At 50.1% G+C, this 135,122-nt stretch overlaps 30 protein-coding genes and 2 non-coding genes across 32 annotated transcripts; 13 read left to right on the top strand and 19 right to left on the bottom strand.

Annotated features, from left to right (window-relative positions):
- Nucleotides 1-22,712: 22,712 nt before the first annotated feature.
- BCR38DRAFT_462651 (Metallo-dependent phosphatase-like protein) lies at nucleotides 22,713-24,236 on the bottom strand (the record flags this gene model as incomplete). The annotated part of the gene is made up of 2 exons (XM_040862622.1): nucleotides 22,713-24,042; nucleotides 24,113-24,236. The coding sequence occupies 2 exons, from the start codon at nucleotides 24,234-24,236 to the stop codon at nucleotides 22,967-22,969; spliced, it is 1,200 nt and encodes a 399-aa protein (XP_040721119.1). The 3' UTR covers nucleotides 22,713-22,966.
- A 697-nt stretch (nucleotides 24,237-24,933) lies between these two features.
- BCR38DRAFT_417127 (thymidylate kinase-domain-containing protein) lies at nucleotides 24,934-26,898 on the bottom strand. Its single transcript, XM_040859145.1, has 3 exons — nucleotides 25,914-26,898; nucleotides 25,751-25,859; nucleotides 24,934-25,694 (listed from the first exon to the last, which is right to left on the bottom strand). The coding sequence occupies exons 1-3, from the start codon at nucleotides 26,500-26,502 to the stop codon at nucleotides 25,196-25,198; spliced, it is 1,197 nt and encodes a 398-aa protein (XP_040721118.1). The 5' UTR covers nucleotides 26,503-26,898; the 3' UTR covers nucleotides 24,934-25,195.
- Nucleotides 26,899-27,191: 293 nt separating this feature from the next.
- Nucleotides 27,192-28,836, bottom strand: BCR38DRAFT_11910 (uncharacterized protein). Its single transcript, XM_040853454.1, has 2 exons — nucleotides 28,614-28,836; nucleotides 27,192-28,400 (listed from the first exon to the last, which is right to left on the bottom strand). The coding sequence occupies exons 1-2, from the start codon at nucleotides 28,699-28,701 to the stop codon at nucleotides 27,292-27,294; spliced, it is 1,197 nt and encodes a 398-aa protein (XP_040721117.1). The 5' UTR covers nucleotides 28,702-28,836; the 3' UTR covers nucleotides 27,192-27,291.
- A 2,832-nt stretch (nucleotides 28,837-31,668) lies between these two features.
- Nucleotides 31,669-33,081, top strand: BCR38DRAFT_417112 (uncharacterized protein). The gene is made up of 3 exons (XM_040859144.1): nucleotides 31,669-32,086; nucleotides 32,151-32,481; nucleotides 32,685-33,081. The coding sequence occupies exons 1-3, from the start codon at nucleotides 31,944-31,946 to the stop codon at nucleotides 32,775-32,777; spliced, it is 567 nt and encodes a 188-aa protein (XP_040721116.1). The 5' UTR covers nucleotides 31,669-31,943; the 3' UTR covers nucleotides 32,778-33,081.
- Nucleotides 33,082-34,411: 1,330 nt separating this feature from the next.
- Nucleotides 34,412-34,514, bottom strand: BCR38DRAFT_t17. Its single transcript has one exon. It is a non-coding gene; the product is annotated as a tRNA-Thr (tRNA).
- Nucleotides 34,515-42,586: 8,072 nt separating this feature from the next.
- On the top strand, nucleotides 42,587-46,891 carry BCR38DRAFT_492843 (armadillo-type protein; the record flags this gene model as incomplete). Its single annotated transcript, XM_040864700.1, has 4 exons — nucleotides 42,587-42,822; nucleotides 42,893-45,932; nucleotides 45,981-46,319; nucleotides 46,424-46,891. The coding sequence occupies 4 exons, from the start codon at nucleotides 42,587-42,589 to the stop codon at nucleotides 46,889-46,891; spliced, it is 4,083 nt and encodes a 1,360-aa protein (XP_040721115.1).
- Nucleotides 46,892-58,128: 11,237 nt separating this feature from the next.
- BCR38DRAFT_330009 (glycosyl hydrolase family 3 N terminal domain-containing protein) lies at nucleotides 58,129-59,293 on the top strand (the record flags this gene model as incomplete). Its single annotated transcript, XM_040854921.1, has 7 exons — nucleotides 58,129-58,261; nucleotides 58,318-58,620; nucleotides 58,645-58,674; nucleotides 58,708-58,803; nucleotides 58,845-58,967; nucleotides 59,045-59,093; nucleotides 59,149-59,293. 7 exons carry the CDS (start codon nucleotides 58,129-58,131, stop codon nucleotides 59,291-59,293), a joined length of 879 nt encoding a protein of 292 aa, XP_040721114.1.
- Nucleotides 59,294-64,014: 4,721 nt separating this feature from the next.
- BCR38DRAFT_404600 (alpha glucosidase-like protein) lies at nucleotides 64,015-67,037 on the bottom strand (the record flags this gene model as incomplete). The annotated part of the gene is made up of 2 exons (XM_040857857.1): nucleotides 64,015-66,887; nucleotides 66,953-67,037. 2 exons carry the CDS (start codon nucleotides 67,035-67,037, stop codon nucleotides 64,015-64,017), a joined length of 2,958 nt encoding a protein of 985 aa, XP_040721113.1.
- Nucleotides 67,038-67,705: 668 nt separating this feature from the next.
- Nucleotides 67,706-68,468, top strand: BCR38DRAFT_11661 (uncharacterized protein). Its single transcript, XM_040853431.1, has one exon. It carries the CDS (start codon nucleotides 67,948-67,950, stop codon nucleotides 68,419-68,421), a length of 474 nt encoding a protein of 157 aa, XP_040721112.1. The 5' UTR covers nucleotides 67,706-67,947; the 3' UTR covers nucleotides 68,422-68,468.
- Nucleotides 68,401-69,094, top strand: BCR38DRAFT_454032 (nucleoside diphosphate kinase; the record flags this gene model as incomplete). The annotated part of the gene is made up of 5 exons (XM_040861665.1): nucleotides 68,401-68,417; nucleotides 68,478-68,552; nucleotides 68,611-68,669; nucleotides 68,728-68,889; nucleotides 68,946-69,094. 5 exons carry the CDS (start codon nucleotides 68,401-68,403, stop codon nucleotides 69,092-69,094), a joined length of 462 nt encoding a protein of 153 aa, XP_040721111.1.
- Nucleotides 69,095-69,286: 192 nt separating this feature from the next.
- Nucleotides 69,287-70,051, bottom strand: BCR38DRAFT_331109 (uncharacterized protein; the record flags this gene model as incomplete). Its single annotated transcript, XM_040855027.1, has 2 exons — nucleotides 69,287-69,491; nucleotides 69,591-70,051. 2 exons carry the CDS (start codon nucleotides 70,049-70,051, stop codon nucleotides 69,287-69,289), a joined length of 666 nt encoding a protein of 221 aa, XP_040721110.1.
- A 489-nt stretch (nucleotides 70,052-70,540) lies between these two features.
- On the bottom strand, nucleotides 70,541-71,520 carry BCR38DRAFT_454031 (uncharacterized protein; the record flags this gene model as incomplete). Its single annotated transcript, XM_040861664.1, has 2 exons — nucleotides 70,541-71,196; nucleotides 71,253-71,520. The coding sequence occupies 2 exons, from the start codon at nucleotides 71,518-71,520 to the stop codon at nucleotides 70,541-70,543; spliced, it is 924 nt and encodes a 307-aa protein (XP_040721109.1).
- A 1,044-nt stretch (nucleotides 71,521-72,564) lies between these two features.
- BCR38DRAFT_404596 (putative hexose carrier protein) lies at nucleotides 72,565-74,529 on the bottom strand (the record flags this gene model as incomplete). The annotated part of the gene is made up of 8 exons (XM_040857856.1): nucleotides 72,565-72,744; nucleotides 72,797-72,896; nucleotides 72,959-73,290; nucleotides 73,353-73,570; nucleotides 73,646-73,758; nucleotides 73,815-73,943; nucleotides 73,995-74,371; nucleotides 74,428-74,529. 8 exons carry the CDS (start codon nucleotides 74,527-74,529, stop codon nucleotides 72,565-72,567), a joined length of 1,551 nt encoding a protein of 516 aa, XP_040721108.1.
- Nucleotides 74,530-75,138: 609 nt separating this feature from the next.
- Nucleotides 75,139-76,665, bottom strand: BCR38DRAFT_480003 (uncharacterized protein; the record flags this gene model as incomplete). The annotated part of the gene is made up of 1 exon (XM_040863231.1): nucleotides 75,139-76,665. One exon carries the CDS (start codon nucleotides 76,663-76,665, stop codon nucleotides 75,139-75,141), a length of 1,527 nt encoding a protein of 508 aa, XP_040721107.1.
- Nucleotides 76,666-80,083: 3,418 nt separating this feature from the next.
- On the bottom strand, nucleotides 80,084-80,490 carry BCR38DRAFT_417058 (uncharacterized protein). The gene has a single exon (XM_040859143.1). The coding sequence runs from the start codon at nucleotides 80,453-80,455 to the stop codon at nucleotides 80,102-80,104; it is 354 nt and encodes a 117-aa protein (XP_040721106.1). The 5' UTR covers nucleotides 80,456-80,490; the 3' UTR covers nucleotides 80,084-80,101.
- Nucleotides 80,491-81,703: 1,213 nt separating this feature from the next.
- Nucleotides 81,704-83,385, top strand: BCR38DRAFT_417056 (Der1-like family protein). Its single transcript, XM_040859142.1, has 3 exons — nucleotides 81,704-82,005; nucleotides 82,075-82,351; nucleotides 82,767-83,385. Exons 1-3 carry the CDS (start codon nucleotides 81,959-81,961, stop codon nucleotides 83,196-83,198), a joined length of 756 nt encoding a protein of 251 aa, XP_040721105.1. The 5' UTR covers nucleotides 81,704-81,958; the 3' UTR covers nucleotides 83,199-83,385.
- Nucleotides 83,386-85,688, bottom strand: BCR38DRAFT_417055 (uncharacterized protein). Its single transcript, XM_040859141.1, has 3 exons — nucleotides 85,059-85,688; nucleotides 84,747-84,998; nucleotides 83,386-84,678 (listed from the first exon to the last, which is right to left on the bottom strand). The coding sequence occupies exons 1-3, from the start codon at nucleotides 85,348-85,350 to the stop codon at nucleotides 83,552-83,554; spliced, it is 1,671 nt and encodes a 556-aa protein (XP_040721104.1). The 5' UTR covers nucleotides 85,351-85,688; the 3' UTR covers nucleotides 83,386-83,551.
- A 1,028-nt stretch (nucleotides 85,689-86,716) lies between these two features.
- BCR38DRAFT_11550 (uncharacterized protein) lies at nucleotides 86,717-87,576 on the bottom strand. Its single transcript, XM_040853420.1, has one exon. The coding sequence runs from the start codon at nucleotides 87,290-87,292 to the stop codon at nucleotides 86,822-86,824; it is 471 nt and encodes a 156-aa protein (XP_040721103.1). The 5' UTR covers nucleotides 87,293-87,576; the 3' UTR covers nucleotides 86,717-86,821.
- Nucleotides 87,577-89,681: 2,105 nt separating this feature from the next.
- Nucleotides 89,682-90,962, top strand: BCR38DRAFT_330725 (carbon-nitrogen hydrolase; the record flags this gene model as incomplete). Its single annotated transcript, XM_040854990.1, has 4 exons — nucleotides 89,682-89,817; nucleotides 89,986-90,312; nucleotides 90,371-90,383; nucleotides 90,437-90,962. The coding sequence occupies 4 exons, from the start codon at nucleotides 89,682-89,684 to the stop codon at nucleotides 90,960-90,962; spliced, it is 1,002 nt and encodes a 333-aa protein (XP_040721102.1).
- Nucleotides 90,963-94,496: 3,534 nt separating this feature from the next.
- BCR38DRAFT_382160 (uncharacterized protein) lies at nucleotides 94,497-96,891 on the top strand. Its single transcript, XM_040857423.1, has 4 exons — nucleotides 94,497-95,240; nucleotides 95,308-95,392; nucleotides 95,444-95,598; nucleotides 95,651-96,891. Exons 1-4 carry the CDS (start codon nucleotides 94,988-94,990, stop codon nucleotides 96,409-96,411), a joined length of 1,254 nt encoding a protein of 417 aa, XP_040721101.1. The 5' UTR covers nucleotides 94,497-94,987; the 3' UTR covers nucleotides 96,412-96,891.
- A 2,068-nt stretch (nucleotides 96,892-98,959) lies between these two features.
- Nucleotides 98,960-100,634, top strand: BCR38DRAFT_329619 (pseudouridine synthase; the record flags this gene model as incomplete). Its single annotated transcript, XM_040854896.1, has 4 exons — nucleotides 98,960-99,077; nucleotides 99,159-99,315; nucleotides 99,380-100,011; nucleotides 100,072-100,634. 4 exons carry the CDS (start codon nucleotides 98,960-98,962, stop codon nucleotides 100,632-100,634), a joined length of 1,470 nt encoding a protein of 489 aa, XP_040721100.1.
- A 2,598-nt stretch (nucleotides 100,635-103,232) lies between these two features.
- BCR38DRAFT_311705 (glycosyl hydrolase family 43 protein) lies at nucleotides 103,233-104,114 on the top strand (the record flags this gene model as incomplete). The annotated part of the gene is made up of 1 exon (XM_040854660.1): nucleotides 103,233-104,114. A coding segment is annotated over one exon (882 nt), but the record flags the coding sequence as incomplete, so codon positions are not given.
- Nucleotides 104,115-106,126: 2,012 nt separating this feature from the next.
- Nucleotides 106,127-107,767, top strand: BCR38DRAFT_329370 (uncharacterized protein; the record flags this gene model as incomplete). The annotated part of the gene is made up of 3 exons (XM_040854876.1): nucleotides 106,127-106,406; nucleotides 106,456-106,707; nucleotides 106,761-107,767. The coding sequence occupies 3 exons, from the start codon at nucleotides 106,127-106,129 to the stop codon at nucleotides 107,765-107,767; spliced, it is 1,539 nt and encodes a 512-aa protein (XP_040721098.1).
- Nucleotides 107,768-109,315: 1,548 nt separating this feature from the next.
- BCR38DRAFT_519881 (uncharacterized protein) lies at nucleotides 109,316-110,334 on the top strand (the record flags this gene model as incomplete). Its single annotated transcript, XM_040865151.1, has 3 exons — nucleotides 109,316-109,898; nucleotides 109,961-110,162; nucleotides 110,229-110,334. The coding sequence occupies exons 1-3, from the start codon at nucleotides 109,376-109,378 to the stop codon at nucleotides 110,332-110,334; spliced, it is 831 nt and encodes a 276-aa protein (XP_040721097.1). The 5' UTR covers nucleotides 109,316-109,375.
- A 773-nt stretch (nucleotides 110,335-111,107) lies between these two features.
- On the top strand, nucleotides 111,108-111,178 carry BCR38DRAFT_t34. Its single transcript has one exon. It is a non-coding gene; the product is annotated as a tRNA-Gly (tRNA).
- A 1,623-nt stretch (nucleotides 111,179-112,801) lies between these two features.
- On the bottom strand, nucleotides 112,802-114,693 carry BCR38DRAFT_329819 (uncharacterized protein; the record flags this gene model as incomplete). Its single annotated transcript, XM_040854907.1, has 2 exons — nucleotides 112,802-114,272; nucleotides 114,329-114,693. 2 exons carry the CDS (start codon nucleotides 114,691-114,693, stop codon nucleotides 112,802-112,804), a joined length of 1,836 nt encoding a protein of 611 aa, XP_040721096.1.
- A 1,271-nt stretch (nucleotides 114,694-115,964) lies between these two features.
- BCR38DRAFT_404584 (uncharacterized protein) lies at nucleotides 115,965-116,429 on the bottom strand (the record flags this gene model as incomplete). Its single annotated transcript, XM_040857855.1, has 1 exon — nucleotides 115,965-116,429. One exon carries the CDS (start codon nucleotides 116,427-116,429, stop codon nucleotides 115,965-115,967), a length of 465 nt encoding a protein of 154 aa, XP_040721095.1.
- A 5,418-nt stretch (nucleotides 116,430-121,847) lies between these two features.
- On the bottom strand, nucleotides 121,848-123,056 carry BCR38DRAFT_330364 (uncharacterized protein; the record flags this gene model as incomplete). The annotated part of the gene is made up of 3 exons (XM_040854953.1): nucleotides 121,848-122,302; nucleotides 122,359-122,796; nucleotides 122,978-123,056. 3 exons carry the CDS (start codon nucleotides 123,054-123,056, stop codon nucleotides 121,848-121,850), a joined length of 972 nt encoding a protein of 323 aa, XP_040721094.1.
- Nucleotides 123,057-123,083: 27 nt separating this feature from the next.
- Nucleotides 123,084-123,956, bottom strand: BCR38DRAFT_417028 (uncharacterized protein). The gene has a single exon (XM_040859140.1). The coding sequence runs from the start codon at nucleotides 123,802-123,804 to the stop codon at nucleotides 123,364-123,366; it is 441 nt and encodes a 146-aa protein (XP_040721093.1). The 5' UTR covers nucleotides 123,805-123,956; the 3' UTR covers nucleotides 123,084-123,363.
- Nucleotides 123,957-124,889: 933 nt separating this feature from the next.
- Nucleotides 124,890-127,008, bottom strand: BCR38DRAFT_11301 (uncharacterized protein). Its single transcript, XM_040853398.1, has 3 exons — nucleotides 126,844-127,008; nucleotides 126,068-126,781; nucleotides 124,890-126,015 (listed from the first exon to the last, which is right to left on the bottom strand). The coding sequence occupies exons 1-3, from the start codon at nucleotides 126,875-126,877 to the stop codon at nucleotides 125,069-125,071; spliced, it is 1,695 nt and encodes a 564-aa protein (XP_040721092.1). The 5' UTR covers nucleotides 126,878-127,008; the 3' UTR covers nucleotides 124,890-125,068.
- A 406-nt stretch (nucleotides 127,009-127,414) lies between these two features.
- Nucleotides 127,415-128,561, bottom strand: BCR38DRAFT_11234 (hemolysin-III related-domain-containing protein). Its single transcript, XM_040853391.1, has 4 exons — nucleotides 128,445-128,561; nucleotides 128,215-128,380; nucleotides 127,764-128,160; nucleotides 127,415-127,703 (listed from the first exon to the last, which is right to left on the bottom strand). The coding sequence occupies exons 1-4, from the start codon at nucleotides 128,476-128,478 to the stop codon at nucleotides 127,554-127,556; spliced, it is 747 nt and encodes a 248-aa protein (XP_040721091.1). The 5' UTR covers nucleotides 128,479-128,561; the 3' UTR covers nucleotides 127,415-127,553.
- A 797-nt stretch (nucleotides 128,562-129,358) lies between these two features.
- BCR38DRAFT_331668 (uncharacterized protein) lies at nucleotides 129,359-134,027 on the bottom strand (the record flags this gene model as incomplete). Its single annotated transcript, XM_040855080.1, has 7 exons — nucleotides 129,359-129,634; nucleotides 129,702-129,941; nucleotides 130,000-130,273; nucleotides 130,327-132,505; nucleotides 132,739-133,291; nucleotides 133,384-133,681; nucleotides 133,828-134,027. The coding sequence occupies 7 exons, from the start codon at nucleotides 134,025-134,027 to the stop codon at nucleotides 129,359-129,361; spliced, it is 4,020 nt and encodes a 1,339-aa protein (XP_040721090.1).
- Between the last annotated feature and the right edge of the window lie 1,095 nt (nucleotides 134,028-135,122).

Raw genomic sequence — 135,122 nt, 5'->3', positions numbered from 1 at the left:
TCTATCTAAGATTAAAGGTTGGGAGGTCGTGAAAAGTTGGGCAAAGACCCGTGTGGGGCATTGACCTGTGGGTGACGTTAATCTTAAATTTAAATTCTATTAGAAATTCTATTTATCTAATTTATTGTTTATTTAGGCCTTTCGTAGTCGTAAATACCGTAAGGTTCTTATAGTCGTTATAGACTTATACTTCATAAGTCGTACTACTAAAGTAGTATTTCTATTCTTGAAATATTTCGATAACGTACCCCACAAGCAAGTTGGCCACTTTTTCTTTGCACCATATGAATAACTTCAATAACTTAACTAAACTAAAAAATAATAATTCAAATTAATCGGAATCCTCTTCCTCGTACGTATCTTTATCATTCACACAAGTATGAGCATTATGTCCGGGCTCTCCGCAGATCCTACAGCGCCGTCGGCGTGGTTCGGCCGGTCTTGTACGACGACGACTTACACGTATATCATCCTGTAGCTGCTATTCAATATCCCGTTGAGACTGTAAGTCCTGAGCGTCTCGTAAACTAAGAGATCCTTCATCTTGTAGCTGTCGATTTTTAGTCCTTCAACGACGGCTTAGCTCTTGATTGGCCTTCCGAAGTGTAGTAACCTCATCAAGTAAAACTAACCGATGCACAACAGCCGTCGCACCACGTGGAAATTGGTCGATAGCCGTAAGTATTGTCGTCGGGGAGCTATTCTGATGCTGTACGGTTCTGTTTTTAACGTATTCAGACTGGGATTGCGCCTCAGTTGGGTTATTTGGAGTCTTTGATTCCCAGATTAAGGGGGCGTCAGACGAGCTCCCAGGAGGTGTAGGCGTATGTAGCTTAATATCCAGCTGTGAAATCACATATTCCGGGTCGTACGGAATCAGTCCTGTCCCCCTAAACCTGCCTGGATATTCGACTTAGTTATAGTCGTACGATACGCCCTATAGAATGCCGAAAAGAAATCCTCCTTCGAGATATGGGTTATATGCGCCCGTATTAGGTCTTCAATTTCTTTGCCGTACAACCTTTCCAAAGCCCTAAAACAGCCTACATCGAGAGGCTGGAGCTTATGTGACGAATGAGCAGGCATGCTAAGTGTAATAATAGTATGCTCTTTGCAATATAGCTTGAAGTCAGTCGAGTGGTGGCTCTCATGCCCGTCGAGGATAAGAAGACGATAAACACCCTTCGTACGATCCTTCGTATAGCGATCAAAGTGCTGAATCCAGTCTACGTCTCGCTCATTCGTCCAACCGTTTTTAGTTACAGCGATTACCCAATCGGACGGGAATAGGCTATTCTCGTACCAGGATAAGAGGTGGTTTTAACCCGCGACAATAATATACGGCAGGATAGCCCAGCCGGACGAATTAATACCCTGGATTACTGTAGCCCATTCTCGATTGCCTTGTTGGACTGTACGAGGCCTTCCGCGTCGTTCGGCACTTGTAACTACCATCTCGGATAAGATTCAGCCCATCGCGAACCCTATCTCGTCGAAGTTGTAGATATCCGCCTCTTGGATACCATATTTCGCAATTGTATTTCGTACGAGCGTAAACCACGCGCGATACGCGTCAGGGTCTTCGCAATAGGCTCGTTAGTAGTCGATTCTTCGGTTAAAACGCATCCGAAGGTCTGGTTGTCGTCGTACGAAGTTCGAGGCCCAGTTGACGCCGACGCGTCCAGCGTCGCGGTCACGGAGCAGTCGGTTAGCCATAGCTTCAACACTATAGAGCCGGGGAGGAAATAATCGCGAATCTAGGTCAAGTATGTATTATACGACCGCTAACTCTTCTGATTCCGTAAGCTTATGACTAGATTATCGAGTATCGCGTCGAGATAGTAGTCCGCGTTTTCGGTTAGCTAGAGTTGTACGAGGGACATTGTAGAGTTAGGCAGCGCGTCGGATGCTTAATTCGGGTTTCGATTGAAGCGCCTGGCACGCTAGAATCATGTCGCTTTCTTTCCAATTCGATCCCATCTTGGTATGTATAAAGATGTCAATTAAAAGGTTGTTCGTATGGTGCCAAGAAAAAGTGGCCAACTTGCTTGTGGGGTATGTTAATAGCTATTAATTCCTTATTGTAGATCTAGTAGTCAAGTTCTAGTCCGTGAAGCTTTTTCGAAAAGAATACTACGGGGTATAGTTTACCGTTTTCGTCTCGTTATCCTAATTATTCGCCGATAGCGTAATCTAAAGCCTTTATCTTAATTTCGAACTGAGCAAATCTGCCCCACCGAAAAGGTTAGTTGACATCCTCCTTCGCCCACGCGCCGAGCGTGGAGCGTAGTGGCGACGAAAACGCAACGAAGAAGCAAATCGACAGCGAACGAGCGAGCGTCGAACGAAAGATTACCGACTTAGTACCGTCCGAGATGATCGAGGTTATGGGAAGCTTAATGGAACACTGGCATGAGCTAAAGCTAGCCGGCAAGGCGCTGGAACAGGGCGAAGACCGATCCGCTACACCAGACGACGTACTAGCAGCAATCCGAGCACTTGCCGAGGGGTTACGACTACAGTACAAAAGACGATACAAGACACCGTGAAAAGCGTAGCTATGCCTACGACCAGGTCCTGGGCCTCAGTCGCCTCGGGAACGGCCCAAGGGAGGGAACCCGTCGGAGCTCCGGTGTGAGAACCAACTACTCAAGGACCTAAAGCAAGATAATACGAAGCACCTCTCTAGGGCTAAAAGAAACCTCCCCCGGACGCCCCAGGCACCATACGCGGCTCTGATACTACAGGTGGATAGCGTCGAGGCGGCGATGGAGCTGTGCTCTGAGGGACTTATATGGGAGGCCCAGATATTCGACTGTGAGCCGTACGACGGCAATCTCCGGGTCCGACAGTGCTACCAGTGCTACGAATATGGCCACATAGCGAAGCACTGTAAAAAGACGAGACGTTGCGGTATATGCGCCGCGACGGCACACCCAGGGGGCGAAAAAGACTGCCCCGAGAAGGCCTCAAGCGGCAGGAAACGCTGCGTAAACTGTAATGGGAAACACGCAGCGTGGGACAGAGTCTGTCCGACGGCGGAACAACAGCGACTACGCGTACGCGAAGCGTACGCCCACCGCCCCCGGCAGTTTGAGGTCCGTAGCTACTCGGACGGGCTGTCTAGCGAAGGCAGGCCCACTCCACCTAGCTCGTTAACTAGCGATGGGTTTACGATCGTACGACCCCGGGGCCGCCCTCCAGGCGGATCACGGGCGGAGCAAGTGCGGACCGAGCGCTCAGCGTCAGCAATGCGAAGCTTCCTTACTAAGGGATGCACGAACGAAGAAATACCACCGGCAGCGTAATGGTAGTCTCCATTCTCTACTGGAATATTGCGGATTCAAAAGCGAACGCAGCGCTAGCGATTGAGAAGGGAGGCGATCACGATATAATAGCGGTACAAGAGCCATGGATTAATCGACAGACGAAGTCAATCTACTGCCCAAGGTCGTCTAGATACGAGGCAGTCTATAGTAGCGGCCGAGCCGCGCTATACGTCCATAAACGCTACGATGTAGCCTCGCTACGACCCCGAACGGGTACCGACTGGAGCAGTATCACATTCGGAACAGGCCCGGATGCCCTTACCATCTGGTCTATCTATTCACCAAACCAGTCCGGAAGCCGCTGGATTAGCCCGCTCCGGGACCTCCCTAGTGAGGCCCCGAAGGGAAGCAGGTCCTCGTAGGGGACTTCAATACACATCACCCGTTGTGGGACATACACGGACGATCGTCACGGGGTAGCGAGAATGTGATAGAGTTTGCGCGACGGTGGCAATTAGAACTCGCCACACCTTTCGGGGAAATTACACGGCAAAGACACAGACAAAGGGACTCAACTATCGACCTTGCATGGGCGACGAAGGGGACCCGGGCCTAGAGGGATCGGACCATAGGGCGCAAGTAATCAGGGTAATATCTAACGAGGAGGCAGCGAATGAAGGCCGCCGTAACACCGAGGGGTGGAATTGGACGATGGCAGATAAGTGGCTAATCGTAGCCGAGTCGGGCCAGAGATTCATGAACTATGTGCCGGTTGAGACGAGAACAGAGCTAGACCAGGCGGTCGATTGGGTCATCCAAAACCTCCAAGAGATCGCCGACGTAGCGGCCCCTAGGCGTACTGTTGGTAGAGGCGCCGGGGCCCCGTGGTGGTGCCCCCAGGTCAGCAAGGCTTGCGCTGAGACGAAGAGGCGACGACGAGATTACCTCCACGCGAGGTCGCAGACTAACTGGGACGAATACTTAAGAGCTAACCAAAAACAACGGCTCGAAATCAGCGAGGCACAGGCGCGGAGCTGGCATGAAAAATTCGAGAGGACGGCGAAGGATCATAAAAGCCTTTGGGCACTACAGAGATGGGCTAGGCTGCGGAGCTGGACACCCCCTGACACCCATGGGATGCCGGATCTTTGACGGAACGCAAGCGATGCACCCACAGCGCGCACCCACGACGAGAAGTCAAAGCTACTAGCTGAGAGGTTCTTCCCAGACCCGGATATAGACCTGTCGGATCTCGATCACAACCCGCCACGGACGAGACCAGACCTGGACGTCCCTAAGGAGGTAAACGCGAAGGACATCGAGGCTGTTATCAAGAAGACAGCGGCTTGGAAGGCCCCCGGCGATGACCAGGTCCCTACGGGCCTGCTGAAAATCTGTGGTAAACCCCTATGGGAGATCCTAGCAGATATAGCGACCGTAAACTTTAGGCTGGGATACTACCCGGAGCGCCTCCGCTCGGCAAAGGTAGTCGTTATCCCTAAGCCGAACAAAACGACAGCCCAAAAGCAGAACCCTAGCGGCTGGCGACCGATAGCGCTGCTTAGTACGATAGGGAAGGTGATAGAGGCGGTGATATGCCAGCGTATCACTACCGTCGCGGAGACGGCCGGTCTGCTACCAAACGGCCAAATGGGTAACCGAAAGGGGCGGTCCACCGAATTAGCGATACGTATAGTCGAGGACGTAACCTATACAGCTTGGAGGCGCGGAGGGATCGCCACACTACTACAACTTGATATTAAGGGGGCGTTCGACACACTTAACCACAGGCGTTTGATTTCTATACTAGCCCGGAAGGGCTACCCGGAGTGGGTTCAGGAATGGGTACACAGCTTCGTAGAGGATAGGACAGTACGCCTCCGGTTCGACGGTAAGGAGTCAGAGCTGATCCCTCTACGAGCTAGCGTCCCCCAGGGGTCGCCACTCTCCCCGATACTATTTATCCTATATATCTCCACGCTATATGAGGAACTAGCGGAGAAACACCCCCTACTCTTAGTCGTAGGGTTCACGGACGATACGAACCTACTTAGCGTGAGCACAGACACGGGCACGACCTGCCGCCGACTAGAGGACGCTGGGGCTACGTGCCAACGGTGGGCCGCCAGGCACGGGATGGAGTTCGCTCCGGACAAGAGTGAGCTGATGCACTTCACTAGAACCCGAGACCCCTCCCCGCAGAGTATCCGTCTTGGAAACGCTACAGTAACGCCGAAGGTCTCGGCAAGGTGGTTCCTAGGGGTCTGGTTTGACCGCAAATTAACGTGGCACGCCCATACCGAACGGGTTAAATCAAAAATGGCGACTCAGAAGCTAGCCCTAACAAAGCTAGTGAACATGGCGTGGGGCTGCGATCTCATACGGGCGAGACTACTGTACACGTCGGTTATTCGCAGCGCGATCGCCTTCGGGGCGGCTGCGTGGCACACTATAAGCGAGGAACCAGCGGGACCAGCTAAGAGCCTAGTCGGGATACAGAATGAGTGCCTCCGAATAGTCTGTGGCGCCTACAAAGCGACACCGGTCCGACAGCTAGAAATAGAGGCAGCTATCCCGCCACTAGACCTATATCTCAGTGCCCGGGCGACGAAATGTAACGAGGATACCACACGTCTCACAATATAATAGTCAGGTAGTGCAAAGGGTAGCTAGAAGTAGGCCAGTGTATGGGTGCGTATATTGCAAGACTGATTCTTGAAGAATCCAAACTAGGTGCGAGCGTCTCGAGTTCTCCTCTTAAGCTGGGCGGTTCCGGGGTTCTACCGGATCGGGGCGAATCCATCCCGACTCAGCTTGACAGCTGAGACCGGCCCGCCACAACGGCTCTTTCCTTACACAAAATTTGAAGAACGGCTACGGAATAACGGCAAAAAGAGCCTGCTTCGGAGCGCGAGCGCGAGAGCGTCACACATACTCCGACAGGATACGCCGGCGAGACCGAAGCGGGCGTCACAATCGCTCAGACCAGCGGGGTACACGATAGAGAAGGAGGCTAGGGGCTCCGAGTGGATAGGCAAGGTGAAGGAAGTCCCAGCCGCCCTCCTAGACCACTGGGAGAAGAGATGGCTCTCCGGGGCAGCACAACACGACCGCCAGCGACGCGCTATCGCCGAGGAGCCGGAGGGCCCCTCGATGCGAATGCCGAAACAGGGCAAGTACTCAGACCTAAACCGACCGGAGGCGTCTACCCTATGCCAGATCAGGACCAGAAAAATAGGACTATCAGCTTTCTTATTTAAGATAGGAGCCTTCGGTGTGTAATCGCCGTTATGCCGCTGTGGAGAGGCCCCCGAGACGGCAGAGCACGTAATCCTCTTTTGCGGCCTGCTGGAAGAATCGAGAGAGCGCCTACGGGCCACTATCGCACCATGGCCGCTGCATACACGTAGAGACCTGGCAACGGCGACGGGGAAACCAGTAGTCAGCGGGACTATCACAAGGTGGCTACTCAGAACTGGCCGGATAGCGCTTAGGCCCGGATAATATCGATCTTACTTTTTCAAATATTTCAACCTTTTAACTTAGCTTGCACTTTTGTTCCCTCCCACAACATGCCTCGTAAATCCAAAGAAGCCAATCTTCAGCTAGCTATCCAAGCTAAAAAGCGCAACCCTGAAATTTCATGGCGTAAGCTTGGCCGTATCTACAACGTTTGCGACCGTACACTAAAGATGTCACGACCTGGGTTGCATCGCATTGGTAGAGACCTCGATTAGGTGCTATCGACCAAGATTCTACTCTAAGGAGCGAAGGAAAGAAGATGACAACTTAGGTTTGAGGGAGCGCGACTAAGTCATCCACGCCTGGCGGGGCTCCTACAAGGGTTATGATTGGCTTCCCATCTGACACTGCCACGGCAGGTGTTCCAGCTGTAAGTCACCTGGTTGTAGTGAGTCTGCGAGGGTTGACCTTCACAAAAGACATCGATTCGACGGCGACCAAACGCGACACGAAGCTAATATGTTAAAACGAAATCTAACTCAAACCGAAGAGGATACGATTGCCCGACGTATAATTGAGCTAGATGCGCGAGCATTTCCTCCTTGGCTTCGATACGTTGAAGAAATGGCGAATATCCTACGACGCGTACGCGACGCGCCCCCCGTCGGCAAGAACTGGACCACGAACTTCGTTAACCGCCGACAAGACCTCCGAACGCGTTTAAACCGTCGAATTGATTACCAGAGGGTGTTTAGCGAAGATCTTATCGCGTATTACGTGTGGTTTGAGCTTGTTAGGGACACAATCGCTAAATACGGTATCCTACCGGAGGATATCTACAACTTTGACGAGACGGGCTTCCTAATGGGCATAATCACAACCGGTATGGTTGTAACGAGTGCAGAAAGACACGGACGGCCTAGACAGGCTACACAAGGAGGTCGGGAATGGGTTACGGTGATCCAGGCTATTAATTCGCAAGGTTGGCCGATACCGCCGTACATCATCTTCGCGGGCAAGGTTCATCTTGCTTCGTGGTATCGCGGTAACGACCTACCGGCCAACTGGAAGGCCGACCTTTCCCATAACGGTTGGACTACTAATAATATTGGTGTGGAATGGGCAAAACACTTTGTTCAACATATTATTAGCCGTCGGAAGGGTGCGAAAAGTCTCTTAATATTGGATGGTCACGAGAGCCACCACTCGATGGATTTTGAGACTTACCTCGCGGCGCACGGCGTAATTACATTGTGTATGCCTTCCCATCCATCCCACAAGCTCCAGCCTTTGGATTTGGTACCTTTTAGTGTGTTGAAACGGCTGTACGGTGCGTTCGTGGAGGGTTTAATGCGAAGGCATCAAACCCATATTGAGAAGCAGGATTTCTTAGCTGGGTTTTTAGAAGCTTTCATTGGTACTTTTCACGAAAAAAACATCAGATCAGGATTCGAAGCAGCTGGACTTGTTCCTTTTAACCCGGATAGGGTCATATCTACGTTGGATATCGCAAAAGTAGTACGAACACCGACACCCGACCCCCAATTGCCTCCCTCCGTCTGGGTTTCTAAGACGCCTACCAACACCCTCGAAGCCGAATCGCAGTCAACTTTGATTAAAAGTAGCGTCCAGAGGCATCAAGACAGCTCGCCGACGCATATTTTGAACTCAATTAACTCGACTACGAAGGCTACGCATGCAATGATGCATGAGAATGCATTATTACGTCGGGAGAACGAAGAGCTTTGTGAGACGAACCATATACTAAGTAAGCGTCGTAGGACGAAAAATAAGCAAATCCAATATGGAGGAGCACTTAGTATAGGTGATGCACAAGTTTTAGGGGCCTTGAGGGGTGATATCAAGGTTATGGAGGAGGAAGAAGGGGAAAGCAGTCGTCCTGTAAAGCGCCGGCAGACCGGTATAAGGCGCTGTGGTATTTGCGGAGGGACTGGACATAATGCAAGGACTTGTTCAATAGAAGTAGAAACTGATAATGAAGAAGATTTTGAGTAATTTGAAGGATAAAATGCGGGTTATGTATAGGATATTACTGAATTACTTGAAGGTGCCAAGAGAAGTGCGAAAGTGACTTGTGTGCGAAAATGACTTGTGGATCACGTTAAACGATATATATTATCAAAATAGCCTTAGTATTAGAAATTAGGTGATACTAAACTACTAATAGAGTAATATTACGACGCCTGGAGTAAGACTAACTTGCTAAAACCTACTATAAATAATGTAACGTACCCCACGGTCCAATTGAACACTTTCGCGCATTTCCGTACAACCTAGGTTTTATTCCTTATTTTCCACCTTCTACAATGGCACGTAATTGGGAAGAGAGCGATATTCAATTAGCCCTTCAAGCGCTTCAAAATAATCCCAAACCAAGCGTACTATCCGTAGCACGGATCTATAATATCCCTCATACAACCTTACGTCACCGATATCGCGGCGGTACCTCATGACAGATTATACGATCACCAACGCAAAAGCTTACCTATTCCGAAGAAGACGCCATCGTACGCTACCTAGTCGACCTAGCTTCACGATCATTTTCTCCTCGAATAAGTGGTGTTGAAGATATGACGAATCGACTACTCCACCAACGCGACGCAGGACGCGTCGGTATTAACTGGGCTTCGAGCTTCGTACGACGACAACCAGACCTCCGGACGCGTTTTAATCGAAGAATCGACTACCAGAGAGTCCTCTGCGAAGATCCCGACTCGTACCGCGCGTGGTTTTATCTCGTGGGGAATACAATTAATAAGTATGGAATTCAAGAGGAGGATATCTATAATTTTGACGAGACTGGGTTTATTATGGGTCAAATCTCATCCGAGATAGTTGTAACGACCTCTGATCGACGTGGAAGACCTAGAGCAGTACAGCAAGGGAATAGGGAATGGGTTACAGTTATCCAGGGCGTCGGATCGGACGGCTATACTATCCCTCCGTATATCATCTTTGCTGGTAAAACTCACCTATCTTCGTGGTACGAAAATAGCCTACTACCAAAGGATTGGGTTATCGCGGTTACGAAAAATGGCTGGACTACAAATGAAAGAGGCGAGGACTGGATTCGACATTTCGATCAACATACAAAGCTTCGTACAAAAGGTATTTTATCGCCTCTTAATTCTCGACGGCCACGAGAGCCACCACTCGACCGCTTTCGAGCTCTACTGTAAAGAGAACTCTATTATCACACTCTGTATGCCTGCTCATTCGTCGCATAAGCTCCAACCTCTCGATATCGGCTGTTTTCGTGCACTGAAAAGAGCGTACGGTAAAGAAATTGAGGATCTTATGCGGGCACATATTACCAATATCTCGAAGGAGGACTTCCTCTCCGCGTTCTTAAAAGCGTTTGAGGCAACTTTTACGATATCAAACATCCAGGGAGGTTTCCGAGGGGCAGGACTCGTACCGTACGATCCGGAATATGTGATTTCGCAGTTAGATAATAAATCGCGCTGGAGTCGTAGTCGTACGAGGAGGCCAGAGATACTTCAGCAACGCTGTAGGACGTGCAGAGAGCCCGGTCATAATATGCGTACTTGTCAGAATAGTAAAGAGATATCTGAAGAAGATAGTTCCGAGTAGTTTTAATTATTTTTTTACGTTATAGTTGAATTAACTTATATCTTATTGTACGATGTCTTAAGAAGTGTTCAATTGGACCGTGGGGTACGTTAGCGGAATTACTTCTCTTAGCATGTTCTTACCTCGATTAGGATAAGAATAGGCCCTACTACTTCCCTTCGTAAATTATAAAGTGCTTAGGCCGTAATTTACGTACTAAAATAAGATACAATACTCTTTCCTTATAATAGACTAACTAGTATAAAAAGAATTTGGGGACTTTCAGGGAAATGAAAACTATAACGTGGTTTAACACCGAGTCGCGCACCTTTTACCACACTCTAATTTCAAGTTCAATTATTATTATTTTTTATTATTATTAAATACGCCGTAGGCTCGAAGCCCCCGGTACCTCTACAAGTGCTCCCGTATGTCAAACCGTGCCCTAATGGCTGGACTAAATACATACGCTGCTACGTAGGTTCGCTCTATTAGCGACTGCGTTACGTCCACCACAATACCATGTTAGTTCTCACCCTACTAACAAAAATGGCAACTCAAAAGCTAGCCCTGACAAAGCTAGTCAATATGTCGTGGGGCTGCGATCTTATACGGGCGAGGCTGTTATATACGGTGGTTATCCGTAGCGCGATTGCCTTCGGGGCGACTGCGTGGCATACTATAAGTGAGGAACCGGCAGGGCCAGCTAAGAGCCTGATGGGGATACAGAACGAGTGCCTCCGGGTAGTCTGTGGTGCCCACAAAGCGACGCCGGTTCGCCACCTGGAAGCAGAAGCAGCAATCCCGCCACTAGACCTCTATCTTAGTGCCCGGGCTGCTAAGTTTGAAGAACGGCTACGGCTTAGCGGGAAGAGAAATCTGCTTCGCAGCGCGAGCGCTAAAGCGTCACATATACTCCGGCAGGATAGGCCGGCGAAGAGGAAGCAGGCGTCGCAGCTACTCCGACCGGCAGGGTACACTATGGAGAAGGAGGCCCGGGGCTCCGAGTGGATGAGTGAGGAAAAGGAGGTCCCGGCTGCCCTCCTCGACCACTGGAGGAAGAGATGGCTCACCGGAGCAGAGCATCACGATCGCCAGCGACGCGCTATCGCTGAGGAACCGGAGGGCCCTTCGATGCAGATACCGAAAGGGGGCAAGTATTTCGGCCTGAACCGACTGGAGGCGTCTACGCTGTGCCAGATCAGGACGGAAAAAATAGGACTAGCAGCCTTCTTACTCAAGACAGGGGCTTTTGGCGTGTACTCGCCGCTATGCCGCTGTGGCGACGCCCCTGAGACGGCAGAGCACGTAATCCTCTTTTGCGGGCTGTTGGAAGGACCGAGGGAACGATTACGGGCCGCCATCGCACCACGGCCACTATACTCTCGCAGAGACCTCGCAACGGCAACAGGAGAACCAGTAGTTAGTGGGACTATTGTAAGGTGGCTGCTAGGGACGGGTCGGACAGCTTCAAGGCCCAGATAGCATCGATCTTCTCAGGGGGGACTTTGTTGGTAGGTTGAGAACCAACGTAGTATGGTAGTGGACGCAACGCAGTCGCCAATAGGGCGAACCGACGACGCAGCGTATGTATTTAGTCCAGCCATTAGGGCACGGTTTGACATACGGGAGTACTAGCAGAGGTACCGGGGGCTTCGAGCCTACGGCGTATTTAATAATAATAATAATGTTATCGCCGAATCTTCGACTATTAGTATAAAGCTTCTATTAAGCTTTTAAATTACTCTTTAGACTACTTGGTGGCTCAAGTGTTTCTAGCGAGCCACCTCTTAACAGAGGTGGGGGAAATAATCTGGGACAGAGGGGTCCGTGCGGCTTGATTTCTCTACAGTAAATCAACGACTAGATGAGCCGTCAACCTCAGGGCGTTTGCTACAACTATACTGTATACCCGCAATCAAGTATGGACTTTGGACAAAAATGGTCGAAATCGCTAAGGTTTACAAATTGCTGTATTTGATGAGACCGCTATAGCTAAAAATACAACATATTCACCTCCTTGCTAACTACCTCCTTGGCTCGCTGTCGCACCACCATACCCCCTCGGCAGTGGGTTCCAAGGCGTCAAGGCCGCCTTGTCGCCATATTGGCTAATAAATCTTACAGCACTCGGCAACGGAGGGCTGCTTGGTACCTCCTCAGTGTCGTCACTGCCGTTTGATACCTCGTTATCCTCCTCTTTAGGGTCAGAGTCGAACTCATCCCCTATATCGCTAACCGGCCGCTTCCGCTTGCCCCTCTTCTGTAGTGGACTGGCCGGTGTACGACCGCATACAATGTCCAACGATTCTGTACTGGAATTGCCATCAACCTCGCTGTCGCTGCCGCCTAGGGGCCTGTAATCTCGAAGCGGCCGCTTTAGCCAAGGGCCTATGTTCTGCCGTGATGTGTCAACTGTGAAGGTAGCCGTAGGGGGCTGTTTGGGCTCGGTACATAGTGGGTGACTGCTGCTGAAGGGGATCAAGTCATCCGCGCGGCCGATGTACTGTAGCCAGTCCTTCCATTTCATGGTGCCCTTTACTTCTGCGCGCCATTTGGCCTTCAACTGCGCTTCCTCTTCACGTATGATCTTCCGCATTTGTGCCTTCTCTTTGTGTACAACCTTGTTGGCTTCCGTACGTGTGAGTTCGTCAGCATATTCTTGTAGTTCGGCGTGGGTTACACTAGTATAGACGAGACCGGCCGGCTTGACGAATACGCGCTTGCCACGGTTATTGTATCGCTCTTTCTGATCGAGTTGACGCTTCTGTTGTTGATCGTTAGCCCTTTTCAATACCATGGCTTCATCAGTCATATCGGCAACCAGTCTTATGGCTTCACGTGAGGGCGAGCTTAGTAGTAGGTTAGGGACCTTGATGTGGCGGTTCATCAAGTACTGAGAAGCTTCCTTGGCCCTTCTGTAGCGGTTGGCTGGCGGAAGTAGCGACGGATGAAGCAATTGGCCGCGTTTGGTGGGCGCGTCTCTTGAGTTCATCTAGTACAATATGTGGATTGTGAGGGTAGCACCCGCTCTTTTCGAAGCCCTTCATCATGTTGTGGCGCGTAAAGGCGCCATAGTAGATCTTATGAAGGTTGTAGACGAAGTCTGTACGGTTGAACCGTAGACCGCCTTGCCGGATGTGTTGTTGTAGAATTTCTTGGTGCTTCCACTTCATAACGCTGAATACGGCCACATCGCAGGGCTGTAGGAAGTGAGTCGAGTGAGATGGCATGAAGAGTAGAATGATGTCGAATTGTAGGCAATATGCACCGGCCTCGAGTGAGATATGGCCCGTAAAGCCGTCGAGTGAGAGTAGCCGATACTTCCGTAAGTTGTTTCCCATAGTCCTCATGCCCCCTTCGCGTTCGGGATCACTAAATCTGCCATCGGGGGTCTCGCCGCACTCGTTACAGCCAAACCACTTCTGTAGAGTGAATCCGGTGGCTTGGAAGGTCGGGGAGCTGCGAAACGAGTGCTGATTGAAGTGCCGTAGGTAGTCAAGCTGTATTTCTTTGCTAGAAAAGCCGTTTTCTGACCTTGTGAACCGAGTGTGGCCATCGCCAAGTGCTGCGGCCCAGTCCATAAGTGGCCAAGTCTTGAAGATGCAGTAGGGTGGAATAATCTCGCCCATGGCCGATCCGCCGCCAATAACAGTACCAGATTCGCGGTTGGCGAAGTCAGCGATAACCGGCCTCTCTTGAACAACGTACTTGACTTCAACTACTTCCGTATTGCCGGCAACGCAGCCGATTCGGATACCGGTCTCGTCAGCATTCCAGTCATCTGATGGAGATATCTTATGCTCTAACATAGTACGCTGCCGGAGATGGAAGAACTCTTCAATGTATTCATACTGCTCTTCGGCATTTAGCCGCTTGAGGTCCTTCGCCTCGGTTTTGTTAATGGTGAGCTCTGGGTGATCCCTCCACCACGCGACCATCGTTTTCGGTGATAGCGGCGGCATCGGCGGCGTTCGATGCGATCGGAGTTCATCGGCAGCGGCCTTAACCATAGACTTGATAGCAGGGAAGGCGCCACGCTGAAGAATTAAGCAGTAATCGACGAGGGCGCGGGGCCGGCCGCGCGCCCGTTGTAAGCCATAGTAAGGAAGGCCATGGCGAAGGGCCTGAAGTTGGCGATGGATAGATGACATGCTGGCGCCATCCTTTGCCCTGGCGGCGAGGGCGCGTACGGAATAGCTAATTGGTGTAGGAGTAGTATTACTGGAAGTTGTGGTGGCAGTAGTAGTGGTGGTAGTAGTGGTAGTACTACTATTACGTAGTGCACCGACTCGCTGCTCGCGAATCAAGTGCATTCTGGCGCTATTAAGCCCCTTAGGGGGCGTTAATTGCCCATCTGCAAACATTTCAGGTTATTAGTTTACTAGTAGGAAAAATACAGGTGTTGAAGGCACTTGGAAATATGGTATTTTGGTGGTAAAACGCGTATTTTCGCATATTGTCCAAGCGCGTCTGTCCCAGATTATTTCCCCCACCTCTGTTAAGAGGTGGCTCGCTAGAAACGCTTGAGCCACCAAGTACCTTTTAGACCCTTCGTTAGAGACTAGGAGCTACGACGTTCTCTAGGACTAATCTTCTAGTTAGGAACCTTAACCTATTAATCAAGGTTATACGAAGCCTTCTAGTTAAATCTATAGTTACCCTTATTGATTATAGTATAGTAATAGGGCTTATCTTACTACTAAAGATAGTTACGATAAGAGCCTCCCTTATACCTAGGGATTGAGCTATAATTTAAGAAAGGTTATATAAGGTAGATTCGATCATTACCTCCCATAAGTATTATATTAGATCGCTAGTATTTACAAACGTACCCTTTATAGTGATTTGTGTTACTATAAGTTTCTATTAGGCCTAAATAAAGTAAAACAAAATAGATTAGTAGAGTGTACGGATGCCTTAAGAGTTATACTGTTACTAATCTACGATTCAACCAACGCAACAGGCCCGATGGCAGGCCCAGTGGATACAGGACAAAGAAGGAGGGGAAAGTCACACAGGAGTGGCTAGCTGCAGGAGGAGCCAGCTAGTGCAAGGATCACAAGTCACGTGACTTACAAGGGTGGATCATTTGGATATGAAATGATCCAACATATCCAGTTAGGACCAATAGTATCCATGAAGGATCTAATGGCCCCAGTTATCAGTGAAGGAGGGAATGGATATATAAGGGACAGGACTCCCTGGCATTTCATAGATAGACAGTCTCTACTTCAGTGATCAATCTAAGCATCAATCTAACCCATTGGTGAGGCAAACTGCCTTGACGACTCTATTCCCAGTTACCCTACTTCAGTTACCCCAAAGTACTATACTCCATACGTGAGACCCCGGTATTATTTCTTGAGGACTCCGCAGCAGGACTTACTTACTAGCACAAACCCTTACAGATTCTTTAGTGGTTTACGCAGCTAGACTATTAGAGGTTTCGTTACATATACGAAGAAGCCTTATAAGCGAAGAGGACGAGAGACTGTAAGTAATAAGTACTTACCGAGAGGGCCGCTATTCTAAGCCCTAGTAAAGACTAAGTCGACGACGTCCTTAACAAGCACCTCCATATTGGTATCCTAAAACTTTGAGAGATCTCTATAAGCCCGTAGCTTCAAAAAGAAGTCCCAGGTATACTTCTCGCCGTTAAAGGACTACTCTAGATAAAGTCTATAAGCTAAGGATAACTTAGGAAGATTGTAGATACGGAGGAATTTGAGGACTTCCTAATCATTAAAGACGAAGAGCTCTAGTTCTATAGAGTCGACAAGCTTACGTTTACCGCGAATAACCTAAACGTACTACTTAAGATCGAGATTAAGAAAGAATCGATAATAGTTATCTACCGGGATAACTACTATTATATTCGGTTCTATTCTAAGTAATTCAGTTTAAATAGTTTAGATTAAGAAGAAGAATAGTCGGGAAGAGAGATCTTACCTTGACTAAGATAGGATAAATATAAGTAAAATCGGAAAATAAAGTATAAAGTAGAGAAGTAATCCCGTTATACTTACCTTCCTATGAAAAAAGAAGACTATACTTTTAGATAAGTACCTAGAAATTCTTTTTTAAAAACTTCTTATATAGTCGATCGCGGCCTATTACAGACGAGACCAGAGCTGAACGTCCCTAGGGAGGTGACCACAATGGATATCGAGTCTATCATCAAAGGAACGGCTGCTTGGAAGGCTCCCGGCGACGACCTGATCCCCACTGGCCTGCTAAAGGCCTGCGCTGAACCCCTATGGGAGATCCTAGCGGATCTGGCAACAGCTAGCTTTAGGCTGGGGTACTACCCGGAGCGCTTCCGCTCAGCGAGGGTGGTTGTTATCCCTAAGCCTAATAAAACGACAGCTCAGAAGCAGACCCCTGGCGGCTGGCGCCCCATTGCCCTGCTTAGCACGGTAGGGAAGGTAATAGAGACGGCGATGAGCCAGCGCATCACCAAAGTAGCTGAGGCGGCCGGCCTACTACCAAACGGCCAAATGGGTAACCGCGCTGGGAGGTCCACCGAACTGGCAATACGTATAGTTGAGGACGTGGTCTATACGGCGTGGAGACGCGGGGGCATCGCCTCGCTGCTACAGCTAGACATCAAGGGGGCATTCGATACGGTCAATTACAGACGGCTGATTTCCATATTAGCCCGGAAAGGCTACCGGAGTGGGTTCAGGAGTGGGTACGCAGCTTCGTGGAGGATAGAACGGTACGCCTCCGGTTCGATGGCAAGGAGTCAGAGCCAATCCCCCTACGAGCTGGCGTCCCCCAGGGGTCACCGCTATCCCCGATACTGTTTATATTATACATTTCAACGCTGTACGAGGAGCTAGCGGAGCAGCATCCACTACTTTTAGTAGTCGGGTTCGCGGACGACACGAACCTGCTAAGCGTCGGCACCGATCCAGACACGACCTGCCGCCGGTTGGAGAGCGCATGGGCTACGTGTCAGCGGTGGGCAGTGAGGCACGGGATGGAGTTCGCTCCTGACAAGAGTGAGCTAATGCACTTTACTAGGGCCCGAGAGCCCTTGCCGCAAAGTATTCGCCTTGGGGACGCCACAGTGTCGCCGGTAGTCTCAGCCAGGTTCCTAGGAGTCTGGTTCGACCGCAAACTGACGTGGCACGCCCATGTTGAGCGTGTTAAAACAAAAATGGCAACTCAAAAGCTAGCCCTGACAAAGCTAGTCAATATGTCGTGGGGCTGCGATCTTATACGGGCGACGCTGTTATATACGGTGGTTATCCGTAGCGCGATCGCCTTCGGGGCGACTGCGTGGCATACTATAAGTGAGGAACCGGCAGGGCCAGCTAAGAGCCTGATGGGGATACAGAACGAGTGCCTCCGGGTAGTCTGTGGCGCCCACAAAGCGACGCCGGTTCGCCACCTGGAAGCAGAAGCAGCAATCCCGCCACTAGACCTCTATCTTAGTGCCCGGGCTGCTAAGTTTGAAGAACGGCTACGGCTTAGCGGGAAGAGAAATCTGCTTCGCAGCGCGAGCGCTAAAGCGTCACATATACTCCGGCAGGATAGGCCGGCGAAGAGGAAGCAGGCGTCGCAGCTACTCCGACCGGCAGGGTACACTATGGAGAAGGAGGCCCGGGGCTCCGAGTGGATGAGTGAGGAAAAGGAGGTCCCGGCTGCCCTCCTCGACCACTGGAGGAAGAGATGGCTCACCGGAGCAGAGCATCACGATCGCCAGCGACGCGCTATCGCTGAGGAACCGGAGGGCCCTTCGATGCAGATACCGAAAGGGGGCAAGTATTTCGGCCTGAACCGACTGGAGGCGTCTACGCTGTGCCAGATCAGGACGGAAAAAATAGGACTAGCAGCCTTCTTATTCAAGACAGGGGCTTTTGGCGTGTACTCGCCGCTATGCCGCTGTGGCGATGCCCCTGAGACGGCAGAGCACGTAATCCTCTTTTGCGGGCTGTTGGAAGGACCGAGGGAACGATTACGGGCCGCTATCGCACCACGGCCACTATACTCTCGCAGAGACCTCGCAACGGCAACAGGAGAACCAGTAGTTAGTGGGACTATTGTAAGGTGGCTGCTAGGGACGGGTCGGACAGCTTCAAGGCCCAGATAGCATCGATCTTCTCAGGGGGGACTTTGTTGGTAGGTTGAGAACCAACGTAGTATGGTAGTGAACGCAACGCAGTCGCCAATAGGGCGAATCGACGACGCAGCGTATGTATTTAGTCCAGCCATTAGGGCACGGTTTGACATATGGGAGTACTAGTAGAGGTACCGGGGGCTTCGAGCCTACGGCGTATTTAATAATAATAATAATAATATATATAAAGATAACGTGAAGGTACACAATTGTATAAGTAAAGATGGAAAGTCAATATTTCTTGAAAAGTTGGGCAAAGACCCGTGTGGGGCAATGACCTGTGGGTGACGTTATATATAAAATATAGAATAGTAGAGAGATATATTAATTAAGATAGGATCGCTATAGAGTTATTAATAGAGGATTAAATCCCTTATAGTAGTATCTTGTCGTTACTAATCGACGGTTTAATTATTCTATTCGATCTTGTCTCTACTCGTATGTAAAGATAGGTGCTGTGACGGTTGTCACGTGATTGACCGATACTGGTCTGAACAGATTGATAAGTGATTGCAGATACCAAAGTCCCTGACTTTGGTATTGGTCTCTTTTGGTGAAGACATCTGGTACGGTGGCGTAGTGGCAAGGATTGCAACCCCTAGCACGGCGTGACAGGTGCGGCTAGGTGCTAGGGAAGGTGACTACGGTTAGGCTAATACGGAAGTTAATTCTAAGAAGTAAAGTATTTTATTAACTTCTATCTGCCGAGCTAAGTATTACGCGTTTAGCCCCTTTCAAGGAGCTTAATCTCCGATATTTATCCGACCGCTCGGTAGCTTTAGCTATATAGCTATATAGCTATACCGCTATATTATCCTAATCCTTATAATTACTTTCCCTCCTAAAGCTACTAGTCTTTAGTAGTATAGCTTATAGAGAATCTTTAGTAGTTCGGCCTACCTAATTTTCTCTAACGGTAATACGCTTATTCCGTCGCTAGCTTTATCCGGCTAATAATTATAAGACGTATAGTCTAGTCGCCGAATATTACGATAATATTTCTTATAACGTGAATGTACACCGAGCTGGCCATGACACCGAGCTGGCCACCCTTACATAACCTCGCATAGAAATTTTACGATAGAAAACCACAACGCCGTAAATCAATTGAAACTACTCTGAATCTTCCTCTCCAGAAGATGGCAATGCGATCTTACAAGCTCGCGCATTATGCCCAGTCCCGTTGCAAATACCACAGCGCCTCGGGTGCGTTTCAACACGCTTTGCGCGACCACCATTTCGGCGCTCTTCTTGCTGTATCTGCGTCGCCAACTCCCTAGAGTCCCGTAGGTCCTGTCCTTCTTGGAAAATAAGTGATTCTCCTTCCCATAATTGCATTTTTTAGTCCTCCGGCGCCGGCTTAGCATCTTATTTGCCTCTCGAAGCTCAGCCCACTCGGCCCGTATGAGGGCGAGCTCGTGCATTATCATTTTTGCTACCTTCGCAAACTGGTCGACAGCTGAGAAAATATTCGTCGGAGAGCTATTCTGATGCTCGAAGATGCGTTTTTCAAAAAAGTAGACTGTGCATGAGCCTCTATCGGGTTCTGTGGCGTCTTTGATACCCACGGTCGGGTTGCGATTTCTGGGGAGCCAACAGGCGTCGGGGTCCGTAGTCGTACGTCCAGCTTTGAAATCACACTTTCTGGATTGAATGGAACAAGCCCTGCCCTTCGAAAGCCAGCTTGAACGTTTTTTTCGCCGAAAACTGCAAGGAAGGCGTCTTTGAAGATAGGAAAGAAGTCCTCCTTCGCGATGTGTTAGTGACCGGCGTATCAATTTCTCTACCATCTGGCCGTACACCCGCTTTAATGGACCGAAACCGGCCACGTCAAGTGGCTGGAGGATGTGAGATGAGTGCGGAGGCATACACAAAGTTACAATTTTGTGTTCTTTGCAATATAGCTCGAAATCGCCGGAAACGTGGCTCTCGTGACCGTCCAACACTAACAATCGATATTCCCGGACTTTCCATCTTTCGTACAATTATCGACGTGTTTAATAAATTCCATACCGATCTCGTTAGTCGTCCATCCTTTTGGACTAGGTCTAATTCTCCAATCTTTCGGAATGTTGTCGTCTTCGTACCAAGAAGAGAGGTGGTATCGGCCCGCAACAACGATGAACGGCGGCAGCGCCCAACCGGTAGACTGGACCGCTTGGATTACGGTAACCCATTCCCGGTTACCTTGCTGTATTGATTTCGGCCTGGCACGTCGTTCGGAGCTCGTAACTACTATATTGGTTGAGATCTTGCCCAACGAGTTTTCAACTCTTTGCGACGTGCGACGAACCTCGAGGCCCAGCGCGTTCCAATGGGCCCTGCGTTACGTGTCGCGCGGATAGAATTTGCCATTGCTTCCACATCAGCAATCCGGGGCGGAAGTGCTCGTGCATCTAAGTCCAGTATATACTTGATAATGACCTCCTCTTCTAATTCTGTCATAGTTCGTGAATTGGGCAAAATATCGCGTCGGAAAGGTACGCCGTTTTTACGCGTTTGGGGGGTGCTTCGGGGGACTTGGTACGTTTTTGCCGCTTGTCGGAGACTAAGTTTTTGGTCATTTTTGAGAGCTTGAAGGGCTAGCATTAAGTCTGCTTCGTTGTATGACTTTGCCATAATTGGTCGTTGAGAAAATCAAAGATTAAGTTGGCCGGTCGCGTTGGCGCATGAAAGTGGCCAGCTCAGTGTCATGGCCAGCTCGATATACATTCACGTTAAGCTAAATAGATTATTAGATAAGTAGATATTAATATTATAATAAATATAGACTCGGATCGGTTATCTAGATCTTTAGCTTCTAGCCCTTAACATACTACTTCATAGACACTTTAATTTCAGTGTCATTAGTTGATAGCTGTTATCTTATTAAGGTTTCAAGTTATCCTATTTAAGAAGGAATTCGTTGCAAATTGTTGTAAAGGTGGTCAAGGCGGTTACAATTGCTAGCTGAGGCTAAAAGGTTGCCACTGCTGCTCCTGCAGCTATGCTGAAACGAGCCTTAGTAACATGTCATGAATCATCAAGGGCAACCCACTTGTCTTTCTTGACGTCAATCCCCTCTTCAACCCCGATGCATCCATTCATATCCAATTGGGCACAAATTATTCTTCTTTGCACTGCACCTTGCCAAGGCTAGGCTTCACTTCCGTATCGTAGGGCATATTGACTCATCTGATCCTAGCAAAACATTTACCTACAAAAGTCCCAGTAGCAAAGCTTTGGAGAAGTACACGATTTGCTAAGCAAGCAGGGCTGTTTGACGTCATTACGAGGTCAAAACCCTCTATATCTTTACTAATGCGAGTTCTCGTTAACATGGCCACGTGATTGATTCGCGACGTACTTTCGTGAACGCATTTTTAAGTAGACTTTTAATGGGCGACTGCCCTGTAGTAGACCAAAATGTCACCATCGTCCTCCAAAGCGAGGCAGTAGTGGTGTTGAGGATATGAGGACTGGAGACTCGAGACTGGAGGGGACTATCAGCTGGTAACTACATCCGGTCCCGCGAAGCACAGCGACTAGCGGTTTTCTCGTTAATTCCTCTGATGTAATGTCAAGATCCCACTAGATAAGGATTTTCAGTCTTGACGATGCCCTAAGGCGAGCTAGATATGGTCGTACTCGGGAACCTATCTAGCTCGCCTTAGGGCATCGTCAAGTGAGACACCGCATGGCGTCGAAGAGACGAGCCTTCCCGTCAGTTAAGAAATAAGGCGCAAAGCAATTATGTACCAAGCTGGAAAAGCGGAAGTAAAGCATGAACCCAACCTAGGCTCGATTAAAGCTACACCTACTTACCTACTTCAGGCCCGACGACCATGACGGAAACCGTGTTGCAGGACATGATCGAGCGAGTATCCGAGGAGAGAGCTCGTATCCAACAACTAGATAACAACGTGGCCCAAGATTCAACGCAGGTGCACCAATTCACAAAAATCGCACAGCAAATAGAGATAAAACCGCAATTCGAGCTCTGCAAAATGTCACTCGAGGCCCAGAAAATTTAGCGATTTTAGCTGACCATTGCTATAGCGGACAACCTGCATAGCGCAACCTTCTATACTAGCATCGAACCACTTTTTTCAAGGATAAAACGCCAGCGGGGCTGCCGTGCGTCATCATTGGCCAAGGGAATGGCGAGATGCGGATATCCCTGAACAGCAACTCGCGTAGAGTCTTCATCAAACCCCACGGCCATGTCTGATGGATTCTTTCACAAGAAATCTTATATCCGAGAGGCTCTGTGGCGACGACATTGAGCAGGCAAATGGTCATGTTGGCTTCACCAAGCGAGGTCAGATCCAGGTTACCAATCTTCATATCTTAACGGTCTGAACTTGGCTGGGCAAGCTAACTTGTGGACTGCATAGTATGCAATTGGGTTCAGATACATATTGCACGGATACTAGCTAGACGCTGATTGATATCCTTCACACGCTGTGATGGTGTGTGAGGTTGGGTGGTGCCATGACAGCCAGACAGTCCTCATAGACTGATGAGTACCAGCCTATTGCCTTTCAAGGGCATGTTGTTTGGTAGTATCGGGCGTCTCTGCATACGTGTCTTGGCCATAGGTAGAGTTAAGACATACACTGCCAACGACGTTGCCCGACTCCAGACGGATCCATGTGTCAACCTCAAGATCCTTTAACTTGGATTGGGTAATCAAAACCTGCCTCGCGCCCCGCTCCCAACTGCCGTAGCCGCCATAACCAGAATGCTGACCAAAACATAGGTTGACACCATTTCCTGTAACCGACAGACCCGGTAACAGTGAGTTCCACTTGTAGCACCAGGTATCGCCGTGGTCGTGCCCAGAGAAGACCGCCATCAAGCCGGCCGTCGAAGTGATGGCCTTCATCAATGGGACATCCTGGCCACCGTACTCACAGGTGCGATCGTCAGTGCCGTTGGGACACCACCCCTGGGCCTGCTGGGCGAGCGGGACGTCGTCATTAATGCCAGGCTCTGTGCGTGCATCAACACCCGCTTCTTGCAGCGCTAGGGACGCATTGGTGGGAATATGCACAAAGGCTAATGAGGGAATGGTTTTGTTGAACCTTTGGACCATCTCCGTGTTGGTCTCATTGAACCAGTTGACGACACTCTCGTCTACCCAGTTTGGCTGTCCAACCTGGTTACCGTCAACATCGAGTTGTTGATATAGGAAACCTCCCCTACTGTCAAAGAACCAAAGCAGCAACTCAGGAGCACATTCATCGTCGTCAGAGCACTTGGCATCATACAAGGGCAAGTAGTAATTCGACACTCCCGCGTTCGCGTCGGACACCATTTGTTGAGTACGTGCGTTTGGCCAAAGATGCTCTCGCGCGAAGATGGTGGCACCCGTCACGTTAAACGAGTAGTCGTGGTTACCGTAAGTGGAAGCCCACGAGAGGCCACGTGAGATCAAAGGGGCTACGATCTGGTCGAGATACTTGGTGCCATTCTCGTAGAATGTGTTCTCACCCGTGATCAGATCGCCATTGAAAACAACCAAGCCGGGCGACTCGGCGTCAAGAATTTCGTTTACCACCCTGGTAGAGTTGACATCCTGCTCTGGCCCCCAGGAATCCCATGCATCTTTTAGTGCGTTTGTTAGATCGTTTATGAGAGCATATGTGGCTCGGTAAAAGGTGGAAATAGCACTCACTCTCACCGAAGTGAAGATCTTCGAAGATGGATATTTGAAACGTTCCATTGTCTGTAAATCTGAGGGGGGCTGATACCTCGGAGCTGTTTGTAGATTGCCGACATAAAACGGCTCGGGGAGACATCTCAACAAGCGACGCCATTGATATAGCGCGGGAAAGAAATATTAATCAAAACAAATAGATGACTTCCCGGTGACTGCGTCGCAGCTCCTAACTATTATATACTTTACACGCCACATGACTGAAAAGAACATACAGTGTTGCATTCGGGCATGGGTTTGTAAAATGTCGATAAGGAAACTCTAGTGACGGTGCTGATTAGTCCGCATCTACATTGGATGGCAGCAGGGTTTTGAGTGCTACGTCAGACCATTCACGTGTTGGAACTCGACGATCTCTATCGCTTATGTCTATTTGCCTGCCTCGTAGATTAATTACTCATAAGTTAGAAGATTCCCCGCCAAGTTATAGTTGCTTTCTAAGCCGATATGAATGACCCTCAGCAATACTACCCAGACTACTACTATATGTAAGGAAATTATGAGGATAGTCAATATAGGTGGCAGTGGCCAAGTCAAGTCTTAAGTCAAGTGAGGTTGTACACGAGTGCGTAATACTGGATCACAGTAAGCTGAAATCTCACTCCAATCAATCCTTCGAGGCAACTTAGCTCCTTTCGTTTTGTAGTAATTCTACAAATCTGACGTTGCCTTCGACGAATCCTGACCAACTAGGTGCAACTCAAAAGCCAAATGGGCACAGAAACATTGTTCAGCACGCATGCACGTGGCTATGCGGACAATGCTGATATTTGAATCATTGACTCTTCATTGTTCACAATTTGTGTACGACACTATTTTCCCATCGAAATACCAAGCTCCATATGCCCAACGTACATGCCTACTTCCATGGATGCCGAGGCAAACCGCAAACCGCCCACTCAACTCGTAGAGTGTACAGTACACTCAATTGCCAGTGTCACTTAGTCGATAATGGGACCTTTCAATCCCGCAGGCATGGCTATTGGTATGGACGTCACTGTGACTAGAAGTATGTATCGCCGGTGTCACTGCTGAGGACCATTACTTGACAACCCTGACATCGTGCCCAAGCTCACCTCTGCCCACTACTTCAAGCCTAGGCCAAACGACCTCCCACACCTTTTCGGCCAGCTCCTCGACGCCCATGTTGGCATCCACAATTTGGATATCCTCCTCCTCTTGCCTGAATTCGGCCTGGTCATCGCTGACGTCGTTTTGACCGTCGCCGACTTTGTCCTTACCCTTGTCGGCATTACCCAAATCGCCCATACTGAGCCCCCAGAACAGCTCGCGAACGCGGTGTTGCATTTCGCCCTTCTCGTATATTTCGCCGCCCCAGCCACCGCGCTCACGGGCGACCTGCTCATCGAGGTCGAAGAACAGCACCATGTCTGGCCGCGGCAGGCCGATCTCGGGCGCCTTTGCCCACGAGAGAGACAGCAGCGGGTTCTGCTTGGCGGCGCTGTAGACGATTCCGCTGTGGTAGTAACGGTCGCAGATGACGCTGGTGCCCGCTGCCAGCGCTTGCTGGATGGTGTTCCTGCGCACCCTGTTAGAAGCGAGAGTTAAGTGATAAGAGGAAAAGGGCATTTCTACAAGGCTTCCCATCGGTTTGCGCTGAAGAGGAGGTGGATGACGTGATCCTCAATCTCGGCCTGGCCTTTGAGATAGTTGTCGATCATCTGGCCTATGGGCGTTGTTCTGTCTTTTTGCAGAGTCAGTCGTCCCCCACCGGTCGTGGAGGGAGGAACACACGTACCAGGGAAGCGCATGAACTTGACATTCCTCCCCTCCTCAATGCATCTCTGCTGCAGCAACTTGGCCTGTGTCGTCTTCCCAGCTCGATCCATGCCCTCAAATACGACAAAGGCGCCTCTCACGGGCTTCTTCTGCGGGGGTGCTACTGCGTCGGCGCCGGGGCCCGTGGCCCCATCCAAATCCACGGTCATGGGCTCGCCATCCTCGGCTTCATGAGAGACAAGGGCCGGTGGTGGAGCCGGGATCATGGCCTGGGCCGGATTCTGGGGCGATATTTGGGGTGCGGCCAGCACGGGGGTGGTGGATGTTGAAGAGATTGATCCGGGCATTGGTGCAGGTGGTGGTCCTTGGGCTGATGTTAGAGGTGTGGACCCTGGTGGTGTAGATATTAATGCAGCAGCACCTGGAAGGGACGTGGAATCTGCCGAGAATATGAGTGGCGGCGCAGATGGAGGCGATGATGGGGTTGTTGCAGACCCTGCCGCGGATGCCGATGCGGGTTGGGTAGCTTGCTGGGTGGGCGAAGATTGTAAGGCAACCGCTGACGACGCTATCGTTGCTGCAGCGGCCAGATCATTGATGGATGCCATATTTGCCGAATCAGTGCGTCAATACGTCTGGGAAATTGCGTAGATGACTTAATGAATATGAGATTGATGATGAATGAATGCCAAATTTACCTCTACCTAGAATGCGAATCCTTGTAATGGCTAATTGTGCGCGAATTGGGACGAGTATGGGTTGTTACACGTACAAAAGGATGAAGGATCAGTTGGACATCAAAGTCGAACAGCGATAGATCGTTTCGTTTTCGGTGGCATTGTCTGAGAAGGACCACCACGTCCCATCGCGACTTTACGCGTTGAAGCCCCAATCACGTGCGTCTGTTTGGAAGCGCCAATCTGGTTCTATTGGGGCTAACAAACCTCTGCTATGCTTTAGTCGAGCTGATTCTTGGGTATAGCCAAAATAGTTCACGAGATAGATGTATATATATCATTCATAAATTGTGTAATGTGTGGAATTTTGTGGCATTTCTCTTGGGAACACAGAGTATGGACCGAGCCCAACGGATTCCCTAGTAAGCAGAGCATACATTGTAAAGAGAAAATAGACCTGATAATCAACCAACAGCCAATCGCAATTAAAATGTCCCAATGCAGAAAATACTATGGATAGCCTCGTACGCGCATCAATATCCAGTATCCCGTTGCCAAAAACCCATACTCGCTTGCTTTGCCTGCTTTCCAACTCCGCCAACGCCCGTCGTAACCCCCCCGACTTGAACATCACAAGTATTAGCGATGGGATTAGGTCAGTCAACATAGTTCATCAAGGACACCTGCGCCTCACTCCCGCCTTCAACTTTCAGCACCAGTTCAGCCTGTCTCATCTTTGGTACTTCCGCTCTCCCACACGTCAAAATTTTCGTCCGTCCCTTCGATCGGCTGGAGCCGCGCAGCACTAGGCGCTGGCTCGTCCGTCTTTTGCAGCAGTTCACCTACCGTTTTCTTGCCGTCCTCTAATGTGATCTTGGCGGAAGAGCCCGCGCCAAGCTTGCACTCATGTGCGAACTCAAGTTCATCCTTTGACGGCTGCTGTGGCTCTTCGTCCTCGTCGCCAGGCACAATGATGATGCTGGCCTCGTCACAACCCTCGGCATAGTAATCCTTGATATTCATCTCGCCGAGCGGATTGCGCTCTTTCTCCACCACCATGTCATCAACATCGACAGCCAGCCTAACAGCGCGTGGCCGGCTGGTTTGGGAGATGTCGTCAGCCGGAGGAACATTCTCCTTGCCTTCGGCTCGTTCTATCTGCCGCCGGCTCTCGCACTCCTCGTCTGAGCTGATATCCAGAACGCAAGTGCTGTGCTGAAGAAGGTTGGTCATCTCCTGCTCTGTTGTGTCTTCGTGGATGTCGAAGAACCAAGATGACTTCAATTCGGGCTCATGCAGGTTATCAACTTCCGAACGGCTTTTGGATGATACGGGCTGTGACGGAGTGCTGCGGCTGGTGTAGCTGGGGATGGTACCCCTGAGGGCCGCATCGAGGGAGAAGGGCGCGTGGGACGGTTTGGATGACGCACTGAGGCCGAAAACAGGAGGGTCGACGCGCGTGTACGGGCCAGCTGTGCGGCGACGCAAGGAGAGGATGCCGGTGCGTTTGCCACGGGTCGGAGAGCGACCAGCGGGCGCCGAGAGCGGTGTGGATTTGGCGATGCTGGTGTTGAGCCGCGCGGCGGGCGATTTGGGGTGCAACAGGCTTCGCGGACGAGTAGACACCATCTTAGGCGTGGTAACGACATTGCCGGTTGATGCAGATTTGGTAATGAGGATTGTTGGCGGCTTGACGACATCTTTTGATGTGAAGAAACTATCGGTGCCCTTGGATCGCTTAGAGAATAGGACAGGATCAATGTTCTCAAAGTCGTCGGTATCCACCACGTCAGATACTTTGCGCTTGCCCGGGGACCTCATAGAGATTGCTGTAACGCCTTTAGTAACATTACGACATGTGACTTATTCAGTCTTGAACTCATGATGGAACACATCGTTTGGGCGTGATCTGTTGGTAAAGCTTGGATGCGCTTCGGATTGGCACGAGTATAGTGGAGGGGCATTAATATGCAGGCAATCGGCAGGAGAATGCTTCAGTATATATTGGGCCGGAGTCTAGCAAGAAATAGATAGAAACGTACCATGCTGCTGTCTGTTTTTGCAGCTCGTCAATGTCTGAAGCCGGGCTCCATCAATGGGGGCGAACGGGATACGGGTAACGGTAGCCATGGTGGTGAGGGCTCGAGTGCGAATGCGCTTGGCCTGTGATTGACTGACTGTCAAGGCAAAACCCGAAGATGGGAGACTGAGGCCCAAGGATGTGCGGTTGCTCGCTTTGTTTGTTTATTTTGCCCTGGATTGTCGTTGCTTTCGCAATATGCTCAGGTTTAAAGTGCCGTACCTAGGAAAGAAAGTGGGTTCGAGAGAAGAGGAGCAGGCAAAGAGGCGGCGGAACGGGGGCGAAGAGGGGAATTCTGCGTACTTATTGCAGCCAAGCAATTACGTCGTAAATGGTGGCCGCCAAAGGCAAGGCCGGGGTGGGGGAAACCAATGTAATGAGTGTGTGACTTGTGTGTGGAAATGCGGCAGGCCGAGGTGGGAGGAGGCGCTTGTTGTCAGCCAGCGCGAGACGTGAATGGCCCAAGGAAGAAGGAAGAATAGGAAATTGAGACGAGTGGCAATCGCGCGCTCAGGCCTCAGACACAGCTTGGCTTGGGTTGCTGCGGGCTGAAGAGGCAGGTGGAAATGGATTAAGACGAATATTTCAAAGCGTGTTGCGACGCGTGGTGTTGGTGTACGGGATATGGGACCAAGGCTCCTGCTAGTATTGAGGAGAACTCTGGTCATTGCATGGATGCTCTGAAGCTCTCAACTCGTAAGTACCAAAGCTAACATAGTACACGACATAGGTAGAGCTGGCGCAAGGGTCTCGTTCGCGCATGGGAAAATCTCGCCGGGCCAGTGGATTCGTCTGATTTGCCAGCTCAGCGTCAAAAGTGTCACCAAGCACCGCCCGAACCTGCACGTCTTCAGCTTGTCATACCAATCATCGCGTCGAGATGTCCAGTGGAACGGCCCACTGAAATTAGAGGGCATTAGATTGGTTTCACGCGTAAAAATGCAAGGGTCCTTGCTATTCGCGTCAGCTTTTTGCCTTGCTTAAGCCGCTGCTGGAAGTGATGAGTCGCTTCAGTGCCCAGTTCGCTTAATCGTCCAAAGTACTTAAGGAGTCTTGGGTTATGGCAAACTACTGTGGATTGCCGTGTTCGTCTCACTGCCACTCCTAGCCTGGCGTTGGCAAGAAACAGAATTATATCCAGCGCGATACTCATCCATTTCTGTTGGTTTGTCCGCCTGCGCCTCTGCGTGAGCACAAACCAGCAACCCAAAGCCAATCGAATGCCAACGCATAAGATCTGCCTAAGTGCGTATTGTGTGAGATGGCAGCATAGTCTTCAGAGGCAAGATTATTGCTTTACCTGGTCCTAACAAGCTGTGGATGACAGGGGCCTTCAGCTCTACGGCCAACAACCCGTCTTGCAAAGCGGGCATGGCCACTGACCACATTAACGGCCAGTCGCGGTGTGGTTGCGGAAGGGTCGCCATAATATGCTAGACGAGGCATCCTTGGAATAGCTTTTCGGGTCAACAGCACGATGCCTGGCATGTCCGGTATGGATGGCTACTGTCGCCTCCACTAAGTTGTAACAGAACTTACTGGGTTGTGCCTCGGTAAAACAATTACTTGTATAGTAACGCGATCCACAAGTCAATTAATCGCCTAAATCCCCCGTGCACTTTGTGAATATTATCTTATTACTCCTCCGGGTAGTCTGAGGCGCCCACAAAGCGACGCCGGTTCGCCACCTGGAAGCAGAAGCAGCAATCCCGCCACTAGACCTCTATCTTAGTGCCCGGGCTGCTAAGTTTGAAGAACGGCTACGGCTTAGCGGGAAGAGAAATCTGCTTCGCAGCGCGAGCGCTAAAGCGTCACATATACTCCGGCAGGATAGGCCGGCGAAGAGGAAGCAGGCGTCGCAGCTACTCCGACTGGCAGGGTACACTATGGAGAAGGAGGCCCGGGGCTCCGAGTGGATGAGTGAGGAAAAGGAGGTCCCGGCTGCCCTCCTCGGCCACTGGAGGAAGAGATGGCTCACCGGAGCAGAGCATCACGATCGCCAGCGACGCGCTATCGCTGAGGAACCGGAGGGCCCTTCGATGCAGATACCGAAAGGGGGCAAGTATTTCGGCCTGAACCGACTGGAAGCGTCTACGCTGTGCCAGATCAGGACGGAAAAAATAGGACTAGCAGCCTTCTTATTCAAGACAGGGGCTTTTGGCGTGTACTCGCCGCTATGCCGCTGTGGCGACGCCCCTGATACGGCAGAGCACGTAATCCTCTTTTGCGGGCTGTTGGAAGGACCGAGGGAACGATTACGGGCCGCTATCGCACCACGGCCACTATACTCTCGCAGAGACCTCGCAACGGCAACAGGAGAACCAGTAGTTAGTGGGACTATTGTAAGGTGGCTGCTAGGGACGGGTCGGACAGCTTCAAGGCCCAGATAGCATCGATCTTCTCAGGGGGGACTTAGTTGGTAGATTGAGAACCAACGTAGTATGGTAGTGAACGCAACGCAGTCGCCAATAGGACGAACCGACGACGCAGCGTATGTATTTAGTCCAGCCATTAGGGCACGGTTTGACATACGGGAGTACTGGTAGAGGTACCGGGGGCTTCGAGCCTACGGCGTATTCAATAATAATAAATAATAATAGATTCTAATCTAATATTAAAAATATTACTATTTCCTGTGGGATTGAGCGCCACGGTTATGCCCTAGGCCGAAGGCGATGTAGCGGCAATTGCACTAGTGGGGTCAAAACCCTTCCTCATAGATAAAATAGCTACACAGAAGACACAACAGAGCAGATAGATAGATCAATCAACAGAGGATCTACGCAGAGTCATCAATAGAGGATTGAATCCCTCATTTCCTAGCTAAATCGGTGTCCCGGCTAAATCGGTGTCTAGCACTAACGTAGGTTAGTGAGCTTAAGCGAGTCCGAAATAAGTGGGGTGTGGCACGGTAGGCATAGCGAGCAAGCGTGGGGTCTGTCTTCGGAAGAATGAAAGGCCACCCGATAGGTACTTCTGCTGTAGTTTCGAGTAAGTAGTTGAGCGCCTGAAGTAATGGTTCCTAAAAAAGGTCCGAATTATTGTTTTCGTGACATCTGCCAACAGTAATACGGAACGTCGTCGGTCAGGGTCCGCCCCACACAAGCTTAAACGTTGATGAGGTTGGCGGCGGAGGCACTTTTTATTCCTTCCTTTTTCAATATGCCATTTTTGGCCCTTTACTTTCTGAAGCCGACAGTAGGGTCACTGTGTGTGCATCTTCAAGTTCTGGAGCCAATTGGGTCACCAAGTTGTCTTTGACAGAGCTACAGGCATTTCTCTATCTGCCACCATGTCGTTATCCAGAACCGTCGCCTTGCGCTCGACATTGCGAGCTGCCTCCAGACGGGCTACTCCTCGCCTCTTACTCTGGCCTGCAGCCCGAAGAAGCTACGCAAGCCAGCATGATGCTGCGAAATCTAGCGATATGCCTTGGTGAGTTTAAGACTACCTGGCAGACCAAGTAGACTAAGCAGACTACAACACTAACCGACTGCAGGCTCATTGGCGCAGTGGCCTTCACCGTTCCCTCAGCCGCCTATCTCCTCTACAGCGGCCCATCAAAGAGCGATCACCACGACGACAAATACACCGAGGAGAACCACGACGCCGAGGCGCCACCAGCAGACAACGAGTTTCCACAGGAGGAGAGCAACAAAAAGTCTGATGAGGACAAGTTCCCCGTGGAACAGGAACCCAAACACGGCAACCCGGCTGCAACCCATAAGCCATCGCAGACTGGTGGAAAGATTGCGCCCGCCTCAGCAGACAACTCTACGCTTGCCGAAAACTGGGACGACAAGGAGGGGCACGAGGAGTACAGGGAAACCGTGAGTTTTCTGAATACCATCATTTCTAGTGTTCCTACATTTCTGCTGGTGGCTCTCAACTTCTTTCTGCTACCAATCGAGGTCAGGGTGCATCACGTCATGGGTTTGGAGTAGGAAGTTGACAATCACCTGGGAACCCTTCCCGTTCTGGCACATTGGGAGATTGCTATCAAATACTGAAGTGAGCTAACATCCGCATCCAGACTGAGAATAAGGACACAAAGGCCGCGACAAGCTCATCTGACTTGTCCAGCAAAAAGGGCAGTATGGAGCACCCCCAAGAGGATCCTCGGTAGGGCGAGGGCGAAGGGGCCAGCAAGGGTGGACCTCGCGATGATTAGAAGACAACATGCCGTATCGAAAGGATGCCTTCACAGAATGGATGGCGGTAATCATAGTTGATATGTACAGTTATCAACCGACCCTAATCAACCGGGGTGCTCATATCACGATGAGCGGGTATATGATATGTATTTGTGAACATCATGGGATTCCAAATGATGCCCATGACTATTATAAATAATATTAAATACGCCGTAGGTGTTAACCCTCGGTACCTCTACAAGTACTCCCTTAAGGGGCTATAGATGATATAGCGGGCCCTTAAGCCGCGTCGGGCGGTTATACAGGTAAACTTGTAGCCAAACGACTACTAAACCTCCTGTCCCTCCCTAAGTCTGTGCTACAACCCCTGCCTGAACTACCGATAAGCGTGGTAATGTGGCACTTAAATTCGTCCTCAGGGGTGGGATGCTGCTGATGTGCAGAAGATGCTCGACTATTTTTTTGTCGCGACAAGTCGTAGTATCTGCTAATTGGGGTTCTCGTCGAGCGTATACATCTCAACCATACGCTCAAGTGGATAGACCGTAACGTGGTCTAGACGCTCGCAAGAATCGCGGCGAGGGGGCGTGCTGCGCGCCTTCTATCGTGAGGGGACGGGTTCGCCGACGAGCGTTATCGGATAGGCGAGGTCCGATAAGGGGTCGGATTAACGATTCGAATTCTGGACCGGCTGTCGAGTTATATTCCGCCGTCGGCTGGTGTAGTTGGTCACTTCGCTGGTAGATAAGTCCCGATTTCAGCCTCGCCCACTTGGGTCGGTGACGAGTCGCGGGTTCGAATCCTGCAGCTGACACACAAGGGGGTTTAGTCAACCCTTATGGCGCGCTGCCCACCTTGTTGACTTCGCCTACCTAGCGATAATAGGGAGATTGGTGCAGTTTAGGATTACGAGCATCCTAGCCAGTCGACCGTCAAGCACTACGTCGGCGGAATATAACTCGACAGCCGGTCCAGAATTCGAATCGTTAATCCGACCCCTTATCGGACCTCGCCTATCCGATAACGCTCGTCGGCGAACCCGTCCCCTCACGATAGAAGGCGCGCAGCACGCCCTCTCGCCGCGATTCTTGCGAGCGTCTAGACCACGTTACGGTCTATCCACTTGAGCGTATGGTTGAGGTGTATACGCTCGACGAGAACCCCAATTAGCAGATACTACGACTTGTCGCGACAAAAAAAATAGTCGAGCATCTTCTGCACATCAGCAGCATCCCACCCCTGAGGACGAATTTAAGTGCCACATTACCACACTTATCGGTAGTTCAGGCAGGGGTTGTAGCACAGACTTAGGGAGGGACAGGAGGTTTAGTAGTCGTTTGGCTACAAGTTTACCTGTATAACCGCCCGACGCGGCTTAAGGGCCCGCTATATCATCTATAGCCCCTTAAGGGAGTACTTGTAGAGGTACCGAGGGTTAACACCTACGGCGTATTTAATATTATTATATTCCGCCGACGTAGTGCTTGACGGTCGACTGGCTAGGATGCTCGTAATCCTAAACTGCACCAATCTCCCTATTATCGCTAGGTAGGCGAAGTCAACAAGGTGGGCAGCGCGCCGTAAGGGTTGACTAAACCCCCTTGTGTGTCAGCTGCGGGATTCGAACCCGCGACTCGTCACCGACCCAAGTGGGCGAGGCTCAAATCGGGACTTATCTACCAGCGAAGTGACCAACTACACCAGCCGACCATGACTATTATACTCCTGCGATTAAGGCCTATAGTAATTCTTGAAATGTTTGTGTCGCAGCTACTCCGACCGGCAGGGTACACTATGGAGAAGGAGGCCCGGGGCTCCGAGTGGATGAGTGAGGAAAAGGAGGTCCCGGCTGCCCTCCTCGACCACTGGAGGAAGAGATGGCTCACCGGAGCAGAGCATCACGATCGCCAGCGACGCGCTATCGCTGAGGAACCGGAGGGCCCTTCGATGCAGATACCGAAAGGGGGCAAGTATTTCGGCCTGAACCGACTGGAGGCGTCTACGCTGTGCCAGATCAGGACGGAAAAAATAGGACTAGCAGCCTTCTTATTCAAGACAGGGGCTTTTGGCGTGTACTCGCCGCTATGCCGCTGTGGCGATGCCCCTGAGACGGCAGAGCACGTAATCCTCTTTTGCGGGCTGTTGGAAGGACCGAGGGAACGATTACGGGCCGCCATCGCACCACGGCCACTATACTCTCGCAGAGACCTCGCAACGGCAACAGGAGAACCAGTAGTTAGTGGGACTATTGTAAGATGGCTGCTAGGGACGGGTCGGACAGCTTCAAGGCCCAGATAGCATCGATCTTCTCAGGGGGGACTTTGTTGGTAGGTTGAGAACCAACGTAGTATGGTAGTGAACGCAACGCAGTCGCCAATAGGGCGAACCGACGACGCAGCGTATGTATTTAGTCCAGCCATTAGGGCACGGTTTGACATACGGGAGTACTAGTAGAGGTACCGGGGGCTTCGAGCCTACGGCGTATTTAATAATAATAATAATATTGGATGGTCACGAGAGCCACCACTCGATGGATTTTGAGACTTACCTCGCGGCGCACGGCGTAATTACATTGTGTATGCCTTCCCATTCATCCCACAAGCTCCAGCCTTTGGATTTGGTACCTTTTAGTGTGTTGAAACGGCTGTACGGTGCGTTCGTGGAGGGTTTAATGCGAAGGCATCAAACCCATATTGAGAAGCAGGATTTCTTAGCTGGGTTTTTAGAAGCTTTCATTGGTGCTTTTCACGAAAAAAACATCAGATCAGGATTCGAAGCAGCTGGACTTGTTCCTTTTAACCCGGATAGGGTCATATCTACGTTGGATATCGCAAAAGTAGTACGAACACCGACACTCGACCCCCAATTGCCTCCCTCCGTCTGGGTTTCTAAGACGGCTACCAACACCCTCGAAGCCGAATCGCAGTCAACTTTGATTAAAAGTAGCGTCCAGAGGCATCAAGACAGCTCGCCGACACATATTTTGAACTCAATTAACTCGACTACGAAGGCTACGCATGCAATGATGCATGATGTTACACGCAAAGGTGGTCAAAGATTTGTGAGGTTGTAAAAGCATGACATTCTATCTAGTCCTATGGAGCACGAAGGTTGGACTTAGTCCCGAAGGGCTAAGTCACGTGGTAACCTTGGTGGTCTTGGCAAAGCCCACCAAGGTTGCCTAACACATGAGAATGCATTATTACGTCGGGAGAACGAAGAGCTTCGTGAGACGAACCATATACTAAGTAAGCGTCGTAGGACGGAAAATAAGCAAATCCAATATGGAGGAGCACTTAGTATGCATAGGTGATGCACAAGTTTTACGGGCCTTGAGGGGTGATATCAAGGTTATGGAGGAGGAAGAAGGGGAAAGCAGTCGTCCTGTAAAGCGCCGGCAGACCGGTATAAGGCGCTGTGGTATTTGCGGAGGGACTGGACATAATGCAAGGACTTGTTCAATAGAAGTAGAAACTGATAATGAAGAAGATTTTGAGTAATTTAAAGGATAAAATGCGGGTTATGCATAGGATATTACTGAATTACTTGAACGTGCCAAGAAAAGTGCGAAAGTGACTTGTGTGCGAAAATGACTTGTGGATCACGTTAACCATTCCGTTGTGTGCTTTTGCTGGCTGGGTTGCGATCGCTAGAAGAGTTGACAACTCGTCACTAACCACGTCTAGATGACGAGGTTGCGGGTAAAGCTTTCTATGACGACGGGATGATTTCAAAAGTCGAACACATGGTTCAGATTATATAGTCATCTTCTCTCAAAAGCATCGAAACTTATTGCAGCACTGGTAATGGCTACGAACAAGAGCTTAGATCTATTATATTATATTATTATTAAATACGCCGTAGGCTCGAAGCCCCCGGTACCTCTACAAGTGCTCCCGTATGTCAAACCGTGCCCTAATGGCTGGACTAAATACATACGCTGCTACGTAGGTTCGCTCTATTAGCGACTGCGTTACGTCCACCACAATACTATGTTAGTTCTCACCCTACTAACAAAGTCCCCCTGAGAAGATCGATATTATCCGGGCCTAAGCGCTATCCGGCCAGTCCTGAGTAGCCACCTTGTGATGGTCCCGCTGACTACTGGTTTCCCCGTCGCCGTTGCCAGGTCTCTACGTGTATGCAGCGGCCATGGTGCGATAGTGGCCCGTAGGCGCTCTCTCGATTCTTCCAGCAGGCCGCAAAAGAGGATTACGTGCTCTGCCGTCTCGGGGGCCTCTCCACAGCGGCATAACGGCGAGTACACACTGAAGGCTCCTATCTTAAATAAGAAAGCTGATAGTCCTATTTTTCCGGTCCTGATCTGGCATAGGGTAGACGCCTCCGGTCGGTTTAGGTCTGAGTACTTGCCCTGTTTCGGCATTCGCATCGAGGGGCCCTCCTGCTCCTCGGCGATAGCGCGTCGCTGGCGGTCGTGTTGTGCTGCCCCGGAGAGCCATCTCTTCTCCCAGTGGTCTAGGAGGGCGGCCGGGACTTCCTTCGCCTTGCCTATCCACTCGGAGCCCCTAGCCTCCTTCTCTATCGTGTACCCCGCTGGTCTGAGCGATTGTGACGCCCGCTTCCGTCTCGCCGGCGTGTCCTGTCGGAGTATGTGTGACGCTCTCGCGCTCGCGCTCCGAAGCAGGCTCCTTTTGCCGTTATTCCGTAGCCGTTCTTCAAATTTCGCCGCCCGGGCACTGAGATATAGGTCTAGTGGCGGGATAGCTGCCTGTATTTCTAGGTGTCGGACCGGTGTCGCTTTGTAGGCGCCACAGACTATTCGGAGGCACTCATTCTGTATCCCGACTAGGCTCTTAGCTGGTCCCGCTGGTTCCTCGCTTATAGTGTGCCACGCAGCCGCCCCGAAGGCGATCGCGCTGCGAATAACCGACGTGTACAGTAGTCTCGCCCGTATGAGATCGCAGCCCCACGCTTAGATCTAATTGCTATACTTGTAGCTGCGCTGAACTTCTATATATGACCCGTTGATAGAACAGATAGCATCGTGGCTCGATTTCGATTTTTTTAGTGCTAACATTCCAAGAAGCTATGAAAGAGGGTTTCCCATTTATACCATGAGTGATATAGGTTCAGGACAGCCTATTCTAAGCGAAAGCACATACTCACGTGGCCTATTTGAATAGGTATATCTCATACAGAGGCTGGTTCACATAGCTGTGTAGCGTCCTGAGCTAATTCAATAGTGCCATCAGGAGTCTCCCTTACTGAAAACAATAGATTAGCTATTATGAGAGCGAGTCGAGTCGTTTATTTAAGTTAGTTATCCTACGGATATTGTAGTAATATACTCTCAATACTATAGTACTTAGACCCTAATCTAAGTATTAATCTAACTGATACATAGGGTCACGTATCACTAGCCTATTAGTAAGATATATGTAACGAAACCTCTAATAGTCTAGCTGCGTAAACCACTAAAGAGTCTGTAAGGGTTTGTGCTAGTAAGTAAGTCCTGCTGTGGAGTCCTCAAGCAATAATATCGGGGTTTGACGTATGGAGTAGAGTGCTTTGGGTAACTGAAGTATTCAAGTAGGGTAACTGGGAATAGAGTCGTCAAGGCAGTTTGCCTCACCAATGGGTTAGATTGATGCTTATATTGATCACTGAAGTAGAGACTGTCTATCTATGAAATGCCTGGGAGTCCTGTCCCTTATATACCCATCTCTCCTTCACTGATTGATTGATTGATTGAAATTTAACGTCTCATCACGTGAGACGTGCCGGGCGCAGTGCCGGCATGGTCTATGCTAGTCGAATCTATGTTACAGGGGACTGTCTTCATCTAACATTCCTGTTCAGTGCGATGGGCAGATCTCAGTAAAGAAATTGGTCTCCTCCGCCCATTGACAAAACAAACGAGCTCCCTTGGCCGTGCCTAGGAGGGAATCTATACTATTCTTGGCCATATGCGCTTTTAGATGACCGGGCGTGGCCTTGCGGCCGCGCTTGCAAAAGTAGAAGTGGACTGGTGTCTTTGTCTTTCCACACCCGCAGTTGAGCAGTGCGTCGCGATGCTGGAGTCTCTCGTGGTAGGTCACGAAATCCCCGTGGTGCGACCTCGCTGCGTCCTTCACTGATCCCCACTTGGATATGTTGGACAACCAACATATCCACCCCTGTAGGTCAGGTGACCTATCGGTCCTTTCCTTCCTCCGATGCGGGGTCCCGTGATCCTAGCGTCTGTATCCACCTGGCCTGCCGACGGGCCTGTAATGTTGGTTCAGGGCCAACATGTCACGCCGTGCTAGGGGTTGCAATCCTTGCCACTACGCCACCTTACCAGATGTCTTCACCAAAAGAGACCAATACCAAAGTCCCTGACTTTGATATCTGCAACCACTTATCAATCTGTTCAGACCAGTGTAGGTCAATCACGTGACAACCGTCACACAACGGTTCGTAACATCCAACAGCCCGCAAAAGAGGATTACGTGCTCTGCCGTCTCAGGGGCGTCGCCACAGCGGCATAGCGGCGAGTACACGCCAAAAGCCCCTGTCTTGAATAAGAAGGCTGCTAGTCCTATTTTTTCCGTCCTGATCTGGCACAGCGTAGACGCCTCCAGTTGTCGAATATCACGTGTGTCCAATCGAGTAGTCAGAAGTGCATAAGATTGTATTATGAATGAGGGTGTGTTTGTCAGGGTACGGCTAGGCCGAAGGTAATAGTACAGAGTGATGGGGAGTAACGGGCGTCCCTCCTACGTAGCACCGGGTGGTCACTGGCGGTCTCAGGTAGGGGTGCCCACGGTGATGCATTGATCTCTGCCCTCTCTATCTTCCTTCGTCTCGACTCCTTACTTATAGCCAGCCGAGGTTCTCTCTTGGATTCTGGATGGTTGCTTCCGTATGTCTGTGTTCCTCCGACTTCGGCCAATATCTTGGACAGCGGCTCCTTATCTGCAACCAAGCGATTCCCTATCCGTTGCAAACGGCTTCCTACCTGGTGGAAGCCGGCCCGCCTCGGATGACACTTGTGGCTCTGACAACTCCTTCCCTATCCTACTTCGAGATGGTCCTTATATAGATAGCTAGGCCGCCGCTTGGACCCGGCATAACAGCAGGGTCGGCGATGCCAAGGATCTTGACTCTCGTCATCCCAAAGCTTCACATAGATTGTAATCATGATTCGGGAGTCTTTTGTCCGAAACACCCCTCCGGCGGCCCACCGGTGTCCTGCGTTCAGTGTCCTGACACCCACTGGTGCCTATGGCATTCTGTTCTCTGACAGTGTTGTTGTCTGTGTTCTGTTCTCGTGAACTCCCGTTGCTCTGCCCTTTATAGATTCTTTCGGAAATGTCGGAGGTGCATTGTTCAGGTGTCTGACCCCGAACTTCGGAGTTACTTTCGGGAAGAGGGGTTCATTTCGCCGTCTGAACTTCAAGTGACACTAGTCTTCTCTAGTGCCATATTATTTCTGAACCTAGGAACCAGGTGTCATATCTGACACCAGTCGGGTCAGGCCGAAATACTTGCCCCCTTTCGGTATCTGCATCGAAGGGCCCTCCGGTGAGACCTCGCAACGGCAACAGGAGAACCAGTAGTTAGTGGGACTATTGTAAGGTGGCTGCTAGGGACGGGTCGGACAGCTTCAAGGCCCAGATAGCATCGATCTTCTCAGGGGGGACTTAGTTGGTAGATTGAGAACCAACGTAGTATGGTAGTGAACGCAACGCAGTCGCCAATAGGACGAACCGACGACGCAGCGTATGTATTTAGTCCAGCCATTAGGGCACGGTTTGACATACGGGAGTACTGGTAGAGGTACCGGGGGCTTCGAGCCTACGGCGTATTTAATAATAATAACTATAGCGCTTAAGGAAGCGTATAGTGTAACGGGGTAAGGCCGGACATCAGGGAAATAGGTTACGGGGCTAGGAGAAAGTTTATTTTCTCTTCTTCAAGAGGCACAGAGGCAGAGTAGGACACGAGTCCCTCATCTTCATATCATCATCTCCTTCTTATCTATATCTTCACCTTCGCTTTCCAGTCAGTTATTTAGTTATTTTAGTTATTCAGCTTATCTTTACGTTCGAGATCCTATTATCACGATACGAGTATCAGAGGCACATCCGACCAACTCGCGCACCAGACGTATAAGAGCTTCACTCTTATAACCAGTACCACGATCTTCGTCTGATAAGACCACCAGATGGGATCTGTTGGTACTGGAGCCGTCTGTTCAGTGTGTTAGTGGTAGGTATATCCTACTGACTGTCACGACCTGGGTTGCATCGCATTGGTAGAGACCTCGATTAGGTGCTATCGACGAAGATTCTACTCTAAGGAGCGAAGGAAAGATCACAAACTTAGGTTTGAGGGAGCGCGACTAAGTCGTCCACGCTTGGCGGGGATCCTGCAGGGGTTATGATTGGCTTCCCATCTGGCACTGCCATGGCAGGTGTTCCAGCTGTACGTCACCTGGTTGTAGTGAGTGCGAGGGTTGACCTTCACACTGACCGCCTGACCCCGTTTCAATAGTCTATTTAGTACCTACTATAAGTAGCGGTAAATTTAGTTAAATCTTAACTCTCTTACGTAGGATAGTATTTATAGCGTTAGTAATGAACTCTACGCGGACCGTAAAATTAATTGTATTAAGCCGGTTAACGTAGTTATAGAGGGCCTTTTCTTCGGCTATTGTAAGTAGCTTATTAAGCCCTCGTAGTTTAATAGTAACGGCTTACTAGACGCGGTATGTAAGGAAAGAGCCGTTGTGGCGGGCCGGTCTCAGTTGACAAGCTGAGTCGGGAGGGATTCGCCCCCGATCCGGTAGAACCCCGGAACCGCCCAGCTTAAGAGGAGAACTCGAGACGCTCGCACCTAGTTTAGATTCTTCAAGAATCAGTCTTGCAATATACGCACCCATACACTGGCCTACTTCTAGCTACCCTTTGCACTACCTGACTATTATATTGTGAGACGTGTGGTATCCTCGTTACACGGTATCGTAAGGTCTCGCGTAGGATACCGAATATACGCGTAACTTACACGAGGCTTCCCTCAGAGTTCGTCTGCGTACAGCGTATAGCGTCCTATATCTTTAAATCTATCGCGATCGAAAAAATACCTTGATTTGGTAGAGATGTGGTAGTTTGAAGGTAAGCTCGTCGAGAAATTGGCCAAATCGGTGTCCAGCACTAACTTAGGTTGGTGAGCTTAAGCGAGTCCGAAATAAGTGGGGTGTGGCACGGGTAGAACAAGCACGGCAACCCAAACACTTGGGAACACAGCTTGACCCCACCATTGATTGTACCTGCCCTGAGGAGACGACCCTATGACTACACAATATCTCCGAGTCCCATCAAGCGCAACATTCAATGACGCCGCGTACTATTTTCTGAACCCTGACTGCGCTTGTTGCGAAGCACAAAGCAGCGAAAGCAGCTTTGAGACATTCTGGGACACCCTGATCCCTTCAACTAGCTTTCTGGTACGTACAACTTCTGCAACATCTGGACGTGCGCTCTTCTTGGTCTCCAACCCGTCCCTCTCCTGTCTATCACCGCACCTGCCTCAGCTCCAGATTAATAGTTGACATTGGACACCTTACTTTCATTATTTCGGCGAATCTCTATGGAACGGGTTGTTCATTCCTTGAAATTCGCTGTGGAATTCAGTCCAATGACATTTTTCTGCTGTCTCAACACACTGGCTGACAGACATAGAAGTAGGCATCTCCGACCGTCTCGACCTCGACTCCAACCCATTTCATGACCATCCCGTACCTACTAGGCGTCTAGGTTAGCCCAGGGTCGACAAAATGGCGACCTCGCTCAATAACCCGACGCCTGGCACCATCAATGCTCTGCTGGGCAAGCTGAGCGACGCAGATCCCGACTTCCGATTCATGTCCTTGACGGATCTGAACACTATCCTTACCAAGCAGAAGCCCGATTTCTTGCAACATGACTACAATACCGCCTCACGTATTGTGGACGCCGTCATTAAGGCATTGGATGATCAGAATGGCGAGGTTCAGAACCTAGCTATCAAGTGGTACAAATGCGCACCCCGCAGGCTGTAGAGGACTCAAATATCAAGCTCTTGCTAACAAATGTCTTCCCAGCATCGGTCCACTGGTTTCTAGAATTCCCACCACGGTCGTTGCCCCCACGCTTGAGAAGCTCACCATGATCAAGATGAAGAACTCGCCCGACAATTCCCTCCCTTCTCTGGCTCTCCGAAGTGCTATCTCGGCGTTACCCAAGCCTGTTCGCGGTATTGCCCCCACGAGAGAGGTGGTTGACACCTACAACATCATAAGCCGTGTCCTGATCCCGCGCATCCTTGGCTTCTCCACTACTTCGAATGCATCTCGGCCCATGGCCGGTGAACCGCAGGGACTCCTCGACGAGAAGAGTGAGGTAACCTCGGAAGCGGTTGATGTCCTGATTGAGGCAGTACGGTGCTTTGGCCCCTTGTTGCAGCCCCTCGAGGTTGAGAAGTTGCAAGATGTCGTCGTACACGTCCTCGAACGAGACGGCACCTCGTCACCTGTGAAGAAGCGCGCTGTCGTCGCTCTCGCCATTCTCGGTCCCTATCTTTCTCCTGAGGTCTTGAACGGGCTTATCAACAAAATCAATACGGCATTGCAACGTCCAAAACTTCACCCTGTAATGCTGCGGCTTTACATCAACATTATGGGCTCGCTTGCCCGATCTATTCCCCATGAATTCGGCGAACACCTACCCACACTCCTACCCTTCATCTTGAAGACGCTTGGCCAGGACCAGCTCCAAGTGCAGTTGGAGGCTGTTAGCGAAGGCAATGACCAAGCCTCTGTTGAGTTCAACGAGGTCCGTGAAGCAGCATTGGTAGCTCTTGATGCCTTCCTTGCGTCATGTGGCACCCAGATGCGCTCATTCACTGAGGATGTCATTGCTTGTTGCCTTCGATATCTTAAGTATGACCCCAACTATTCGATGGATGAAGATGAAAATGATGACGGAGATGACGAAGAATATGAGGATGATGACGAATTCGGGGATGACGCAGGCTTCGACGACGATGACGATGCAAGTTGGAAGGTCCGGAGATGTGCAGCAAAGACCCTCCACACCCTCATTTCCACTCGTAGCAGCGATTTATTGGATAAGGGAACCTTATATTCTGAGGTTGCTTTGCCACTTGTGAAAAGATTCGATGAGCGAGAGGAGAGCGTGCGGCTGGAGGTCATTGGAACCATGGCTCTCCTTGTCCGAAAGACCGGGGAGGGCGTTATTCGGTCCTTATCTGCAGATGAACAAGACTTGCTGCAATCGCTTCCAGAGAGTCGCAAGCGACGGAGGCAAAGTAGTGGTGGAGTCACTATGACAAGCAAGGCGCCTTACTTGGGCGCGACCGGCTTGACCTCCCCCGCTCGAGAGGAGGTGCCGTCGACAGGGCCACGCGCAGATCTGTCCAATATGACGCCCTCCATTGTGAAGACTGCGACGAAACTGCTCAAGGGCAAGCAAATTCCTACCAAACAAGCAATTATCAACTTGCTCGACGACTTGATCTCGGTTCAGCATGGTGGTCTCTCGGAATACTTCGACGTGATCATGCAGCCCATCATTGAAGCCACAAAAGTCTCTGTCGGGGCTACGGGTTCAACTTCCACAACGCTCTCTGGAGGCGCGGCTTCGGCCACTGCTACCACGCTTCGTGTTGCAGTGCTCGCCTTCATCAGTGACATAGCAAAGACGCATTCGTCCAACTTATTTCAGCAGTACCTGTCCAAGATCGTAGCTGGCGTTGTTGCTGCAGTACAAGACCGGTTCTACAAGATCTCGAGCGAGGCCATCAGAACTGCCGAGGAGCTGGTCAAGGCTATCACGCCTCCGCGTGCGCGGCTCACATCCAAGGCCAACAAGCCCGAGTTGCACAAGCTATACGATATCATTATCGATCGGACCGCCGCCAACGATGCTGATGTCGAAGTCCGCCAAAAAGCCATCCAGGCGCTGGGCACGCTCCTGTCAAGAACTTCGACTCATGATGGACTAACTCTCCTTCCAGCAGACAAGAGACAAGCGGGTCTCGCTTTGCTTCTGGACCGGCTGCGCAACGAGACGACCCGTCTTTACGCAGTGCGCGCTATTGATAATGTCGCGGCACACTCGTCTACTGTCGGGAGTCTAGATCCCGCATGGATTCAACCTGTGGTACTGGAGCTTTGCGGACAGCTCCGCAAATCACATCGTGCCCTTCGGGGTGCCAGTGTCCAGGCATTAAAGCATCTCATCACATCTCCTGCTTCCAAGGGCAATCTTTCGGCCGACACCATCAGCGGAGTCGTCATGGCTATCCAACCCGTCATTGCGGCTAACGATAGCCATCTTCTTGGTCCAGCACTACTAGTACTCGCCCATTTACAGCAAGACATTCCGCAACTCATCTCATCCCCCAATCTTATCCCGGGTCTCTGCGAGCTTCTCAAGAAGAACATAGCGGGATCCGCGCTAGATTCGCTGATTGCATTTGTGATTAGTGTTGGTCAGGCTGGAGTTGGCCAGCCTTTGATGCTCGGTGTCTTGAATGTTGGCGTGGCCGGTGACCCCGCCGTGGTGGGCAAGGTCGCTGGAACACTATTTGTTGCAAGTAATGGGAGCTCGGGAGTCGACATAAACAGCTTCATCAATGAGCTGCGTGCCTCGAGTAAAGCCCAGGATACTGCCCGTCAAAGTCTAGCACTGGCTATTCTAGGAGAGATTGGCCTTCGCCTCGGAGCTCAATCTCCAATCACACCAGAGATTTTCTTGAATGAGTTCAACGAAGAGCCTGACAAGGTCTCCATCTCTGCTGCCGTCGCCCTTGGACGCGCTGGCGCTGGCAATGTGTCGGTATTCCTCCCTATGATATTGAGCGAGATTACCGAGGGAGGCAGCCAGATGGACGAGAATGCCGGCCCAAAGCAACGCAGTAAGCAGTACCTGCTGCTTCAATCCATCCGCGAAATTTTGCATCAGGTTGTCGTTTCATCTACAGACATTGGTGCCTACGAATCGACCATCTGGGAGCTGCTTTTTGCGGCTTCGCAGACCGAAGACAACAAGGCCATCTGTGCTGAGTGCATTGGTCGATTAGTCATTATCGACCCAAAGACATACATTCCGAAGCTTCAGGTATCTTAACTCAGCCCATATTTTGCTGTTATACCTAACGTGTTGTAGGCATTATTCAAGAACCCCTCCACCGAGTTTAGGGGTGTGGCCGTCCAAGCGATTAGATACACGCTACCAGATAGCGATGAGTCGTTCGACGCCTTGTTGAGAGATGTGCTATTCGAGATGCTCCTCACCGTCCTCCAAGACGAGGACATGGTGATCCGTCGTCTGGCGATGACGACTCTGAATTCGGCCGCCCACAATAAGCCCGACCTCATCTTGCCCCACCTGGGACAGCTGGTGCCTTATGTAATGACGGAGTCCGTGATTAAGCCAGAACTCATTCATGAAATTCAAATGGGTCCCTTTAAACATCAGGTTGATGAAGGACTTGAGGTTCGCAAGGTAAGCTACTGCCGTCAACTACTGAGTTAAGCGTGATATCTGGTCCCTTGTGACTGAATGTTCCGCAATTCGTCGTAGAGTTGAATTGCTAACGAAAGACGCAGAGTGCTTACGAAACCCTGTATGCGTTAATGGAGACTGCGTTCTCACGCATCAGTTCCTTGGAGTTCTACGATCGTGTTATTGCTGGACTTCGGGATGAGAACGACATTCGGTCACTGTGCAACCTGATGCTGAGCAAGCTGATTGTCATCGATCCTGACGAGACGACACGACGCCTCGATACTATTGCCGAATGTTATCGCAAGATTCTTTCTACTAAGTTGAAGGAGGGCTCCGTCAAGCAGGAGGTGGAGAAGCAGGAGGAGGCCAACAAGTCAGTGCTGCGTGTGACGCTTCTTCTGGTGGACAAGACCAAGACGACTCTGCCCGGCGCTAATGTCGTGGGCGCGTCTAACCAAGCACAGCAGCCTGTCAGCAATCCTGTGTGGCAACAGTATTGGGAATGGGTCAACAAGGACTTCGAGAGGCAGGTTAAGAGCCTCCGCGAGGAAAGCAAAGACCTGGTCTAGGACACCGCTTGGAGTTTTGGACAGGACATGGAGACAACGTGCCATGATTTTGGCAGGTTATCGTGTTCTGAGAAATACGATGAGATGTACTGCTGGTTGTACCAAGAGGCCTCAGACTTGACCGTCAATTTCGAGTCGGGCAGTGAGTGAAAATAAATAACCAAAACAAGTGGCGGCAGAGAAAGCCGTAGCTGCTGCAAGTAATGATGATGCGACTAGCTTTTGCACAGTGTTAGATCCAATAGGAGTTACTACTTATTGAAGGGAAAAGGAACAAAACATTCTGGAATCTTGATATACAAGTAACTGCTACTGGTTTTAAGGTCGACTTGTAGCAGGGACGAATCTATTTGACTAGATCTTAGGGATTTTGGTACCGAGGTGCGTGATAGTCCCCGCAGTACCCGATGAATCAACTGAACCACGGAGGTCAAAGATGATGCGACGGTCTCATGAACCTTGATCTTGTCAGGGTCAACGGCATTCTGTTTACACTGCCTGTATCAGTCTCAATGTCTTCGATTATCCACCGGCTTTCAAGGTGTGCCTGATCCAATCCAACCGTCATGAATTGCTTAAAGGCACGTGGAAGAAGGCCTACGCAAGTGGTAACGATTATTATCATATTCGTAGCTATTACAGCCAAAATATCGCCAACGTGGTTAAGGATAAATATAACGCTATCCTTGACCCCGGTACTAGCGAAGGAGGAAACGCCGGATTGGAATTAAAGTGTAACGAGGATACCACACGTCTTATAATATAATAGTTAGGTAGTATAAAGGGTAACTAGAATAGGCTAGTATATAGGTACCTAGGAGGGATACTACTTATAGCTAGTACTACTCGTACAAGTAGACGGGATATTACTCTCGATAGTACCCGAACTATAGGAGCTACGTGTAACGAAACCTCTAATAGTCTAGCTGCGTAAACCACTAAAGAGTCTGTAAGGGTTTGTGCTAGTAAGTAAGTCCTGCTGTGGAGTCCTCAAGCAATAATATCGGGGTTTGACGTATGGAGTAGAGTGCTTTGGGTAACTGAAGTATTCAAGTAGGGTAACTGGGAATAGAGTCGTTAAGGCAGTTTGCCTCACCAATGGGTTAGATTGATGCTTAGATTGATCACTGAAGTAGAGACTGTCTATCTATGAAATGCCTGGGAGTCCTGTCCCTTATATAGCCAACCTCTCCTTCACTGATTCCTTGATCATGTGAAGGTCAACCCTCGCAGACTCACTACAACCAGGTGACTTACAGCTGGAACACCTGCCATGGCAGTGTCAGATGGGAAGCCAATCATAACCCTTGTAGGAGCCCCGCCAAGCGTGGACGACTTAGTCGCGCTCCCTCAAACCTAAGTTGTCATCTTCTTTCCTTCGCTCCTTAGAGTAGAATCTTCGTCGATAGCACCTAATCGAGGTCTCTACCAATGCGATGCAACCCAGGTCGTGACAGATCACTTCCGGCTCACAGCTCAGAAGGTGATCCAGGTCACGTGACCGTTCCTGTCTTTGTGGTAATAGTTCTTCCTTCCCGTGTCGGGGTTCCTGCGGCCTGCCATCGGGCCTGGTTGGTTTAGTTGGTTAGGAACCAACGGTTCGTAACACTTGTGACGACTGACACATGGACGATAAGCAGGGACATCCTGACATGGCCTGCCCTGATCTGGACGAGCGCGTTCCCCTTATAATAGGAGAACGGCCAGACATACTTGTAACCCTTCCCTTCTCTTTCTTCCCTAGTTTAGTATTCAACAATAGAGATGCACTGATATGCAACCTTGATTCGTACCTATGTGCCTCTGCCTCGTTACAACACTACGGTAGAACGAGTTATAACGGACCTTATCCTAAAAGCCGGAATCTAAACGTATCGCCGCTAAGGGTCCGCTATAGCGAGCTATAATAAGGGTACGAGTAGCCGCTCCGTCTAGAAACTACTATCCGCCTCTAGATCGGCGGCTACTAGGAGCCATAGAGTGCTGTATATAGCAGTTAGTGGGACTAAGTGTTAGTGATCTACTGGCATTCTAGATCTTTTGGTCTATTAGCTTAGGGGCTTGGTCCTCCCTTGTGACATTTATAGAAAAAGTATATAACTTAATAATATACGTAGCTTGATAGTTTAAATTAATCAAAATTAAGCGGATTTTAGTTTACTTGTCGATTATTGTCAGATAGGGCACCTGGTTCCTGTCAGATAGGACACCTGGTTCCTAGGTTCAGAAATAATATGGCACTAGAGAAGACTAGTGTCACTTGAAGTTCAGACGGCGAAATGAACCCCTCTTCCCGAAAGTAACTCCGAAGTTCGGGGTCAGACACCTGAACAATGCACCTCCGACATTTCCGAAAGAATCTATAAAGGGCAGAGCAACGGGAGTTCGCGAGAATAGAACACAGACAATAACACACCTCATTCATATACAATCTTATGCACTTCTGACTACTCGATTGGACACACGTGATATTCGACAATTAAGAGTCTCACTGCCTCTGGCATCATTGTTTTTTCACAGAACTTCATTTAGGCATGTCACGGCCTCCCTTCGAGAAAATCACAATGTCAAACAAATACGCCAACACAACCTTCCTAGCCTCTGGCAAGTACTGGGAAGAATGGTCAGCAGAGTTCAGAGGCAAAGCCAAAGCCATGGATCTCTGGAAGTATATCAGACCTACTAATCGACATTACTGGCCTACACCTCCTAAGAAGCCAGTCGTGAAAGACTACACAGTCGACAAGAACCTGGAAAGGGCTTTTCAGGTGGCCTGGAGAGAGAGCCAGATTGAAATCGCAGAGCGCTCTGAAAACTCGCCAGATATCGAAGCCGCACCTGAGATGGTTCCTACAAACCATCTGAGCTATCAAAGGACGGCAAGGCTGAGTATGCCATCGACACTTCTGCGTATCAACAAGACCACCGAAAGTACAAGGAACACCGGGACCATAGGATCGAGCTCAGAAACTGGGTAACCGAGCACATCCATCCAGATCTCAAGAAACACCACTGTGGTGAGGACGAATCTCTGGATCAGTGGTACACCAATCTTGCACTTGTAGGACAAGCATACGAAGAGGACGCAAGACCGGCAGCCCGGGACGCCTACTTGAGTCACCTCAAACCGTTAACTAGTCCACCAAAGGACATGAACGACTGGATTGATACCTGGGAAAAGGTAGTCCTCACTGGAAAGAAGAAGAAGATTGGAGAGACGATCAACTCTGACTCCTGGGGAAGAGACCTTCTGAAGGCCCTGTCCGGGATATGGCCTACATGGACGACAACCTTCAGCATGACACGCCAATCAGATATGGTAGCAGACAGACTCGACGTCGGGGACATTGCTGCAGAGATGCGACGAGTTGCACTCATGAAGAACGGCGTGCTACCAGCAAAACGTGCTGTGAGAGGCTCGTTTGTGACGTTCAACCAGGACGCATGTGACGAGGCAGAAGAGAATCCTCTCACTCCTACAGTGCCTCGCAAGACTACCAATGGCAGAAGGAGTGGAGGAAGAGCAAAACGAAAAAGGGCAGAATCGACAACAGTCGAGGACAAATCGGCAAGTTGGTGCCAAGCGTGTCTAGGCGAGCACCCACTACAATCATGTTGGCACGTGTTCAAAGACAAGAACCCCTACTACGAAGAAGGCAAAGAAAACAAGACTGTTACAAGACTTGTTGCCCACAGGATCAGGACAGAAAAAGGTCTGAAGGAGGAAATAGAGAAGATCAAGTAGGCAGCAGTCAACAGTTGACTAGCTCAGTTCGAACTCAAGATGGGCAAGGTGCCAGCGAGCTTCCTGATAAGGAAAGGGAGCACCTATCCCCTGAAGAACTCGACAATTCTTGATTCCGGAACAACTCTCCATGTCTTCAACGAGATCAGCAGGTTCCAAAATTTCCGAACGCCAGCCACAAGAGACATGATCTACGCAGGCAAGGACATAATGAAAATTGAAGGATACGGAGACGTTGATATTGAGGTACAGGGCGACCAAGGACCAAATATACTGAGGCTTCATGATGTGGCCTGGTGTAGAGGGTTCGCCTATAACCTCGTATCTCTTCGACTGCTTCGACGCAAGGGGTACTGGTGGGATAACAAGTATCCGAACAACTCATTACGACGGAAGGACAATTCTCTGGTGTGTCAGATCACGGAGATGTTCGACCAAGTCGTAATATAATACTTGCCACTGGAAATAACCCCACAAACCTTCTTTACACGTCGCAATCAACACATTTCTGCTACAAAAGGTAAGCCAAAACTGGTCACAGCAGAACGCTGGCATCTTCGTATGGGCCACCCAGGCCCAGAGGCACTGAAGCACTTGGTTAGCCATTCAGAAGGAGTCAAGGTCAAGGGTCCCTTTGGCCCAAAGACTACTGAGTGTGATGGCTGTGGCACCGCCAAGACTAAGCGACAAGTATCCCGGATTCCAAAGGAACCGGAAACAGAACCAGGAAGCTGCATTGCGGTGGATTTCCACGATCTCGAAGAAGACGACGAGGGCTTCTCAAGACTGTGTCTGTTCACCGACAGATACTCCGGATACTCATGGGACTACTACATGAGAGACAAGACAGCAGAGTCAATTATTGAAGCACTGGATGATGTTTTCGGTATCCTCGAGCGACAATTCGACATCAAACCAAAGTCAATCGAGTGCGACAACGAGATCACACAATCCTTCAAACTGAAGGGGTGGCTCCAGGCACGATATCTCAAAGTCAAGCCCTCTGCTCCACATACACAAGCCCAGAACGGTGGTGCCGAGCGCTTAGGGGGTGTGGTCAAGGAGAAATCGCGAGCTATGAGAGCAAGCTCAAAACTTCCAAGCTTCCTCTGGAAAGAAATTTACCAGGCAAGTGTATACCTGTACAGCAGGACTCCTAAGTACTTGTACAATTGGAAGTCACCATATGAGCGTTTCTACACCTACGTGGCCAACAGGGACAGAACCACAGTCACAGCAAAGAAGCCTGACCAACGACATCTGAAAGTATATGGTTGTAAGTGTTACGCACTTACGACAGATACACTTCGGAAGTCAAATCGCATGAAAAAGCTGAGCCCGAGGGCATGGATTGGATACCTTGTCGGCTACAGCTCTACAAACATCTACCGAATTTGGAATCCTCACACGAATAAGATGATCAGCACACGAGATGTTATCTTCAATGAGGAAGAGACATTTAGTGGTTCGCTAGAGACACTCAAGGATGAGCTCCTCGGTATATCAACAGAGGAAATGGAGGCACTGCTTAACCAAGTTAAGCTCAGGGATGCCAAACAACATGAATCAACAGCTGCCAGACATGCTGAAGACGAATGTGTTTACGAAGTACAAAACATTTACGAAGTTCAAGACCAAGATTCAATGCTTGCGTTCGAGCAGGGTGATGAGGACGAGGATACAAGGATAGCAACCGATGAAGCCGCTGAGCAGACTCACGAGCCAGCTCAGGGGGGGTCCGAAATAACTGAGCACGCTGGAGGGACTGATCACCCCTATACCACCGCAGTTTTCGCCTCCTATCTGTCCCCGTCTCTCTCACCGCCTCCGCCTGCATGTTTATTGGCCGCTGCAATTCGAAGCTCAGGAACCAACGAGATAAGGGATGTTACAGCATCCCCTATACCGGTACCTCGACTGATGTCAGATGTTACGGAAGTCCGGTCAGCAACATGGGCTGCCGCGTTCAACGCAGGCATACTCTCAAGCCCAGCTGGCCAGATGAATGGACAACTAGTCAGTAAGGCAAGGGTCACCAGAATGCTGGACCGAGCCTTTGCTTCGAAAAACAGTGATCCCTCAGGTCCTCCAGTTATTACTCTGAAGAGGCCTGCAATCAGAGCGAAGCTGGAGGCTGGAGTTAAGGTACACAGGCGTGAGATGCCTCCTTTGCCTAAAACGCACAAGGACCTAACTGGCCAGCCTGGGAAGCGCGAGGAACATCCAATGAAGAGGGAGTTCCAAGAAGCTGAAAGACAGCACCTCGCGAGCCATCGAGAGATGAGCACATGGCGCAAAGTCGCTAGTGATACCCCTAGGGGACAGCCAGTACTTGACTGTATGTGGGTGTACGTATACAAGTTTGACAAGCATGGCTGGTTTATCAAGTGTAAAGCGCGCCTCGTGGTGCGTGGTGACCAGCAGGCTAAGTCTGTATACGAACATACATATGCGTCAACTCTAGCTGGAAGGTCATTTCGATCTCTTATCGCAATTGCAGCCAGGTTTGATTTGGAATTACTTCAGTACGACGCAGTCAATGCATTCGTTAATGCTAAACTGCCTCATCCAGTATATATGAGAATGTGTCAGGGTACGGCTAGGCCGAAGGCAATAGTACAGAGTGATGGGGAGTAACGGGCGTCCCTCCTACGTAGCACCGGGTGGTCACTGGCGGTCTCAGGTAGGGGTGCCCACGGTGATGCATTGATCTCTGCCCTCTCTATCTTCCTTCGTCTCGACTCCTTACTTATAGCCAGCCGAGGTTCTCTCTCGGATTCTGGATGTTTGCTTCCGTATGTCTGTGTTCCTCCGACTTCGGCCAATATCTTGGACAGCGGCTCCTTATCTGCAACCAAGCGATTCCCTATCCGTTGCAAACGGCTTCCTACCTGGTGGAAGCCGGCCCGCCTCGGATGACACTTGTGGCTCTGACAACTCCTTCCCTATCCTACTTCGAGATGGTCCTTATATAGATAGCTAGGCCGCCGCTTGGACCCGGCATAACAGCAGGGTCGGCGATGCCAAGGATCTTGACTCTCGTCATCCCAAAGCTTCACATAGATTGTAATCATGACTCGGGAGTCTTTTGTCCGAAACACCCCTCCGGCGGCCCGCCGGTGTCCTGCGTTCAGTGTCCTGACACCCACTGGTGCCTATGGCATTCTGTTCTCTGACAGAATGCCACCTGGCTATAGGAAAAGAAGCACGATACTCTTGCTACTCAAAGCACTCTACGGACTGCGAGAGTCACCTCTACTTTGGCAGGAAGAGTTCACCTCTACTCTAGCTAAGTATGGCTTCAAGTCAGTCCCTCATGAGCCCTGCTGCTATACTGGCAAGAATATACTAATCTTCTTCTACGTGGACGATATCGTCGTCGCATTCCATAAGAAGGATCGATCTGTAGCACTCTCTACAGTGGAACAGTTACGACAGTCTTACGAGCTGACTGGCGGAGATGACCTACAGTGGTTCTTGGGCATCGAAGTTCTACGGGACCGAGAACAAAAGCTGATCTGGCTATGTCAATCTGACTATGCGGACAAAATCTCGAATCTTGCTACCGAGCCTGAGAAACGATCCGTCGAAACGCCAATGTCAACCGAAGAGCTCTTACCCTACGAAAAGCGGTCTGACTACGCCACAATAAACATCTATCAGCGTAAAGTCGGATCAACTATACAGACGCTAGGATCACGGGACCCCGCATCGGAGGAAGGAAAGGACCGACAGGTCACGTGACATACAGGGGTGGATATGTTGGATATGTTGGACAGCCAACATATCCAAATGAGAGCCATGCTTCCTGTATATAGGACCACGCCAATACCGATCCTGCAACGGGAAGCGGCACTACCGCCAGCAGAAATCGCACTCGACGCAAAACTCTATGCGGCTTCTGTTAGATTACACAAACTGGATAGCCGCCATCCCTTACGCAGGAGGCTCAGACATCCTACGGGCCCCGATTCGAGGTTAAGGCGTATGGCGAGCCTAACCCCAGATACTGCAGAATATATAGATCCTCTGCAAATACCGCCCTGGGAGCAGGCTGGCGAATGGTCCATCACCCTCGCCAAGATCGGTTATATCCCAGGACAGTCAAAGGAGGAGGCTGCCCGCTCGTTTCTACAAAGGATAAACGAGTTTTCAAAGCGCGATATAATAATCTATACAGACGGCTCGCTGGCTACCCATAGCGACAGGACCTTAGCTGGAGCAGGCTGGACTGGTTATCAGGCCGGTAAAAGACTACTCTGCGGGTCCGAACTACTGGGCTCTCAGATAGAGGTATACGATGCGGAAGCCCACGCAGCACTACGGGGGCTTCAGGAGGCTGTAAAGCTTCCGTCCAACAGCATGGCAGATAACTTCCACATCTGCCTCGATAATCTCGCGGTTGCGGGTAGGCTCATCTGTCCAAGTCCCGGAAGCAGTCAAGCAAAATTCACCGCCTTCCAAGAGCTGTCCAAAACCTGGTCACAGAGAGAGCGAAAACCCTGGACATCCCCGGGACAAGTGTATATCTGGTGGTGCCCAGGACACGTAGGCATCCCCGGAAACGAAGAAGCAGATGTCCAGGCCAAAGCGGCCTGTGAGCAACCACCCAAGACACAACACCCGGCCTCATTCGCACATATAAAGAGAATCGCGAGATCCTACACTTGGAAGAGTTTCAACGATCGATGGGCCACTACCTGCCCTCAACAGTATCGAGATTTAGGGATCGCTATCCACCCGCGACCCCCCGAACTTGGCCTGCCCCGGCAACACCTAGGCAGATTACTCGCAGCGAGGTCGCACTACGGGGATTTCGTGACCTACCACGAGAGACTCCAGCATCGCGACGCACTGCTCAACTGCGGGTGTGGAAAGACAAAGACACCAGTCCACTTCTACTTTTGCAAGCGCGGCCGCAAGGCCACGCCCGGTCATCTAAAAGCGCATATGGCCAAGAATAGTATAGATTCCCTCCTAGGCACGGCCAAGGGAGCTCGTTTGTTTTGCCAATGGGCGGAGGAGACCAATTTCTTTACTGAGATCTGCCCATCGCACTGAACAGGAATGTTAGATGAAGACAGTCCCCTGTAACATAGATTCGACTAGCATAGACCATGCCGGCACTGCGCCCGGCACGTCTCACGTGATGAGACGTTAAACTTTCAATCAATCAATCAAACCAAATGATCCAGAAGAAATAACAGGGGTGGATATGTTGGATATGTTGGTTGTCCAACATATCCAAGTGGGGATCAGTGAAGGAGAGATGGGCATATAAGGGACAGGACTCCCAGGCATTTCATAGATAGACAGTCTCTACTTCAGTGATCAATCTAAGCATCAATCTAACCCATTGGTGAGGCAAACTGCCTTGACGACTCTATTCCCAGTTACCCTACTTGAATACTTCAGTTACCCAAAGCACTCTACTCCATACGTCAAACCCCGATATTATTGCTTGAGGACTCCGCAGCAGGACTTACTTACTAGCACAAACCCTTACAGACTCTTTAGTGGTTTACGCAGCTAGACTATTAGAGGTTTCGTTACATGAAACTACTCAGAATCGTTATCTTCAGACGTCTCTACATCATTTCCACAAGTGCGCGCATTATGTCCGGGCTCGCCGCAGATTCTACAGCGCCGTACACGCGCAATTCGCCGCCTCGTACGACCACCAATTTGACGAAATTCGTCATGTAACTGCCCATCAACCTCTCGTTGAGACTGTAGGTCCTGTCCAGCTTGTATACGAAGTGACCCTCCACTCTGTAGCTGTTTTTTCTTCTCACGGCGACGTCGACTTAAGGTCTCATTTGCCTTTCGAAGTGATTCGACCTCGCCTTCTAAAAGGGCAAGCCGATGCATAACCTTCGTTTTACCTCGCGCAATCTGATCTATTCCAGCAAAAATTGACGTTGGTGAGCTATTTTGATGTCGTACAATCCTATTTTTCACATAATCGCTTTGTGATTGGGCTTCGGTTGGGTTGTTCGGAGTCTTTGATTCCCAAGGGACGGGGAGACCAGCCGAGCTACCCGGAGGTGTTGGCGTATGTAATTTCACATCGAGCTGTGATATGACATAATCTGCATCGTACGGAACTATTCCTACCCCTCGGAAACCTCCTTGGATATTTGAAACCGTGAAAGTTGCGTTGTACGCGTTTAAAAACGCCGGTAAAAAGTCTTCTTTCGAGATACGACTTATATGTGCTCGCATGAGATCTTCGATTTCTTTTCCGTACGCTCTTTTTAACCCGCGAAAACAACCAACATCAAGAGGCTGGAGCTTATGCAACGAATGAGGAGGCATACAAAGCGTGACGATATTGTTAGCTTTGCAATATACCTCGAAATCGATCGAGTGATGGCTTTCGTACGAGACTTGGTGTGATGATCGAAGTGCTTTATACAATCTTCGCCTCTCTCGTTCGTAGTCCAGCCATTTTTAGTAACTGCGATAACCCAATCAGGCGGTAATGGGCTGTTTTCGTACCATGACGAGAGGTGGGTTTTGCCGGCGAAAATGATGTACGGAGGGAGGGCATAACCGGACGACCCAACGCCTTGAATAACTGTAACCCATTCCCGATTTCCTTGCTGGGCTTCTCTAGGCCTTCCGCGCCGATCAGAAGTCGTCACGACCATTTCAGACGAGATTTGATTTGGCCCATCACAAAACCGGTCTCGTCGAAGTTGTAGATATCCTCCTCCTGGATCGCGTATTTCGCAATTGTATTCCGTACCAGGTCAAACCACGCGCGATACGGGTCGGGGTCTTCGCAGAGGACTCTCTGATAGTCGATCCTTCGATTTAAACGCGTCCGGAGGTCTGGTTGTCGTCTTACAAAGCTCGAGGCCCAGTTGACGCCGACGCGTCCTGCGTCGCGACTTCGAAGTAATCGGTTGGCCATATCTTCAACACCACTCAATCGGGGAGGAAATGCTCGCGAATATAGGTCGTTTATATGTCGTACGATTGCCTCTTCTTCGGAAGGAGTCAACTTTTGCGTTGGCGATCGCGTAATCGCTCGAGCGGTTTTACCGTCGCGTCGATACGCAAGGGTTCTAAAAGGTACGTTATAGATCTGACCAGCGCGACGTACACTTAATTTTGGATCAGATTGAAGCGCATGCAATGCTAGAATCATATCACTTTCATTCCAAGAACCAGCCATAGTTATGTGGTGAAGAACCGCAGGTCAAAGTGGTAGCGTACGAAAATCTGCCGAAGTATGCAATTGGACCGTGGACTACGTTAACTAGAAATTGTTATGCTGCTTGACCGGATATAATCTACCTGATTCCCAAATAAAACCCTCTGGAATAGGCCCTTATGTAACAAAACCCGTGCCCTTTGGAGGCAACTTGGTATGTTCCATCGCCCAAACAAGTGAAGCCGCATATGTAGACAGACAATCATTCCCATGCTAGAATGTCTGATCTGGTAAATCTATCTCTTCGCCAAGTTTCTTGTTCCTCGGCTCATGTTGGGCAACATTCTTCGCACTTTGGCATTCTCGGCCTTCGTCAGGCACGAAACAAATAATGTCTTAGCCGACAACATCATCACATCAGACGAAGCCTTCTTCGGCCTATCGCCTCCCATTTATCCAGCTTGTCGGTGAAATATCTCAGCTCAGCCTCGTCAGATAGTGCGCTCATGTATATTATAGCCGTTGAACCTGGATCTAGCGGCTGGGAAGATGCATTTTCCAAGGCGCGAGCTCTCGTGGGCCAGATGACTCTGGACGAAAAGGTCGTGTCCTCTGTGTTAAAGCGATGTGGTACAAATTCATTGACTCGGTTTGGTCAGGTGAATATTACCGGAGGTATCTCGATGAGCAACCTGTGCTCTGGCCACATTCCTCAGATCCCGCGACTCAACTTCTCCGACCTCTGCCTCAATGACAGGCCAAGTGGGCTTCGCTCTACGAATATCTTGTCGAGCTGGTCCACTGCGATTTCCGTTGGCGCCAGTTAGGATGGCCTCGAAGCCTGAGCCGCATACAAACAACTGGACTCACAATGTTGTAGCTTTAATCGTACACTAACACTACGATGAGCACTGGGCATGGCTAGCGAATTCAAAACTAAAGGAGTAAATGTGGCTCTGGGTAAAGTTATCGGTCCACTGGGACGCATTGCCTCTTGGGGAGGGGGTAGGGGGGATGGGCGCAACGAGTCTCAACTTGATGAACAGGATTCTCCAATGACCCCTATCTTGCTGGCGTATTGGTAAATGAAAATGTCAACGGCATGCAGTCAGCTGCCGCCATCACCAGCACCAAGGTAAGCGATGGTCGTTCAGAATATTCGGCAACAGGTCAGGAACTGACGTATTTCAGCATTTCATCGCCAATGAACAGGAAACTAATTGAACGCCACAAGGCAATGCTACAGCTGTGTCTTCAAATGTAGACGACAATATGATGCACGAACTTTATCTCTGGTACGGCTCGAAAGCCATCGAGCATGAAGTTGGGCGCAACTGACCATGACAACAGGCCTTTTCAAGATGCCGTGAGGGCCGGAACTGGCTCTATCATGTGTTCGTATCAACGTATCAACAATTCTTACGGCCGTGCAAATAGCAAAAATCCAAACGGGCTTCTCAAGACTGAATTGGGCTTTCAAGTACACAATCCTTAGTGCCTTGGAAGCTTTCGCTAACTATAAAAATAGAAACGTCAGAGGCGATTTCTGAGCGTCTTTGCGCTGATATGCGTTCTGGGCTGATGGTATATACTGCCTCTAGAGTCCTTGATTGTGACAATAATTTTGATCAATACCAAGCCGCGACTTTGGATCGAGGCAACATAATGGTACACATACTCAAGGTTCTCGTGCCATTGATGGCCTTGACCACAGCCCAGTCAACCATCGACGCAAAAGAGACAGCTGAAGTGACGACCCAGGTTGAGACGATCGACGTCGGCATCACGACCGCCGAATTCCCCGAATCGGCACCGGCATCTTCGGTTATTGATTATGCATACGGCAGCACAGTTCCCACATGTAAGAACATTATGTGTCGCTTGCTCCCCTTGCCAATGTTTCTTGGCAGGAACTATTTGAATAGCCGTATCAGGAGTTCATGCTCTTGAGACATAATTTGGAATTCTCACGCCCATGCCTATTGTACTTCAAAAGAAAAATACTGATCCCAAAGTGAAGGGGCTACGGGTTCATACTACACGTCACTAGCCAGCATCATCTACGGCCTCGACAAGTCGTTCTACAAAAGTCCTCAGTACACCAGCGTCGGCGAGGCCTTATAAAGTGCCGTGGAGGCAGCCGGCGACGAGGCGGCCCGGTCGTGGGCGACCATCACGGGCATTGAGTATTCAACCCTGACGGCCGAGTCTTGGTACTTGAGGGTTCCTTCCGATGTGCAATCCGAGCTGTCAAGTCTACACGATGCCTATACCTCGGTCGAGGGCTCCCTGTCCCGACTGGCCCTCACTACTCCGACGGAAGAGGCGGAGAAGACAGATATGCATAGTTCATCGAGCCGAGCAGGTGTGGCTGCCGGACCACAAAAGACGGGCATGGCTGTAGCTGGGGCTGTTGCTGGGGCCCTCGTCGCTGCTGCTTTGTGAGATGAATACTGCTTCTCTTCCCTGTGTCTGAAAGATGGTCAAGGGAACATTGTCACTTGAGTAAGTGGCGGTGGCTGCGGAGGCTTGGGTTGCTCAGGCATTCGGGGGATTTGAGATTTCGATCATTTTGGGAACAAAACACAGTCCCAACTCAGTTGGTTCTAAGTGATAAAAACCACAAGCTATTAAATAAAAATATGGCACATCTTTACAAAGCTAAACATGGATGCATCAAAGTCGTTAACGTACCCCACAAGCAAGTTGGCCACTTTTTCTTGGCACCGTACGAACAACCTTTTAATTAACATCTTTACACATACCAAGATGGGATCGAATTGGAAAGAAAGCAACATGATTCTAGCGTGTCAGGCGCTTCAATCGAAACCCGAATTAAGCATCCGACGCGCTGCCCAACTCTACAATATCCCTCGTACAACTCTAGCTAACCGAAAACGCGGACTACTATCTCGACGCGATACTCGACAATCTAGTCATAAGCTTACGGAATCAGAAGAGTTAGCGGTCGTACAATATATACTTGACCTAGATTCGCGATCATTTCCTCCCCGGCTCCATGGTGTTGAAGCTATGGCTAACCGACTGCTCCGTGACCGTGGCGCTGGACGCGTCCGCGTCAACTGGGCCTCGAACTTCGTACGACGACAACCAGACCTTCGGACGCGTTTTAATCGAAGAATCGACTACCAACGAGCCTATTGCGAAGATCCTGACGCGTATCGCGCGTGGTTTACGCTCGTACGAAATACAATTGCGAAATATGGTATCCAAGAGGCGGATATCTATAACTTTGACGAGACAGGGTTCGCGATGGGCTTAATCATCCGAGATGGTAGTTACAAGTGCCGAACGACGCGGAAGGCCTCGTACAGTCCAACAAGGCAATCGAGAATGGGCTACAGTAATCCAGGGTATTAATTCGTCCGGCTGGGCTATCCCGCCGTATATTATTGTCGCGGGTCAAAACCACCTCTTATCCTGGTACGAGAATAGCCCATTCCCGTCCGATTGGGTAATCGCTGTAACCAAAAACGGTTGGACAACAAATGAGCGAGGCGCAGACTGGATTCAGCACCTTGATCGCTATACGAAGGATCGTACGAAGGGTGTTTATCGTCTTCTTATCCTCGACGGGCATGAGAGCCACCACTCGACTGACTTCAAGCTATATTGCAAAGAGCATACTATTATTACACTTAGTATGCCTGCTCATTCGTCACATAAGCTCCAGCCTCTCGATGTAGGCTGTTTTAGGGCTTTGAAAAGGTCTTACGGCAAAGAAATTGAAGACCTAATACGGGCGTATATAACCCATATCTCGAAGGAGGATTTCTTTTCGGCATTCTATAGGGCGTATCGTACGACTATAACTAAGTCGAATATCCAGGCAGGTTTCAGGGGGACAGGACTTATTCCGTACGACCCGGAATATGTGATTTCACAGCTGGATATTAAGCTACATACGCCTACACCTCCTGGGAGCTCGTCTGGCGCCCCCTTAATCTGGGAATCAAAGACTCCAAATAACCCAACCGAGGCGCAATCCCAGTCTGAATACGTTAAAAACAGAATCGTACAGCATCGGAATAGCTCCCCGACGACAATACTTGCGGCTATTGACCAATTTTCACGTGGTGCGACGGCTGTTATACATCGGTTAGTTTTACTTGAGGATGAGGTTACTACACTTCGGAAGGTCAATCAAGAGCTAAGCCGTCGTCGAAGGACTAAAAATCGACAGCTACAAGATAGAGGATCTCTTAGTTTACGAGACGCTCAGGACTTACAGTCTCAACGGGATATTGAACAGCAGCTACAGGATGATATACGTGTAAGTCGTCGTCGTACGAGACCGGCCGAACCACGCCGACGGCGCTGTAGGATCTGCGGAGAGCCCGGACATAATGCCCGTACTTGTGAGAATGATAAAGATACGTACGAGGAAGAGGATTCCGGTTAGTTTGAATTATTATTTTTTTAGTTTAGTTAAGTTATTGAAGTTATTCATACGGTGCCAAGAAAAAGTGGCCAACTTGCTTGTGGGGTACGTTATGCCTAAAAATTGATATATGTAAGACGGGTGCTGAACATCCTCCTGAGTATATACAATCTTTTCAATCCAGTTATACCATGTGTCTAGCGGCGGAGGGGGGATACTCTTCAATGAGACTATGCCAGTGCCTTGAGGCATGAAATTTGTAGGTGAAACTGGTATTGAAGATATTTCTGACAAGCTCTGTGCCTCGCTAGCTAAACTAAATCCCTTCATGATGAACGGGTTACTTTCAACATTCTCCTGGGATACTTTTCCATTCGAATCCAAGGCCACGTGATGTCAGTAACCTACAGGCCATCAATCGCCCATGCAAGAAACCGTTCCATGCCCCTAGATTTGGGGTCCGGATTCGATATGTACTCTGCTGCGGCTTCGTAGCTGCCGCTCCTAGGAAACACGGAGGCGGCAAGGCATCGGTGTGTGATGGAAATGGGAAGAGCCTGGCTAAATAGTTGGGGAAAATGTGTTGCTCGCAGGCTTCACGGAATGCAGATCGAGTTAAGTTGCTGGAAATTATTTCCCAATCATGCGTTAGTGAGCAGTGACTACGCATTGCAATCGCGTTATTCGATCAAAGGGGAAATTGATTGAACCAGTATCTGTTGTCACAGTCAGCATCAATTGAAGTCCACTGATACGTAATCTCGAAGCTGGATATTCCGAGGAATATTTCATGTCAGCCGCACTTCTACTTCTACCATTACCTCTGTGGGGAGTCTTGATAGGTACAACAAGAGTTTCGAAGGAATACGCCATTTACTCTGAGCCCATGCTACCTCACCGTTGTCAGTACAATTAGGGACCTGTTTATCGACCAATACAAATCAATCAGTTAAAAAGAGCATGTCGAGACATAATTCTGAGGTATATAAGTGCCTTTTGTGCGGTATGTCTTATTGAAAACTTACAACATGGCCTAACATGGCCTAACACCATTCATCAGGTCGAGTTCATCTTCGGCATCCATTCATGTTTACCAACGCTATCTTTTGTGTAGTTTTCTCAGCTGCTTGTCTACGGGTGTTATTGAGAGCCAAGGGGCAGTTACAGATCAGTACCATCCAGAGTGTTGCCTGGTGCTTTGATGTGTGTGGGTGTGTGTTACGGCACGGTTGAGCCGGATCGCTATTCGGTTAATTTGTTAGAGTCGATATTGTGCACCTACATGTGTTATTTCAAGGATACTGTCTTCAGTAAGGACTCTGTATTTTAGTTCTACCAGCCCAGCTTCTCATCTCCCAAGGCCTGAGGGATCCGATCACTTCCTAGGGCCACACGCGGTGTTTTTCAGAGGTCAATCGGAACCATAGCAGGTTTGTGTACATCGCCCAGGGGTCACAAGAGGTGATGTACAACCAGCAAACGAGACCGATCCTGTGGCAGTTAGGCTAGAACCGTGAAATTAAATCCTATCATGGAAAGGCTTGGGATCTTTAGAGTCTTGGCATAATGCTCGCAGAAAGCTGAGGTAGCTATAGTGCCCTCCTACAATGAGCAATGAAACGGAAATCGGCATTGACGGTGTTGTACAGAAAATTCAGTCTTACGCCCACGACACCTGATGGTTATCCAGAAACATCTCGGGTTAGTCACAACTAGTTGATCTTAAATATACGAGAATAAACACAGTCTATAGCTTGATACATCGATGTATATTCTCTGTAGTATGGTCCAAAAGACATAGAGTCACATGTACCCTATGCGAAGTTGACCTCCCAATCCGCACCTACACGGACGCCTAATCTACTCAATACCACATAGGCAGCCTTCGCACCTTCCGCCTTATGATATTCCAAGTTGACGGGACGCTCCTTGCTTTCCGACTTCACCGTTACTTCTATCTTGTTTGCCCAGCTGGCTGGCGCGCCAACAATAATGACCTTGTCAAAGCTGACGTTATAGAATCGCTTCATCCAGTCACCATCACTAAGGCTCTTACCCTCATGAGTCGATGCGGCAGTGGATGTAAGCAACTTATCCTTGAGCTTAAACAGCCGATGGATATATTGTCCCTTCTGGTAGTCAAAGCTATCGCCATCGTCGACGTACAGGTCGCCCTCGGCCTTTCCGTTTTTGCCCAGCACGACAACGAGAGTGAAATCGTCGTACTTCATCAATTGAGTCGACCTTCTTGGTACATCACGGCGCGGGAAGATGTGGCCACCACGCATGAGGACTGGGATGGTCTCAATGGGTGCCGGAACGGAGGCCGTCTTGCCCTTGGAGGTGGGCAGCTTGTGATACGTGAAGTAGTCATAGTAGTTCTCATCATCGGGGATGTACACATCTGCCGTATCCTTATCCTTCTCAACGACTGGCTTAACGAGCAAGCCAGTCGAACCAACGAAGAACTGGTCATCCACAGCGAAGCCGCTTTCCTCACCCGGGTGTGTCCAATACATAGGACGGATGATGGGACTACCGTCTCTATTGGCGTGGAAGAAAGCAGTATACCACGACGGCATCAGGCTGTAACGGAGGCGAAGTGCCGCCGTGATAATGGAACGGTATGGTTCCGCAGCCATATACGGCTCCCGACGACGGGCGTCGATATGTGCGTGGCCACGGAAAAAGGGGTAAAAGGCACCAGCCTGGAACCAACGGGTCTGGAGCTCGAGCTCAGGATTGCCAAAGAAACCGCCCACATCAGCGCCCGAGAAGGGAAATCCTGCAATACCCTGAGCAAGTATCATGGGCACGGCTGCACCAAGATGCTCCCAACTGGCTTGGTTGTCTCCGGTCCACATAGCCCCGAGCCGCTGAGAACCAGCGAAGAAAGAGCGTGTGAGCACGAATGGACGCCGGAGCTCGCCTGTCTTGCGCGTTAAGAGAGCCTCATAGGTTGCGTTGTGGAACGTCATGCCATTGATGTTGTGGACGTCGCGGTGCTCCCAACCGCCGTGGTGCAAGTTATCCTTGGGCATGGTAACTTCTGGTCCGTTGAACACCGAGGGCTCATTCATGTCGTTCCATATATATGTGTTCTCCAAAGTGCCCTTGAAGGCATCGTACTTGAACAACGAACACCACCATTTGATAGCAGCCGGACTAAACGCATCGATCCACATGGACGAACCAGGCCAGCACCAGCCGTCAAAGTCTTTGCCATCCTTGTTCTTCACAGCCAAACCCTTAGACTTCATTTCGTCAATGACGGGATAGCTGCCCGTGTTTTTGATATGTGGGTCGATAATGATCACTAGCTTCCTGCCATGTTCGTCCAATTGTTTGCCCATGGAGATGGGGTCCTTGAACATGTTGGGATCCCAGGTGAAGTATTTCTTTTCATCAGTGTATTCAATATCAAGCCAGATGACATCATAAGGGATCTTGAACTTGTCCATCTTGCGGTCGACCTCCTTAACGTCGTCGTCAGAAACATAATTCCAGCGACACTGGTGGTAACCAAGAGCAGACTCTGGCGGCATGGCCGTGGTGCCGGTAAGCTCAGCATACTTCTTGCTGATATCTTGAGGTGTTGGACCGAGGAAGACAAATACATCCATCAGCCCAGATTCGGAGATCCAGTGGGTGTGCGTGCTAGTCTTTGTTGCGATGCCGAGGGCAAGGGGGTTCTTGGACTCTTTGGCTTTCGTAATATCAACCCAGGTCTCAGCGCTGTTGAGCCAGAAGACACCGACTGTCGAGTCCTTTCGCTGTGCTTGCATGAATGGAATGGCGCCATAGAGTGTCATGGGACTGTCCAGTATGTACTCAAAAACATCCGCATTGTACAGCCTGTAGGGCTCCTCGTAGTTTCCCTCGCCACCACGAGTCTCCTTTAGAGACAAGGGACCAGCATGTTCAGGAATACCGTAGACATGATCATATCCGTGGAACGAAATGTCGAGGGCCACACTCTCGGGGCCACGAGGCTTGGAGTCGGTGTTGCCTCCAAAGGTTTCGTCCCACCACGTGCTCTCGTCCAGATGTGGAGGCACCTCTTTCGGCTCTTGTTTCTGCTCCTCTTCGCCTTCTTTTTTCTCTTCTTCCCCCTCCTTCTCAGGTTCGACTTTGTCGACCTTAGGCCTCCAGTGTTCCATGTTCATTAGCCCACGGTCGTTAAACTTGATGTGGGAAGTACCATCGCGTTTGAAGTCAATAGCGAATGGTTCGTACTTGATCTCAGCCTCGAATTCTAAGTTTGGGCCATACTTGATGGTGATGCCCTTCTTGTCTTGGTGTGAAATCTTGGCATCCTTGTCTAGAGTTAACCCTCCAACAATGGCCCATTTCTCGGCCTCGTTGTATCGTTCTTTTCTTGCACCGCTGCCATTTCGTAGCTCTATGCTCTTTGCCTGGCGCTTTTCTTCGTCGACAGTCACTCGTGCGGTGCCTGACAGCAAGAAGGATACGGTTATAGGGAGGTTAACGGTGGTGCCCTGTTGGTCTATGGTCTTCAGAATGGTTGCTTCGAGTTGGCCATGCTTTAACGAGACCTGGTCGTGGGCGATTGTATATGGTGCTTGCCATGATGTTCCTTGGGAAATCGCGTGGTCTGCCAAAGCTCGGTTGCGTTTACAGAAGCCCGACTGATGGCACTTCTTGAAATCGTTTTCCTTGACCATTACTGCGATTGGAGCACCCGTGAGTTTCACATGACATCATAGAAAGGTACCAGGATCTGGCACGTACCTGCAGGTGTGAAGAGGGAGAAAAGGACGGACAGGAGACAGAGATAAGCTGTCCATCTCCAGGACAGCGGATTAGAGCTCTGCATCTTGGAGTACACCCCAGAAAGTGGGGGAGAACTGAACGTTCGCAAAGTAGAGAAAGGAAAGCGTGATGAGGTCAACTCATACAATCATTGGGCCTCATCAATTGGTCCTCAGAAAATAAGCGGGATCCCAAGCTCGTCTTAGGCAGAGTGGTGATGTTCTAGGCTTGAAGTTGGACGACGGTAGACTTTGATGTGTGCAACTCCCAAGTCCAAGTCTTACAACTGTCCCCTTGAACTTCTTGGCACTCGAGCTTTCAGGTAATGCCCGATGACCGCAGCTCTCAAAGGGGAATAGCTTGGAGCTCCAGCTGTCTAAACTCTGACCCCTGTTGACCCGCGCACAAGCCACAGATAATAGACTGATAGAGAGCGAGCCCTTGGGCAGGCACCTCGTGGACTTGAATCGGATTTGCAAAACAGCACGTTTTATCCACCTCTATCAGAGCTGTATTCGTTGGCAACTTCAAAGCAGCCGACAGAGTTAGTAAGTGGTGCACAGTACATGGGATAGGCTGTTATTTCAGTGTCTATACCGTTGTATGAGACTGGGAAACAAGGTCTGGAATAATAAGGTATTTCATGTCTACTCCACTGCCCAGTGTGTTGTTCATTCTCTCCTTGCGGTCTTTGCCGCTACAAATTAGACCGCAATTTTGTTGATGTGGTCAACCTGGAGAAGTTTCATTAGTATTTTCACAATGAAGCATTGAGAAGCATCAAAGCAACCAAGTTGAATGCCCAGCTTTTCAAAGCATCTTTCTCTAGCATACAATTCACTTAAGTCCCTACTCTCCTTGTTCTTGCCTCTAGGAATTTCTTCACTTCCATCCAGGTTCATCAAGCTCCAACATCACAGTGCCATGCTACCGTCTTAACCAACGTACGAAGAACCTGAGAGTCACAGTGCGACATGTCCGGCTTCAGTCAAAGCCACAGCATATTCACCCGAAATGGGGGCAAAAAGGCAGATGTCCTGGGTTTGAAAGACCATAAACCCCAGAGCGAGACACTGTATTCGCTCGGGCAGGATCGGCAACAAGATCTGGACCCTGCAGCTAGCAAAACCCCCACCATTGAGACAAATCAGTCCAGCGCACCCATGAACTTGCCCCACCATAGCAGACACCCCGCTCTCTGCCTTTTCACCGTTGCCTGGATTTTGTTCTTCGTTTTCTTCCTCCTCCCTTGGCAACTACTCAACGATCGACCTGGTTGGAATCTCACACGAAGCATCTCGCACGATTTTACACATTGCAAGGAAGCTTTGAATAGTTTTGTCAAGGCCCCTGCCACTACCACAACAACAATCTACGTCCCCGCACCTATTCCCACACACGTGCCAAATACAGAATCAGAAGTCAAAATGACTACCGAGCAGACGTGAGTGTCCTCCCCAGCAATGCATTTTTGCTATTTATGCTGACTTCCTGGGGCATATAGTTTCATTGCAATCAAGCCTGACGGCGTCCAGCGTGGTCTCATCGCCCCCATCATCAGCCGCTTCGAGAACCGAGGGTGGGCATACAAATATCTGTCAATACGCCTGTCCTGCAGCTAACGGTTCCTTTAACAGCTACAAGCTGGTTGCCATCAAGCTTGTCACCCCCGGCAAAGAGCACCTCGAGACTCACTGTAAGCTTTAGCACCCGCTTCTGCTTTTCGTCGACCAAATAGCTGACATCATACCCAGATGCCGACCTCAAGGAGAAACCTTTCTTCAAGGGCTTGGTCGAGTACATGAACAGCGGTCCTATCTGTGCCATGGTATGGGAGGGCCGTGATGCCGTCAAGACTGGCCGCACCCTCCTCGGTGCTACCAACCCCCTGGCCTCCGCCCCTGGCACCATTCGAGGTATGTAACAACTCATGATGCGGTTGTTTAAACATGAATTAATGGCGGGTATGCAGGCGACTATTCGATTGACGTCGGCAGAAACATTTGCCATGGATCTGATAGCGTTGAGAACGCCAAGAAGGAAATTGCTCTCTGGTTTAAAGACGGCGAGGTTGTTAGCTGGAAGAGTGCCAGCTTCGACTGGGTCTACGAGAAGCCTTAAATAGTTGAACAAACGAACAACGACAAACAACAAACATACGGCAAGCTACTATTGGCAAAATGGACCGCAGCTAGACGGGGGGTGGGGGATTAAAATAAAAGTCCTGAGCAGAAGAGTTGAATATTCACATCCATGTGTTGTAAACATGTAAGATGGCCAATGTCTAACTTCAGCCTCTGGACCTATACCAGATCACCACCTAAAAATGGCTTTCCTGGTCCAGACCATTGCCCTTGCTACTGGTGGGGTGAGCCAAATACTCAAGGCCACCCTTGGGATTATAATGACCTTAGTGATGGCGTATGCCGCGGCCAACTGGATGCCGATCTTATATCCCTTCTGTGTGTTCTTAAATGTGACGTTCTCTTTGATGGTCTGCATTACCTCGGCTGTTCTGCTCGTCTCCTCTTCATCCTCATCGGTCCTATCCTTCCTCCATGGCTTCTGCCCTTTGGTCCGTTCATTCTCCACTGCCTCCTGTACCTCCCTCTCTAACCTTTCTTCGCCCTCCCGTCCGTCCTCGTCCCCCAAGCCCAGCCATCCCTTCTTCTTGAGCCACTTGATCTGCTTGTTCAAAGCCTCCTGCGCATAGGCTGCCCACGGCCCGAAAACGTAGTCGACCGGTACTATGTCCATGTAGTAGAACAAGCTGGTCAGCCCTACGACCGGTATAATAGCCGTCAGCTCATGCAAAATCAGGAAGGCGGTTACGTGCGAGACCGGGGCGGATTTGAAGCGCGAGGCGTAGGGCTGCAAGCGGCGGGGGATCAGGCGCTGGCTGCGGTCTAGGGCCGGGTTCTGAGGGGCGGATGTTTGGCCCTCGGTGATAGGGGTTGGGTTGGGATCTGTGGGGGGTTTCGACGATTTGAAGCGCCGCGTTCTGCTATTGCGCTGAATGTGTCGGAGGAAGGACGAGGTCGTTAATGTCGAGGGGAGGAGTGGTGTTGGACGACGCATACGGGTTCCGCGTGGAAGCGACATGTTTGCAATCGGCACCGAATGGCTCAGGACGAGAATCGGAGCTGTCGATTGAGACTCAATAAGCTGACGGGTCTACAGGTGTAGAACTCGGTTGTCTAACCTAGATGATAACTTGTTCACAGGAGTTCAACCTTGGCATTGGTCATTGATTCGAAAGCGGGGCTGTATGTCAGACAGCCGAACTTCGCCGCTCTGGAGAATGTGTTATTTACTGAAGTACCTATAAATTTGCAAACAACTGCATGTTTTTTGAGTGCTTATAACAACACCTATGCCATTCTATTAAAGCACTAGAATACCATTTTATCCTAAGTTATGACCCATTACCTTGTGATATTACATTATCCCAGACTTTTCTTTAGGATACTTAGGTTACCCCGTTACCTAAATAAGGCACTTGCTGCTTGCAGTGTTCTTTGAGATTCGATAGCATATATCTATGAAAAACAAAATATTCCGTACGTATCACATTGGCAGCTTTTTCCCTAATCCTTCCGTCAGCATAGCCTGTGCTTGCATCCCTGTGCCCTCCCTCAACACCCCTGCCTTCCGGAGCACGTCCATACATCCCTCAATGACCTTAACATCGACACCTGCCGTCTCCCCCGCAAATCTCACCGTCTTTAACCACTCACGAGCATCTTCCTCTGAGTAATCCAGCTCCGTGCTGATGTACTGAACAGCCTCATCATGGTGCCCATCAAAGTACTTGACGCCTTGGTCAAGCTTGACGAACAGATCCTTTAGCCTAGGGTCGTCCTTGAGGGCCGTTGATGATGTGGAAGCCACGATCTTCCAACTGCTCCATGGAGTGTAGATCTCGCCCACACGTCGAATCTCGCCCGAGTCATAATACCGCTTGGACGTGAAGTGCTCCCACATGAAGAAGTCGGCCGAGCCATCATTGACTGCCTTGCGCAGGTTCGCAAAGTTTTGCAGAATAACAAATTCAGAGTAAGGAGAAGATGAGGAGTCAGGAGAGAGCCAGCCCTGCTGATCAGCAAGGACGAAGCCCATTACCTGGCTGCCCGAGCCAAGGCGAGATATACCGATTTTGGAATTCTTGAGCGACGACACTGATGAGGTCTCAGGATGCTGAGCACCAGTCGAAATAGCCCAGCCTGGCACCTCAGTCAGTAAGACTTCCAACTAGAAGAAGAATCCCTGAGCTACAAACATAAGGGGGTCTCCACATAAGTTCCAACGAAACGGTAACCCCCGTCACCGGGGGCGTCTTCCTTGCCAAGGCCGGCTACCCATGCCTCAGTCAGCCCGATACCAACGTCGATCTCTCCAGCTCGGAGGGCTGCAATCATATGTCCTGAGCCGGATGGGAATGGAGTCAGAGTGGCACTGAGCCCAAAATGCTTCTTGGCGAAGTGAATTGGGGTCGAGAAGTGCTCAGGCACAAAACCAATCCGGAGGGATTGCGTGGTATCGATCATGGTGAAGTCCCAAATGGAGTTGAACTTAGCTGATGAAATCTGCCAGGGCTTGAAGCTGTCTAGATTCGAAAAATTTCACTTTAGATACAGCTTTGATTCGTTCCTTTCCAACCTTTCCAGGAGTCTTGCTGAAACAAAAGATAAATTTTGAGCCCTACATGGCGGGTAACCGCGGAGCGGGTGGAATGACGCACATGTATGAGGGGCAGTTTGATGTGGGGGTGGGGCTCTTATAAATCTCTATCTCGACCTGAGCTTGAGCAAACTGTAAGAGAGCAACCACCACATGCCAGCATGATGGTGATGATGTTGATAATACTATGTGCCGCAAGTATTATGTATTGTCTGAGATGACTTCCTCTTATATTATCGAGTTCTATCTTAACGACCTCCCATTCCTTGGAAGAGGAATGAGAGAGAAATGGCAACCGCAATGGATCTATTGATCCCTGTACTAAGCATGAGCATTGATGAAATAGGTAGTGCGTAGAACGTCTTTTATTAGATCGTTAATAGTCGAGAGTCTAGACGACTGACTTTATTCCCGCTATAAGCGACCGTAGTACGACGCGCTTAACGTGACTACTATATAATTTAGCGCTAACGGTCCTATTACTCCGTAGCCTAATTATAGTTAACTTTCTGGTATAATTATAATCGAGATAGAAGAATTATAAATAAATAATATTGATACGCCGTAGGTGTTAACCCTCGGTACCTCTACAAGTACTCCCTTAAGGGGCTATAGATGTGTAACGAAACCTCTAATAGTCTAGCTGCGTAAAACCACTAAAGAGTCTGTAAGGGTTTGTGCTAGTAAGTAAGTCCTGCTGCGGAGTCCTTTAGCAATAATATCGGGATCTGACGTATGGAGTATCGGGCTCTGGGTAACTGAAGTATTCGGTTTCGTTACATGATGCTTGTTTTCTGACACTATACTATCAGCTAAGTACGTTAGAAAGCCAGAAATATCCCCAGAGCTTTCTAACTGCCAAATAGATGACTGTTTCATATGCACGTCCATTCGCACGTCCTGTGGGATACCTATCTCATCTTGACAACCGCCACATCGGTGTGAATCTGTTGCACAACCTTACCCACATCGATGACCTCCTCCCCTTTGATAACTTGTTCAACGTCTGGCATTGACGAGTGTTTCTCTCCTTCAAAGATAGCGTCCATTTCCTCCAGGGTTTTACCTTTAGTCTCTACCCAATATGCCGCCTTAAATCTTTAGCCTAAATGTAGTTCAACTTTTCGGGACCGGGAAACTCACAATGAGAATGACGACAATAATATCCCAGCTTCCATTGATCATGTACATCTTCCATCCAATATTAGCAAGCCCGATGGGCATCACGAAGACTAGAACCAGCCTATATGGTGAAGGTTAGCAAGTTATTCACTATGGACGGCTATAGTGGAGTACGCAACTTACGCAAGTGCATTGAGTCCAAACTGCGAGAGTGCCAGTCCATTGGCACGGATCGAGTAGTTCATAACCTCGGGTGGATAGAGATAGAGCAGGGGCGTCCACGCAATTGAATAGAACCCCTGAAAGAGAAACATAACAGCGACATCTCCGTAGATAAGGCTGCTAGATGCGCCTTCAGGGTCATCGGCATACATCTTGGACAACCCTCCAATGATGAACAGGCAAATAACCAGAAGTATCTCGGTGAAAAGTGCCGTCGGCTTGCGCCCCCATTTGGCCGCTAGATGTGTACCAAATAGACAGCAGGCGAGACACCACACGTTTAGGACGACATTCTGATGCGCAAGTCAGTAAGTACTAAAATATGTTTTAGACAAAATACAGTGAAATAACTCACAGCCTTGAGCTGATCAAGTGTATTCGTAATACCGGCTGTCTCAAGCTCGGAGCCCAGATAGTATGATGCAATGATGTTTCCCGCGATGCAGGAGAATGGCCCAGCGGACATGCCAATCAGAACTCGTTTCCTGGATGTTGGGGTCTTTAGAATCTCTATCGGGCTCATTGTCCGCCCTTCTTTCTTCTCCCACGTAATAGTATCCAGGATCTCCTTGTCTATCAAATGTACAATGTTAGTACTTGTTACGCTGACGTGTACCATGAGGTCTCAGGGTCAATGCTGTCACATACAAACCGTCACAGCTACCGGATCGGATATGTCCCCGTTAGAATTGGTCTGCGCAACGACAACACGTGCTTCCTCATAGTATCCTTGGTATACTAGCCAACGTGGCGATTCTGGTCTGTTAAAAGTCTGAGTCTAAGTCATAGGGCCATGGTTTAGAGGACCGGAACTCACATGAAAGGCAAGATGACAATGCAGAGCAGCGAGAAAATGCCTTGGAGGAGTGACGGAGCCCTCCATGCCCAAGTCGATTGCCACTGTCCAGTTCCGAGAGTGATGCCGGCCGCGATAAGTGCACCCACGCTAGAATTATGAGCAAATGCACAACTATCAGCGGTGCACTGTGTCACTTACTAGTAAAAGTCATTGAGCAAACCAACACCCCAAGCTCTCCATCGGCTGGGAAAGGTCTCGGAGAGATAAACGCCCCCGGCAATTCCGGCCACAGCAGACCCAAACCCAAGTATGATGCGAGCCACGACGAACATGGCGATATTCTGGGCAGCCGTCTGAAGTATGACCCCGATCAGGGTGATCACAGAGCCTTGGAAGATGGCGGGCCGGCGGCCCACTTTATCGGCAATGATACCGGCGAAGATGGGGCCAATTAAACCACCGATGAATACTGATGCTGTGTTCAATCCCGTTGTTGCGGGATTGAGGGTGAAGTAGTCAGTGTATGATGGCAAAATGTTGAGGCCGTTCAACATGGAGCCATCGTATCCTCCAGTCTGTGTTAAGTCAGTGAGAAAAAAGTTCTATGAAGACACAAGGAGAGATGACTTACGGAAGAATTAACAACGGAGCAGATGATAAGCAGAAAAGACAGGAGCGTGGTAGAGTTGGGCACCCGAGCGGGCAGCCATGTTCCAGTTGGGGACTTCTTCATGACTGCAGAAACTTGGGATGTTACTGTAAGAGGATGAGAATCAAATTGCTATAACCCAGCCCGGTAAGGGTTTCAATGGCGGATAAAATTGGGTATTTATCCGGAATCTAACAGTAACTCTTCGTCTAGCCACTCCGTCGAGTAGGTAGGTGTCGGGCGATCTATCTGACTGATATCAATGTGGGGTAGAAGAGGATCTCTACCGCTTCAAGCGTGGAAGGTTGTGTCAACGAGCCCAACCCCCCGACAAGTCCTACGAGCTTCCTTCCTGAATGACGCTACCGTGAGAATTAGACCTCTCCTGGATTAGATAAAGCTATCAAGGCAGGGATGTAAGCTTTCCACCTCCCCTCGTGCCATTCGTTCAGTCTGGATACAATCTGCAGGTGATAAGCCAAAACAAACTTTTGACGGCGCATGAGAGATCCTCTTGGAGATTGTAGTAAGCAAGCGCTTCAAGGTACAAGGATGTTGATGTGAAATGTAGCAAGCTATCGGTAACATCTGGAGCGAACTTGCAAGATATGTTAACGACCAGTTTATGATAAGGATGCTGGGTATATTGAACAGTCTCTGAGAACGAGTCCCGCTGAATCATGAACCCCCCTTTCACTCGTCCGGTCCAATGAGGGCCAAATTCGACGATGGGATAATTCTAGCAGATAGATCCGGCTCGGTTGCAAACAATTTGTCATAGGGCCACATTGGATGCCGGATGCGATGGTGTCCCAATCTTTCCAGATCTTGATTCACTCCGCCCGGCGTGAGACCGAGCATCCAGTCTGCCGCCATGTCATACAGGTCCGGCTCCAAGTACCCAATTTTAATGATAACAATATCTGCCTGCCGCGGCTTGAGCTCAAGTTCAGTGAAATCCCGTTCGAGGTGGTACGGTTTGCGGAACTTGGTTAGAATGGCGAAAACACTGCCAACCTGCAGCACGACCTCAATCGCAGCGTGCTTGTCGCCAATTTTTATGGAGTGTACCCTACCTGTCATGGTTACAGGACCAGCGTGAGCGTTGTCGACTTCAGCCCCTGCGGTGACAGTGACGGTGGCGCCCACTCCTGCCTCCACAGCAACAAGAACGGCTTCAGGTCCAGGTACACTGGCATAGATAACAGTTGGGCCGCCTGTACTCCTGAATTCAGGACGGGCAAGCAACTGCGTAAGGCCCCAGGTAACATCGCCGGAGCCTCCAGCAGTGGGATTATCTCCAGAGTCCGAAATGAAATATGGGTGGGTCTCGGACGCGAGAGCTGCATCCAAGCATTCAGCAAATGTTCCGGTAGGTGCCACGAAGGCGAAATCTTGGTGTGCCTCCCAGAATAAGCCTGCAAGATGCTCTGCCGCTTTGGAAACGGATGCCTCGTCCCAGCCCGTGACCACAACGACGGCACGGTTTCGCGGCTCATCGGCCCATGCGTATCCCACCCAAATGGCAGCATCGAGAACGCCGTCCCACTTCTCCAACTCAGGGACAGTAGCATAAATATGCTGGGCGGGATCCAAACGAGTTGATGTCTGCTCACCAGGAAGAAGAATTGGAATGGGCACCCACGCCTTGATGGGTCTTTTCGGTGCCCCATCTACTTTCACCAGCAATTCAACGAGATTGCGACAGGCGCGCTCCTTAGTCTCTGCCACATCCACGTGCGGTGCAGTTCGGTAGCAGGTGATGAGATCAGTTTGATGTGCCAGTTCTCGCGAGACGTTGCCATGAAGATCCATCGAAGCCGACACAATGACATCGGAGCCGATGACGGATCGGACCCGCCTGAGAAGCTCAAATTCGGCATCGTCAATGTCCTCCACCGCCAGGGCGCCGTGAATGTCAAACCATAAGCCATCGAGTTTGTTTGAAGCGACGATGTCCTTTATCCGGGTCATGATCTCTCCGGTTAATTCCTCAAAGGCGTCACGCGTCACCATGCCACCAGGCAGTGCATGTCCAATGAGTGCCCCGCGCCAGTCGGCAGCATCACCGAGTGGTGTTCCCTGGCGAATAAAGGGGTACTTGGTTTTGATCTCATCGCCACGGAGTGGATGGAAGGCGGGAGCCAATGTCCGTGACGGAGTGAAGGTTGAGTTCTCACTGGCCAGGCCTGCGATGACAATGATAGGACGTTTTGACATGGCGATAATCAGCTCTGAGTGAATGACAATTTGGAGGAGGTGAGGTGCATCGCTCCTATCATATTTCCTTGACGGTGCTACTGACTCGCTAGCTAGGCCGGAGCGTCGGACAAAGTGCTATGAAAGTGAAGGTAGCGAGTGCCTAGAATTGCGGGGATCCGCCAAGTTTAGTGCACCGTACGTAGCTTGACCAGCCCCTCTAGACCTTCACGTCCATTCATCCATACAGGGCAGCTTGAACTCACCGAATTATAGCAAGAATCATTGCTACTTCAACGTTGTGAAATACAAGCCAGGAATGTGTCCACCCTTTTTCCTTTTTTCCCCTATTCGAGAAGCAACAAAAAGACCGAATCCAAAGGAAAAGGAGAGAAGGCAAAAAGAAAGATAAAGTCGATAGAAGAAGAATAGTTCAACTTGATAATTTAAAAGTCTCATAATTTCGATGTCATATCTGGTACTGCACGTAATCTGAATTTGACCCGCAATGTCGCCCTATTCTTCGAACTGGTATGACATCCCCATGTGTCCTTTTCTCAACCGACATGTATAATCTTCGTGTATAAGCTTGAAGAATAGTGTGAATCTCAGCATGAGCCGCAGACACAAGAGCGTTGTCTCTTCAAGTCACATTTCATCGAAGGCGGACACGCAAGCCTTCGTAGGTATATTACTAAGCCGAATACGGATCTTGTTGACCGACTCTCTATGGCGGTTTTGGATAGCAGCGTATCTATGAATTGTTGGCTCTCTACTTAATTTATAAGTATAAAATCAGTCTTTTATGGGATAATCAAAATAAATTCAATGCTCCTAGGGATATAAGTGTACCTAGATGCATGGCGGAATCATGTCCGTATGAATATACCCACTTTCTACCAGGCCGGTGGATTTGCGTAATGCATATGATATTACCTTCCCGGTTCAAGAAATGCGCAATAAAAGTTCAACTTGGGCCTGGCAACCCAACCAAGTTCGAAGCTCTGCTATATGCCTGGGACGACCAAGTTTCAGACCAAATTTCAAGCCAGGTGGTAGATTACGATGGATGAACACCGCTTATAAGTAAGTCGTGTTAAAATGAACTGCGGTGTCTGAGTCATAAGGCCAGGGTTCTTGTTTTGTGTGGTAATGGTATATGTATCAATCACAACTTTACCGAAGAAAGGAATCACCAGATTGCTAAGATACACGATGTATATAGCAGTGCCAATGGCGTTATTATCTGGCTTGGGGAGAACCGCGAAGGCGTCGATTTATTCTTAGACATCTACCTCGCCATACTCTTCTGTAGAAGTTATAAATATGGCTATCAAGGTCTATAGCTTGGAGCATAACGCATCCTGGAGTTATAAAGTCGAGCGGTTCTTTCAACGAAACTAGAATAAGGTCGAGGATACACTGACAAATAGCATCAATCCTTCCCTCCCCTTCCCCGGGGCTCCATTATTAACAAGTGACATAGACAGTTGTTTTAGCTTATAGAGGCTCAACGAGTCGCTTCTGTGGTTCTCACGCTTGTAGACACTGTGTTGGACCTTCAAGGCTATTACACCAAACTACCAGTCTTGGAAGGATATATGGCCACTTACCGTATGTTATTGGCCAATGTGACCACCACCCATCATACCACACAAGTCCTGCCTGTGAGACAGGCATCATTCATTCCTGTCTATATAAGGTCCTTATGGCCGCTGTTCACTTCTTTCAGGACTCTCCAGAGATCATGACATCCTCAATACAAGGTCATTTGCCCACGATCCAATACACTGCAAGAAGTGAATTTCCACAGGAGAGGCATTATCGTGAACGGGCTCAGGTCTATGGAATACGAAGACATCATGAGCAATTACGGATTGTCTATTCGGTGAATACATGAACACACAGCTTGGGAATGAATGGTATTTCCTCTGCCTGCGCATTCGGGCTCGTGATACAATTGGGCAAAAAGTCCCTGAAACCGATTGCGCTAACTAGTCAAATGAAAAACTTTGGAAATGCGACGGTGGCAAGTAACAAACTATACGCCGTCTGTGGACTATTGAGGCTAGATGAACCAGCCTGTCTGCTGGCTCCCAAATTCGAACTCAGCGCAAATATCATATACTTGCAAACCTGCGCAGCGCTCATGAAGTTGTACGGCACATTGGTACTAATCCAGGACGCTAACGGGGATTTCAATTCCAACAAACCATATTGGGTTCCGCATTCAATCGACACCATCGCAGTAACATGTTTGGCATTTCTTTTATGGGGAAATCAGTTGCGCAGTTCCACTTCTTGAACAATGACACTTGCATCGAAACAAATGCACAAATACTGAGTACCATTAGTAGAGTTGTGGAAAGTCGAGGGCTGGTTACGGCTGGACCTCATAGAATGATGGAAATAAGTGATTGTTGCCAAGGTCTTCGACAATGTGCGAAGCTGCATGATTTGGATCAAAGACACAAAAGCCCTTGAGTCGTATGCCACAGGAGAAGAACCCCTGGAAATTTTGGTTGATGTAATGTTCGTTGGGTACGGCCGATCCGCGTTTGACAAGGAGGTATTATCAGAGCTGGCAGGGCTGCTCCTTGAAATTCATGAGTTAGGACTTGGTTTGACAGCTTGTACTACGCATAGAAATGAAATAGCCCAGTCTTCGCAACTGTAGTTCAAACTACTTGTTGTAAGGCAGTTCGGATGTGCCGATTGTCAATGTGAAAGCCTTACTCTTGTGGCAATCTAGAGAAGTCACTGATCAGCCAGAAGAGGACCTCTTCCAAGATCTAGTCAAAACCAATAACATATGTCGAGGAAGTACCTTTTTCTGGACAGAAGATGGTTATATAGGCACTGCGCCGGAAACGAGACAAGAGGGTGATGTCGTGTCGCTGATTTTGTCGATGTCCATTGAGAGCCATCATTCTGTGGTACGCCTGGCTTACATCTGTGGAATTGTGGCCGGTAAGCGCTAGGATACGGAAAGACTACAAAACATCGTGCTGATATAATATGAGGAAGTATACGTGTTACTAATCGAGTATCATGATCAGGAGAAGATTATTGGCGAATACCAACCAGAGGGTTTCGAAGATTGCAACTGTCGCCTAATGAAACGCGCCGTTTATCCTACTTTCAGAATCCCTCTAAGCGTCCACGCAGTTTGAATCTCGAGTTGGACCGCGTCTTGCATCTGATGGTCAGAGCTGAACTCAGATACATGTCAGTTCAAGCACAGATATTACCATCTTGCTTGTAATGTCAGGCCTGTCATGATCCCTGACCCGTTGGGAAATATTCTTTGACCTAATAACACGCATTCTTTTGGGCCAGGTTTGAAATGATCCCTTGACTCGGAACCCTAGAGTTAGAGCACTGTAAATCAACTCTCCTCGATACGTAAACAAGCTAATATAATCATTCGACAGTTATCAATCAAGAAAAGTGACAATCACTGAAAAGTAACAACATAAATGAGTATCCGATGTCCGCCTGCCCCAAAGAAGGCCCACACACCCTCGGCAACGTTTCTGAAGTTCAGGATAACGCTCGTAACCCAGTATGCGCCATTGACCTTGTAGCTCTTCTCGTTCGCCGCACCACCGTAATCGACGTTCTCAAAGGGTATTCGGTTGGGCTTGAGGCCGTCCTTGACTTTAATGGTGAATTTGCAATACGTCACCATGTCGGCGTTGGACTCGTAGATGCTGAACAGGATTTCAGACATACCCTCGGGCATGTTAATGACGACACTGGAACTGAGTCGGACGAGAAGGGATGAGACGAGAAGGAATATGAAATGCATGGTGAACACCAAATCTGCAGTTGACCACGTAAGAGGATCAAATTGGTGAAGTTGCTGAAATATTAGTTCTTGAAATATCGACGTACGTAGACGGCGATTCTGTCGCGTAGGTTGATTTGCAGTTGAAGCTCGGAGAAGGGCCGTATTTGTAGATAGCAGCCCGGGACATCACTTGTTGCTACATCTGATTTTTGACGATATGATTTGGGCAAACCGTGAGTGATCCGATTAAATTTCCACATGACCTGTTGTGAACGCGATTGTTGTCTCTTCGGCATGGGCGACAGGCCATTTTCTGCTAGAAGCCGAGTGTGGAAGAACGGCATTTGGGAATCGTCCTAAGGAGATTATACCTTGTGCGTTGACCTAAATCGATGAGGAATCCGTTGCCATGGCCGTATATGTGACACGCCAGTCGCTCTCATATCATAGTCAATGCTTCTGCCATAAGGGTTGAACGAGACAGCAGTTTCACGGCTGATGTCAAGATTGCAAGCTGTATATCAGTGTATATTATTGTCCCTCGTATATACCAGGACAAACATGCAGGTTGTGCGATAGTGTATTCCACAAAGGTGGGCGCACTCGTATCCGGCGAGGGGAGTTGGTATCAACTGTATTGATGCCTTCGCCCGTAGAACTGAGGGTTGACTTATCCGGTATGTATCAATAGTGAAATAAAGGTAAAACTTTCATATGGCTACACGTGTCGCCCAACGGATCCCCATATATAGATATCCAATATCTGGAGAGTTATTGAGTCGGTGAACGATAAACATGGAAATAAAGACAGCAAGGGCAACCCGGGCAATCACATTTGTTGAGCCGCAGCAGACGAGAGCTCTGAAACAGGTTCTCCGTCGAGAGTAAAGAGTCTCAATCTGGAATCAAGCACTGCAGCAAAGATCTCGCCCGTCGTTCATGGCTGGCCGAGTGGCGTCGCGGGAGCAAGCATTGCGAGTGTGTACTGGGTTAATGACGGACTTGTGTAACAAACTTGGAGAATGATAAATCGAGAGAGCCAGAAACAGCACTGGCCATATTCACTCTACTTCTGGGTTCAGGAAAATGGTGGGAACATTGAGCTTCAAATATCCATTTTCATCGAAGACTTGAAGCAGCTTGAATGTGAAGCTCATTGTTGAGATTCTAGCCACAGCGGAAAGGAAGGTACGCCACATGGCAGGTGGGGGGAAGTGCCTGGTGGGCAAAGCTCTTCCCCCAGACTTTTTCCTTGAAAAAGCCACGAAGCATCAAGCAATAATCCCTCCCACCTTTCCAATTCATTCACTTCCCCTAAAGTGAATTGGTCAACCAACATGCCAACAGCAGCACTTGAAAAGTTGCCTGCCTGCTGCACGCGTGCTGTGCCACCTTGAAGTTCCCACCTCAAGGCTGTACACATAGCAAACAAATAACTTCGACTTCGTGTCATCTTTTCGCTGCCTCTTCTGACACTATCCTTGTCCACAGAAAAGCATCAGCCGAAAACAATCAGCAGCCATGGCAGACATCGTCAGTGCCTACTGGGCGACACCGCCGGTTGCGAGGTAAGCTTCACCATTCCACTGCTTCATGTACTCAGCCGAGGCCTGATGCTGACAAGTCCTTCACCACAGGACGGTCTCAACGCTCGTCTTCGCCTCGTCGGTCGCCGTCTACACTGGTATGGTCTCGATGGAGCCCTTCTTATTCCACTACATGTTTCTCCTCAAGTTCCCTCCCGGCATACATCGGCTGGTAACGAGCTTTCTGGTTACGGGCCCTCAGCTGGGTGTCATCTTCGACACATACTTCCTGTACACCTACCTGAGTCAGCTCGAGAAGACCAACTCGAAGTTCACAAGGAAGGAAGACTTGATCTGGTACTTAACATTCGTGGGCAGCTTCATCATTGTAGGTGCTTCCCCTCTGCTACCATCATAGCACTGCGACACGCCTTAATGCTGTATTCTGTCTGTTTCTTTCCTTCGGATTCTTTCTTTTTTGCACACCCTTTCTTCAAGCACCTCCTATATCTGCCCGCATAGTGGAGTTGCTCTACAGCTATAGCGGTTCCTGAAAGAGAGGAAGATCACCCCCGCACTTCGACTGGTCCGTCATTCGCAACCTCATTTGGGACCAGTTGCGATGTGGGCTTGGTGGGATGTCTATATGGATGACTCGGGTGAATGTCTTCGGACGTTGTTTGCTCGTGTGGTTTCTAGCTCCCTACATTCCAACACGCTGTGTTGCGTTTCCTGGTGTTTATGCATTATCGGAGACGCTCCGAACCCGAACTTGCAAACGCAGTGGCTAACCGGGCAATCAGATCATCAATCAACTATGGACTGGGGCCCCAATATATCTCCAGGCCCTGATGATTGCCATGTGTTATACCGCCGTGCAAGACGCGCGGGGGCAGCAGGCACACTTCTATGTTGTGACCGTTCCAGCACAGCTTATGCCCTACTGCCTCCTGCTTGTGAACCTGATGCTTGCAGGCTGGTACTCGTTCCAGGTCGGTCTAACAGGTATTGTCGCTGCGCACTTGCACGACTTCCTCACTCGACTGTACCCCGAATTTGGGAATGGTGTAAACCTGATTCCTACTCCCTGGTTCATCTCATACATCATGAGGACGCCACATGTCCAGAACACCGTCTATGGTTCAGCCACCGTGCCTCCAAGGCTGAACGAGCCTCGTAGCGGGCCGTTGCCAGACTCATGGAGGAGTGCTGGTCCCGGAAGGCGGTTGGGTTAGGCTGTGACTTGACGGGCCAGTTGATCAAGACACGATCAACGCAGTTGTAAATTAGCATCAACGAGAACTTGAGATCATACTCGGACAAACCATATTGGTACTCTTCGCCTTTGATACAAGTTGCTTATCTATTATTTGGTGGCATTCCATGGATTGCCACTGAAATTTTATGGGATCATTGTTGCATACCATATTCTGAAGCCACTAATCGCATCCATGTCATCTCACAAATATCCTGCTTATGAAAGCCGAGCCCATCCCAAAGCCGGTCCACACGCCATGTCCCGAACCCAAATTGTCCACAACAATCGAATACAACTTACAATTACCATATCGATATTATTCCACAAGTTTTATCCAAACATGAACTCTCTTTTGCCCGTGCTTACCTCTTCAATGTAGCGTGGCGCCCTTCGATCCACCACCTTCTGCTCCACAATGCGCTGTGGACTGGCTGTGCGAGGCCTCCTTTCAGCGAATCTCTCCTCGTGGCTGATGATAGGATTGGAGATCTCGAGCCTGACGGGCATGTCACCCTTGTCGGCCACAGGCGTAGCGCCTTCGATATTAATCTTGGGCGGCGGGTACTTCTTGGGTATGCGTATCCTCGGCACTGACGGGAGCTGCAGAGCCGGTATCTTGGATGCAGCCTGGCGTGGAAGGGGCGCCGGCCGTAGTTGGGCGGGTTTGTCTGAGGATGAACCATTGGACAGGCGGCTGGATGAGCGGTTGTGGCTCGAATGGGGTAAGGAGCCTCGGTTGAGAGAGTTGCCTCGTGCATGGGCTGCTGGTAGGGGGCCTGGAGGCGGCCCAGGAAGTACGCTTGCCTTTGCATCTTCGGCGGCGTTAAGGTAGGCTTGTAGGGCGTATGAGTCAGGTTTGTTGGACTTGACAGGTCTAGGGTTCGGGTCAGGTGTTGAGCCGCGAGTTTTATCTGAGTTGCGGCTCATAGTTTGAGGAAGGTAGGCATGATGTGTTGGCAAAGCGCCAGAAGGACCAGATCCTGGCTTGTTGGGGTTGAAGGCGTAGATTGGCCGGCGACCTTGTAACTCCTTCTCGTATTTATCGTAATAATCTGCGTTGTTGACGTATGCCTGCTGAGATTTGAGCTCGTAATCGCTCAGTTGTTGTTCTGTGTCCATGGCAGAGAAGGCTCCCTGCAGTGGTGGTGAGATTGACTTGCTTCCGCTGCGAGCGTCGTACTCTGAACTGAAGTCGGTGTACGTGTCCTTCTGTTTGCGATAGTAGACCCAAAAGAGCGCCGTACCGCCGAGGAAAAGGAGACCAGCACCTACTGCAATGCCAACAATCGCACCGGTCGTCATCGCTGTCGCCCCCGTACCAGTGTCCACGGCCGAGGTGTCGTTTCTAGGCGGTGCTGTGATGTTGACATGAAGTTTCGTAAATAAGGAGCCACTCAAGCCGATGAGAGCCCCTGACTGTGGTCGTTGTTGGCAACCAGCTTTGAGTGCCGTGAAGACTGGGTATATCAGCGACGGGCAGAACGACAATTTGGGTAGAGGATGGAAAGCGTGCTGGGCATCTTACAGTTGGCCAGGTACGCCTGATTCGTGCTACTCTGGAAACATTGTATGCATGAATCAACTTGGCTTCCGGCGAACTTTCCTCCATCCGCATCGCAGTACCCATACTCGGCTGCAATATCAGGATTCAATTCGTCGTCTTCGAGGGCCTTTTTCAGGGGTTGACAGGCATAGTCAATGTCACAAGGTGACGAGACCGCCTTTGTGATATTTGGAAATCCATAAACGCACACATCCACGGAATATCTGAGGTTGTCTGTTCAGACCATGTTAGTCACTTGTGCCTCAGCAGCTTGTCCGCCAACCTCCAGCTTACATAAAAACCAATTCATGTCGTTCTCGTCGCCGCTAACGGCATTACTGTTCTGGAGGCATTCCATGCAATTTTTGAATTTTATACCCTTGCTTGATGATTGATAGTCATGATCTGTGCAGGAGATGTCTGCTGCATTCGTAAAGGAGGACCCTGGGTCTTGAGTATCTGATTTTGGGTCGTTGAGGCATAGAGCAGCACATGGCGACCCTGGCGTCACCTGCAAAGCTACTGCGAATTTCTGGAGGCCCCAAAGGATTATGAGTATAAGCCGGAACATGGTGGTGCTCGACATGACTGAAGCAGGTGAGGAGTAGAATTCGGAGAGGTAGGTGACACGAGGTTACCACGAGTACTTGACCATAGTATTTACTCGTAAAACTGTCCACAATGGAATCGAAGCACGTCAAAAGAGGTTCATTCCAGCAGGGGAACACAAGTCATAGATGGATAATAAGATCAATAGTAAGCCTTGAGAATTGTACATTTACCATCGGAGGATCCAAGATTACTATATGTGCCCTGTGCATGTCTGCTGGCTGCAGTAACAAGGTATGGCAGGCAGGCGGCTCCATGGTGAGTTGGTGGTATTCAAGAAGTAGCTATGTCGGTCTTTGGATTTTGTTTCTCATAATAGCACGGAAATCGTTGGCCCTAGTGAACGATCGACAAGAAGCCAATCACAAATGGGTGAGCTGCCAGCGTCGTTGCACTGGGCTGCCGGCTGGGGTAGGATGCATGCGCTAGGACAATCTGGCCAGCGTCCGACCTATGGCGATGGCAAGAGCAGCTGATGCCAGGCGCGATGGCTGACCCATAGGATGAAAACGGCCTTGAGTGGACTGACAAGCAACAAATGGCAGGATTTCTGGACTATTAAGCATGGGATGGACCAGGGTGTAGGACCAAACGAAACATCGAGCAGCGCGATGAGTGGTCATGCTGACGCCGGCCCACCCATGGGGCCTTCCTGGATACTACTCGGAACGAACCCACCAATGAGACCAATCCAGCGCAGTCGTTCATCAGACACTCGAAGAAACTTGAGCCTTATCGTAAGCAAGGCAGCTTGAGCCTGAGGGAAAAACGGTAGGCATGCGTCCCAGTGTCCATCATCGCGCCAGCACACAATCAAGATCCCAGTTTGCCGTGCAGTGAGGTAGCATTATTCCTGACATAGTCTGGATGGCTGAGATTTGGCCGGTTGGCAACGCAGCTCGTGTTGCGTGGTAGAGACATTAAGTCGGTGAAAGGTGTTGCTGATTTTGGGACATCAAATGAAGTATGAGTGTCTATGCGCCCAGAGTGATGCAGGTGTGTAGATACATCATATCGTGGATGGCAATGAAATTGAATTTAAATACAATGCTGTTGTGATCAATTTGCCAAGTCTACATTGGCTTAAAATCCGCCTAATGACATCAGTACTTAGAGCACCAGCCCCATCTGAGCTCCATCGGACCATGTCTTTCTATCGCACTACCTCGGGAAAATCGACATCAAACACAACTATTATCAGGAACGGCCTCGCTCATGTCCCATATCGTTACGGTTGAATTGATCAAATCCAAACAAGTTTATTAGTTGCCTTGTTGTCCATTTGGCTCAACCCTTGAGTTGCGTTGCTCTCGAATTGTTTGCCTGAAGTCCAAGTGAATTGAACCAGCTACTTTTTGGACAGTCCATTATGTCGTGACGGTGTACAAGCGAAGAGTCTGAATATTTGAGATGGTTGTCGAATGATGATCGGAAAAAAAAGTCGTGGATCACAACCCTACGCCGCGCGTGTGATCTGAGTAGAGCAATAGGCACGACGGCTTGCTTATCATTGTTAACAAGTTTGCAAAAACCTGGAGATTGAAACGGCGCCATCTCAACGTCTTCGCACGCACTACAGGCTCCTGTTCGTCAGAGAAAAGCCTGCCTGAAATGGAAGAAACATGCATAGCTGCGAGCGCAAAACTTCCCAACAGAGGGCTGTTTTCCCTTGTCGAGGACTCGTGCGACCTTGTTTGCTTCGTCCAATTTTGCCAGCGTTTGACCAAAATGGCAGACTCAGAGGGACCATACCAGCCAAGGCCTACTGTATCCCAGAGCCACGACATCACTCTCCGGACAACCCATAATATTCGGGGCCGTTTCTCTAACTGCTGTGCTCCGTGGACTTTAACTTGCAGCACCTGTGTCTTGATAGAAAGAATGTATGTTTGTTGTTTACAGAATTTGATACGATACATTATGGAAATCTTTGGCTCCTACAGTTAAGAGCGTCTCCGGGATACGCTATGCCACCCTTCATCATGAGGAGAACGCTATGTGTCTAAATCTCCCACATGTATATCTACTAATATCACGGAATTCTTGCATTTCGATAATTTCCACCCTCGTAACTGATGTCGTCTTCTGGAAAACCGCGAGACGTCATCGTAAGTCATCGTCAACTGCAAGAGTGTACTAATGGACGGTGAAGGATTCCTTCCTCAGTAACACAATGCGAACATAGACTCCAGCCAACGAGTCAATTTTTACTTTCACATATCACACCCTTGTAGTTGTGGTGTTGCCTCTGCGACACGAGCTCCAACTTCAAATAGCCCGAAGCCGACATCAAAGCTCAGTGACCGCAATAGATTCAGGATTAGTGTCGGACATAGCGACATGACTGTGAGCGGTCTTTGTTCCATGCAATGACAAAGCCTCATACGGCCTCTCCCAATATGGGCTTTCCGACGACAGGCCAAATGAGACTGGCCGGCCAATTCAAGGCATGCTGTATCTTTCGAATTCAGAAGTCGCGTTGGGTTGATGCGGATCGAAGACGCTGGTCCTTCTACGACGAGCACTGATCGAGTCCTGAGTAGAATCCCTTGCCAGTAAGCGATTTCAGTTCTTGAAGTTCCACCAGAGTGACTTTTTTATGGCGGAATTCATTCCATGGCAGCAGACGCTGATCGTCACAAAAGGCGCAAAGCGCGCCAGACTATCCAAGTAGACGAGAGACCGAGCACATTTCATGTTCGCAGAACATTTCACGTTATCGCTGCCAAGCACTCATTGGATCAAGCAACAGCAACAGTTGCGTATTTGCTGATAGGAACATATTGGACGCTTGCCTCTAGCATTCTTTTGTGGGCTGTGAGCGATGAATAGAGGGCGATGGAGCAAATTATGTAGGAAGGTGGAATTAAAATTACGTTCAACAAGTTTGGCGCACACCAACCCCACTTTCCAACGCGCTCGCGGCAAACTGAATTTACCACCCACGAAATCCTTCTTCTACACGACGAAAACGAGGTTTTGGAGACCTGAGGGGCTCAAGCATGCTGTGTCAATCTTGAAATAACAAGTTTCTCCAGCCTTTCAAGTTGACAACAATCAGGATGATTATGTTAGTCGTGGTGAAATATTCTGAAGAAGAATGGCTGGGCTTTTCAACCTGCCCGCACCTCTCGCATAATACGAAATATGGATAACCAACTTAGGCACCTCGTACGATGTACCTGGATGCACTTCACAGACATCAATTTACTGATAACTTGCCGAAATCAAGAAGCCAAATACTACAGAAAATTGATCTTACTGAAATGAACTGTTGCCTTTGATATTGATCCTTACGATGATATAAGACAAGTATTAATTCTACGTGTTTTGATGGGAAGTACTGTCCTTCCGCCTATGTGGGTCATTCTGCTAGTACGATCATAGACACAGATACGTACGATAATAAGTTGACAGGTGTGTTACATTAGAGTGGTTAGGCTACCGGAAAGTATGGTGTGTGTAAAGTTGACATGGATCAATTGTGCCGTCCGGTTGGGCTGAATTTACCCCAGCTTCTAATGAGTATCTAAATTGTTGACGGGCACACAAAGCTCTGACATGTCGAGTCTGCCGAAATATAAATGTGCGACCCATGGCAGAATGTAATCTCACTCAAGGCTCCAGCAAGCGCAAAGTACTCCTACGCGCGAGCAACAATGGGATCATCCCAGTGTCCTGACAGTTCGTTGCGAGCACTTCGCCCGACACAACGACATGAGTGCTGCGCCGTTGGGGCTAAACAGAAGCCCACCCTGTCCCAAAGTTGGAGTATTGCTAGATACAACTTGTCCGGCCGATCAATCAGATGTTCTCGGGATGCCGATATGCACTGAAATAGCTAGACCTGCAGCTGCATCCCAGTAAATTTCGACCACCTGGCCATGATTTGTGAAGCAACCCCTGCTCGACGCAGGCGCTTAGAGACTGTCACGGGGTTGAGGAGCAAAGCAAGGCAAGCAGGCCAATGAAGACATGCTCGCTGCTAGGTGTATCGCGCGACGCTCAGCAGTCCCTCTTGGCTCTCACTGAAGCGGCAGGACTGCGCGGTCGGCAGTTTCCCCAAGTTTCCAATATATCATGGGTGCGGGCAATTTTCGCCCACCTTTATTTGCTCTCCCACTCATTTCTTCCTATTACCAGACAGACTTAGATGCCTTCAACCCTCCTCGTTACACCTCTCGCACCAGAAGGCGACATCTTCAGACGGCTGCAGGGTACTGGAAGTTTAATTGTCTGTTCAACTCGATAGTCTTTAATAAGGAGCGTTGCGTTTGAAGACCGAACAGCAGAAGGTGTCCTTGGAAGATGAGGATCGCCTGCCTTCAGTTCGCGCCGCAGGTCGGGGATGTCAACAACAACCTGAATCGCGCCGATGCTGTCTTGAGCAAAGCGAACCCTGACGATCTTGACCTTCTCGTTCTGCCTGAGTTGGCTTTTTCTGGTATGTTACCAACTGCGACAGTTTGAATTCTCTCAGATGAGATCTTTTGGGTCGTCGATGATGCATCGGGACGCAACTCCCAGGCACACTTAAGTTTTGGTGGCATGGCTGGGAGAGCAGAATTGGATGTCTCGGACCATACCTGATAGCGTCGCTGACTGTTTTCAGGCTACAACTTCAAGTCATTGAGCGAGATATCTGCCTTTCTCGAACCCACCGGCGCCGGCATTACTTCACTCTGGGCCAGGACGACTGCTCTCAAGTACAATTGTGTTGTCGCGGCTGGTTATCCGGAGAAAGTCGACGTTTCACAAAAGTGGCCAACTTCACCGGAGTACTATAACTCTGCCATCCTCGTAAATGAAGACGGGGAGACGATTGGCAATTATCGAAAGTCACACCTCTATTACACCGATGAAACATGGGCTCTTGAGGGATCAGATGGATTCTACAGCGGCCATATACCCGGTGTCGGTAACGTATCCATGGGAATCTGTGAGTACTCGGCATTATGAACTGGCTGATGACTATAATGAACTGACAGGAAGCATAGGCATGGACCTCAAGTAAGTCGAACTTACAACTAGTCCCAAGCAAGTTTATTTTAACGTCATTATAGTCCATACAGATTTGAAGCACCTTGGCACGCCTTCGAATTTTCGTTCCATTGCTTAGAAGTTGCTGCCAATGTCGTCATCCTCTCTATGGCCTGGTTAACACGAGAAGAGCCTCGACACTTCAGTCGCATGCCCAAAGAACCCGATATGGAGACATTAACCTACTGGATAAAACGGCTAGAGCCTCTCATCCGCTCCGACAATGATGATGAGATCATAGTCGTCTTTGCCAACCGGACTGGCATGGAAGAACATGCGGTATATGCAGGCACCAGCGCCGTCGTGGGCGTCCAAAACGGCGAGGTCAGCGTCTACGGCTTACTTGGCCGAGGCGAGAAGGAGCTGCTAGTCGTGGATACAAGCCTGCCTCCTTTTGCAAAACTGGTGTATCGTCCAGATGGGGAATCTGAGGCTGTAGCTCCAGCCCCCCCCCTTCTATTCCGGGATGCCGCAGGGTTCAACACAGGGACACACAACCTCCCAATCGCCCACCTCAAGCACTGTCTCAAAAGCTTCATGTACTTCTGACTCCCCACCGTCTATATCAGTATCGGATGCTACACAGGATGCCTCAGAAGGCGATGGTCACCGTATATATGGTGGTCATGTGTTCATCACACATGATGCCCATACACCCAAGACAGCAGCGTTCCCCTCGACTCCATTCGAGGATTCCCCAGTTTCGCCTCGATACTTCTGGGTCCCTCCTGAAAGCTTGAGAACCCCCGACCTTGGAATGCGCGTCCCACAATCGCCGACGTCCAGCACGCGGTCCAATCATGGAGACTTCGAAAGTCTCGAGACTGGAACTCAGGATCCGACACAAAGAAACGGCACTCCTTCTGTTGGCTCAAAACCAAGACAAGATACACCTGCCACTTCAGCGAGACCAAGAGAAGATACCCCTGCCGCCTTTGCCCTTCAGAGCCCCGACGCAGACAAATCACCTGAACTCTTAGAGCTGATCCAGAAACTACGTAAGGTAAACGCTGAGCAGTCAGGAAATTGTCCTGCACGTCCAAGATCTCCAAAATCACGAAATGCTAGCCGCACAGGTCGTGGGGAACGGTCAGATTCTGTTCTCGCCCGACGACCTCCGTCTGCCTTTAGCAGCCGTACGAGCACTGCCTTAGAGGAAGATTTAGTACCTTTCCGACCCGAATCACCCAAATCACGCAACGCTAGTAGAACCAGGAGTCGTAATAGACCGCCGGTAACTTCGAACGTGGCGTCTGCTCCGCCCCCACGCCCTAGCAGTGCTAGCCAGACCCCGAACAGGCCCACGCCGCTCGACCTCGGAAACAGTGGCCAGCAAGGTGCAAGCAGAATGCGGAATCGGCACACTTTGTATGGATCTGCTGCCATTGACGAGCAACTGGCTCGTCGTGGCAGCGCCTCGCCCGATCTGGAGAAGATTGGTGCCGACCTCTTGGTCTTTGAAGAAGGCGCACGACGACCGAGGCGCGACAGTCTAGAGTGCCATGCAGACGAAGACGACTTCGTGGTATTCCATGCATCGTCTCAACAGCAGAACTCCACGAAGGGTATGCCTCGCACAGGCAAAGTTCCAGTGCGATCAGCTTCGCGAAAAACTGGCTCGCCAAAACCCAACAACTCCCCAAAGTTCTCGACCAACAAGACTCCTCGCGACATACGTAGTTCCAGCATGTCGAAGTCGCAAAACTCTCCAGATCTGCCAGATTCTAGGGCCATCAGTCGCGGGCGGCCGCGCCAAGCAAAATGGACATCAGCAAAGGTCTCCCCAAAGCTGCCCAACCACAAGTCCCTGGGGGGTAAAGCACCGCTTCAACCGCTACGGGTTCCAGACTCCGCGAGTAAAGGGAACCCATTTGAGCAATTGAACAGTCCAGAAGCTGTTAAGGCCAATGCTGATCAAGCCAGTCCATTCGAGCGCTTTATGAGTCCAGAAACCGTTCAAGGAGACCCAAGTGCGTGCAACATACTCGAACGACACGTTAGTGCAGAATCTCTGAAGGCCGCTACCCCAAAAGGCCAGGCGGAACGTCCGATTAGAAGCAGGCGGGAAAGTAACAAGACCATGCCGGTGAGCACGTGGGCAAAGGATACTCTCTCGTCGTCGCACGTTCCGAACACCAGCAATTCACGTGAGACGTCCCTCGAGTCATTGAGCCACAGCCCAGGCATGTCTGCTTCATCAATTATGACTGTCGAAACAACTTCAGCCCCGACAACCCCGGAGTCTGTTCCCGTGACTCCCAAGGCCATGAAACTTGAGCCTGATTGGGACAAGGACAAAAACTTGCTCGACGTCCCCACATCTGTGCCCGTCGTAGAAACGGTGCCGATGAATATTTTGGACGCAGATGTCCTCAGACCCCAAAGTGTCGTCATTTAGACTAGATGCATCTAGGAAGACAGAGAGAGGGATAAACCTAGAGTCTTCTTGCTTTAGCGTGGTGTTCGGGAAAGGTCCCCAGAGTCATCGGCGCCTCCATCATTGGAATTGTGTATACTTGTCGGAATACTTTGATAGCATAGGACGACAAATCGCGCAGTGGTGGACAATTTGGTGTGCATGAAAGTGGATATGGACCAAGGCTTGGACTTGACGTCTAGTGCCTTTTTTCCGCCTGGATCATTATAGGTGATTTCGTACTTTTGCATTACACCTAGGTAGAACAGTGAATAATGAATTGATGAATTGGATTTTGTAAGTCCTGAGGTGTGAAGGTGTTGAATCCATGTGCGGAAAGAGATGTCGCATTTGGAAACATACGTACCATTGCTTACGTGGGGTTGGCAATTGCATGCATGCATGCAACTGCGCAGAAGCCAATATCAAGTTACAAGTTGTTAAGTATTCTTCACACTTGAAATTATGCTAGATGAAGTGACGGCCTTCAATATGGATTCTTGGGCTGTATGACAAGTTCTAGACCATTGCTGAGTCCGAACCTGTCATTCTCATCAACCCTAGGAGCGCACCCTGCTCAACTATGTTAACTATTTGCTTACCACTTCATGAATCTGTTTATTGACAATTAGCCTCACTTACAAGACTATAATTATGTTGGGATGTCTAGTCATTTCAGGACCATTAAACCATCTACTCAGGCAAGTCGATTTAACTTTGTAGAAGGATACATGGCCGATTGAATTCATAGATACATCGTTTGTCATGGGCTAGCCATCGCCGGGCCGCTGAAATTCACAGTCCCAGCGGAGCTTTGTCTATTTCATACGAACCCAACTTGTATCGACGCCAGTTGAATCTAACCAAAGTCACTGTTTCGTGCAAGTTGTTAGATGCGTGAATACTTCAGGTCAATTCATCTTAGCCGCAAGCTAATCAACATCTGGTTGTTCCTAAACCCTTTAGAGAACCTTTGTTGAAAAAGTGACGCATTTAGTGATCTTCGCCGGTTAGCCGATTGAAAACCGGTTGCATGCTCTTGTCCTACCTGGCTTCGCCACTGTATGCCATAACATACCTGACACGTTCTGGCCGCTGTAGTCGATACATGCATTGAGGGCAAGCAACATGAGGAGTTTGCTTACTCGTCCCGACAAGTTGGTTCTGGCGCTTCTATGCACAACGTTGAGCTGCCAGTTGAGGTAAAACCCCCCGTTGCATGTTGCATGTTGGTTTGGCACACTCAAGCTTTGCCACAGATTCTATCCACTAGGGCCGCGAGTTGGGCCGCCGAAGTTATCAATGCATTCTCCCAGGCTGCATCACCGTATGAAAATTTGCCGGCTAAAAGCCTTGGTCGCAATGAAGTCGCAATGCAAACTTCCTATGTTGGACGCAGAATGCTGGTCAGAGGTACCCCAGGGCACCAACGAGGGGTATGGGGGCCGTAGACTGCAGGGATTATCGATTAAGCCTTCGGCATCACGCCAACGACTGGGCGCCACAGACCCTCGGCAGCACTAGATGTCTCCAATCAGACGGCGGTACCCACCAACAACCCCAACCTCCAAGCCCACATTTCGCTCAAAAGATACAAACTTGCAGGGGTTTTCATCAGCCCAAAAAGTAACTGGTTCGTTACTGGTGCTGAGTGCTCTCAGTGGCCAACCTTCTTCACCTTGCATATGGCCCCCATACGAGGTGGTGAAAATCCTGTCCACTGGCGAATCATGGACGGTGCAAACCCCAGGAAGAGCGGGAAGTGACCAGCTTGCAGTGCTATCGACCCCAACCTGGCAACGAGGGTTCCCAATATCACAGTTCGCACGATAGCGCTTCCTCTTACCATTCGGTGCCATGATCACCGTTGACGACATGAGCTTCGCTTTCTAGCTCGCTTACAGTCTCACTTGTCGTCCGTCTGAATGAAAAATCGAGACAGATATAAACGTCACCGCCACCCGTCGTACGTCCGCCGGACGTGCCGATGTTGATACCAGAACATCAAAGCTAGCTTTGAGCGAGCGATTTTCGATGTCAAGGTGACACCAAAGCGGAGTTGTTCTGTGACCAGCTGCTGACGGAAGTTTACTTGCCCATCCAAACGCACCCGGCCCTTTCGCGAATCTATTGAACGAAACATCTCGCGACGATCAAGATGTCGCGAATATTGGTGATTAATACGCTTTTGCGTGCGTCGGCGGCCTTACTAGTGGCGACAGGCTCGCCATGCGGAACTAAGTGTGGCAACGTCCTTGATTCCACGTCGACAGACGACCTTGTCTGCAGAGACTCTGACTACTCGCAAACGGCTGGGGTTGTCTGGTCAAATTGCTTGAATTGCGAGCTATCAAGCCCATACTCGAAAGAAGTTGACAAGTCCACCCGCTCAGACCTGCAAGCCATGCTTTGTGAGTTCCTGCTTTCATATACACCAAATACTCGTGGTGGATTTCATGCTAACTATCGCTCCAACAGATAACATGCGATTTGCAACATCACATTGCCTGTTTTCTGACGATGAAGAAGACGGCTCCTTTGGCACCAATCCCTGCATCACCACGTATGATGAGTCTGAGACTGTCGGTTGGTATCTTTGCTGACTGTCGGCCAGTACCGCTTGCGGGCCGCTGAAGGCAGCCATTGAGTACGATGGCCTGGAATCCAACGCAACGGCCTATGGCTACTGTAGCCTGTGGAGTGACCTCCAAGCCTCCAAATGCGACGCTTGCTTGACCAACATGGAGAATGCTCATTTTTTTCTGAACTGTTTGTGCAACAACACTGCCGCATGCCCGACGTTACTGACCACATCATGCAGATATCAATGTCTTAAATGGAGCTTGCAAGATGCAACCAACGCCAGGTTTAACCTTAGCACTAGAGGGAAGCATTTTCTCCGCTGATACCGTGAACGTGACTACGCCAACGCCCACGGCAACATTTACGGCATCTGGTCCGTCTGGGCCTCTCAGCCTTGGTGCTATCGTTGGTGTTGCTGTGGCCGGAACAGCCGTGCTACTCGGGGTTGCCGGCTTCTGCATCGTCGCGAATGGCAAGCGGCGGAGGAAGGCTTATCTACGAAAGCGGGAGCAACAATACAAAAACAACCATTGGCCTAGCCCTGGTGTCGGAGGTGAGATGTTCGAAACTCCCGTCAGTCAGAAACCACTCCGTGGTTGGGATGAATCTCCTGTTAGCGCCGGCACGGACTCAACATACCCTCGATATATCTCGCCTTACAGTTCGCAGTACAATAGCCCCGTGAGCGCTCTAGATGGTCCGAGCCATATGAACTGGCCATCAGAGAAGACGCAGAACATTGGAGTCGCTCTTAGCCCTGATGGCGAGCGTTCGAATGATTTCTGGGGGGACAAGAAGGGGAAGGACAGGGCCGAGGTAGAAAGGGACGAGTACGAGTTGCAGGAGGGAGTAAACAACGGGGGTGGGCAGGGTCAACAGTACCCTTATGTGTCGCCGCCTCCTCCGATGGCACCAACTCTCGGTCATCCGGGCTATGGCCGACATGGCCCCACCCCGCAGCAGTCTGGAAGGGGGACTCCTGAAGAGGATTTCATCTAGTTTGGATGATGTGATTTTTGCATCACGCAATATTATTTTCGGATTCGGAACCGTGTTCTGCATTTTCTTTGGTGTCGATTGGACTTTTCCATAATCTGCGTGGAGTTGAGGTGTACGGAAGAGATAAGGATGATGGTTCGACGGGGAATTTCTCTGGACATTGGCGCATGAAATGTGGTGCGGTTCTCTACAAAATACCACATGTGGCCCGATACATATTGTTTGCCATAGGGTAACAGCATGGCCCCAATACTGACGGGAGGTATATTCTTTCTACCGCACTCGAGAAGAGGTTCTTAATGTCAAAAAGTGACCACAACCCTCAGGATCTTCTATGGTTTAGGGAAATTGGCATTAAGACCCAACACACAAACGAACCTCTTTGAGGTGTAGGATATCCATGAACTGAATTTAGATCTGCTGAGCTTGAATTGAATCGCAATAATGAATGCACATATCTTGAAGTCATGCTGGTTCAAGTCCAGGTCTTGATGCATCAATGATAGATTGAAGCAAGAAGCTGTGGCATGAGCTCGTTATCAGAGATCCACTAATCCACTTTAGACTAACGTACCCCACAAGCAAGTTGGCCACTTTTTCTTGGCACCGTATGAATAACTTCAATAACTTAACTAAACTAAAAAATAATAATTCAAACTAATCGGAATCCTCTTCCTCGTACGTATCTTTATCATTCTAACTAGTACAAGCATTATGTCCGGGCTCTCCGCAGATCCTACAGCGCCGTCGGCGTGGTTCGGCCGGTCTCGTACGACGACGACTTACACGTATATCATCCTGTAGCTGCTGTTCAATATCCCGTTGAGACTGTAAGTCCTGAGCGTCTCGTAAACTAAGAGATCCTCTATCTTGTAGCTGTCGATTTTTAGTCCTTCGACGACGGCTTAGCTCTTGATTGGCCTTCCAGAGTGTAGTAACCTCATCCTCAAGTAAAACTAACCGATGTATAACAGCCGTCGCACCACGTGAAAATTGGTCAATAGCCGTAAGTATTGTCGTCGGGGAGCTATTCTGATGCTGTACGATTCTGTTTTTAACGTATTCAGACTGGGATTACGCCTCGGTTGGGTTATTTGGAGTCTTTGATTCCCAGATTAAGGGGGCGCCAGACGAGCTCCCAGGAGGTGTAGGCGTATGTAGCTTAATATCCAGCTGTGAAATCACATATTCCGGGTCGTACGGAACAAGTCCTGTCCCCCTGAAACCTGCCTGGATATTCGACTTAGTTATAGTCGTACGATACGCCCTATAGAATGCCGAAAAGAAATCCTCCTTCGAGATATGGGTTATATGCGCCCGTATTAGGTCTTCAATTTCTTTGCCGTACGACCTTTTCAAAGCCCTAAAACAGCCTACATCGAGAGGCTGGAGCTTATGTGACGAATGAGCAGGCATACTAAGTGTAATAATAGTATGCTCTTTGCAATATAGCTCGAAGTCAGTCAAGTGGTGGTTCTTATGCCCGTCGAGGATAAGAAGACGATAAACACCCTTCGTACGATCCTTCGTATAGCGATCAAAGTGCTGAATCCAGTCTACGCCTCGCTCATTTGTTGTCCAACCGTTTTTGGTTACAGCGATTACCCAATCGGACGGGAATGGGCTATTCTCGTACCAGGATAAGAGGTGGTTTTGACCCGCGACAATAATATACGGCGGGATAGCCCAGCCGGACGAATTAATACCCTGGATTACTGTAGCCCATTCTCGATTGCCTTGTTGGACTGTACGAGGCCTTCCGCGTCGTTCGGCACTTGTAACTACCATCTCGGATGATTAAGCCCATCGCGAACCCTGTCTCGTCAAAGTTATAGATATCCGCCTCTTGGATACCATATTTCGCAATTGTATTTCGTACGAGCGTAAACCACGCGCGATACGCGTCAGGATCTTCGCAATAGGCTCGTTGGTAGTCGATTCTTTGATTAAAACGCGTCCGAAGGTCTGGTTGTCGTCGTACGAAGTTCGAGGCCCAGTTGACGCCGACGCGTCCAGCGCCACGGTCACGGAGCAGTCGGTTAGCCAGAGCTTCAACACCATGGAGCCGGGGAGGAAATGATCGCGAATCTAGGTCAAGTATGTATTGTACGACCGCTAACTCTTCTGATTCCGTAAGCTTATGACTAGATTGTCGAGTATCGCGTCGAGATAGTAGTCCGCATTTTCGGTTAGCTAGATATGTACGAGGGACATTGCAGAGTTGGGCAGCGCGTCGGATGCTTAATTCGGGTTTCGATTGAAGCGCCTGACACGCTAGAATCATGTCGCTTTCTTTCCAATTCGATCCCATCTTGGTATGTGTAAAGATGTTAATTAAAAGGTTGTTCGTACGGTGCCAAGAAAAAGTGGCCAACTTGCTTGTGGGGTACGTTAGGCTTCTGTGGCTTGACTCCAATTGAATCGCACCTTCCCCACAAGCTGCTCGAATTTTTTTTGGAAGCTTTTTTTGCAGAGAAGTTCGCCAACCTTTGCGTCTGTATCCATCGTCGCCAAACATTTCTTCCTCATTATTATAGCGGCAGAAAAAATGGCGCAGAATGCTAAACAGTCGGCAGCTAAGGAGACGTTTGTCATCAAGCCCGAGAGCACGACTCCTGCTATTGACTGGAGCCAGACGCCCCTGCTGCTGAAGAATTATGACAAGCGTACGTGACGAACATCTCGAGGACCAATTGTAGTCCAATATTTCATCCAGGTGAATTACTAGAAGGCTGACTTTACCGTAGTTCTTGTCCGAACTGGTCACTTCACTCCGATCAACCATGGCTGCTCGCCACTCAACAGAGAATTGAAGCAGTACATCAGCTCTGGTGTAATTAACCTTGACAAGCCCTCGAACCCGTCCTCCCACGAGGTTGTCGCGTGGGTGAAGCGAATCCTCCGGTATGCGCCCATCCGGTCTGCCAAAAAGATCATAGAAGTAATCAACTACTGACGGCCGGTTTAGCGTTGAGAAGACGGGACACAGCGGAACCCTCGACCCCAAAGTCACAGGCTGTCTGATTGTTTGTATCGATCGTGCTACCCGACTCGTCAAGTCCCAACAAGGTGCTGGAAAGGAATATGTCGCTGTTATTCGACTCCACGACAAACTTCCCGGTGGACAGGCCCAATTTGCGCGTGCTCTCGAAACCTTGACCGGTGCTCTCTTCCAACGTCCCCCCTTGATTTCTGCAGTCAAGCGCCAATTGCGTATCCGAACTATCCACGAAAGCAAATTGATCGAGTTCGACAATGACAGGCATCTCGGTGTTTTCTGGGTCAGCTGCGAGGCAGGGACTTACATCCGAACCTTGTGCGTACACTTGGGATTGCTGCTAGGGGTTGGAGGCCACATGCAAGAGCTTCGACGTGTGCGAAGTGGTGCCATGGACGAGACCAAGGATCTGGTTACCCTCCACGATGTTCTCGATGCCCAGTGGTTGATGGACAATCAGAGAAACGAAGCCTACCTTCGCAAGATCATCCAGCCCCTGGAGACACTCTTGGTTGGTTACAAGAGAATTGTTGTTAAGGATAGCACTGTTAATGCTATCTGCTACGGTGCTAAGCTCATGATTCCCGGTCTTCTCAGATATGGTCAGTATTGCCCATACCGTCACTCACACCCCCGGGGCCTATCACTGACTTGAACAACAGAGGCGGATATCGATGTACATGAGGAGGTTGTTCTCATCACTACGAAGGGTGAGGCCATCGCTCTTGGCATTGCCCAGATGTCAACGGTAGAGATGAGCACATGCGACCATGGTGTCGTAGCCAAGGTCAAGCGTTGCATCATGGAGCGCGACCTGTACCCGCGAAGATGGGGACTGGGCCCTACGGCTACTGAGAAGAAGAAGATGAAGGCATCCGGAAAGCTGGACAAATATGGCCGAGCTAACGAGGCAACACCAGCTGCATGGAAGTCCGAGTACAAGGACTTCAATGCCCCGCTCGAGCAGCCTGCTACCTCCGCACCTACCGCAGATGTCACCATGTCGGAAGCACCTGCTACAACCCCCGTGAAGACCGCTACTCCTGCTGAGGCTCCTGCTGCAGCAACGCCGGCAGACGACGACAGAAAAAAGCGCAAGAAGAACGATGGTGAAACAGCCGAGGAGAAGGCAGAGCGCAAGCGGTTAAAGGCAGAGAAGAAGGCGGCAAAGAAGTCAAAACGGGCTTCGATGGCGTCCGCCAAGGAGTCCGACGACTCTGAATAAATTCTCTCATGAGTGAAGTCATCTGGCACTCATCACACTAGCTTGAATGTGTGACCCTGACTCGAGGAGACCACATTGGCAATCCACCACTCATTGACGTGGCTACTTGACTAGAGCTTCAGCAGCAATGGGATACCTTGTGGTTGTCGCGACCCATTTTCCCGAACTCGGTTGGAAGCCTGGCCGAATCTTCATCGATATGCTAAGGTTTGCGCATAAACTGTGCAGCTCTACGCAACGCCAATACTGGAATCTCAACCTTGATCTGCATAATTGCATTATGGTTCTTTCCCATGTGGCGGTTCTACTGTATCATACAGTGCTTCAGTACCAAAGGATAATGGAAAAGGCGTTGCGGTTCTCATTCATGGAAGGCAATTGATCATAGGTAGATAAGAAGATTCATCTACAGCAAGTCAATGGCTTTATTCGAATCCTAATTTCCAAGTTTGTGCCTGATTTTTCATGGTTCCTATCGTCCCAAGCTGTCGAGTCACGTAGGAATAAAGAAATATTTTAATGTAGATGCTGAGCAGGTGAGTCCTGATCAGGAGCCATTTGAGCATCCCATCTACGAGACTATTACATCAGCAGAGCTGCCCCGAAGTTGGAAATATGCAACTCATGACGTAGATGTCGTGAGCTTGACCCTGACTGGTATCCATGCGACGTTGGAATCAGAGAAGTAAAACATCTCCACGACCATAGCATCATGGAGAAGTCTCATTGGGAGAGCTACGATCTAGACCAAGCATCGTCCTGTCATTCAGGCTTCATGAGCAAAATGTGGACAAGTCGAGCCTGGGTCTCTGGGATGCAGCAGCGGCAGCTGATCGCAAGTCCCATACGGGATACCGTCCATATAATTACCGGCGCCAGTAGTTCGTGGCGTCCGCCGGATGTTGAATGCTAACACAAAGAAAACCCAATGGCTCGCCCGCTAGTATTGCAACTTTGTCATGCACTTGCTTGCACCTACCTCCTGGGCTCGGCACATAATGTATAAAAATGTTTGAATCTAGAAGACTGGGTGCAGCACGAGATGGACGAGAAATAATTCTCCGCAAGCCCTTGCTGTGTCCTGTATTCTTGTAGGATGAATTGAGACTATTCCGTCGATCACTGCAGGAGGCCGTATTCCATGCAATGCCACAATAATATTTGTCCCACCTCAACGCCTAGGATTTGAGTCCAAAAGCATGAACTCATATGGAATATTATCTCAGCCCTGTTAAGAGACCCCTGCGACAAGAACACAAGGATGGATCTTCTAATTCCAGAACCATTTCAGTTCCCTAAGCTCCAGCTAGCAAACTTGGAGGTCGATTGGCTGGATAGCTCTATGTTTTCTTGACTCTCCAAAGAATGCATGTCTAGTGTGTCCTGCCTATCAACGTGTTTTGCATATGTCGTTGGGTGGATAGGATCGTTGTAAAACATGCCGATCAGAGGCGAGACGACCCAACTGGGGCCGACCGGGACTGATATCTTGCGAGTTGCAGGTTGGTTCACACGTGCGGAACTCTATCAATAGACGCGTACGCGCGAGAGCGGGAACTGCTGGATGACAAGTTGCCTCCAGGACGACCAAGACCCTTTCTTTTTTTTCTAGCGCTTGTCAAACGAATTTCGATTCACGAGTAAGCTTTACAAGCAGCGATATGAGAGTTGATGTTGACACTCTAGGTAGGCTGACCCGCAGCACCTCGATGCATTGAAGGCTACTGACCTGCGGGTATTGTCGAAACACAGATCAAGTCTGACGGGGGCAGACGAGGTAATGCGGCTCCATTGACAGGTCGGTCCAAACTGCTGAACAACCCCACGACAAACGGGAGCAATTTGAGCCATGTTTTAATCTGAGCAGGATCTGATTCCTGCTTGATTCATGCTCAGGGGGCCCCAACTCAGTAAGTGACAGCCATATCTACAGGGTTCTTCTATCCGTTGCCGGATTCCGTAGACGAACACTCCAATTATACATTTTCTATGCATCTATGCTCTGAATGGGCAAACAGAAAGTTTCAATTCCATGAGCGCCAGAAAAGCAATCCATATAATGAGTTTTCTCCCCGTGCCCTGGGCAATACGGCTGAGAGGCAGACGATCATTCTCCTTGTTTCTTCTTTCTATAATATATGCAGGTCATCACGGCAGTGTCTGTGTTACTGTATTGAAGCCACACACGTCAAGTTGTGCTGCCTTTAACCGATCTGTCAGACTTTATCACTCCCCATCCTTCGTCCCATCGTTATAGTGCTTCCTTTCCAGCTGTCTTCGAATACTAGAAATCAGCTGTCTCTCAGCATGAGACGAACCTAGTTGTTACAATTCAGTAATAGCTGTTTATTTAATCGGTCCCGGAAAGTTGGTTTGTTGTCTTGCCAACTTTGAGGAAGCTTCAAGCTAGTCAACTCAACTCAACTCGATTGGAGTTCTTGTACAAGCTGCAAGTCCGGGCAAGTCAACTCGACTCGGACATCGCCCATCATGAAGCTGTTACTCTCTGTGCTCGCGGCCACTGGACTGCTCTGGGCGCAGGCATGTCTCGCGGCACCGACGAAGGGCAACCACTTCTGGGAACGAGCAACCAATGCCCCCACCATCTCAAGAGACTTTCCTGATCCTTCCATCCTCAAAGCCAAAGATGGAAGCTGGTATGCCTTTGGGACCACGAGCAATGGCAAGCAAGTACAAGTCGCCACCGCGCTGTATGCGGAAGGGCCGTGGTCGTATCTCGACACCGATGCCCTCCCCGATCCGGGCAACTGGACCACTGGCTCCAACACTTGGGCGCCTGACGTTCGTCAGATGGAAGACGATACGTACGTCATGTATTATTCAGGTGAAGTGGCATCCAACCCGGCATTCCACTGCGTGGGCACAGCGACCTCGGAGGGCATCTTGGGTCCTTACAAACCGTCATCCGAACCCTTCGCCTGCGACCTCAGCATAGGAGGTCAGATTGATCCGTCTGGTTTCCGAGACCATGACGGCACGCAGTACGTCGTGTACAAGGTGGACGGGAACAGCATCGGACACGGCGGGTCTTGCAATAACGACGTTTCACCGTTCCTTCCCACGCCGCTCCTGCTGCAGGAAGTCGACGAAGACGGTATCACCAAGGTTGGTGACCCGATTCAGTTGCTGGATCGTACCGATGCCGACGGTCCCCTGGTTGAGGCTCCGGCGCTGCTGCGCCATGACAATGGGGTGTACACGCTATTCTTCAGCAGTGGGTGCTTCACCGAGCCGACGTACAACATCAACTACGCCACGGCGCATAACATCAAGGGCCCGTATACCCGGAGCTCAACCCCTCTGGTGAGGTCCGACGATTCCTTCGGGTTGACTGCGCCCGGTGGCGCGACGCCGACGGCCGACGGCGACATGATTGTATTTCATGCTGATTGTTCTGCGGGGCGGTGTTTATTCGAGAGCAAGATCGATATCATGGGCGATGACGTTGTGCTCGATGGCGTGGATGGTATCGGCAGCTAGCTCATGACGGCCCGCACGAGAAGCGCCTTGAGCCGGACGATGGAATGTAACCCCGAGTGCAACTCGCCCTTGTGATGACATAACCAGTGAATAATGGACATGGAATTCTCGCGCTTACGGCTGCACATAAACATTAAGAAGACGACAAGCATTGGCCGGCGCTTTTGGGGGATGGATGTATGGCTTCTGCCAATAAACTGGATGGGAAGGATGGTATTCGGAACTAGCGTTTCGGTCGCCCATTCGTTTGGGACTCACTCTCGCTAGACATCGGGTATATCGGGAAGGAAATCGCACCCAGGCCGATCTGTGCATAGACCATATTTCTAATAAATGCTTCAAAGAGAAGGGTCGCAACTTGGACAAGGCCCTCGAATGAATTAAATGCCAAATGCATCGTCGTGCCATGTTATTCATGCCTTCCTCCCTTTCCTTCAGCTTGTCTGCGTTTTGGGCTCGAAGAACAAGCTCATTCAAGTTGAATCCTCATGAGGCTTCGCTTCAATGCAAAAGATCCTTTGCGTCTCGCCGGCGTATGGGTTGAAACCAGAGATGCACCTGCGTCCGTGTCTGCGTCTGAGAGGGGAATGATCGTTCCCGACGTACGAGTCGAATGTTTGCTTGGCCTCGAATGCTACGCTTCCGATCATGGATGAAACCTACAAGGTGGTTGCCATTCACAGGTGATTCGGCGTCTTCGCAATTCCAACTTGGTGGTCAGATCGCTGGAGACACAGCACTAAGCCAAAATGAGCGGTTGTCCAAGCTTCTCGACACTGAGTGGTCTAAAAATAAGCGCCGACATCTGCCTGCACCCTGCACCCTGCTATCACCATCACATCGTCATGCCTGAGGAAACCCACACCCCTGTCGAGGTCAAGATTGGGATTTCTTGTGTTTCCCAGAGGCGAAAGATTCGACAGGGCTGACCAGGTTCGTCGTACAATCTTTGAATTCTGTGGCTGATGATCCCCTTGGGCCCGTGTTTTCGCGAAGCTTTGGGAAGTGCTCCGAGATCCTCACCCAGCTCCTCCCTCTAATACCACAGCAGAGTCGAGAGAATGATCAACAAAGGAATGTAAGGGGTTACTCTAGAGTACTATCCGGCTGTACAGCACCGCGGCTATATCTCCAGTATCTCGTACCAGCGATGGTCTGCTGCAGCTCCCAGGCGGAGGATTTTCGTCTATTGGTCGAGTGCTGCATGTCGAACAACCAGGGTAGGTGGCCTGGTTGGATGCACAATACACGCTTCTCTCGACACTATGTCACGGGGCTCAGCGACTGCTTATTGTTCTGGACTCTCAGATCCCCGCCCAGCCAGCCGCCTGTGACCCAACTGCCGACCCATTTTAAGACCTGCGGGGTTCATTCACAGGCGCTTGAAGATGACTGAAAGCTGCCCAAGCCTCTATCTTGTTGACCAACCAGGTCGCAGTCCACGACCACTTTTCCCTTCCCAAGAAATCCAACCTGGCTTCTCTTCCTGTTAGGGAAGTCGTAGATTGCCCTTTTTACGCCAGATATCCGATTTATCGGAAATTTCTTCGATAGACTGGGCGGCAGGATATTGTTATGCTTATGTATGCTACCATCCCATCGAGCTACGCTCTACTCTATGTGATGAAGAATGTGGGAGCATAAGCGTGCTACGTACACGCAGTGCAAGGCAGGACTCGTCTCATGGACATGCCTGCACAAGGTGCAGCTACCCTCAACGCTCGACCGACTGTATATACCGGTAAGTCCCAAAAGTCGAACTTCGCATCCCTCCGACCGTTGTTCTATCTTTGGCGGTATTTCTTTTCAATAGTTATTTCCTTTCTCGAGGCATAGACTTCCCAGCAGGCTGGCAGTTGACAGTTCATGAGTTCCCTCGCGTCGTAGTCATTCCATTTTCTCTTCAGTTCGCTCCCTTAATACTATATTTTGGCCTTATCCGACCCACTGAGGACCATTGACTCTCTATCAATTTCAGTTCTCCCGGCAAGATGGCAGCTCTGTCACTCATACTCTTATTTGCCTTGTTTAGACAACATATCGTGGCATTGCAGGTCACACCAAACTCTCCTTGTGCTTCCTTCTGTCTGGACTCAAATGACCTCGACTTCTCGGACCCCAAGTCATCCAACACGGAGAATAAGGATATTACTTGTTATGATGACGAGTACAAGACATCGCCAGCGGGGCAAAAGTTTCAGAGGTGCATGAGCTGTCTTCAAGACAGCACCTTCGCTCAGGGCAGTGAGAACGACCAGTCCTGGTTTCTGTGTAAGTTGGTCCAATTCTGTCAATGAGATATCTCTAACCATCTGTCAAGACAATCTCAGATACACATTTGACTACTGCGTCTTTGGCTATCCCAACGCCAGCGGAGTGGCGTCAACACCGTGTTCGACATCAACTGCGTGTGGAGGCCTTGAGACGGCCTTGACCAGTGATAATCTCGATGCCAATGGACTGGCCCCGTACGGTTACTGTGCCGCAGACGGTGGTGCTATGAAAGGCCCGTCGGTCTCGAAATGCGTGGCCTGTGTGGCCGCATTGGATGGCCAAGATTACTTGGCCAACTGTTCGTAGACCTCATTGAAACAAAGCCCGGCCCATGACTAACATGAATGGCAGTCATAATTGCTCTCGACACAGGGTGTCAGCAACAACCTATGGTCGGCACAGTTGTAGGACTGAACGACACTATCTTCTCCACGACCACGATTGCCGCGGCGGATCCCACAACCTCAGCAGCAGCTTCCAGCAATCAGCCAGTACTATCAACCTCGACAATAGCTGGATTAGTCGTCGGCATTATAGCTCTGGTTGTCAGCGTTGGTGCTGTCTTGTTCATCCGCCACCGGAAGCGGCGCAACCGACGTTTGCGTCTCGAGGGCACACCTAACCTCAGTGGCTCAAAGCGCAGCAATCACCGACCTGCGTCCTCCCTTTCCTTCCGCTGCCAGACGCATCTGTCGCCTCGATCTCCGCAATTCTTCCCAAATGTCTCTGAGTCATCCATCCCAGAAGAGAAGCCCTATGTTGTCTCCAGTGCAGCACCGGGTTCCAACCCCGTGTCACCGGAGTCGCCAGTCTCGCGGCATTTCATGTGGTCGGGAAAGCCAGGCTTTCGATCCAAGCGCACGTACCGCGGCGGCGATTCCAACGGCCTACCATTGCACAACATTGCGACCTCAATACCGCAAATTCCCGGTCATGTGTATTCACCCAAGGGAGGCGCCAGAGGCTACTCGCCCACGGACGACATGGTCACTCCAGCAAGCACGACCAGCACCAAGAGCACGGCGCAACTATTGCCGATGAAACCGTATAGTCCCGCAGAGTACGGTGTTATCGCACCACGAATTGGGCGTGGTGACAGTGCCGGTGCTGATGCAACGTACACCAGTCCCACCTCGGGGTCAACGGCTAGCCCCCTACTCAGTCGAACATGGGATCAGAGAGCGCCGACGTGGGACAAGCCGCTCCCGCACCGTGTCTCAAACCGGCCGAGCTCTAGCGTAGTGTCTACTATGCTCGGCTTGGGTGGCAAGGAGAAGAGCGTCAGCAATACGGGGAGTCCTGTTGAGTCTAAGAAGATTAGCACTAGTTTTCCTGCTCCACCACCACCTAAATCATGATGTAGGCTGAGGCACATGCACATTGATTATTACTCTCGGGGAAAGATGAGCCCACGGTAAAACCATGGAACGTATTTTTTTCTTCGGGAGTTTTTGGTTTGCTTTGGGTGGCCAGGGCGTCGAGGTCTCCAGGTGTCTGTCTGGTTTGCATTCAGGGACTGCTGTCTTGGCTTGTCTGGGTCTGTACATACTACCGCTTAGCAGAGCTGTTGTATTTCATATTGGATTAGGATACCCTGTATTGACAAGAAGCCTGCTGGATAAGTTAGTCGTTTCAATTTGCTAAAACCCGTGGTACACCCAGGTGAGACCGAGATGTGGTGCTTTCTTGACTTCTAAGATATATCAACGTGGCTCATCACAGCATCCTTTATGTTGTTTCCAAATGTTGTTTCCGTGATGGAGGCTATGTCTACGTGGGCTTTTATTCTACTAGCAGCCCTAAGTTAAACTTGAGAAAAGACTGTCATACACCATCGAGTTAAGTTCCCACATCTTGAAACCAGATGATATTTTGTGTTGTGGTATTCGACGAAGCGGTCACACGGCTGTAGCCCCAAGCCGACAGGCTAGGCACCGACCACATCGTGTTTTCTTGAAGACATGGTGTTACTCGAGTGAACGAGGTTTTCTTATACCTCATTTCGTCGTGTTTGGCTTTCGCCGGAATGTGGTTTCCCTGAAACAAACTTTCTTCTCTCCTTGTCCCATATCGTTGCTACCACAGTGAAATCGGTAGCTACTTCAGCTAATTCATCCGATAAAGGCAGTAACATCTTGTCTAGATGAAACGACATTTTTACTCGATCAGGCGGTCCCACAGAAGCTGTCAGGTCACAAGTCTGTTTTTGGCCCGAGACACTGGAGGAATAGCCCGCCAACACAGTTTCGGCTCGTCTCGAAAAGATATCTTCTAGACTAGGATTATGACATGTCAAGGAGTTCCTAGCAGGCTCGAAATAGGATCAATCATGTCGCCTCGTGGTCTTACGGTGTCTCGGACAATAGCAGATATCAGCTGTGCTGGATCTGGGTCTCAAGCGACATCGCAGTTCGGACCCGTCTACTCGTTGAAGTGGGGAGTCCAGAATGGAGGAGGTAAAATCTCACTTGAGCTCACTTGAGGTAGGCTGTCCTTACCCATGTGTGCCTTCAATTCGTGTTTTGCTAATGAGGTGTTGCAGGGCTAGTTGGGATAGCGCTGTTTTGTTTTGAAGGAAATGGCTTCTCGATCCTTTCACGCTCTACTTGAATCAGTTGCGTGTAGCACAGGCGAGGAGGCTAGTTTGAGGCAAACTGCATCACGAAGGTTGGGCCCCACCATGAAAGGGAGCGATGCTCTGTTTGTTGTTCCTTCCGTAATGTTCCACGGCTATGTGCATTTACAATCTTTTGCGTCGTTTGCCACTAATTTGTCGGTAATGATATAATCGTGGCAAGGCTTCAAGTTGAGCAATCGACAATCTCTGGTGGAGAAGCAACACCTCGGAACGTTGATATAAGGTCGCGTTGGTCGAGTGACTTTTTCTAGTGTCACTACCTCTCATCGCCATCTCGAGAACTATCTGACCAGGTCCTTCTTGAGACAACTCAACATCGAGATCCACCATGCAAGCCATTTCACTCATCGCCGGTCTGCTTCTCGGCGGCCTTGCTGCTGCGGCGCCATCAACCCAAACAACAGAAGCTCCTACCATCGTCGACCACTGGGTCGTCTCCAAAGTTGTGCGCACTCACTCGGAAGACCTCACGAACTGCAACTGGGACTTTCATGTCAGCCAGTCTTCAGTCAAGAATGACGTAGTCTGCACCTTCACCGTCACGGCCCAGGCAGGAAAGGACTGCCGCGTCGCCCCTTTCGCCAACATCGAGTGTTCTGGCGACAGCGCGTTCCAAGTCAATGCCGGACACGACGACGGAGGATTCATCGTCTTAGTGTTGGTAAATACCTTTGAGAATGCCTTGGCTTATTACGGCTACGATGATGCCGAGCTTGACGAGTCTCCCAAAAAGGAGATCAATAAACAAAAACAGCCTGCTACCTTGATCGAGTCCAAGAAGACCACGAGTCTGGGACTTGCTCAGCGGGCTGAAGTACTGGGTACTTGGACCATCGAGAACCTCTTCAGATGTAATGATGGCCATCCCTTGAGGGTACCACGCACACGCTGACCGCATAATTACTGCCAACAGTTGTTGACCCGTCGGACAACTCCATCAAAATGGAATTTTATCTTGTCGAAGATGGAATTACTTGCCGACTCAACTTGCAACCACCGACGGGCATGGACGCCAAGACCTGGGCCTGGTCTGCTCAGAAATGCGAGAACAACGACTACACCGTCTCATGGGGCTTCGACGAAATTCATGACGCTGGAATTATGACCCTCGTATCGTGAGTTGTCCCTCTGAGCCAAGTCGATTCGCTCGGGCTTCCAGCTGCTAACTAAATTGTATTTAGTCCTGAGAAAGACAGGGATGCCTTCTTTGGATGGAGAGACATTAGCAAGATTTCGTATCTAGGAAATGCAGGGCCAAATCCAGTCTATGGGTGTATGTGCGGATAAGACAAGTAGCCTATCTGGTTAGAGGTTGTACATCCGGGGTTGATCACAAATGGTACTTTTGTGTGGCAAGTTTCCCGGGGCACTTGTGGAAGTAAAAAACATCACTGGTCACGTAGAAAGTAATTGATGCTGGCTTAGACCACCGTCAAGGAAACTGCTCACGTTGAATAACTAATATATTTCATACTGATTTGCTCAACACCAATTGAATTATTATTCCCCGTAAACATTATATATCATGTTATGTAAGCTACAGAAGCACAATGGAACATATCATATTGAGGGCACACCCGATGTAACGTATTGGAAATGCTAACTTGACTCATCGAGTCGGCGCGCTTTAGCTCAACCAGAGTCTGGTCAATCACTCCTATCTCTGGTCTCCACGGAACCTCCATGAGGTGAAACGCCACACCTGTGAAATACGGCCTCCGCAGTCCGTCTTTTCCTCTCTGTCTGATCAACCTGACAACCCAGTCACTGTTCAAATTGCATTGCGGTGATAGCATAAACAACCCTACGATGCTTTATGTTAGATCTCTAGTGGGCCCTTTTGCTCATGCTTACATATGGAACGGGCCTTGCTTCCTCTATCGCCTAGGATGCTCCCTATTAATGATCGGATCGTGAAGTCCTTCCCATCGGCCCACTTACCCTTCGTCGCCCACCGGATAAGTCAGTACCTTACCCCATGGCGCGCACGACCTTTAGGTTGTAGAAATAATCCGTATTTAACAACCGTACTTTCATCAGACAGTCCAACTGCAGTTCAAGCGGTAGTGGTTTAGTGGTAAAATCCATCGTTGCCATCGATGGGCCCCGCGTTCGATTCGCGGCTACCGCAAGTATCATTTATTTTGCCTCCACAAAAGTTTTGATCGGGCCTTTGTGACATGAGGATGTTGTGCCTCATGTCAGATCTAAGTGCATAATTCATGTAATCCATTTGGCATTGTGAGATACTGAAGTGTATTAGCCAGTGTTACTGCGGTAGCTGCTGAACATCAGGTAACCGAACGCCGTAAAGTCGACTGGACGTCATCAGCATGCAGTCTCCATTTGATCTTTAGACCCCTCCAACGTCTTAGAGATTACGTTCAAGAAAAGTGCAAAGTGCAAAGTGCCCCTGAATCACACAGAGAGCGCATTGCCTCGTTAGAAGTGCTTGTCCTTCGCAGCTCATGGTCGACTGACATAATCTGAGTTGTCCACTGGCGGGAGCAGGTAGTTTGTTTAAGGTTATCGTGAAACGGCATTAGGTCTATAAGGTCCTGCTATCGTGTATATCCAACTGGCCACTCTTCACATTTCCATATCGCACCGCTCAATGGAGATCTGCATCAAGCAATGTACCGCAGACTTGGATGCTTTACTCTTCACAAATACGGGACGAGGAAGACATGGATAGATGGGATGAGAAATGTTCGAAATTTTGATTTTATATTCCAGGATTATGACCCTCACCGTGAAGTCGTGACAAGGAAAACACAGCTACACAAGCATCCTTTCAATCAACATATGGTGGCGGGGAGATCGGGCTGGGTGTTCACTCCCGCTCGAACAGGTGAGACTGGAGCGCGACTCCACGATGGGCTTTCACCGAGTCCGGGACCGCAGATCATCCGTCACACCCCCAAACCCCGCCAACTTTGATTGTGCGACCCTCTTCTCTAATCTTCCCGCCCCTGTCCTGGTATCAATCTTGTCGTCCTCCTAGAAACAGCCTGTGTTTCAACAGGCACGTTCTGCAAGGAGCAAGCTCTGATCGAACCAACCCCTCGGCCCCCGAGCGAGGATCACTAAAAATTATTCACCAGAAACCCCAAGCCTCCTGGGCTTCCACCGAAATTCACCTATTTTCCTTCGCCCTGCAGCCAGAAAATACATCGCGTTTGTTTGATGAATCTGAGAAAAATACAAAGGTTAAGCCGAGACAACATATATGGACAGACCCGGCAAGAGAATAGCGGAAAAGATTCGAGGTATTATCGCACGCAGCAGCAGGTGCAAATTGAAATGTGACACTGGAGGAAGCCGAGCGGATTGGCCCCCTCCAACAAAGTTGCGCAACGTAAAAATCAAAGGTACGATCCGCTGTGCCAGACACGCATGATCGAATGCCAAAATAAGGTATCGTCATGCAGTTTCGTGGCTGATACATTGGTGGGTTTGGGGTGGACAAGAACCGAAATCAGGTCTCGCCTGTCCGGGAGAGGGGCGGAGGGGGCGAAGGTGTTGTGTGGGAGTTGATCAAGATGAGAATCTCGAGAGAGTTGGAGGAGTGTGAGCCAAAGACAAGAGGTATAAAGTCCCGCAACGCCGATCGATGTGAACAACTAATGGTATCGCAGCAAACCAAGTCCCAAGATGTATATACGCCGTTCGTTCTCCAAACCGCACGGACGCACTCCAATAGCGCCTCGCGCTGAGAATTGTGAAAGTGATAAGATAAGCCATCCGGCTAACATCATTGCTGAATGTGCTCGGGCGACATGCTGGCGTGGTCCATGCTGTCGAACTGCACCAGCTGGTTCATGTCCATGTCTCCTTGGTTGGAATCCACGTAAGCGGGAGAGTGAGGGTGCATTGGGATATTGATGGTGTGCTTCGAGTACATCTCGTTCAAGCTGTGGCCATCCTCTGACATAGCAGATTCACCCATGGGGTAAATGTCAGCGGAAGCACTGCGCATCATGCCCATAGGCGGAGACTGCTCAACAATGGCAGGGTCACCGTGGCCAAAGGGCAGAGGCGAAACCGATTGCGGTCCCATGTTCGCGGGCATGGGTGAGAGGAATGTGCTACTATATGGGGTGTTGTAACTGGAAGCGGGAAGCGGTGTGCTCTCGGGTCCTTGGGAAAAGTAATTGGGGCTCGAGTACTCGGACGGAGCAGTGGTGGCAGCAGAGAGGGGGTATTGTCGGAAATCCATCCCGAAGCCAGCCTGTGTATCAATACGAAGATTGGGTCCCACAGGGCTGAGCTGATGAGGTTGCTGGGGAACTGGCGAGAAAATGGCAGGGCTGTGAGGATGTCCCTGCGTCTCGCCAGGATGTTGGATGTAGAACGAGGGCATCGGGTTCTGGAACATGGAGAAATCGACAGGCATGGGAACGGATCTGCTGCGCTGCCTCTTGTGACCCTGACCGCGCATGCTAGCATGGGCTGGGTTGACGCCCCATTGCGATTCCTGGAACATGCCAACATGAGACTGCGCAAAGTTGGGTTGCGACGAAGGACGGCCAGTGGGAGAGACTGGGGCCGACACAGACAAGGCGTGTCCCTGGTCAATGTAGGGGTTGGGGTTGGGCATATGGCGGTTCATGAACGATTCGAGGGACACCAACTTGGCTAGTTGGCCGCTGAGGACCTTGGGATTGCCACCGAGATGATGGACGAAGCAGTTGGAGGCCTGCTGGTCCTCCGTGAAGTCACCACACTGGAAGAAGCCGTTGGAGTTGGGAGACGAGTCCATGAAGAAGCTTGGCGGTCGGTTCAGCTCAATGACAATACCACCCAGCTTGTTGGCGTCGCCCTCGGGGTTTTCGAGGTAGACGTTTTTGATCGAGTTGAAGTTGTACTCAATCTTGTAACCGGCCTGGTCGTTGTTAATGTAATACGTCATTGTGCACTTCTCGGGCGAGTAGAAGATGATGAGATCCATGGTATTTTGCCCAACACGAGTCCACTTGCCAATGCTCAGGGAACGACAAGTCAAATGGTGGATGAGGACTTTGCCCTGTCCGCTCTGGTCACCGCCGAGCATCATGGATGAACCGTAGGGAACCAGACCGGTGCGGCCAAGGAACGTGCCTCCTAATCCCTTGCCTGACTCCATCGCCTGCATGGCGAGGTATTGTCGCATGGATTCAGGGATGGAATCAATGTCTTCGCCTGCTTCGATGTTCTTCTTTGCCATTAACTTAATCTTCGCGCGTCTATCCCATGGGCAATTAGTATAAGCACCATTCGACTCACGCGTCAATTCACATACCGGTTCTGGAACCAGATCTGAACAGACCTCTCCGTCATGTTGATCTCTTCGGCGATTCTTTCTCGAACATTTGCTGTGGGCGTGGGGTTCTTGTTAAATTCTAATTCTAGCGTTGACAGCTGATCCTGAGTGGCACGTTGGCGCTTCTGGTTCTTCTGCTGCTGGGTCAGGGTGCTCTTTCGTGGTGGCCTCCTCGAGGCGCTTTGACTGTTGGAGGTAGCCGAAGACGGCGAGGGAGACTGGCTGTTCTTGACGGCTACATTCGAGTTGGGTGCCGGGGTGGTAATGACATCCAAGCTCGACTGGTTGGGCTCCGGGCCAGTTGCAGCCGCCCGTGGCGACTGTTCGGTCTTGATGCAGTCCATGGTCGTCGCTTCGCAGCTTCGAACGCAAGGTATAGCTAATAGTGAGATTGGGAGATGCGTGAAGTTGGCACACAATGCAGATGAGCGGGCAACGGGCGCCGATATCGTACTACGACGCGTAGAATCGCTCTCGTATTCAGAGAAGTAGTATCGTGGAGACGGTATAAGACTATACTTATACTTGGACCACGTTCAAAGCTCACAAAGTGGAGCAATAGAAAACTGGAAAGGGTGAAGGGTAAGTGGTTCAAGGAGTGTCGTTCAAATCCAAAAGAAGTATGGATGAGTAGGGTAGTAAGTCTGGGATGGTCGGGGCCGCAAGATACTAGATAGGGACCACGATGATGATGAAGCCTAAGGAACGTAATGGAACCGGAAGGAGTGACGGAATCCGAAACTGGCTGGAAGATCAAAAAGAGAGTGTTTGTGAACGAAAAGGAAAAACGGGACGAAAAAGAAGTGTCTAAAACGACGATACCGACGACGAGGGAGAAGCTGGGGATGGGATGTGAAAAAGGGAAGGGGGGGAAAAGAGGAGAGAGGGTGAGTAGATGGTGGGTAGACCGGCCACACTAAAAAAACCCGAGCGGGTATCTCTGCTGGGTTCTAGGTTCTGGTGTGCTAGACTCCTAGTACCAAGCACCTAGGTTAGCTCCTTGGGGGCCACTGGCTGACTGGGCCTTGGCTCTGATGGACAACGCTGAACCATTTTTGCCAGTGCCCACACCGTCTTGTCTGCCATCCCATCCTGACAAGCCCGATGGGATGACTGTCGCTGCACAGAGCCTCCACCAAAATTGCACCAAGCAAGCCAAGGTACACATGCCTGGCCTGTACATCCCGTCTATATGTCATGCACACAGTCCCGGTACACTATCAGACCTAGTCTTCCTTTATTAGATCGCGCGGCACAACGTACTATGGATCGTAGCGGGCAGGCATCGGGCTCAGGCACAGGCACACGCCACTCCTTCAGACCGAGGGAGGCATTAAACGCGATTGGAGCGTTAGCCTGGTTTGGAACGTTGGACCCAGTAGTACTGTGGCTCCTGTCTCGCTGTGGGTTTCTGTCAAGCAAAAGACTCAAATAGGATTGGATCGTCGGTGGGACAAAAGAGACCTGTCAGCGTCACTGGATCAGTGAGACCCGTGCTGCCAGACCGGATCCATGACGCGACACCAATGCTGCCGTGTTACACGACACAAAAAAGGGCGACACCTCCCACAAAAAGCGACAGCAGTTGCCCGTGCCGCCGTGTGCTCTGGAGACCTCAGGGCGACTGAGCAAAAAGTGACAAGTGCTCTGAGTACCTCGGGGCTGTCAAGCTAAGGGAGCCTGTTCCCCTGACACTTGTCCATCTCGAGAAACTCGGACTGCACAGTGGGAATCCCCTGCAGGGCACTGAGGAGTTAGAGAAGCGAGCGTTGAATGGGTCGGCTAAAGATTTGAGAGACCCCTGTTGCTTGTCAAAATCGTTGTCTTCGTTCGCGCCCTGCCACGCCTGCTTGCGCCCTGGTTGGAAACAAACTCGGGGCTCTGTCTCAATCCTTGGGACATCGTTCAGGGATTGATTAGAGTTCTCAGAGTATGCTGGCGACCGGAAAGGGAAGTAATAGATGGGATTCTCGGGGCGTGGTTTTCTCACTGCGAAACGGTCAAGGTTTGCTTGCCAACTTTGCCGAGACAAGGTAGCGAACTCGACGATCTGCGCCTGACCAACCGACAAATGCGGCATTCTGACTGGCCTCGTACAGTGTCAAACAGCGACCACCGATGGGGTGACCTGACCTGATCAGCGACAGCAGGACCACGAGTTGACGAGGGTCCGGTCGATGGTGCCACACTTTTGTCTCTCGGTTTGCTTCGTTCGCGATGTAGTCTCCATGCAATCTGACAGTGCAGGCAAGGCAGGTTCAACCCTCTTGCGAATGAAGCTTGAACGATTGATCAAATTTCTTGGTCTCACAGAGGCGGCAATTATGCCAACCAGATGACCCCGACATCTTGGGTCTCTCTGCGACGGAAGGCTACATGATTGAATGTGTACTGTATCTTGACGCTGTTTGTTCTGGGTGCGTGTGGCTTCACAACAAGTTGGCTGTCTCTGGTAGGCTTAGCGTGTTTGGCGCGCGTTCTGGAACCAATGAGGGCGGCAGGGGGATCGGGTGCTTCGACGCTGGCTCCGGTCCTTCCACACTACCGGCTCCACGTTTGGAATTCACGGTTGGGCGCTCCCTGCCTGCCAAAGTTCCAAAGTTCCTTACTCGTGACCACTGACCAATGACCCAGAATAGGGGCCAGAGGGGTTCGTTTTCCCTAGCCAAGGCAAGGTCGCAAGAGTTGCCCGTTGTTCCGTGCATCACGGCAACGTCATCTGCGTACTCGTTCTCATCCTCGACTGCATTATTTTCCGCCAGACGGCGTGCACACTTGTCCAACTGGGCATCTGAATGCCTTCTTTACAGTTGCGGTTGACGCGAGCCCCTCGTCCACTATCGCTGAAGGCTTCAATGACCAAATATCCACCAACACGTCTGGGCACAGGTCGTCGCTATTGGGCTCGACGAAGCTTTCCGCACTGCGCGCCCATCAGTGCTCGCCGCCGCCGCGTTTCCGACCGCTCTCCGCTCTTCACTTCATCGTTGAGCCCACCGTGAGGGATGATAAACCGGGCCGCCATCAGAAATCGAAGTCCTGGTGACCAGTGATCCCTGCGACATCTCGACAGTATCCAGCATCAAGACGACGAGACATGACCCTAGTCAAAGGCCCGAAGAACCAATCATCCGTTGCACCTACGACTCAACCTTGTTCAGTTTCTGCTCGTTGTCCCCGTTCTTCGTTTTCGATTCCGTCTTGGGATTGGCCGTAAGACGGTGGTACCTGCGTCCTAGCCTGTGCCACACGGACCTGCAGCAGTTGGTTCCTGCAGTAGCCTGCAATCGGCCTCCATTCGTAGAAACTCCGCTTCTCACACTGTGCAACGTCCCAAAACAGCAAGGAGTGATAGGCGCTGCAGTTTCGTGGTAACTCAAATAGAGAGACTGAGAGAGAGTGCTGTGAACCTGCAGCTGTTGCGTACACCATCCCCATCTTCGTCCCCGATGCAGATTCAATTGCGCTTATGAGTAGTGTCATTGAGCATCGATTGCTGCAGTGGACCGCGTGACAGCATTTGGTGATGCTGACCACAGACCCCCTAAATCCCATAAAGCTTGGAGGCAAAAGCTCATTCATTCTGTAACGCTGGTCTTGGGGTCGTGAGCAATGAATTCAGGCGCCAGGCCGTTTACCGTTGCGCAAGTTACGGCCTCAACAAACTCGACGCTACGGCGATCCGTTTCGCGCATCGCCAAAGGAAATACTGCTAACGCATTCCGAACCTGCCTAAATACCATACTTTGTTTGGGGCGCCAAGCACAACGGATTCGCTCTAGCAGTTGTTGAGCGGTTGTTATAAACCGAGTTATCGAAGTCAGTCATCATACATCTCTTTTCACTTTGTAGGTGGCTGTCAAGTCTGACTTCATAGAAAAAGAGTCTGCGATTACCCGCAGCTTCCGACGCACCCCTACCAGAAGCGGCAGCAAGGCCGGCGCGGCTACCTCGTAGTCGTATCTGCTTGCCTGCTCATCCGTTGGCGGCGTTTTGCCATTATTCCACCTTTGGGAAGCAGCCCTTGCATTAGGGGCGCAATGCGTGGTTGGTCTGAAGATAGTTCCAGCCCTTCACCTAACTGCATTTGGCAATTTCAGACGGAGTATTGCCATGCCGTTTGACCAACCATTTACTCGTATGCCCCAAAACGGTTGCCCCAAAACAGTTGGGCCACTAGCCTCAGGATGCAGACCCGACCTGCCTTACGACCTTACGTTTCCAGTCGCCTTCTCATCTGGTCTGATGATCCTTGAAGCATCAGCTCGAAGCACCATTGCTTGTCGTATGGCCGGCCCTAAGCGCACCACAGGCGTCAGACACTGGCATGTGCCGGACGTGAAGTAACAATAACTCCTGAGGATGGTTCTGGGTACCCCCGTAAATAAAGTAGGCAGATCATGCACCGTGCGTGTGGCAGTCACACCACGGTAATAATCTGCTGCTTCATTGAGTGTGCAAGTGTGGGGTCAAGCTTACGGCGGTGTATCAGCAACGATCGCGCTGACGACGTTAGCTTCGTCGACTTCGATAAGAGCACACGGCCTGTAGAGGCGCTTACTTCAATCAACACTACACACTATCGCCATCCGGAGTGCATGGCCGATTATTCAGATACAGCCTATGGCAGCTCTTAGGCTGCGGCTGTAACTTTACATAATACACCCGAATGGGATTGCTAATTGACCAGCCGCTCGCCGTATTATGGAACGACGGGAGAGCTGACCTGCGATTGGCCAATGAGTTCGTCAACCAAGCCCCTTTTCCCGCCCCTATTCAAACACGTATGACCTTGTCAGGACCCAATCGCCAAAGGCAGCGCGGCGGATTTTCCAGACCACTCACCATGCCACCGCTTTCTCAATGCTTGGAGTAGCTTGTATCCCAGTCCAGATTTTAGTTCTCGTTCATGCATGAACAATCGCTGGTGGATTTTCCAGGTTGCCTGAATCACGGCTTAGCATCGCCCCAATAGCGAGGGGACTCCCCTGCGACGACCCTGCGGGCTCGCATGAACGATCAACGAAGAAAGAAACCATGGTTGCTTGAAGCGCGACGATCCATTTGAGGCCTGGGGGCATCTGTAATTTCTGGTCAAACGAGGAAACACCATGCTCAGTGTATGTTGTCCGGGCTGACCATCGTCCCGAAAAGCGCGACGATGAGGTTCAAGTTGGACCTTCTCGAATGCCGCCAGAACCTGTCAAGCCCCTTATCCCTGTATTAACATCTCTGCTAAGATTCTGCACCCATAACCCAATCGAGCTGAGTGCTCGTCAAGCCGATGCCCTTTCTTTAGTCGGCTCTAATATCACCATCCCTACTTCTTACCGGCAGCTCCGTGGGCGGGCTGATAAGCGAGTCTTCGTTGTCGAAACTTTGTTTTTTGGGGGAAAGGTTTTTTTTCTTCCCTTTTTCTTCTTCTTCTTCAGCTCCACTTCTCCGGACCCAGAGACGTGGACTGGTCTTTTTCTGGCGATGGAAGTGCCAGCATATCAGCATCAACTTCATCTCATATTGAATTCGTCAGCCCTGCAAGTACTTGAAAAACGTCAATCAACCATAACATGTCGTGCGGAGCATCTCCTCTCGGCATAAGGGACTTGGGGCTGACTACGTCGGTCTTACCTGCCGTAATCATTGGTGACAAGATGCCGCGTGGTGGGATCCTCCAAAGCCCTTCGATTAATCCTTCTTGGGACAGCCAAGCCCCTTGTTATATATTTACCTAGGACACGGCTAGTAGCGCACCGCTACAGATCGACACTAGCATGTTCATCTGAAGTCCGTGACAGCATGCTCGTGCTGGATGGCTGAATGATGAACCTTGACTCAGCTTTCCGCTTTGGGATCCCGGTTGACGGGTTTGACGGTCGTGGCCCGTGGCGGTGCAGGTTGCAACGTATCCATCCAGTCCATATTTTTAGCAGGATGATCGCTGAGGCCTAGCAGCCCGGGGATCATCACACACAAACCCAGATGGTCCGCACCGCATGACGATTGACGGCGGCACTGAAACGGTTTGTTGACTGTTCACCTGAGAAAGCGCCGCGCGTGGGTGTTTGGGCATCCCGGACAGTCCTCGCACGCTTGGCGGAGAGGAGCATCAGGATCTGATGAACCTTTTCACTTGGCGGTCTGGTTGGCATCGTGAGTTACAGAGACGTGAAATAAGTAACGATAGTGCACTGTCCAACAAGTGGTGATATTGGGAATGCTCTCTCTTCTTGCTTCTCTTCTCGGATGCCACATCACAATGATACATCGTCGGTCCGTGGCGAAGATTGTTGCATTGATCTCCGTAGACTGAGGCTCCATCGTACCGGCTGTGTTCCGTGCAATCGACATAGGATCCCTCCCCGGCCTTCCCGCCCAGATCGGAAGCCACGGCGCTACTCGTAGTGCGACGTGTCGTCCCTCCATGGGGCCCGGTAGCCGCGCCGGAGCAATTGCTGTTTTCTGGCAAAGTTCCGGCGTATGCGTTTCTTTACGGCTAGAGAGTCGGAAGTACGTGTCATTGGGCCTGTAACTGATTGCGGAGGCGACATTCCTAATGCGACTTAGTCCACCCCGTAAGAACGTAATAAGAATGACATCTCTTCTCTGCCGTTGAACATCCTTACGGAGACCGGCCAGTTGCTGCTTTGATAAGATCTCGGGTATGCATACTCACAGTCGGCATCGTGGAACAGCGACTCCTCTTTTCTATTTTGGAGCATCATGATCTCTGCCAGGGTAGTCAGCAACATCTTTACCACCTGTCTTTGGTTGGTATTCCATAGCACACAGCACATGGTCTCATGTCTTCGTGGGGCAAGATCGCTTCGCGCAGTTGATACCCGGTTGGCCGTCTTGGCCTTCGTGATTGATAATGCTCCTTCGTGCACCCCCAGAATCTGCTGCAGAATGTGGTCATACCGTAAAACTCTTGATTTCAGAACGCTCGAACTGGTAGTTGTTTTGATTTAACACAGGAAGGCAGTGAGCGTAAACATTCGATTCAATGCCCACTGAGGCTTCGTGCTTCGTCTGTCTTCCCTCACGAGTCATATACAACCGCCTCCTAGTCTACTGAGATGTCCAAACTATTCCCTCCACTAACCTAGTAGTATTAGAAATCTGCTCCACGGGATCCGGCCCTCTGTCCGTGTAGTCGGTTGCTGTTGCTAACCGCTACTTGGTCCGAAGATCCTCCGCACTTCGACAATGTAGAACATTATCGAAGCGGCTCTCTACGCATATCGGCCTTCAACTAAGTGACACACCAGCCGGGAGTACCTCTAGGCGTAAACGTGGTGGAATTTTCATGCAGCCATTCGCATCTGACCATCATCCAGAGAACACATACCGCACCAAGTTGTGAGTATGGGCAACAGCTCCAGCGCTTGCTCATCGCTATGATGCGGTTTCAACGTCGAAATGTCGTCATAATTCCGCTATCGACCTCTGGTTAGGGCATCGTTTGATAGCCCATCTCATGAGGCTGGTTGACTGTGTATTACAACTCCTTCATGACCTCCCCGACCGCCTTGGCCGCCATCCGTTTACGTTGATCCTCCGGTAAGCCCGCACTCATATCTCTGACTGCCAGTAGTTTCCGCATCATCCCATCAAGTTTCTGGACATCATCCTCATCCAGTTTATCGTCATCCACTGCACCACTTTCACCAGCTACACGTTTCTTCGGCTCACCGTTCATCAAGTCCTCTTCGTTGTCCTGTCCCGAGTTCCATATGGCGCGTTTCAAGCCTTCGAAGTCTTCGCGATCAAAGCCAAAGTCTAGGCTCTCGGGATCTAGATCTGCACCTTTATCACTTGCGGGGTCCCCCTTAGCGTCGTCTTCATCGTCCAGAGCGGCCTCGAAGTCCCCAAAGTCGGAGTCTAGATCGCCTCCTACTTGATCCCAGTCGTTGGCTTCGAGCGCCTCGAGTGCTCGCGGTATTCCCGTTTTCTCTGCCATATGTAAGCATGGTCTGAATCATGAGGCACCATCAACAGTGTACGCGTACCACCAAACTCGTTCCGGCTCTCAGAGCTTTTGGCCCTGACCTGGACAAATTCCAGTCCCGCTTCCGCAACACAGTCTTCCCACTCATCAACATCGTCGATTTCGCCCACGCCTAGACACAGTCCCACACCATCCCATCCCCAGCCTCCGAGGCCTACCTTCACAACCTTGCCGACTTCCTGGATGAGCGCCCTGGCTGTGTTGCCTTCATCTGATTGTGATTTCACCGGTAAGGGAAAGACGACAACGACGCCACCTAGTACCTCCAAGACCTCCTTGGCTTCAGGTGAGAGGAAAGAGGCTGACCATTCTGATGGTGTTGATATCAGGTCTAGCCAGATGGGAACAGAAGCTGTGTAATAGGCCGTCTTGAGTGAGAGCTGATGGGTGGTTCCTGCTATTGTTGAATTCGATGGTTCTGGTGCTGTACCCGTCAGATCTGGATAATATTAGCTTCAAATTATCTAATAATAATAGTCGGAAGTAATTTAATGGAATTATGGTCGCGGCTATTGTTCTTGACGGATTTTTGCAGTTGAAAGCAGACAGACTGCCCAAACTGGAGCATGAGGTACAGCCCAGGGAACATGTAGATTTTCCTAGATGATAGTCGCACTTACCTCTAACAACTTTACTGAGATGATGCGTTGAATCTGCCAGCGAGATGGCCAATATTCGACGCGGGTTTGCGATCTCCATTTTGGGTTGTGATGATGCTGTTGAAGGTGCTGGTAGTGTTGCTGGAGGGGCAATCTGGAGGACAAGCTTTAACCCCACCATGGTCCATGACTAAGCGAGATCTGTACTCATCAGGTGTGTGTTCGTGACGGATGATTTTGTATACAACAAACGTGGGATCCCGCAGGCTTCAGGACTTAGGACGCCAGAAAACATGTTAATTGAACCCCGACGCTTAGATGCTGTATTCTCTATCCAAACCAACTGTGCAAAGAGCCACCGCCCATCCCCAATGCCTCGCGCAAGCCAACCAGTATGACCGCTCCAGTTAACCCCTTCCCCCATTGTAATCAGCACCACCCGCCTTCCGCAACCGCACAACAATGTCCTTCTCGTCCAGATCACTCTTGTCACGTGCATCGACCTGGATGCTATGATGTCCCAGCACCCTCTTGACAGCACCGCTCTCAATGCTGACGCGAGCTTTGCGCATGACTTTGGTGTTCTCGCCAATCCAGATGATGAGGGCGAACTTGACGCGCCTGCTTTCGCTGTCATTGGCGTACTCGACGCGCACGTAGCCGTACTGGGCCTGGCCGTCGTCGAGGTTGGACGCCAGCTCCGACAGCCCGCCTTTGCCCATCGCCGACAGCTTCAGCTTGTCGCCCACGGCCGAGGCGTACGAGATTAGAAGCCAGTTTGTCTCGTCTTTGTCGGAGCGTACGGCATCATACGCCGCTATGATCTCGGGGGCGTCGGCGCCGGACATTGTGCCGATTGGTTGCGAGGATGAGTGAATTGATAGGCAGTTGGGTGGTTCGGGGGCTCACGAGATTGGCGGGGTGTTTCTTGGTGGGCAATGGCACCGAAAGGCTTCGTTCGCCTTGAAGCCGATCGTCGCTCTGGTGTCGAGGTCTTTGCTACGGAGCAGATTCGTTCAAATCGTGGCTTTAGACGGACAGGGGTCTTGCTAAAATTCGGACCGCCGAGAGCTCTGACACAGCTGTCACACAGCTGCCCGTCTATGGGTACCTGGCCCTTTACTTAATGCACCAGCAACTGCTTTCGATGCAAGTACGGAGAAAGGCATTCAATGTATTGTCTCTTACGAGTTGAGTCACGGCTACTAATACCAAGATGGTATTCACCCGACTTACTTTGGGAATCCGAATCCGAAGGCATCACCCCAAGAATGATACACATCCCGTGTGTAGCTGATTCGGTTGTAGTCGTGAAAGCTCTTCATATCGTAGGTGGTTGGATCTCAAGCAAGTTTGGTTTCCAACTTGTTCGTGAGAAAGAGGGAGTCCTTCTCGTATGAATTAACCACAAAACTCACGTACCCCAAGGCGGTCGAAGATGGAAAGGTTTACAGTAAACTCATCAGCTATGCTCCTTTATCCTCCGACAAGATTCTGATATGAGGTCGAGGTCTATCTCTTGAGAGAATCTACTTCTCCTTTGGTGGCAGAATCTTGGCCATAAAAGATTACCCCCAGTTCGACCCAACGCCCGTCTATACCTCCGGTGTCGATCACCTGATCCAAAAAGAAAAGAAGAACACAGGGACAACTTCTCCTCAACCGAGTTACAATGTCAAATATGGGATAAGACGGATAAGACATTGCTCGAGGATTTGACCAAGGCCTATTGCTAAAGGGAAGAAGCGGAAGCATCTACCCGAGTAAGTACTTGGTCTTACAAATCCCGAGAGTTGTGCTCGTGCTCGTGCTCGTGCTTTGAGTTACAATATGACAAAACCCATGACGCTAAATGGACCTACAAAGGACCCAACAACGGCAGGAGGCGAATATTTAGGGTATTGATCACAATCTGTTCAAATTTATCCAGCGCCGGGAGCATTTCTCCCATCCAGTCCTACTTGGGTAGAGCTCACTAAGAGGAAACGCGGCCCTCGGTATTTCGCCATCAAGCATCCAAACGACCTTGTCCATATGCCTTAACGATGGTGGCAGTGCAGTTTACCACTGAGGTCAAGGTAGTGGATAATTCCTGGAAAGGAGCAGATCAAATCATGCAAGGTTGTATTGCGCCACCAACTTCTCAGCACACGTCATCCCCGTAACGTACGCAACAGACTGCGTGTGGCAGCTGGGCAAGATGGGAACAACGCTCATATCTGCCACACGCAGACCCTCAATTCCCACGAGCCGGAAGTCGCTGTCTACCACAGTATCCACCCCACCCAGCTGACCCATCTTGACTGTCCCAGCCATGTGCCCCGTCGATACGAGGGTCTGCCTCCAGTGTTCCAGTAAACCCTCATCCGTGTGGGACTTCGGTGCAGATAACTCAACCACATTGTCCTTAGCGTAATCTTCGTATTGGGTGAAACGAAGTGCTTCCCGTAGCGCCTCGATAGCTGCGCGGCGGTCGAAGGGGTGGGCGAGGAATTTGGGGTCGAATTTCAGGGGGACGTTGGGATCGGAGGATTGCAGGGTGACTTCGCCGCGGCTTTGGGCATTGTAGTACCAGACTAATATGCAAGAATAGTTGAGGTCTTCGTTCCGAAAGCCGGGAATCAACCAATGCATTGGGAAATGTGTCATGATCTCGTAGTGCGGCACGGTTTCCCGGAGCAGGAACGCCTTTTCGTCGACTGGTAGTTCTTGAAATTCGGCTGAGGAAATCAGCTTGTCTGACTTGAACCAGCCGATTCCCATTTGGCAGGCGAACTTAGAGAAAGGCCCGGTGCACTCTACCTTCAATTGCTCCAAGGCGTCGTCCATAGTATTTTTATCTCCATAGAAGGCTTTGCGAGAGGTGCTGTTCTCGGTTCGTGTATACATTAGGGGGCAGGCCACGTGATCGCGAAGCCCTTGCCCAACCGCGGGCATGTCTAGAACTACTGGTATATTGAATTCTTCCAGGCACTTTGCAGGCCCGATTCCAGAATGCATGAGGACTCTTGGAGTATCTAAAGCACCAGCGGATAGAATGACCTCCTTAGAGGCCAAATCTAGAGAATTTTACTTAGCCACTGTAGCCAGAAGCCTGACACCTGTACTTACATTGCTTGCCGTTAGACTCGACACCTATAGCCATCTTGCCTTTAAATATGATGCGTTGCACCGGAAAGTTGGTCACGATGGTCATGTTCTCCGGTAACGGGACTAATAAGTCCTTTGCCGTGGAACGAATGCCACGATGAGCCGAGTTGATCAACACTGACATGCCCAGCGGGTCTCCAGAGTTATGATCAGGGTTAAGAGGAAACCCAGCCTCTTGAAACAGATCGAGCAGTGGTAGCACGTCATCCTCCCATTCTGCTGCATAACCTACGTGGATAGGTCCTGATGTTCCGTGATCGGACAGCTTTGGCGCAGCATATTTCTTATCGACGCCTTCTGGAAGCCCACCGTGAAAGGTTTCCAAGTCCTTGAATCTCTGATGCATCTTTTTCCATTGGAACGTATCGTCGCCCACGAACCTAGCCCATTCTTCATAATCATCATGAGCGCCGATGTTGTAGATACTGAAGTTGATGGCACTGGAACCCCCCACACCTCGGCCTCTCGGGTAGTCAATCTCTCGATTAAGACAGTGTTCTTGAGGCACTGTCTTGTATCTCCAGTTCATGTCCTGATTCCGCAAGGTAAACCATCGTTGGCTGTCGACACGGCAATTCCGATCCTCATTGTCGCCTCCGGCCTCAAGCAGAAGCACCTTCGGTTTCTTTGCAGAGTTCGCCAGTCCAGCCGCTACAGCGCTGCCAGCGGGACCACCTGTAACTTTCAGTTTCAGTGTAGCATAGTGTTAGTGTGATGCCGCACATGGAAAAACTCACTGCCAACGATCAAAAAGTCATAAGTCACCGGCATGGTGTCGCTTACTCTTAACGATATACGAAGGGAAGGTCGGTCCCTTCTACACACGCGACTGACTAACCACAAGCATGAATATGATCAAGCAAACTAGCCATCACATCTGCGTCACCATGGCCTGCGAATACTATTTTCACTTTCAATCGCGACAGGATATGGTTGCATCATGCATTCAACTGGAAGCGTCTCCGCGGGGATGCAAGGTTGTACCTAAGCTACCAGATGCATGCCAAGGCGGCTATGCACTTAGAGCGATAGGATTACAACTGCCGACGTACCGCAGTAGCACCTTAGAGCGGGGTTGCTAACAGAAAATATTGAGAGAATAGCAGATGTGCGAGTTTGAGGGTAATCAAGCCGGCGGCACGTCGACTAATGGCCGTTCGTCGTTCCTCAGAGTAAACTCTTGACGAAGGGAAAGCGAACAATGGAGACGCCACAAGAAACGGAGGTCGAAGTACCTCGATTTGTGCCCCGAAAGGGATCCCTTGTGGTCTAGTAATATATGAAATTGAAATGACTGTTGCTACTATGACCAAAATTGCGCTTTTATTGTAGCTCGACGATGACTCTATGGATTGCTACTTTGATGTATCTGATAATTTTGATTGGACTCGCTCTATGTAACCGTGCGAACTGCTTAATTCAAATCTCTAATATAACTCGGTGTTCCCTAGTAGATGATTCTATACTTATGTCTATAGTCGAATGCCGCCAATACGGCCAGGGTGTAAGCCAGGGCAGCGAACACCACCATTATATGCATGATCTGGTGGCTTGCGCCAAAGATATCGAACTTTCGCGGATACCACGTTTCGGGAACCTGTAAAATTGTTAGAGTTACCGACCGTGGCTATTTTTGATGGCTTAGTTGATCTCTTACTTTGAAGCCATATGCCAAAACTCCAGTTGCATTGGACAGAACAGTCACTCCAATCCAAGCAAACCCAACCTTCGCACTTTGCTCTGCAAATCCATAGATCAAAATTCCATGAGCTATCGGCACGAGAAATGAGCCGAGACCAAATGCCCCAAACAGCATAGCTCGAACATGACCCAAGTAAGGGCCCCCTATCGAGGGGTGAAACGTGGCAAAAGAACATAATCCTGCAAGCGCAGTTGTAGCAGTCCAGTACGAAGCTTGTAGAACGTTTCTACAAGGGAAACTGTAGTATATAAGAGGTATTGTGGATCCCCACATTAGGAGGAGAATACCCTGGTAGTCGAGTTTTACACCTAGATTGTAGACAGGTTGGCTGTGGGTCATAAAGGTGTGGAATCTGATGTCCTTCGTCAACAGTGTTCAAAGCCAAGAATATAACGAATATGCTTACATGGTTGAGAATGTGAAACATGTGGCAACTCCAAGCAAGTAAATACAAAAAACGATAATGTCGGCAGCTGTGGCGACCTTGTAGCGAGGCGGAATCTCAGTACTGAAAATGTAAAAAGGCAACATCAGGAAGAGAAACGCCCCTAGAACGTGAGAGAAGATATTGACTTGTCTCGGTCAGCGATGACTTCTGGCTCGAGGTAGTGGTAGAGCGGAGTGATTTTGACCAACCTGATTCATTATGCATGTACGTCCAACTGCGCATGCAGCTCCACAGAGACGCAGACTCTTGCCTGTATTCATTTTCAGCGATTTGGTGAGTTTCTGACTGATACGAGCGACTCTACCGATACCCAGTTTGAAGGTGCTCACTCCCACGCCTGGCACAACACTTAGTAAGCCTATGTTACAAAAGAATTGTCCTGCTCTACTTACTGTCGCCATGCCGCTACGCGCCTTATTAGCCCTGATGTGTGCGCCCTGCTCATGAGTATTGTACTTACACAATGCCGTCCACTCCAACAATTGCGCCTCAGGAACTTCCTCATTTCTGGTTTTTGGACCGTCTTTAATCGTCCTTCTCGGCCTCTGCGATGATCCTGTCCCCGAAAGACGACGGTGCCGGATCTGAGGCACGAAAACCCGTGCCGCCTTCGACGTCAAAGCCTGAAAACCTGATATAACGGAGACCATGTCGATGTCTTGTTTGTCCATAGTGCTTAAGAGCACAGAAATTCAGAGTCCCAGACCATGCTATCGATGTTGGCTCCTTCAAACTTAAGAATGCAGCTGATCGAACGCGGTATAACTCATCTTTTCAACGTTTTCTTGCCGGCCAGCCGGCGCGAATTTACGATGCAACAAGATCCGCACTGATCTGCGGAAACCGTTACACCCGAGAGCTCTTAGACCCTCGGAGCGAATCAAGGTATGGCAAGCGAAACGGCAGTGGGGCGGCATCCATGTCAGACTCTAATGTGCACGCCAGCGAAATCGGATGGTACACTTTAAAGAAATTCCATTTGATGCAACCCATCCGTCTTATCTAATTTCTACCCGGGTATCAGTATTTCCTCATGCCAGCTCCAACCCAAAGCCAATTTTCCAATATATAGACTGTACGTAACCACCACGATGTCCAAACATCATATCGCTTCGTTGGCGCTATCTGCATTGGTATCACTTGGGTGGTTCGCATCGCCTACCGTACCCGTCTGCTCCATCTCCTGCCAAAGATCCTGATCTGTGGGGAAGTATATCCTTCGCAAAGCAGTGACACAAAGCTCAAACACGGTCACAGCCGCCAGCCCGAGGAGGCATGTCACCCACCAGAGGAGCTGGGCACCAAAGTTGTGGACAAATGCGCCATTAACTGGATAGGGGCTAGGAGTGGGCGAGATCCAATTTGATCCCGATATGAACTGCAGCGTCGGGTATTAGTGACTGTGAATTGAAGCCAGAAAGAAAAGGTGCTGAGTAGTTACTGACCAGATTCCACATAAAATATAAACCAACCATGACTAGGAAGCCGAACAGCGATACCCAGGTTCTGTCGTGTGTCTCGAGCACGAGCATCTTGATGTTGATAAAGACGACACAGATGGTGAAGACGAGCTGACCCATGGCGAAAAGAGAATTGTCGCTGGTGAAGAGGATATCGTCGTAAATCGCCCAGACCACCATGTAGATGATGACGGTCTCGATGCAGGCCATGAACACCCAAGCCAGCTGCAGAGTGGAGAGTCAGCAACGGCTCTATGGAGGAGATAGGTGTTGTTACACTCACGTATTTCTTGAAGTTGAAGCCCTGATTGCGTTGACCGTACGTGTACAGCTCCGGAACAGCAAGCAGGGTCGAGGCACGTAGGTCTTTATCGAATATGCCAGGAATAATGACGGTCAGTGATGTGAAGAGTGCATTGAAAACTGTCAAGCTCCAGTTCTCATGTAGAGAGGTCCCGGTATAGCCGTTTGATCGTTGGTACTGAGCCTGCGTGAGGTAAAATATGATCTCCTTCCAGAAAGTTCCCAAGATATACTTTCCGGTACGCATATAATTCCTATAAGACGGTGATTAGCTGAATACATCAAGGCAGGGCAGAGCCAAACTTACCAGCGCCCATGCACAAACAACAACCGCTGGAGAAATCGAAACTGCGCAATCGAATAATCCGAGATACGCGCCGCCTGAAGCCCTTCCCGTCCCGAAATACCAATACCGACATGCGACGCTTGAATCATGGGAACGTCGTTCGCCCCATCGCCGATAGCAAGCGTAAGCGAGGAAGGATCCGTATCACGAATCGATTTCACCAGCATTGCCTTTTGCGATGGCGAAGCGCGACAGCAAATGACGGCATCAATGCGGATCACGAGTTCAAAGAACAAGAGCTTCAATGGCTCATCCTTCTCGATTAGGCCCAGCGTGTGGCCGTCGACCACTACCACGGAGTGAGCGATGGTCCCACGCCCGACGTCCACGTAGATTGCGGTCATTCTTTCCTGCAGATCTTCGTCCACGGTGGCGTCCAGGATGTATACTTCGGAGAACGGCTTGCAGATCCGGGCGGAATGCGCAATGTTAATGGCAGTTTCGCGCTTGTCGCCGGTCAACATCCACACTTTGATGTTGGCCCGCCGCAACTTGTCGATGGTGTCCGGAACTCCAGCCTGTAACTTGTCCTCAATGGCTGTAGCGCCAGCTAGTTCGAACTCCTGCTCGATCATCTCCCCCGCAGCTTCGATTCGCTCCTGTCGGTCTACTAAGCTTGTAGTTGCGTCGTGGTACACATTTTTCCATGACGAGTACTCGGCTTCTTCGATGTATCGGTATCCATAGAGCAATATACGCAGACCTTCTGACGCGAAGTCATCAATATGCTGGAAGCAGCGCTCAAAGATGTTACCTTCATTTGCCGATATTGATTCAAGCGCACTGGAAGAGATCTCGGGGCCATCCATCGAAATAGGGGATATCACCGTGGATTCGACAGACATTCTGGGCGCTTCGTCCTCACCCAGGGTGTCGTAGCGTTCGCTATGGTGGCGCCTTAGCCAAGCACGAACCTCGTCTGGGACCCCGGACCCAGAACGCATACTGATATCGTGCGACTTCCTCATGGCCTCCATGTAGAGTCCACTATGGCGTCTGCTGAAAGTCGCCGATGGGGCGCGAGGAGCAGTCATGCTCTGCCGCGGAGTGGACGCATGCGTACTGCGACGTATCAACACCCTCTTCGCCTCCATACTCTTCTTCATGGACGCTCTACGTCCAACTTCAGATGCTTTTTGGAGGGCAAGCTGCGAATTCTTCAGTCGTGGCAGGATGGCACTGTCGGCTCCTTTGCAGATGACGCATATTTTCCCATCAGGCATGCGAACGCCAATAGACATCCGCTTCCGTTTGCTGCTGAATTCGATGACGTCGAGAACTTGATAGGTCTCGTCGACTGTATGGCCTTGCGAGGTTTGGACGCGAAGGACGATGGACCGAGTCGGACGGTCAAAAAGAAAGTATCCCAGGTCTCGGGCGGCCTGGACTAGGGCAAGCTCGTCAGGCGATGCCGCTTGAAACTCGATGCCACCATTTTCCTTAATTTCCGGTAAACAAGTGTGGCAGAGTGCGATGCAGAGGAGGAAGTGCTTGGCCTTTTTGGAGAATGTCGTGTTAGGATTTTGGTGTATATAGGAAAGAAGTTTTTCGGTGTCCGGTTCGCGTTTTTCAGCACGATCGAGGTTCTCGATATCTGACTTCATGGCAGGACTTCGACTAATCTGCTTGCCTTTGCCGTCATCTTGCTGGGATTCCTTCGGGTCCTTCTTGGCCTCCATGGCATGGTGCCAGGCGGTTCCAGCGACACTGAGTTTCCGGAACCGCATTTTGTTCTCGGTCAGAGTACCCGTCTTGTCGGAGAAGACGTAGCTAACCTGCCCGAGATTTTCCAATATGGTTGTGGTGTTGGCTACCATGGGCGTGTCGGTCTCGGCATCGTACATCTCTACATCTTGCAGTAGAATGAACTGCCCAACCTTGATAATCTCAAGACTGACGTACAGGGACAGTGGGATAAGGGTGTTGAACATGATGATAAAACCAATGACGATCACGCCAGTCGATATCGTGGTGTTGTTCAAGTACCAAACCCATGGTTGATCGTTTTCCTCCCAGATCTCGTAGCCGATAGTTAAGCCGAGACTGAGTAATAAAACGAAGAAGATGAGTATAAGCACAATGCGGTTGACAATAGTTTGCATAGCTGGTGCTTTGGTGTGCACGTTCTTGTGGGCATTCACTGAGAGGATCGTTAGTAACAACCAGTCAAGGAAAGTGAAAGTGGCCACCCGAAATGCACTGCAATTGCAAAGAATAGAGATTAGAATGGGAGGAAGAGGGGCTTAGACGAAGCAGATTAACCAAAAACGTATAATAAGGAAATTTGTAGAGCCAGAAGACCATGTGGGAAAGACGCAGGCTCGCCTTCTTTCCACGTAGAAAAATGATCGAAGAAAGGCATGTACTACTTACTGCGTATTTTACACTCCTCACCAGTATTTACAACAAGGCCTACAGCACTGGTAGTGTTTCGCAGAGTGGAACCTCTATATACAACGTCGTTCATGGTGAGAGGTATAGTTTCGTCGCCAACCGTAGAACGTCCTTCGTAATTGTACAGATCAATATTCGGATCCTCGGATACTACCACAGCATCGCATGCCCTTAAGTGACCTAATGTGTCGCACTGTTTGGCTAATAATGAGCAAGCCTGTTTACTCTTGAGATTCGTTTCGCCATCCAGGGCCACAGTTTCGATGTAAGCGATACCATTTGGACCGGTCGCGCTCAGGAGAATGATGTCGGCTGGTATGTTGTCGTCCCTCTCGAGGCGGATAATGTCACCAACACTCAGATGCTGCCACTGAATCTTTGTCCACAACTCTGGCTGGTGTATCGACGTTGTGTCTTGAAGCTTAGTCATAGCCATCTCCCTGCCGGAACTTTCTCGGTGTTTGCCTTTCCGTGGGATAGACAGCTGATACCTGTGGGTAGGCGTCCTAGTCCTTCTTGCAGCTTCCATCACCTGTTCACAGTTAGCATATCCACAAGACTAAATAACAAGTCCAATTTCATAACTGAGCGAGTGTACAATACTATGATGAGAGTATAGCTTACCCAGACTTGACTTCGGTTCTCGGTCTTGTCTAACTGATACCTACGATAGTCATCATATCCCTCTTTAGCCATACTGATAGCTACGAAGACCATCAGTGGCACAATAGTAGTATACTTTCCGGTTGTACTTAGACCGGGTACCAACTGCAAGATACCCACTACTAGAAAGTAAAAGTTTCCAAGTTTGCTAAATTGGAAATATAGCTGCTTGGGCAGAAAGCTCCATAGGGAGTAACGGCTCGAGCGGATAAAGTTGGAGATATAGGGCTTGTTGCCCGTTCGTTCATCCGTCAGAGGGCTGTTGATGTGGCTCAGTACTAGTTTCATGAAGCTTGGGAACACACTGTTGTCACAGCTTTGTGATGTAACAACATGACAAGAAGTATATTCACCAATGTGATGAAAAGGGGTTGGTGATGAGAAAATAAATGGTATGTCGAGAACACTGACCTATGCCCGCCAACGGCTAGGGGTATGTGTCGACCATCGCGGCTTGGTGGAAGCGGATATTGTCGCAGTAATCGTTCCAAAATCCACGCCTGCCACCACTCGTCGAACGCCTTGCTCGCAGCCTTCTCCCATCTGGCCCAACGACTATGCCGCCTCACCCTAATGGCAGGTTTGCCACCATTGTCGCGGTTCATATTTGCCCGGAACAGGCGGCGCGCGCTACCTCCGACTACACTGTCTGCGTACTCGACGTGCCTTTCCTGCCTCCCGCGGCCCGCTTTACGGATACTGACTGCCGGGGTTTGAGGATCAGAATTGTTGCGAGAATCCATGGATTCGCGTCATGTCAGGGGGATCCACGCGCTGTTGCGACAAATTAAATGCAGCAGCTTAGCCCGGCGAGATGAGCCGTCGTCGGCGTTGTGGTATGGCTGTCTGGAAGCAGCCGTCGAACAAGAAGCTATTCCGCTCCGAAAGCCCGAGATGGCCGCCGTTGCCCTCCTCTTGCTACCACGAGAACATCTGCTGGATCCGAAATGTGTCGCAACATCGAAAAACGACTTTGGCCCATCCAGACTGCGAAATGTGATGTTGAGCGACTTGAATTTTGAGTTGAACCCTTGTCCCCGCACGTTGGCGTTGGGACTCAGCCCAGCTGAATAGGATCTAGAATGCGCCGTGGTGACCGCCGTGCAGTCCCCCAAAAAGGCCGTGAGAGTGACGCACGCCAGATGACTTGGGGGTAATACACTAACTAGCGATCGGCCACGCGTGCTAAATAAAATGTGTACTTCGTGTGGTGGTTGCAAGCTGATGATTCGGTCTTGGTTCTCTTCGTATTCCGTCACGCCCCATAGCCACAATCCTCCCCTCCTTGACCTTCCTCCCAGGGTCATTTTTATGCGTCCTCATTAAACCGTGTCCATTCTGTCCGTCGCGATTCGCGAATCGGCCAAATGCCGCCGAGCACTCTCTGGGCGACGCATCAAAGCGGGGTTGTCGCTCACATCCGCCCCAGCTCTTATTCAAGTTCAACCCACGCCTACGTAATTTCTACCAATGTCAACTGCTGCATTTGACCACCTGCCATTTCTAAAAGTCGACTCGCCCGCTTTCTGAGCCGGTTCATGTACTTGTCCAAAGTACCGGACCGTGGGTAGCCACCGTCAGATCCGCATGTGACGGACAGTAAATAAAGACGAATTGCTTACTCAGCGTGCACCTCGGTTCTGCCACGCCGTTGCTGCGAGTACTCTCGAGGCTGTGTACCCTCCATCGAGCCTGCTGTT

The sequence above is a fragment of the Pseudomassariella vexata genome (genome assembly GCF_002105095.1).
Source record: "Pseudomassariella vexata strain CBS 129021 chromosome Unknown BCR38scaffold_1, whole genome shotgun sequence".
Taxonomy (NCBI): Eukaryota; Fungi; Ascomycota; class Sordariomycetes; order Amphisphaeriales; family Pseudomassariaceae; genus Pseudomassariella; species Pseudomassariella vexata.
Note: the sequence above shows the minus strand (reverse complement) of the source record. Positions and strands in the feature narration are given on the sequence as shown.

Excerpts from the sequence above, each read along its gene's own strand:
- BCR38DRAFT_417127 (XM_040859145.1), bottom strand. The coding sequence starts at position 26,502 with ATGGCATCCATCAATGATCTGGCCGCTGCAGCAACGATAGCGTCGTCA. Across the intron at positions 25,860-25,913 it reads CAAGTTCATGCGCTTCCCTG|ACAGAACAACGCCCATAGGC; the intron begins GTACGTGTGTTC and ends CTCTGCAAAAAG. Across the intron at positions 25,695-25,750 it reads GCAAACCGATGGGAAGCCTT|GAACACCATCCAGCAAGCGC; the intron begins GTAGAAATGCCC and ends CAGGGTGCGCAG.
- BCR38DRAFT_11910 (XM_040853454.1), bottom strand. The coding sequence starts at position 28,701 with ATGGCTACCGTTACCCGTATCCCGTTCGCCCCCATTGATGGAGCCCGG. Across the intron at positions 28,401-28,613 it reads CAAAAACAGACAGCAGCATG|CAATCTCTATGAGGTCCCCG; the intron begins GTACGTTTCTAT and ends AAGGCGTTACAG.
- BCR38DRAFT_417112 (XM_040859144.1), top strand. The coding sequence starts at position 31,944 with ATGTCGTTATCCAGAACCGTCGCCTTGCGCTCGACATTGCGAGCTGCC. Across the intron at positions 32,087-32,150 it reads AAATCTAGCGATATGCCTTG|GCTCATTGGCGCAGTGGCCT; the intron begins GTGAGTTTAAGA and ends AACCGACTGCAG. Across the intron at positions 32,482-32,684 it reads ACGAGGAGTACAGGGAAACC|ACTGAGAATAAGGACACAAA; the intron begins GTGAGTTTTCTG and ends ATCCGCATCCAG.
- BCR38DRAFT_11661 (XM_040853431.1), top strand. The coding sequence starts at position 67,948 with ATGTCCGGCTTCAGTCAAAGCCACAGCATATTCACCCGAAATGGGGGC.
- BCR38DRAFT_417058 (XM_040859143.1), bottom strand. The coding sequence starts at position 80,455 with ATGCATTTCATATTCCTTCTCGTCTCATCCCTTCTCGTCCGACTCAGT.
- BCR38DRAFT_417056 (XM_040859142.1), top strand. The coding sequence starts at position 81,959 with ATGGCAGACATCGTCAGTGCCTACTGGGCGACACCGCCGGTTGCGAG. Across the intron at positions 82,006-82,074 it reads GCGACACCGCCGGTTGCGAG|GACGGTCTCAACGCTCGTCT; the intron begins GTAAGCTTCACC and ends CCTTCACCACAG. Across the intron at positions 82,352-82,766 it reads TCGTGGGCAGCTTCATCATT|ATCATCAATCAACTATGGAC; the intron begins GTAGGTGCTTCC and ends CCGGGCAATCAG.
- BCR38DRAFT_417055 (XM_040859141.1), bottom strand. The coding sequence starts at position 85,350 with ATGTCGAGCACCACCATGTTCCGGCTTATACTCATAATCCTTTGGGGC. Across the intron at positions 84,999-85,058 it reads CGACATGAATTGGTTTTTAT|ACAACCTCAGATATTCCGTG; the intron begins GTAAGCTGGAGG and ends TGGTCTGAACAG. Across the intron at positions 84,679-84,746 it reads TCAGGCGTACCTGGCCAACT|TCTTCACGGCACTCAAAGCT; the intron begins GTAAGATGCCCA and ends TGATATACCCAG.
- BCR38DRAFT_11550 (XM_040853420.1), bottom strand. The coding sequence starts at position 87,292 with ATGTATCGTATCAAATTCTGTAAACAACAAACATACATTCTTTCTATC.
- BCR38DRAFT_382160 (XM_040857423.1), top strand. The coding sequence starts at position 94,988 with ATGTCGCGAATATTGGTGATTAATACGCTTTTGCGTGCGTCGGCGGCC. Across the intron at positions 95,241-95,307 it reads AGACCTGCAAGCCATGCTTT|ATAACATGCGATTTGCAACA; the intron begins GTGAGTTCCTGC and ends TCGCTCCAACAG. Across the intron at positions 95,393-95,443 it reads ACCAATCCCTGCATCACCAC|TACCGCTTGCGGGCCGCTGA; the intron begins GTATGATGAGTC and ends ACTGTCGGCCAG.
- BCR38DRAFT_417028 (XM_040859140.1), bottom strand. The coding sequence starts at position 123,804 with ATGTCCGGCGCCGACGCCCCCGAGATCATAGCGGCGTATGATGCCGTA.
- BCR38DRAFT_11301 (XM_040853398.1), bottom strand. The coding sequence starts at position 126,877 with ATGCCGGTGACTTATGACTTTTTGATCGTTGGCA. Across the intron at positions 126,782-126,843 it reads TGACTTTTTGATCGTTGGCA|GTGGTCCCGCTGGCAGCGCT; the intron begins GTGAGTTTTTCC and ends TGAAAGTTACAG. Across the intron at positions 126,016-126,067 it reads CGAGTCTAACGGCAAGCAAT|ATTTGGCCTCTAAGGAGGTC; the intron begins GTAAGTACAGGT and ends AAAATTCTCTAG.
- BCR38DRAFT_11234 (XM_040853391.1), bottom strand. The coding sequence starts at position 128,478 with ATGCGCAGTTGGACGTACATGCATAATGAATCAG. Across the intron at positions 128,381-128,444 it reads GTACATGCATAATGAATCAG|TCAATATCTTCTCTCACGTT; the intron begins GTTGGTCAAAAT and ends GACCGAGACAAG. Across the intron at positions 128,161-128,214 it reads TGTTTCACATTCTCAACCAT|ATTCCACACCTTTATGACCC; the intron begins GTAAGCATATTC and ends GAAGGACATCAG.